The 144,179-nt window shown below is 39.4% G+C and overlaps 4 protein-coding genes and 1 non-coding gene across 6 annotated transcripts in view; 2 read left to right on the forward strand and 3 right to left on the reverse strand.

The window, feature by feature from the left end:
* The window catches only part of LOC108638694 (sodium channel protein type 5 subunit alpha-like), a 35,056-nt gene extending 17,628 nt beyond the window's left edge, over positions 1–17,428 (forward strand). The window contains exons 16-27 of the mRNA XM_029957802.1: positions 1–310; positions 2,376–2,490; positions 3,128–3,282; positions 6,280–6,469; positions 7,040–7,048; positions 7,398–7,495; positions 7,603–7,857; positions 10,921–10,974; positions 11,892–12,033; positions 12,144–12,244; positions 14,106–14,370; positions 16,144–17,428. The exon at positions 1–310 is cut by the window's left edge and continues 140 nt beyond it. Coding sequence (XP_029813662.1) covers positions 1–310; positions 2,376–2,490; positions 3,128–3,282; positions 6,280–6,469; positions 7,040–7,048; positions 7,398–7,495; positions 7,603–7,857; positions 10,921–10,974; positions 11,892–12,033; positions 12,144–12,244; positions 14,106–14,370; positions 16,144–17,222 — 2,773 coding nt within the window. The 3' untranslated portion in view covers positions 17,223–17,428. The remainder of the gene's footprint in view (positions 311–2,375; positions 2,491–3,127; positions 3,283–6,279; positions 6,470–7,039; positions 7,049–7,397; positions 7,496–7,602; positions 7,858–10,920; positions 10,975–11,891; positions 12,034–12,143; positions 12,245–14,105; positions 14,371–16,143) is intronic.
* Positions 17,429–27,672: 10,244 nt separating this feature from the next.
* Positions 27,673–59,952, reverse strand: LOC108644427 (sodium channel protein type 5 subunit alpha-like). The gene is given in 28 exon segments (XM_029957803.1): positions 27,673–29,062; positions 30,403–30,667; positions 31,501–31,601; positions 34,103–34,244; positions 35,021–35,074; positions 36,002–36,256; positions 36,364–36,461; positions 36,811–36,819; positions 37,390–37,579; positions 39,789–39,943; positions 40,592–40,706; positions 43,119–43,238; positions 44,224–44,559; positions 45,308–45,661; positions 46,602–46,754; positions 46,876–47,103; positions 47,820–47,830; positions 48,039–48,141; positions 50,031–50,222; positions 52,367–52,561; positions 53,077–53,221; positions 53,831–53,894; positions 54,449–54,691; positions 55,432–55,523; positions 55,753–55,881; positions 56,907–56,996; positions 58,147–58,265; positions 59,680–59,952. Coding segments are annotated over 28 exon segments (5,373 nt in total). The 3' UTR covers positions 27,673–27,920.
* A 13,570-nt stretch (positions 59,953–73,522) lies between these two features.
* Positions 73,523–73,714, reverse strand: LOC112840952. Its single transcript, XR_003212615.1, has one exon. It is a non-coding gene; the product is annotated as a U2 spliceosomal RNA (small nuclear RNA).
* Positions 73,715–74,099: 385 nt separating this feature from the next.
* On the forward strand, positions 74,100–99,724 carry WDR48 (WD repeat domain 48). The gene is made up of 19 exons (XM_018089204.1): positions 74,100–74,191; positions 82,300–82,440; positions 82,762–82,840; positions 83,121–83,203; positions 83,322–83,451; positions 87,006–87,094; positions 87,954–88,055; positions 88,407–88,631; positions 89,973–90,047; positions 90,386–90,488; positions 90,791–90,888; positions 91,374–91,481; positions 91,862–91,958; positions 92,433–92,528; positions 94,577–94,682; positions 96,137–96,224; positions 96,799–96,875; positions 97,825–98,017; positions 98,594–99,724. Exons 1-19 carry the CDS (start codon positions 74,144–74,146, stop codon positions 98,687–98,689), a joined length of 2,034 nt encoding a protein of 677 aa, XP_017944693.1. The 5' UTR covers positions 74,100–74,143; the 3' UTR covers positions 98,690–99,724.
* A 3,981-nt stretch (positions 99,725–103,705) lies between these two features.
* GORASP1 (golgi reassembly stacking protein 1) lies at positions 103,706–111,920 on the reverse strand. Of its 2 annotated transcripts, none has more exons than XM_008928562.4 (8): positions 111,825–111,920; positions 110,554–110,757; positions 109,826–109,912; positions 109,339–109,469; positions 108,637–108,778; positions 107,962–108,106; positions 107,513–107,668; positions 103,706–105,828 (listed from the first exon to the last, which is right to left on the reverse strand). In XM_008928562.4, exons 1-8 carry the CDS (start codon positions 111,918–111,920, stop codon positions 105,545–105,547), a joined length of 1,245 nt encoding a protein of 414 aa, XP_008926810.3. In that variant the 3' UTR covers positions 103,706–105,544. The 2 variants fall into 2 exon arrangements, with proteins under 2 accessions (XP_008926810.3, XP_017944695.2); XM_018089206.3 differs by lacking the exon at positions 111,825–111,920 and adding an exon at positions 111,371–111,412.
* Positions 111,921–144,179: the final 32,259 nt, after the last annotated feature.

The following is a 144,179-nucleotide window of genomic DNA, read 5'->3' on the forward strand; positions in this document are numbered from 1 at the left end:
AATTCTGGATTCTTGTGGTAGAAAAATGAAAGGAAGCCTCAGAAAAACAGAGAAAAAGAAGACTTTGGAAGAAATTTCTGGCAAAAACATAGAGGATAATAATTATGCCATGACAGATGTCAGAAAATACATAGACAACAATTGCTTTGACACAGAGTATTACCATAATGAAGAGCATTCCTCAATATCAAGGAAATATGATCTTTCCAACAGTCACAGTACCTGTGTTCCCACTGAAGCAGCAGAGAGTTACAGTGACAAAAGTGATGATGAGCACACTGTATTCACAGAAACAGAACACAGAAAACAGGTATGAACTATTCACATTTAAAACAAAATATGTAACTTACATCTGTAATTGCCATCTCAAAGACTCCACAGTAAATATTATCCCTTCTGTCATTTCTGCCATTTTACTTTCTTTGTTCTTCTAGTGCAAGGGCTACCAAATAGTCTTCATTTGCCAAAGACATTTTGAATATCCACTTTTTCACCATTCTCTTCATGGATAGCCCTAATTCTGCTTTTGTCTGTTTTGTTTCCAACTATTGCTGTCAAAAAATAAACGAAGTTTGATGAAGACAGACATTCCTTCTTTTTGTCTCCTTTGTCTTACACTTGGATAGTTTCTAACACAGGCCTCTTCAGCTGCTTATATGTTGCTTTGCAGTTGCATGGCATCCAAAGAAAATGGGAAGAAAAGCTGCACCTCAAAAAAGAATTATTTTTTTTTTAATTACCTTTTCACCTCTATGATACTTTGGATTTCCCTTTATATCTTGTGATTTTCTTGCATCGGGCAGGATAAAGCTCAAGTCTTTCTGCATGTGAGTTATACATTTGTACTGTCATGATCGTACATAGGCCTGTTTGAGATATTTCAGGTGTCTATCACACCTGATGTGGAAAATCAACAGTTTTACATTATTTCCTGCAGGGAGACAGATTAGGACATAAAGAACAGCAGCAGAGGTCAGGCAGCTTCAGTCAGATTTTTGGGACTCCTGAAACTATAAATGTTTTCACAGTAACACATGAAAAGCAAGAGCAAAAAGAGGTAATTCTAACTTTTATCAACTTGTGGAATATGCTAGAGATTCAAACTGTCACAGCTGTTCTCTCATTCAGCAATGACAGGACAGATTGGGATTTTTTGAAGAGTAGCAATTATGATGCCTATGGAGGTGGCACATCTCTCTAGAGACAGTAATAGCATGGAGGTTTGTGTCTCATCAATAGCCATGGTTAATGGTGTAACTTAATGTATAATTTTGTACAAAATAAGGAAACAGAAATTAACCAGGAAACACACTTACTGTAAGCATGTCTGATACATGCTACTTGTTTCTCTGGATTATTCTGTTTGCTGTCATTCCTGGATGCAAAAATGTGCTCTCTAGAAGTTGTTCCCTAAACAACCATGCTTTTTCTGGTATAGAAACCCAACTCATTCTACTATTCTAGTAGAGTACAGTTCCATACCAAAAAAAAGGTGGAGAATCATGGCTTGCCTCCGATGACCTAGAAAATTAAATAGAAATTCAGCATCTTTCTGGATTACTACCCCCAAAAGTCAAAGCCCATTAGCATTTTCTGGTTTTAGGCACAGTTGCCAGAATTTTTCTTTGTTATACATTATTGAAATGTGTTTATATTTAAAAATAATATTGAAAACATTGCAGTGCCCATTAATTTAAATAATTGCATTTTTGTATATGATGAAGATTCCCTAGGACCTTAGACTCATGTAGAGCATCATGGCTGTCAACAGAGGAAATTCTCCCTTCTTCTGGTTTCCCATTCTTATCCCTATCCTCCTGCCTTCACTTTCCATGCCATTCAGGGCATTTACACATTATGGCTGATAGATTTCTTTACTCTTTTGTCCTTATATTTGCTTTCCTTATTGTCTTTAGTTTTACAAGTGTGTAGGTTACCTACCAGTAATTACAATTCTTTGAGGTGTGTAGTCCATACATACATTTCTATCCTGCTAGGCCTTCCCATCTTCAAGCCTTTTGAGACATGGTTTGTATCTCTGAAAATGAAAAGAGAATTGAATTGACCTGAAGAAGTCAGACTTTTGTCCAAAGTTGTAGCATAAGAAGGTCTTCTTCTTCCTGCATCTCCTGTTTAGATGACAAGAAGAAACCAAGGAACTTATTAAATTAAAAGCATGGAAACATAGAGTAGGGATTGGCTTTTTCTGTCCTGTTATTTGTAATTTCATTTTGGTAGTTCAGCAACAGTAAGGTAATTTATAGACTGCAGAATTCTTTGGAGAGGGAGGTGGGGGAATGATAAATTTCATTTATTTTTGGCTTGTTAACCTTATTAATGAAAAGCAAATAAATTCTCCTCCTTCTCCCATGCAGAAATGTGGTGCTGCTCACAGCTTTTCTGAAGCCAGCAGTGTGGATGCAGCTGTTGGTCTGGAGATGTTTTTCCAGACTGAAAAATCACACCTACCTAAGGACTGTTTTGGAGAAAGTAGGAATCTTTTCTCTATTGTGTTAACACCAAATGAACCAGTGTTAAAAAATATCCACTTGGAACATGTCCAAATTAGCAGAATCTGTTTTCCTGCTCGTCCCAGTGTTGACATCTGCCTTTGATTACCTGACCATCTCCTTAGACTCCATTGACTCTCATGCTTCAATCCTGCTGCCTTTACAGATTCATGGAGACTGTTTCTGGTGCAAAGCAGTGAACAGGGAGTGTAGTGGTAATGTCTCTGCAGTGGAATAAAGTGAAATAATCAGTAAAAATAATAATTGACTAACCTACTAGTAAGGTACTCACTCTTTTCAAAACAAAAAGAAGAAATAAAGATATATAAAAGTAAAGGTGCTTTTTTGCTTGTGGCCACCAGCCTTTCTGCAGAAGAGCACAAAAGCTTATTTGTTTTTTCCATGTATGTGTTGCTCTATTAAAAGAGATTAATTTTGCATACAAGTTTTTTCTTTTCTTTATATTTAGATCATTTCAACCACAGCATCACCTCATAGGTAAAACAGCACATTCTTTCTCTAGTCTGTAGAAGCTCTCTTTAAGATGCCCTATACTGTTTTGATTCCATGTTTTAGCACTTTCCATGGAACCAATATACTGTTCTTTCTCTTTTCAGATTGTGGTAAATGTGTCCCATGTTGTGTAGTGGATATCACTAAGTTTCCAGGCCGAAGTTGGTGGAACTTCAGGAAAACCTGCTACAGAATTGTTAACCATAGCGGGTTTGAATATTTTATGATTTTTGTGATAGTATTGAGCAGTGCAGCACTGGTAAATTGCATTTAATTTCTCTAATTTTGCATTGATTGTTGTCAGTAAAGGAAAATAATAGTATTTGATTGATTTCTTCTACTCTGACATTCCTTCCAGCAGGGAGAGAAAAAAGTGTAATAAATGCATCCCTTAACAGTGATAAGACTTTCCCCCAGTTAGATAAGATATTTAAATATATGGATTTAACTATATGGAATTGTAGTTTTTCATGGAACATAGTTCTTCCTACACTTGTGCGTTAATTACAAGGCTAAACCAGAGTCTGAAATTACTTAGCACTTTTAAATAAAATAATAGCACCTCTAAATATTTAAARCGTTTTTAAAACATTATGATTAGAATCTAAAAGCAAAGTTGGCTGTAAACTCATAGGTGAGGTAATGTTTTGTTGCTACCCTGATCAGATCCATTTCTACTCAAGAATAAGGGAATTTCTATGATTTGAAAGCATATTCACTCTCGACTGAAAGTAATTTGTTAAAACGAATGTTTTATAATGCAGAAGGAACACAACCAAATAATCTGAAAGGGATCTATGTGGTAAATGTCAGAATTTGCCAAATAAAATCTGCTCTGTGTACGTTAAGTTCAGGTTGTTCACTGAACCATAGATTTAAACTGTCTGCTTTTAAATTCCCATGGCAAAATCACCAAGGGAAATCCCTGGGATTTCTGTAAGGCCTCCTCTCTAGTTATGTGGAACCAAACTGAAGGAAGGAAACTGTATTATTCTTTATTGTACTCTAAGTTCTAAGTTGAACACAAAGCTAATTGGTACCCAGGTGCAAAAATTACACAAAACAACATTTTCTTGTCATCGAAGATGTTTAACAATGAGAACTTTCACATTTCTAAGATACTGTTGTCCTCTTGCAAAAAGGGACTTGTCCATTTTTTGTTTGGTTGGGTTTCTTTGTTTATAAAGTTGTATGCTGGTAGGGAATTTTCTGAACCAGATAGAACAAAGAAGCATAATGGTGTCCTTGCCTTGAAAGAAAATTAGAGAGGTGATCACAGAAAGAATGCACAGAAAAGTCCATGGTGAGTGCTCAGTGCTCAGAGCAAAAGAAGAGTAGTTAGGAATTTAAGTAGATTCTAACTTTTTAAGGTAACAGCAATTAAGAGTAGGTAGACACTTTAAAAAGTTAGAAAAAAAGTAGTTAAAAGTATGAAAAAACATCACTGCTAATGAGCAGGTGGTTTGACTGGTAGATGGAGATCAAGGTAGCCAAGGTTTAGCAGGCAATAAGAGGACACTTTATCAGACTTGCCCAAGAAAAAAGGTCAGAAATGGCAAATAGGTTTATGTACATGAATGCCAGTTGTTCTCATTTACCCACACTCAAATGAACAGTCCCATGGGCACAGGGACAGCTCTGCTCTGGAGGCATTTCTCCTAATTCTGGCACAACTGGGAGACCCCTGAGGTCCAGAAGCAGAATCACTGTTTTCTAACACTGCAAAAAAGGAGTGCATAAGTTTTATTGGATTATACCTAGGAGCATCTCTGCTCCATGTTTTTTCAGTGGTCTATGCTCCTGTTCCACCTTTTCCGTGACTTTTTAGACTGGATTTTTAGGCATGTCTTAAGTGCAGGGGAGCAAATCAGGTCTGCTGTTAATACCTCAATGAAGTGGGTAGGGGAGAAGTGGAGGCTTGGTGAGGAAATAATGCAAGATGTAAAAGGAATTGGGAGTAGATTGGCAATANGTTTGATTGTTTCTTTGTTTTCTTTGTTTATAAAGTTGTATGCTGGTAGGGAATTGTCTGAACCAGTTAGAACAAAGGTAAATCACGATGTCCTTGCCTTGAAAGGAAATTAAATGAGATGGTGATGACAGAATAAATTCACAGAAATGTGAGTACTCAGTGCTCAGAGCAAAGGAAGAGTAGTTAGGAACTTAAGTAGATTCTAACTTTTAAAGGTAGCAGCAATTAAGAGTAGGTAGACACTTTAAAAAGTTAGAAAAACAGTAGTTAAAAGTATGAAAAAACATCACTGCTAAGGAGCAGGTGGTTTGACTGGTAGATGGAGATCAAGGTAGCCAAGGTTTAGCAGGGAATCAGAGGACATATGATCAGACTTGCTCAAGAAAAAAGGTCAGAAATGGCAAATAGGTTTATGTACATGAATGCCAGAAGTTCTCATTTACCCACACTCAAATGAACAGTCCCATGGGCACAGGGACAGCTCTGCTCTGGAGGCATTTCTCCTAATTCTGGCACAACTGGAAGACCCGTTTAGGTCCAGAAGCAGAATCACTGTTTTCTAACACTGCAGAACAGGAGTGCAAAGGTTTTATTGGATTATACCTAGGAGCATCTCTGCTCCTTGTTTTTTCAGTGGTCTATGCTCCTGCTCCACCTTTTCCATGGCCTTTTAGACTGGATTTTTAGGCATGTCTTAAGTGCAGGGGAGCAAATCAGGTCTGCTGTAATACCTAAATGAAGTGGAGATGGGGCTATAAGGTAGGGGAGAAGTGCTTGAAAGGAGGAATAAATACATTTCCAGAGGCTTGGTGAGGAAATAATGCAAGATGTAAAAGGAATTGGGAATAGATTGGCAATATCAAAAACTTAAAATTACTTAGCAAGGCAGAAAATGCATTAAACACAAGCAAACACTGATGTGAACAGCAGCAATCAATAAAGCATTTTCCTCAAACCATGACACAAGGTTTAGGTGAAAAAACTTGTAACTCCAGGAATGAACAGTTCCAGATAAGGAGTTTGTCATTCTTTTCCATGTGTGTATTACAGCTCTGCAGGCTGACTAAAGATGATTCATTTGGAAGGTCAGAGTCTGAAAGACAGTGATTAATGTGTTCAAGTCAGGCTTTAGTTTTTTACTTCTAAGTATAAAACTAAGTGGTGGTTGTCCATAATTTAGTATGAAATGGTTGTAATCAGACAAACTGTGTATTCTTGTGCAATTTAAGAATAATTTTCCACGCAACTACTGACCTGTTTTAAATCTGAATTCTGAAATTCCAGGCATTTGAAGATATTCACCTGCAAAATAGACCAACAGTGAAAATGATCCTAGATTGTGCTGATAAAATATTTACCTTCATCTTTTTGATGGAGATGCTTCTGAAATGGGTAGCTTATGGATTGCACAGTTACTTCACAAATTCCTGGTGTTTGCTTGACTTTGTCATTGTATGTGTAAGTATTATATTCAGCTTGTCATACATTTTGATTTTTGACATTTTCTACCTGGATGGATCTGGACATGCAAATTCTGATTATGAGTGAAAGGCAGTTTCCAAAAGCTGAAAAACCTGCAATCCAAAGAGACCTTAGAACAAATTTAAATGGAAATTTTCAGCAGTAATCAGAAGTTGCTGAAGAAACTTTTATTAGATATCACCTCTTATGGCTATTTGTAAAGAACATGTAGCATAACTTCAGCAATTACAGTTTTCTAATCTTAATAGCAGTGCTGTCCAAATCAGAGGAAAGGCATGAAAAGATCCAATGGCTGGGCAATGACACAAGAATTTCTACTAGGAGAGAAGAGACAAATCATGAACAGTCAAAAAAACCCCTAATTATTGAAATTTTTTTCTAATACTTTCATTTAATTTTTACTCTTAGAATAATTTAAAATATCGGATGTGTTTTTAAAAAATAATTTTTGTCTCCACATCACTATCTTAAGTGATAATAAAGAATTATTGTTTACTCCTCTGAGAATAATGATGGAGCAAATGGGAATATTTTATTTGAAAAATCCTTTCTGGTCTGGCAGTGTATATAAGTACCATAATTATCAACTTGGTTATTATATTAGCAGTCAAAAAAATTATGTGAACTGGTTTTGAAAAAAAACCAAAACCCATACAGGAAAAAAATGCATTTTAAATCAGAATGAAGGAAACGTAATTTTTTTCATATATTAGAAGAGAATGAAGTAAAATTATATTACAATAACTTTGAATGTGTATTTTCTTAATTTGACTTACTGGTCAAAGATCTTGTAATGCTCAGATACTAACTGTTTGGTAACATAAACAAGGGAAATTTTGTTTACCGTTTAATAATCCCGGTTCCAATTCTATGAACACAGCTGTCAATTGTTTCCTGGGCACTAAATCCTGACCCCAAAGTTGTATCACCTTGTTCCTCTGGAAGTGGCCTGAAATCTCTCAGGACTCTTAGAGCATTGAGGCCTCTACGAGCTTTGTCAAGATTTGAAGGGATAAAGGTAAAGATATTGGGGGTCGGTGTGAATATTTTGTAATGGCTGCATTTGAAGATGTTTTTGAAAATGACAACATAAAATTCACTATTATTTTCATTCATTTTGTTCAGGTTGTTGTCAATGCACTCCTTGGAGCTATCCCCTCAGTCTTCAGCGTTTTGCTTGTCTGTGTTGTCGTTTGGCTCCTATTTAACATTCTAGGAGTAAAATTGTTTGGGAAAAAATTTTCAAAGTGCATACTCCAGGAAGGAAATATCAGTCTCATTAATGACAAAAGTGATTGTGAGTCCTATGGTGGAAAATGGACAAATTCTCCTGTAAATTTTGATAATGTTGGGATGGGATACTTGGCTCTGCTCCAAGTGGTGAGTTCTATAAAAACATTCTCAGTTTTTTTTCTTCAAGGAAATGGGTTGAGCAGCACAACCATGGGACACTCTATGCTTCTGTTTATCCCACTGAAATTGGGGATATTTTTTAGCTTCCATATATATTTCCCTATAATAATGCATTTTTTTTCAGGCAACTTTTAAAGGCTGGATGGATATTATGTATGCAGCAGTGGATTCACGTGAGGTATGTCACTAAAATGACAATTTAGTTCTTTTCCCTTTTCTTCTTCCCTTTTCCATCCATGTAATTACTTTTCATCTTTGTTTGCAATATCAAGTCAAAAATACAAGTGGTTGAAGGCATCAAACTACACAGTGAAACAATAATCCTTGGAGTACCAAAAATCTGGAACTTAGACAAAAGAAACTGGTCAAAGTAGAGTGACACCACACAGAAGCCTGCTATGTCAGGAATGCAGAGGGGAAGATGTTGCAAACTTTGTGCAAGTCTCTTTTGGGAACAGAATACAGAAGCTCTTGGAGGGACTGTGCAAATTTTCTTCCTTTTTAGACATGTACAGGAGCATTGAAACAGCATGCAGCTAGAGCAGTTATTTCAGGAGTTTTTCTTCCCTAGATTTGACACCCTCACTATTTCTTCCCCCTTTGCATGTGCTGTTCCTCACTCTCTTACCAGGACAGTGTGTTTTAACTTCTCTATGTTTAACTGAATTTACCTTTTTCTCACTCCTTCAGTCTCTGTGCTCTTGACTGCAGTGAAATAGTTGCTGATTAACGTGATTGTTCCTTGTAGGGCTGATCTTAGTGAGCTGGGGCTTTAGAATTGCCTCTTGTCTGGGACAGCATTCCAGAGGATGGCTGGTCACCATTGTGTTTAGTCTGAGCTGTTGTTTTTAATCAGGGTATTCACAGGATCCCTTCTGATTGGAACTGGTTCTTTATTACTTAAAAATTTGCTAAAGCTGGATTTGTCTCTATAGCCCTGTTTGTCACTATCTTTACAATCAGTAGCAAGATAGAACAAGAGAGTGGTTCTACCTGTACATCCAGGTAAAGATGTAAATGCCTGGAAATAATTTATCTCTCATGACAATAAAAAGATCTCTTGTTATAAATTGGAAATGGTAAAGCTGTGATTATCTCATTTTTACTAATATTTTTCTGGTTTGATTTTTTTTAACAGATCGATGAACAGCCAAAGTTTGAAGCAAACTTATATATGTACATATACTTTGTGGTTTTTATTATTTTTGGATCTTTCTTCCTGTTGAACTTTTTTATTGGAGTGGTTATCAACAATATTAACCAACAAAGGAAAAAGATAAGTACTAGTTGAACTAACTCAGGGTCTCCTTTAATCCCAATTTGATTAAGTGAATGCTAGTTTGATGTGTAGATGTCTAATATTTTCAAATAACTGTTTAACTGGATGAATTTAAAGTAATAACATTTTAAACGGGAGTCCTCTTTTCCTCAAGGTTTTTAGCAATTTACCTGTAAACTCTCTTTTCCTTCCAAGTCCTTAATTTGTTCCAAGTAGAGGAGGAGGAGGAAGCAGGGCGTAGCTTCAGAAATGAGAAGGCAAAAACGAGTTCTGTTCTGATTCATTTAGATCTTAAAGTATCCAGAATATAAAGAAAAACTGACTAAATTATTCCACTTGGACAACTTAAAACAAATAAACCTCTTGCTCATTCAAAAAAAGTAGACCCCAACAAGAGGTTTACAATTTCAAGATTCACATTTGGAAGACAGAATCTCTACAGGAACCCTTTTTTATTTCCATAGCCCAACTCATACACCAAGTGTCAGAGCATTGCTGCTCTGGGTAGAGAGAGAGAGCAATAAAGCCCACAAGAAATTCTTCTACTCTCTGCATTTGAACAGAGAAAGGATATTTGGGGGTTGAGGAACAACAGTCCAACTTCACTCTAAGAATTTCCTTTACTAACAAAGTCNGGAGCTATCCCCTCAATCTTCAATGTTTTGCTCGTCTGTGTTGTCTTTTGGCTCCTATTTAACATTTTAGGAGTAAAATGGCTTGGGAAAAGATTTTCAAAATGCATACTCCAGGAAGGAAATATCAGTCTCATTAATAACAGACGTGATTGTGTGTCTTATGGTGGAAAATGGACAAATTCTCCTGTAAACTTTGATAATGTTGGGATGGGATACTTGGCTCTGCTCCAAGTGGTGAGTTCTATAAAAACATTCTCAGTTTTGTTTTCTTCAAGGAAATGGGTTGAGCAGCCCAACCATGGGAAACCTCTATGCTTCTGTTTATCCCACTGAAATTGGGGATATTTTTTACCTTCCATATATATTTTCTTTGTTGGTGACCTGCTCATTTCCTCCTAAGTAACACCTGAGTATATGCTCAAGAACTCATAAAATCAAGACTTCTGTTTCATGGCTTTTCAATTTTGTTTTAATTTTGATTAACACAGTAAGCCTGACAGAGTCTGCTAGTTACTGAATTAAAAATATTCTCATTTTCTCTAGCTTAGATTGGATGAGAAAGAAAATCAGGGCACAGTTTATTTATATTTTCTTTTGCTGTAGAAGTCATGAAGGGTTGGGATACTAATTTATTGAGCTCCCTAACATGACAACAAAGGAGAGAAAGGCAATTTTTAAATTGGCTGTTATCCCTGTATTGTTTTTGGATGAAGTTCTTTGCCTTGGATCCTCCAAAGTATTCTATGATTCTGCTGAGTTGCTAAAAATTGCAGGAAGGAATTGTTTGCTGTTTTCTCAGAAAATGTTTTTATCCTTTTACATTATATTTGTAAGTTAAACTGAAAATTTTACTGATTATTTTTACAAAACTTTTGAATTTAATGAGAGTTAACATTAACACACATTACACATGAGTCATGCTTTTTTTTTGTTTTCTTTTCAGGAAATATTTTTTTTCCCTTTACTAAACTCCAGTGATACTTCCAAGCAGATCTTTAGAAGTCATCCACATTTTTATAGCACACTGCTAATTTTCTGCAACTATCAACACATTTATATTAGTTATACCTGATTTTTTCTCAGTGATAACAAACTTAATAATGCATTTTTTTTCAGGCAACTTTTAAAGGCTGGATGGATATTATGTATGCAGCAGTGGATTCACGTCAGGTATGTCACTAAAATGACAATTTAGTTCTTTTCCCTTTTCTTCTTCCCTTTTCCATCCATGTAATCAAATCAAAAATACAAGTGGTTGAAGGCATCAAACTACACAGTGAAACCTTGGAGTACCAAAAATCTGGAACTTAGACAAAAGAAACTGGTCAAAGTAGAGTGACACCACAAAAAGCTTGCTATGTCAGGAATGCAGAGGGGAAGATGTTGCAAGCTTTGTGCAAGTCTCTTTTGGGAACAGAATACAGAAGCTCTTAGAGGGACTGTGCAAATTTTCTTCCTTTTTAAACATTGAAACAGCATGCAGCTAGAGCAGTTATTTCAGGAGTTTTTCTTCCCTATGTTTGACACCCTCACTATTTCTTCCCCCTTTGCATGTGCTGTTCCTCACTCTCTTACCAGGACAGTGTGTTTTAACTTCTCTATGTTTAACTGAATTTACCTTTTTCTCACTCCTTCAGTCTCTGTGCTCTTGACTGCAGTGAAATAGTTGCTGATTAACGTGATTGTTCCTTGTAGGGCTGATCTTAGTGAGCTGGGGCTTTAGAATTGCCTCTTGTCTGGGACAGCATTCCAGAGGATGGCTGGTCCCCACTGTGTTTAGTCTGAGCTGTTGTTTTTAATCAGGGTATTCACAGCATCCCTTCTGATTGGAACTGGTTCGTTATGACTTAAAAATTTGCTGAAGCTGGATTTGTCTCTATAGCCCTGTTTGTCACTATCTTTACAATCAGTAGCAAGACAGAACAAGAGAGTGGTTCTACCTGTACATCCAGGTAAAGATGTAAATGCGTGGAAATAATTTATCTCTCATGACAATAAAAAGATCTGTTATTATAAATTGGAAATGGTAAAGCTGTGATTATCTCATTTTTCCAAAATTCTTTTTCTGCTTTGACTTTTTTTAACAGATCGATGAACAGCCAAAGTTTGAAGCAAGCTTACACATGTACATATACTTTGTGGTTTTCATTATTTTTGGATCTTTCTACATGCTGAATCTTTTTATTGGAGTGGTTATCAGCAATTTTAACCAACAAAGGAAAAAGATAAGTACTACTAGAGCTAACTCAATGTCTCCTGTAATCCCAATTTGCTTAAGTGAATGCTGGTTTGACATGTAGATGTCTAGCTGAACAACAATATTCTTTCCCTTTACTTAGGTGGAAAAGATCTATTTTTGACTGAGGAACAGAAAAAGTACTATAATGCCCTAAAAAAACTTGGATCCAAGAAACCTCAAAAACCCATCCCAAGACCATCGGTGAGACCATCTTAAGTAGAACATGGCAGAAGATACAACGATGGTGACCATATTTGAACTCAGTAGCCCAGGCACAGGGAAATAAACTTTGCCTTAGAGCCCATCATCTTCNCCAAACAGATAGAAACAACAGTGGTCAAGTAGTTCATTAGCCTGAACATTTACTGGAAGTTTATGGGGACGTAATCCTTTTTTCTTAGTACATGCTGTGATTGATATTTTTTTTGGTGTGATTTTTTTCGGTGTGATTTTTTTCTGTCATTTTTTCATCTTTCATTTCTTTGCTTATTCTCAGGAAATTTCCATGTGATTCCATATAGTGAAGTCAAATGGAATTTTCAGAGGTCTTTCCAGAGTGACTGAAATTGCAGATACCCTACTGAACATTGTTGCACGTTTGTTGTACAAAATACTGATCACTCATTGCTTTTATGATTGATGAGTGGCTTCTGAATCCTGGGTTCAAAGAGATTGCTAAGTAATACAGGGAGTGTAGATGGGAATAAGAAATTAATTGTCAGGAACCCCCTGTAGAACTGGGTCTCATCATCCTCTATTTACTTGCTTGTCCAGCAATAGATTTCTATTTCTACCTTCCCCAAAATAGAAAGTGTTTCCCTTCTTGATGAATCATATGTAATTTTTAAAATATAAAATAGATTTCTAAAACTTCTCTCACACTTGAGAGAACTGACTTGAGAACACTGCCTAGACTAGACTTCCATGATCAAACCCAGATCAGCTCTTTCCAGGACAAAGATGAAGGGGAAAAGGAAAAATAGTGAAGACACATTTTGTCTCTGTGCTGTCTTAGGTCCCACTCAGGACAGCTGTAACTTACTCTTTTTTACAGAAAGTTGCTGGTATTTAGGGAACTGCATAAACTTCAGCTAAACAATAATATTCTTTCCCTTTACTTAGGTGGAAAAGATTTATTTTTGTCTAAGAAACAGGAAAAGTACTATAATGCCCTAAAAAAACTTGGATCCAAGAAACCTCAAAAACCCATCCCAAGACCATCGGTGAGACCATCTTAAGTAGAACATGGCAGAAGATACAACGATGGTGACCATATTTGAACTCAGTAGCCCAGGCACAGGGAAATAAACTTTGCCTTAGAGCCCATCATCTTCCTCATTCAATGTAGTATTTACATTTTATCTCTTTTGCTTAATTCCATCTAAAAGAGCCTTTGTTTGTGGTCATTAATTAGGAAAATTTATATCCTATTTATGACCTATCCAAATGTATAACCTGTTTATAAAGGTTCATATTAAGTGTTTGATATTCCTACCATGACCTTGGTTACTTAAGTTGCATGACATTGCTTCTGCCACTAGATTGGATTATTGCAGGTGAGAATGAATATCACGAGAATAGTACATGCCCCCATGGCAGTTATTTGCTTTTAGATAATCTTATGCTTTATTTCTTTTAGTTCCTTAAATTTATTTCCAGGCCTGGCTTTTCATAGTAACTATTGAGAGTTTTTCTCGCTTACGACATTTTAATTAGAGTTACTTATAGTAAAATATCTGCTTCAGTAAGGATTTCTATTAAAAGAGCAATACAATGTACAATGTACTCTGGATGTTTTCCTGATGTATATAAATACATATATATATATATAAAAAAATAGGTATATGTATGCCAATGTTCTTGCTTGATGCCTGAATATACTTAGCCAAGAACTGTGAGTTTTCATTGAAGATCTAAAGAAATCACCTCAAAATTCTTCTAGTAGCTTATTGTTAAATTTATATTATTGCAAGTTCTCTTTCTAAGCACAAATAACTGATTAATATTTGAATGCAGGCTGAGTCCTAGAAGTAGCATCAAGCATTTCTTGTTCTCTCCACAGAATGTGTTCCTGGGATTGCTGTTTGATATCGTAATGCACAAAGCATTTGACATCATCATCATGATTTTCATCTGCCTAAATATGTTTGTTATGATGGCAGAAAATAACCAGGAAGGCACCAAGGAACTTCTTAATAAAATCAACTATTTTTTTGTGGCTGTATTTACAGCGGAATGTGTCATAAAAATACTGGCCTTAGGACAGCATTACTTCAAAAGCAGCTGGAACTTATTTGATTTTTTTGTTGTGGTCCTTTCAATAGTCAGTAAGTACCAATCACTAAATCAGGTAATGTGTCTTACCAATACTGAGCCAAATTTCAGTATGAAGTAACCACTTAGATATATTTGATAAACAAATCCAGATCCACTGTACTTTTTCAAACTATATGCTGTCATTCCTTCTAAAAGGATGCATTTTTGTTTTCTCTTATATTTTTACACAGTACTAAGAGGTAAATGGAGTTTTCAGTTTTTATTTTCTTAAAAATTGTGTTTTTTGAGTAATTAACAGAGCAGAATTTAATTAATTAACATCTCCAAATTACTGTACTTTACCTGTTGTCTAACTGGCTTTATGCTTTTGATTTACATGTTAACATGATAACTGTTGTTTTCACAGTAAAAGTAAAATCATGCTAAAAATATAATTGCTTGAAAAATGAGAAAGATGTATTTAATTTTTCCTGGACCTACTTTACAGAGAACAGATCCTGATTGCTGATTTAGAAAGCTCAGGAAAACATAATTTTTCAGCACAATTCTAAATTTGGACCATTATTTGTGACTGTGAAAAATCTGATTAAAACTGACTTGGGTTTTTTTGGCTTTTCAAATAAGATTATATACTCGGTGATACCTTATAAATTCCTTCCTTGTTTTCTTTTATATTTTTTCACAGCACTAAAAGATAAATGGAGTTTTCAATTCTTATTTTTCTTTAAGTAGTGCATTTTATTGAGTAATTTACAGAATAGGAATTTAATTCATTAACATCTTCTCTAAGTTAGTGTATATAAATTGTTGTAAGACTGGTTTTATGCTTTCCATTTCCATATCCTAGTAAGTTATTTTACTTTCACAAAGCAAATTCATGTTAAAAATATATTTGCTTGAAAAATGAGAAAGGTCCTGCTTTAAAGAAGGCAGATCCTGATTGCTGATTTAGAAAGCTCAGGAAAACATAACTACTCAGCACCATTCTAAATCTGGACCACTGTTCATGACTGTGAAAAGTCTCATTAAAACTGATTTGGCTTTTTTGGCTTTTCAAATAAGACTAGATGCTGATCATTACCTCTACAAAGGGTCATAGATAGCTCCAGTTTCTTGTACAGTTTATTTGGTCTGTGCTTCCCGCTCAGGCTCAGGTTATATCACAGAATAAAGGACAGGAAAGAAAAACTGCTCTGAGTTCTCTGTTTTGTGCCTAAGCACAGAAACCCTTTGCTGTCCCGTGCAACCCAGGAAAATGATGACTCCTTAACCCCTCTGTTAGCAACCATTTGCATTCCTGCTGTACCCTTACTCTGTTAGAACGGGAGGTAATGGGGGATAAATGCTACAAGACAGTTTTTCTTTAGAATCCTCTTGGTCTTCTCTGCTCTCCTTCAAGTACCAAGCATTAGTCAAAGCCTCACATTTAGCATGTGATCAGGCCTGTAAAGAAGCAGCAGACAGCAGCTAGGAGGCAATTTCCACAGCTTCCAGCACGGGAACTGAATGGAGCTAAAAGCATTTTTAAGTACTTGAGCAATGAATGTGTAACTTCACCAGCCCTGAATCAGAGGAATCTGGGAGGATGGAGTTTCCAAACTATGCATAATCTTGATATCTTTTTAATATTGAAAGGTATTATGATTTGTCTTTCCTTTCCTAAGCTGCTTTGTAAGCAGTTTCAGTACTGATGATGTTTGTGTGGAAAGTGGTGTAATATGGTCAGTGTTACTTCTGACACCTAAAGCACAGAATATAACAAAGCAGAAATAACTTTGACTAATATGCCTTGACAACACTTTGGTTTTTCTCTTCCTTCAAAGGTATTGGAGTTTCTGAAGCCTTTAAAAAATTCATCTCTCCTACACTTTTGAGAACTATTCGTTTGGTGCGAATTGGCCGAATCCTGAGATTGATTCGAAAAGCGAGAGGAATTCGAACCCTTCTCTTTGCATTACTGATGTCTCTTCCTGCACTGGTCAACGTTGGCCTTTTGCTTTTCCTAATTATGTTCATTTATGCCATTGTGGGCATGGCAAACTTTGCCTGTCTTCCCTGGGAAGGTGGGATTGATAACATTTTCAACTTTCAAACCTTTTCTGGAAGCATTCTCTGTCTCTTCCAAATTACAACATCAGCTGGCTGGGATAGTCTTCTGGCCCCTTTGTTAAGTGAATCTGATACATGTGCTCCAAACTTAGATTTAGAAGAGGAAGATAAAACTAACTGCAGTAATAGAATATTTGGTATTTTTTATTTTGTAAGCTATGTCATTATAAATTTTCTTATTGTTGTAAATATATACATAGCTGTCATTTTAGAGAACTTAAATGTTGCCACCGAAGAAAGCACAGATCCTCTTTGTGAGGAGGACTTTGATATGTTTTATGAGACCTGGGGAAAATTTGATCCTCTGGCAACACAGTTTATTGACTATTCTGCTCTTTCAGACTTTGCAGATGCTCTGGCAGAACCCTTGCGCATTCCAAAGCCCAATAACATCCAGCTTATATCCATGGACTTCCCTATATTTAGTGGAGATAAGATCCATCACTTGGATATCTTGCGTGCTTTCAGTAAACGAGTCTTGGGAGAATGTGGAGATTTAGATAGTCTTGAATTATTCATTGAAGAAAATACTGTGGTTGCCAATCCAATTTCTTCCACTCTTAAAAGAAAACAAGAGGAGGTATCAGCAGTTATTATCCAAAGGGCCTTCAGGAGGTATTTGATACAACGTTCTTTCAAAAATACATCTTTCTTAAGCCATCACAGACAGACCAGTGCTGTCTTTGGAGAAGAAACGTGGGAGAAGCAAAGGCTTATTGTATCAATGCTTAATGAAAGTAGTGGCAGGAAGATACATAAATCACGGCCTCTTTCTTCCACATCTCTCCCTTGACTTTTTGATGCTTTTGCTGACACAAATAAGCTGGACACATAAGGTTACCCCAGGCTGCAGCATTTTTGACATTTAAAGCAAAGTCACTGATTTTCAGATGGAGACAATATGTGAATCCCAGAGCATAATACTCTGAATTTAGAATAATGATGGCGGCCTTCAAGCATTGTGATTGTTCAAATTTTCAAATTCTCCTTAAAATGATTAAGATCTGAACAACTATGTCATAAATACTGGAGAAAAATCAAACCATAGAACTTTTTTCTCTGCTACTGGAGTAGGTGGGTTAATTTTTTCCCATGCCAATTTTGCCCTAGTTCATGTGTTTACGGAAGAAATTCTTAAAAGATCAGTTGTAAGCACATATTTATAAACACCCAAAGCTCTAGAATAATGTAAATCTCTTTAGAGATAACCAATATTTCCAACTAGGTTTTATTGTATTAAAATGAACTAATTACTGCACTTCTGTAATAGAGCTGATTCAGGACACTCGAGTATAATCAGCCTCTGACTTTGATGGTTTTGGGACCATCCTCCTCCTAGCATGTTTGGGTGGATTTGTTTATGCTTAAGAATTTTGGAGGTGTCTTTATATATGCACCTAAGTTTCCCAACCAGGCTTTTTTTGTAGCAAAATTAAATAAGTACTCCACTGCTGTAAGAGAGCTCGCTCAAGACACTCAAGTATAACCAGCCTCTAATTCTGATGTTTTGGGCAATATCCACCTCCTAGCATCTTTGGGTGGTTTCGCTTATGCATAATAATTTTATATGTGTACTTAAATGGATTTACCAGATCATCCTCAGTTGCCTGTGCTTGGAAGTTCTATATAATTTGTTCTTTGTATCATTCAGCATATAAAAATTGTCATAATCATAGCTACCAAGAGATATAACTTGAGAAAATAATAAGAATTACTGTACATAAATTTCATCATAATACTTAATTTGACTGTCATAGAAAGCATTACATAGTAATCTGAAAAGGAGTTCATGGTATATCTTATGAGACAACATTTAATAAAAGTTAGAGGAAGCGTTTATTTGATTGATTCTGAAAAAAAATACATGAATATTGTGTAATAATATTTTAGTGATTCTTTTGCAGTTTAGGTTGTTCAGATGAAGTGTCATGGTGGATTCAGAACTACTAATAAAATGCGACTGGTTTAGATTCTTCAATAAAGAGTTCAGATGCTTAACATGTTTTTGTCTGTTTTGTAAGGATTATCTTCAGTTTCATTTATGACAAGACATAATCTGTTCTTGGAGGGGTAATATAATTTTCCAAAAGAAGCTACCTATTAGCACAAGAAATGAAAATGTTTCACTTTTTACAGGGAACCAGAAAAGATTTATCATTTTGAGACCAAGAATAGCAGGAACAATAAGGTAATTACTCATTTTTTCTGTCATTTCCTGGGTTAAATACTATTAAATATGACAGTCAAATCTAAGTTCTTTTATAGACAAATAAAGGCACAGGAAAGCTAAGAGTTTAAGAGTTCCAATACAGTATGAAGGGACTTTGTTATGATTGAGCCTCAGCTGCCCAGGGAACTGGTGGAATCATCATCCCTGGAAATGTTCCAAAAACAAGTGGATATGGCACTTAGTACTGTGGCTTAGTGGGCATGGTGGTGTTTGATTAAAGGTTGGACTTGATGATCCTAGAGGTTTTTTCCAACCTTAATGATTCTATGATTACTTCCAGAACCAGCTGCAGTCCAGAAAAAAAAGATTGATGAAGAAGGTTTGCAGACCTCTTTGGATAATTCAGGAATTTGCACTTGGGAGCTGCCACACTGGGCAGAGGGATGCAGAGATATTTGGTGGCTCTGCTTGAGACCTGCTCCTGTCCAGCTTGTTTTATGCAGAGTGATGCTTGTGAGGTGAAACTCTTTATTTTGTTCTTTGAGAGCTGGACTGAGCCGACAGCTTTTGTTCAGTGATCAGGTACCATTAGATGGCAGCATTTACTGCGGTTTAAAATGTGGCCAGTCTTCGGTGAAAGGTGACAAACTTGCACACATCAGCAAAAAGGTATTACATTGATTGTAAAAAAAAGTTAGGAAAAAAGTCTCAAAACTCTCTTTTTTTCTGTCCTGGGCTTTCAAGTTAGCCACAGTTCTCAGGAGGTGCTTGTTCACTGACTGTTCTGGCTTTTGATAGACTTTAAGGACTGGAGGAGGAAAAAAATTCTCCTGTGTCCTTGGGCTTTCTGGAAGGGTAGTTTCAAACATATCTTTACATCACTGTAAAAGGAAATGTTTCTTAGACAAGAGGTAAGGATGCTTTGTTCTTGCACGTTGGAAAAGAAGAAAAGATGGGAAAAGTCATATAAGAGACTTTTAAACACTAATGAATCCTTGCAATTCAAAATTCTTTGTTTGAATGCAACACCAGGTTCTCTGCCCTGGATCATAATTAGAATTACTTCAAAGATGAACACTTTCCGTTGTAGAGGCAGCAATTTTGGACAAAATCGTACCTGACCTGAACACATCCTTAGTGATTATTTTACCTCAGCAACACACAAAAGCACCTGAATTCACCACACAGCAAGTTTAGAAGTCTGACCAATTCTTTACTATTGCTTAAGCATTAAAATGACCTTAGCATGCAATTGCAGGGTTGAAAGGAGAACGGTGATATCCAGCTGTTGCAGCTTCTTTGTGCTACAATTGTCCAAAAGGCACTGCTGAGGCAATGTAGAGTTTCTTTAAGAAGTCCTTAAGGTGGTGATGAGGTAAGAGCAGTGAAGAGGTGGTATCTTTTGGCAATTCTGGTATCTGGAAGTGTGAATTCCTCCAGGTTAAACTGCCTGGATATATGTGAACTTCATGAGAAGTGGTCAGGCACGCTTGGAACACAGTGTAAGAATATTCCCTTCTGTTTGTGAAGTTTGACAATTAAATCAGAGAACAGCGGAAACAAAGGAATACTGGATGACTCCAGGTAGGAAACAGTGTGAAAGTAAAGCTCCTAGGGAATTCCTGACGGCCAGCAGCATAATACAAACTAACCTTTCCTCCTTAGTGGTGGTGCAGACCTTCATTTTACATTTCCATCTATCGCTTTTCCTGTGTAGAAATAGTATGAACCTGACCCCTGGTAAGTAAAAGTTTTTTCCTCCTTTTATGTAGCCCTGTATCCCTGAAAAACAGGCTCCATAAAGGGATTGTGAAAACTGTCCTTTTACTCTGTGGAGTTCCTCAGTTACTGCTCACCTTGCAATGTGAAACTATCCAGTGTTTCTTCAGGACTCAAAGAGAGCCCGTATGTAGTTATTTGAAAAGAAATAACCTCTAGTGGAAGGTTCCCTGCCCATGGCAGGGAGATGGGAACTGGAGGATCTTTAAGGCCCTTTTCAACCCAAACCATTCTGTGATTCTATGAAAGGTACCAGAAGGAGAGTCCCATCAGGGCATCTTTTCCCTGGACAAAACAGAATATTGTGCTTGAAAAGTGTGTCATCAGCGCTGTCACTTTCCAAAGCCCTCAGGGAGGTAATCATTCTGTCTCAACATAAGAAATCCCCATAAGTTTCATCTTGCAGGAAGACATCTCAAAATACATTTTTTTCACTCATATTTACAAAGAATGTTTCCATAAGAATAGCATTTCCCCTTATTACCAGTCTCCCTTCAGTCATCTTCTGGTCCCTATTAGGTTATACTGTGGGAAATTTCTCATCACCAGGGACTTGTCCCTGAATATTTGGTGGATTTTCCCTTTCCCAAACCCTTACTCCTGCAGTCCGTATCATTTGCCTTTCCTCTGGAGTAAATATGGTCTCCAGAATGCACTGCATTTCCTCCCAGATGTAGACATTTGGACCTAAAAACTGGTCTAATTGTTCTGACAAACCTAAGGGGTCCTTTAACGTATCACTAATTTCCTTTTCAAATTCTCCAACCTCTACACTTGTTAGGGGTACTTTGACAAATCCTACCTGCCCTGGTGCTCCGTGTATGGACAACTCTCGTAAGGGAAAGATTGATGTGGTTGTGCTAAAACTAGGGATTGTTTCTGAAGAGGGGAGTGAGAAGTTTTGAATGTCCTTTCTTCCTTGTTCTAACTCAGCAGTTCAACTTCTCTTGAATCATCTGACCTGCCACCTCATGGGGACCCGCCATTCCATGAGGACCCGCCACTTCATTTCCTTTCCTTACATTATAATTCCCCCGCTGCTTGTCAGCTCCTTCTTCCAAAGCTGGGGCGTTCAGTTCTCCATTGGGTACATAGGGAGGGGGTAAATGGTCTAAAGGGATCCATTTTTCCCTTTTTCTCTCTTCCCTACTTTCCTTTACATTTTTAACCCAGGCAAGTACCCATTCCAACAGGAGGCATCATCACTTTCTTCTTGGTCAAAAGGCCTCTTAGCATTCACGCACAGACTTAGAGCCTGAAATCCAATCCTCTGATGACCCATATTTCATTCAATTTAACGGATTGAACCATTCAAGTCCACTCAAACATACAATACCATATCATTTTCCATTTGTCTTTCCCCTGGCTACAAGGTATTCCCTCTTGTCCCCAGTCTCTGAGCATCACCCTCAAAGGACTGGAGGGAGGTATGCTCAGAGTGGTATCTTTAGACTCCTGTCCCCTCTTCTAATTCTTTTTACTAGGCCTATTTCCCATATTTTAAACTCCCACAGGACTTCCTTCTCCTGGAACCGTCTCACTTTGTCCCATCACTGGCCGTTTTCCTCGCGGAGAAATGGAAGCTCAGTTAAAAGGGCCCCGCGCTCACTTCACAGGCAGTTCTGTGTCTCAGACACACACAGTCAGTCCTGCTACTCCCAGTTGCCCCAGTAGGACTGAAGGGTCAATGTTCTTCCCTGGGCCCTGTGCACAGATATTATCGGCTGCCGCACATATACCTGTCAGAGACCGGATTCGTATCTCACCAGATTGTTTGATTAATGGGTCAAAAAAAACATGTTTTCTGTTTGAGTAGGGGGGAGGGAAGGGATAGGTTGGACCTCATGGAGGTGGGATGGTGTCATATCCCTCATGACAGGCCCACATGGAGCCCACATAGGGAAGCCCTGGAGTAGCTGTCAGTCACAAATGGCCCGGGAAAACCATAACGCCCAACACCTCCTGGAGCTCATAACCCAGCCTCAGATTGGCGGGGACAGTGGGAACACTGCCTCTCACCCTGGTCTGAACCCCCCAGAGTGGCTGGTGGGTCAAACACCCCACCTGGAGGGGTTGGCCATAGGGATGTAGCCGGTTGTAGTTGGCTTCCTGCTAAACCCCACAGACTACAGCGAAAACCTCCCAAAAGAAAAAAAGAGTGAACAGCAAAAGCTATAGCAAAAATATATATATTTTTACATATATCATAGATATATACTGTTAAAATACTATGAACATATAAACACAGGAACCCCAAACCGCTCCCAAAAAGGGGAAGGGGAAGGAAAAAGGGACAAAAAGGGACAAAACCAAAACAGATATGCACAATCAAAAACTCAGGAACTAGCAAAATAAAGAACTAGCAAAATGAAATCTCAACACTTCCCTTAGAAAACAGAATCACGCCACACCACCAGACCAATTCCTGGATCAGAAAGAGAAACAACAGGTCTGAACTAGGCCTCACTCCCACACGAGCAGAGCTGGTCACAGGGAACCTGTGGCCTCTAGATCTCCCCGGAAGAGAAGAGAGCGTCAGTCCCTCCTCCCCTCATATATTTACACCTCTGTTTACGTAAAGGAATAGCATGGAATACCGGGAACATAGGGTACTTCCCTAGTTACAAGCTGGTCTCCAGGAAGGCCTAGACTGAAACTATCACAAAGGACCAGAGCAGATAAAACCAAAGGCATGTGTTTGCATCATGTCACGACCCTGCCATTGGACTTATGAGAGCCGGTCTTCTACAAGTCTTTGGTTGTAGCTCTCTCTTCCTTTTCTTGTCTCCTTTTGCTCCCTCTGCTTCTCTTTCCTTGCTCCTTTCTTGATGCTTAGGGTGGTTTGGAGCTGGAGGGACTGGATATTGATTTAAGTGTGGTGGAATTGGTTGGATTTTTCTTAAGCGTTGTGGATTTGTGGATTTATTGGAAAGGTTGTGGATTTATTGAACCTTGCCTTAAGTATTGTTGGTTTATTGGATCTTGATTTAAGTGTTGTGGATTGGCTGGATTTTGACTTAAGGGTTGTGGATTAGTACGATATGCTGGGTCAGTACTGTGGTGGAACATTTTGTCTACCTTGTATGGTGTCCTTTTGATCTTTGGCCAAGTTTCTTTATTTGCTCCCCTAAATTATTAAAGAAATTTCTTGGGAACAAGTCCCTGGCTGTGTGAACAAGCTGAGTCAGATGCACCTGCATTCAGTTAATTAGAATCAAAAAGGAGTATTTCGGCCTTAACTGTGTTTTGGTAAAGAGAGTGCTGTGTTCCCAAAGCGGAAAACGGCTCAAGAGTCTGCATGAGAGCATGCATGGTTTATGCCGTGATTGAAAACAGTCATAGAATGATAGCATATGAAATCAAGACATCAGATCACCAAAGTTTTGGGAATTCTAGTTATAATGGCAACAGTTGAATGGCAACACCAAGTGCTGTTTACCTGAAGAGATTAATAAAAAAGGAATGCAGAGAGAGCTCTGCAGAGAATCCTGAAAACTGAATTATGGTGTGTGCAGCCTCATTTCTTTATTTCCCATACGTGGCTTATTCTCTTGACGCTGTCTCCAGGTATTAAAGAACCATAGCCAAACCAGGGAGTTGGCAGCTCCCGGGGCTTGGAGTCTTACAATACCCTAATCATTTCTCCTTTTTCCTGCTTCTCCTTCCCCTTTTGCTTTGAGAGTCCTCCATCTGGGTCTCACCTGAAGTCCCCACAGGGCACAACAACAAGCCGAGGGCTGCTGAAATCAGCAGGGTACACCTTCCCGTGCTCCCATTGTCCCGCTCTGCAGGGTCAGAGGTCAAGCATTTTGGACGAGCCTCCAGATGTGAGAAACACTCACTTATTGATGAAATTGAGAGACGACATTGAAGCAAAACTATTTATTGATAAGAACAAGTCAGCTGAGTCAGGTGCATGTCTAGGGAAGCACACCTCTCCTCAGAATGGACTACCTTTTATACCCTTCCCCAGGTGGTGAGATCCCTGTCACTTTTCCCATTGCCTGTCTATTCAGGAACTTATATCCCTTCCCAGCTGCGTACCTGACTTGAACTGTCCCTTAACTTCCCCCCTTTTGTCTTTGCTTCCTTTTTTTGGGCAGGTTTTCAGTATCACCTTTCCTATTGGCCCTGGCAACTCTTTGCACTCAAGCTATAAACAGGAGCTAACTTCCCTCCCATTCTCTCTCATGTCCATGAGGTTTCATGGCTGAACCAAAACCTTATTTCATTTCTCACAGAACCTTCCACTAAAGGTTATTTCTTTTCAAATAACTTAACTACATACGGGCTCTCTTTGAGTCCTGAAGAAACACTGAAGAGTGCAAACATTGCAAGGTGAGCAGTAACTGAGGGACTCCAGAGAGCAAAAGGACAGTTTTCACAATCCCTTTAAAAGTCTCTTATATGACTTTTCCCATCTTTTCTTCTTTTCCAATGCGCAAGAACAAAGCATCCTTACCTCTTGTCTAAGAAACATTTCCTTTTACAGTGATATAAAGATAGAAAGCCCAAGGACACAGGAGAATTTTTTTCCTCCCCCAGTCATTAAAGTCTATCAAAAGCCAGAACAGTCAGTGAACAAGCACCTACTGAGAACTGTGGCTAACTTGAAAGCCCAGGACAGAAAAAAAGAGAGTTTTGAGACTTTTTTTCTAACTTTTTTACAATCAATTTAATGCCTCTGTACAGAAGTGTGTAAGTTTGACACCTCTTTCACCAAAGACTGGCCACATTTTAAACTACACTAAATGCTGCCATCTAATGGTACCTGATCACTGAACAAAAGCTGTCGGCTCAGTCCAGCTCTCAAAGATCAAAATAAAGAGTTTCACCTCACAAGCATCACTCTGCATGAAACAACACAAGCCAGAAAGCAGCAGGTCTCAAGCAGAGCCGCCAAATATCTCTGCATCCCTCTGCCCAGTGTGGCAGCTCCTGAGTGCAAATTCCTGAATTATCCAAAGAGGTCTGCAAACCTTCTTCATCAACCTTTTTTTTCTGGACTGCAGTTGGTTCTGGAAGTAATCACAGAATCATTAAGGTTGAAAAAGATGTAAGGGGGTACTTTTGAATTAGATGATCTATGGAGCATAGAGGTGTGAGAAAGAAATCATATTAGGATGTGAAACCAGCTAGAATATTGTACCATGTAACTTTATGGCACAAGTTAACTGTAAGGTCCGTTGTGCTTTTTAGCAAGTCAACTTGATATCCCCTATTATCAGAGCTGAGTTCCTCCTTGGCTTTGCTACATACTGCAAGATGGATACAAATACCCTTGAAACACAATGGTAGAGGTCATACAAAGCGGTGAGAAAGATAATGGTGAGAGGAAGATTATGTGGGCAGGGGTCATTCGCCCCTTACCCTACAGCAGGGCATGGGCAGACTGTTGCCATTAGGTAACGAATAGGCGGTGTTTGGCTGCCACTCAGGCATCACCTTATGCTGAGTACTGGCCCTACGTGGTGTAATGTAGAGCTGATAAAAATGGTGTGTCAGGACTGCTGGGGTGAGCGATACTCATCCTTCCATGGAGACAGTGTTGCTCTGCGGGGACGCTCTCTGAGCATGGGCACCGACCAGCTGCTGCAGATCCTGGTAGCCCTGGCCTGTCTGTGTAGGTAAGAACGGTTTATTGATAGGAAGCAACTAGGAAAGCAAATGTTTTAATATCCCTTTTATGTTCCTTTTAATTCCCCTCTGTTTAGTTAATATTGTAATAAAAGATGTTCATAATGTTTTCCCTTTAATACCCCTTTTTTTACTAATTAATATTGTATTAAAAGTTGTCAGTAGTGTTGTTTTAATATCCTTTTTTGGTATTCCTTTAGTTCCCTTTTTACTAGTTACTACTGTATTAAAAGCTATTCATAGTATTGTTTTAATACCAACCGATAAAATAGTTATTTTGTATTCTTTTTTAGCTTTTGATTCTCTTTGCTAGTTTTTTTTTTTTTTGTTATTATTCTCACTGCAATAAAAGATATTTTGCAGTGTTTGAATGTCTGTAGTACTTGTCTTTATTCCGGGCATGTATCCTAATGGACTGTTACAAAAGACCTCCAAGATCATCAAGTTCAACCTTTAATCAAACAGCACCATGCCCACTAAGCCACAGTACTAAGTGCCACATCCACTTGTTTTTGGAACATTTCCAGGGACGGTGATTCCACCAGTTCCCTGGGCAGCTGAAGCTCAATCATAACAAAGCCCCTTCAAACCATACTGTATTGGAACTCTTAAACTCTTAGCTTTCCTGTGCCTTTATTTGTCCTGAAATTATTTTAGATTTAACAATATTTAATAGTATTTAACACAGGAAATGACAGTAAAAATTGAGTAATTACCTTATTGTTCCTGCTCTTCCTGGCCTCAAAATGATAAATCTTTTCTGGTTCCCTGCAAAAAGTGAAACATTTTCATTTCTTGTGCTAATAGGTAGCTACTTTTGGAAAATTATATTACCCCTCCAAGAACAGATTATGTCCTGTAACAAATGAAATTGAAGATAATCCTTACAAAACAGACAAAAACATGTTAAGCATCTGAACTCTTTATTGAAGAATCTAAACCAGTCATATTTCATTAGTGGTCCTGAATCCACCATGACACTTCATCTGAATAACCTAAACTGCAAAAGAATCACTAAAATACTATTACACATTGTTCATGTATATTTTTTCAGAATCAATCAAATAAACGCTTCCTCTAGCTTTTATCAAATGCTGTCTCATAAGATATACCATGAACTCCTTTTCAGAATACTAAGTAATGCTTTCTATGACATTTGAGTGATGATTAAATTTTATGTACAATGATTTTCAAGATTTTCTGGGAGCAATACCCCTTGTATAACATCCTTTGATTTTGGTAACTATGATTATGACAATTTTCATACACCGAATGATACAAAGAACAAATTATACAGAACTTTCAAGCACAGGTAACTAAGGATGATCTCTTAAATCCATTTAGGTGCACATATAAAGACACCTCCAAAATTCTTAAGCATAAACAAATCCACCCAAACATGCTGGGAGGAGGATGGTCTCAAAACCATCAGAGTCAGAGGCTGATTATACTCGAGTGTCCTGAATCAGCTCTATTACAGAAGTGCAGTAATTATTTCATTTTAATACAATAAAACCTAGTTGGAAATATTGGTTATCTCTAAAGAGATTTACATTATTCTAGAGCTTTGGGTGTTTATAAATATGTGCTTACAACTGATCTTTTAAGAATTTCTTCCATAAATACACGAACTAGGACAAAACTGGCAGGTGAAAAAATTAACCCACCTAATTCAGTAGCAGAGAAAAAAGTTCTATGGTTTGATTTTTCTCCAATATTTATGACATAGTTGTTCAGATCTTAATCATTTTAAGGAGAATTTGCAAATGTGAACAATCACAATGCTTGAAGGCTGCCATCATTATTCTAAATATAGACTATTATGCTCTGGGATTCACATATTGTCTCCATCTGAAAATCTGTGACTTTGCTTTAAATGTCAAAAATGCTGCAGCCTGGATAATCTTATGTGTCCAGCTCATTTGTGTCAGCAACAGCATCAAAAAGTCAAGGGAGAGATGTGGAAGAAACAGGCCTTGATTTATGTATCTTCCTGCCACTACTTTCATTAAGCATTGATACAATAAGCCTTTGCTTCTCCTGCATTTCTTCTCCAAAGACAGCACTGGTCTGTCTGTGATGGCATAAGAAAGATGTATTTTTGAAAGAACGTTGTATCAAATACCTCCTGAAGGCCCTTTGGATAATAACTGCTGATACCTCCTCTTGTTTTCTCTTAAATGTAGAAGAAATTGGTCTGTGAGATCTTTTAGATGGATTGGCAGCCACAAATTTTTCTTCAATCAGTAATTTAAGTGTATCAAAATCTCCACATTCTCCCAAGACTCGTTTACTGAAAGCGAGCAAGATATCCAAGCAGTGGATCTTATCTCCACTCACTAGAGGGAGGTCCATGGATATGAGCTGGATGTTATTGGGCTTTGGAATGCGCAAGGGTTCTGCCAGAGCATCTGCAAAGTCTGAAAGAGCAGAATAGTCAATAAACTGTGTTGCCAGAGGATCAAATTTTCCCCAGGTCTCATAAAACATATCAAAGTCATCCTCACAAAGAGGATCTGTGCTTTCTTCGGTGGCAACATTGAAGTTCTCTAAAATGACAGCTATGTACATATTTACAACAATGAGAAATGATATAATGACATAGCTTACAAAATAAAAAATACCAAATGGTCTATTTTTGCAAGTAGTTTTATCTGTCTCTGTTAAATTTAAGTTGGGAGCACATGTAACAGATTCATTTAACAAAGGGGCCAGAAGACTATCCCAGCCAGCTGATGTTGTAATTTGGAAGAGACAGAGAATGCTACCAGAAAAGGTTTGAAAGTTGAAAATGTTATCAATCCCACCTTCCCAGGGAAGACAGGCAAAGTTTGCCATGCCCACAACGGCATAAATGAACATAATTAGGAAAAGCAAAAGGCCAATGTTGACCAGTGCAGGAAGAGACATCAGTAATGCAAAGAGAAGGGTTTGAATTCCTCTTGCTTTTCGAACCAATCTCAGGATTCGGCCAATTCGCACCAAACGAATAGTTCTCAAAAGAGTAGGAGAGATGAATTTTTGAAAGGCTTCAGAAACTCCAATACCTTTGAAGGAAGAGAAAAACCAAAGTGTTGTCAAGGCATATTAGTCAAAGTTATTTCTGCTTTGTTATATTCTGTGCTTTAGGTGTCAGAAGTAACACTGACCATATTACACCACTTTCCACACAAACATCATCAATACTACACTTGCCTACAGAACAGCTTAGGAAAGGAAAGACAAATCGTAATACCTTTCAATATTAAAAAGATATCAAGATTATGCATAGTTTGGAAACTCCATCCTCCCAGATTTCTCTGATTCAGGGTGGTGAAGTTACATATTCATTGCTCAAGTACTTAAAAATGCTTTTAGCTCCATTCAGCACCTGTGCTGGAAGCTGTGGGGATTGCCTCCTAGCTGCTGTCTGCTGCTTCTTTACAGGTCTGATCACATGCTAAATGTGAGGCTTTGACTAATGCTTGGTACTTGAAGGAGAGCAGAGAAGACCAAGAAGATTTTAAAGAAACACTGTCTTTTAGCATTTATCCCCCATTACACCCCGTTCTTTGACCCTACTAACAGAGTAAGGGTACAGCAGCAATGCAAATGGTTGCAAACAGAGGACTTAAGGAGTCATCATTTTCCTGGGTTGCACGGGACAGCAAAGGGTTACTGTGCTTAGGCACGAAACAGAGATCTCAGAGCAGTTTTTCTTTCCTGTCCTTTATTCTGTGATATAACCTGAGCCTGAGCGGGAAGCACAGACCAAATAAACTGTACAAGAAACTAGAGCTATCTATAACCCTTTGTAGAGGAAATGATCAGCATCTAGTCTTATTTGAAAAGCCAAAAAAGCCACATCAGTTTTAATGAGATTTTTCACAGTCACAAGTATTGGCCCAGATTTAGAATGGTGCTGAGCAATTACATTTTCCTGAGCTTTCTAAATCAGCAATCAGGATCTGCCTTCTTTAAAGTAGGTCCTGGAAAAATTAAATACATCTTTCTCATTTTTCTAGCAAATGTATTTTTAACATGAATTTACTTTTACTGTGAAAACAACAGTTACCATGATAACACATAAATTGAAAGCATAAAGACAGTTAGATAACAGGTTAATTACAGTAATTTAGAGAAGATGTTAATTAATTAAATTTCTGCTCTGTTAATTACTCAATAAAACATACTTTAAGAAAAGTAAAAATTGAAAACATCATTTACCTTTTAGTACATATAAGGGAAAACAAAATACATCCTTTTAGAAGGAATGACTTTGCATACAGTTTGAAAAAGTACAGTGGATCTGGATTTGTTTATCAAATATATCTCAGTGGTTACTTCATACTGAAATTTGGCTCAATATTGGTAAGACACATTACCTGATTTAGTGATTGGTACTTACTAACTATTGAAAGGACCACAACAATAAAATCAAATAAGTTCCAGCCGCTTTTGAAGTAATGCTGTCTTAAGGCCAGCACTTTTATGACACATTCCGCTGTAAATACAGCCACAAAAAAATAGTTGATTTTATTCAGAAGTTTCTTGGTGCCTTCCTGGTTATTTTCTGCCATCATAACAATCATATTTAGGCAGATAAAAATGACAATGATGATGTCAAATGCTTTGTGCATTACGATATCAAACAGCAATCCCAGGAACGCATTCTGTGGAGAGAACAAGAAATGCTTGATGCTACTTCTAGGACTCAGCCTGCATTCAAATATTAATCAGTAATTTGTGCTTAGAAAAAGAATTTAAAGTCATATAAATTTAAGAATTAGCTACTAAATCATTTTTAGGGGATTTCTTTAGATCTTCAATGAAAACTCGCAGTACTTGGCTAAGTATATTCAGGCATCAAGCAAGAACATTGGCATACATATACCTATTTTTTTATATATATATATATGTATTTATATACATCAGGAAAACATCCAGAGTACATTGTACATTGTATTGCTCTTTTAATAGAAATCCTTACTGAAGCAGATATTTTACTATAAGTAACTCTAATTAAAATGTCGTAAGCGAGAAAAACTCTCAATAGTTACTATGAAAAGCCAGGCCTGGAAATAAATTTAAGGAACTAAAAGAAATAAAGCATAAGATTATCTAAAAGCAAATAACTGCCATGGGGGCATGTACTATTCTCTATTCATTCTCACCTGCAATAATCCAATCTTGTGGCAGAAGCAACATCATGCAACTTAAGTAACCAAGGTCATGGTAGGAATATCAAACACTTAATATGAACCTTTATAAACAGGTTATACATTTGGATAGGTCATAAATAGGATATAAATTTTCCTAATTAATGACCACAAACAAAGGCTCTTTTAGATGGAATTAAGCAAAAGAGTAAAATGTAAATACTACATTGAATAAAGAAGATGATGGGCTCTAAGGCAAAGTTTATTTCCCTGTGCCTGGGCTACTGAGTTCAAATATGGTCACCATCGTTGTATCTTCTGCCATGTTCTACTTAAGATGGTCTCACCGATGGTCTTGGGATGGGTTTTTGAGGTTTCTTGGATCCAAGTTTTTTTAGGGCATTATAGTACTTTTTCTGTTCCTCAGTCAAAAATAGATCTTTTCCACCTAAGTAAAGGGAAAGAATATTGTTGTTTAGCTGAAGTTTATGCAGTTCCCTAAATACCAGCAACTTTCTGTAAAAAAGAGTAAGTTACAGTTGTCCTGAGTGGGACCTAAGACAGCACAGAGACAAAATGTGTCTTCACCATTTCTCCTTTTCCCCTTGATCTTTGAAAAGATGTACTGAAAAGAGCTGATCTGGGTCTGATCATGACAGTCTAGTCTAGGCAGTGTTCCCAAGTCAGTTCCCTCAAGTGTGAGAGCCTTTCTGAAGTTTTACAAATCTATTTCCTACTTTAAAAATTACATATGATTCATCAAGAAGGGAAATACTTTCTATTTTTGGGGAAGGTAGAAACCGAAGAGTATTGCTGGACTAGCAGGTAAATGGAGGATGATGGGACCCAGTTCTACAGGGTGTTCCTAACAACGAATTTCTTATTCCCATTTACACTCCCTGTATTACTTATCCCCATCTACACCCTCTGTAGTACTTAGCAATTCCTTTGAACCCAGGATTCAGAAGTCACTCATCAATCATAAATGTGGCAAGGAAAACCTCCTTTCTTTATTGGACATGGTGGGGGGAATATAATTTTCAAAGATGAGGAAAAGGCTGAGGTATTTAACATCTTCTTTACCTCAGTTTTCAACAGTAAAACAGGTTGTCCCGAGGACAGCTGGCTTTTGGAGCTTGTAGACAGAGATAAGAAGCTGAATAGCCCCCTGTAATCCAGGAGAAAACAGTTTGTGACCTGCTGAGCCACTTGGATCCTCACAAGTCTGTGGAGTCAGATGGGATCCATTCTAGGGGGATAAGGGAGCTGGTGAAAGAGCTCACCAAACCGCTCTCCATCATTTACCAACAGTCCTGTCTCACTGGGGAGATCCCAGATGATTGGAAATTGGTGAATGTCACGCCCATCCACAGAAAGGGCTGGAAGGAGGACCCGGGAAACTCCAGGCCATCAGCCTGACCTCAGTGCCTGGCAGGGTTATGGAGCAGATCATCGTAAGTGCAATCACACAGCACCTACAGGATGGACAAGGGATCAGACCCAGCCAGCACGGGTTTAGGAGGGGCAGGTCCTGTCTGACCAACCTGATCTCTTTTTATGATCAAGTGACTCGCCTGGTGGATGAGGGGAAGGCTTCGGATGTGCCTGTCTGGACTTCAGCAAAGTCTTTGACACCATCTCCCATAACATTCTCCTGAAAAAGCTGCAGCCCACGGCTTGGACAGGGGCAGTCTGTGCTGGGTTAGGAACTGGCTGGAGGGCCAGGCCCAGAGAATGGTGGTGAACGGTGCTGCATCCAGTTGGCAGCCGGTCACTAGTGGTATCCCCAGGGATCAGTGTTGGGCCCAGTTCTGTTTAATATATTTATTGCTGATTTAGATGAGGGGATTGAGTCCACCATCAGCAAATTTGCAGATGACACTAAGCTGAGAGCAAGTGTCGATCAGCTGGAAGGCAGGAGGGCTCTGCAGAGAGACCTGGATAAGCTGGATCCATGGGCTGATTCCAACGGGATGAGGTTCAACAAGGCCAAGTGCCGGGTCCTGCACCTTGGTCAGAACAAACCCCTCCAGTACTACAGGCTGGGGACAGAGTGGCTGGAGAGCAGTCAGGTAGAGAGGGACCTGGGAGTTTGGATTGATAAGAAGCTGAACAGGAGCCAGAGTGTGCCCAGGTGGCCAAGAAGGCCAATGGTATCCTGACCTGTATCAGAAACAGTGTGGCCAACAGGACCAGGGAAGTGATTCTTCCCCTGGACTCAGCACTGGTGAGGCCACATCTCGAGTGCTGTGTCCAGTTCTGGGTCCTCAGCTCAGGAAGGACATGGAGGGGCTGGAGCAGGTCCAGAGAAGAGCAACAAGGCTGGTGAAGGGACTGGAGCACAAGTGCTGTGAGGAGAGGCTGAGGGAGCTGGGGCTGTTGAGCCTGGAGAAGAGGAGGCTCAGGGGAGACCTCATCACTCTCTACAACTCTCTGACAGGAGGGGGGAGCCAGGTGGGGGTTGGTCTCTTCTCCCAGGCAACTCTCAGCAAGACAAGAGGGCATGGTCTTAAGCTGTGCCAGGAGAGGTTTAGGTTGGATACTAGGAAGAAATTCTTTACAGAGAGGGTAATCAGGCATTGAAATGGGCTGGCCAGGGAAGTGGTGGATTCCCAGTCGTGGTGGTTTTTAAGATGAGACTGGATGTGGCATCAGTGCCATGGTCTGGTAACCACAGAGGTGTAGGATCAAGGGTTGGACTTGATAATCTCAGAGGTCTTTTCCAACCCATCTGATTCTATGATTCTATGATTCTACTCTATGATACGGGTAAATTGCTAAAAGCAATTGAGGAAAAGAGGACTCTTGTTTCCAAAACGTGGTTTAAAATGTTATTAGTTTAAATTTATCCAGTTAAACAGTTATTTCAAAATGTTAGACATCTAAATGTCAAACCAGCATTCATTTAAATTGGAATTAGAGGAGATCCTGAGTTAGCTCAAGTAGTACTTATCTTTTTCCTTTGTTGGTTAAAATTGTTGATAACCACTCCAATAAAAAGGTTCAGCATGAAGAAAGATCCAAAAATAATGAAAACCACAAAGTATATGTACATGTGTAAGCTTGCTTCAAACTTTGGCTGTTCATTGATCTGTTAAAAAAAAGTCAAACCAGAAAAATAATATTGGTAAAAAGGAGATAATCACAGCTTTACCATTTCCAATTTATAATAACAGATCTTGTCATTGTCATGATGGATAAACTATTTCCACGCATTTACATCTTTACCTGCATGTACAGGTAGAACCACTCTCTTGTTCTATCTTGCTACTGATTGTAAAGATAGTGACAAACAGGGCTATAGAGCCAAATCCAGCTTCAACAAATTTTTAAGTAATAAAGAACCAGTTCCAATCAGAATGGGTCCTGTGAATGCCCTGATTAAAAACAACAGCTCAGACTAAACTTAATGTCCTGGTAAGAGAGTGAGGAACAGCACATGCAAAGGGGGAAGAAATAGTGAGGATGTCAAACATAGGGAAGAAAAACTCCTGAAATAACTGCTCTAGTTGCATGCTGTTTCAATGCTCCTGTACATGTTTAAAAAGGAAGAAAATTTGCACAGTCCCTCCAAGAGCTTCTGTATTCTGTTCCCAAAAGAGACTTGCACAAAGCTTGCAACCTCTCCTCCTCTGCATTCCTGACATAGCAGGCTTCTGTGTGGTGTCACTCTACTTTGACCAGTTTCTTTTGTCTAAGTTCCAGATTTTTGGTACTCCAAGGATTATTGTTTCACTGTGTAGTTTGATGCCTTCAACCACTTGTATTTTTGACTTGATATTGCAAACAAAGATGAAAAGTAATTACATGGACGGAAAAGGGAAGACGAAAAGGGAAAAGAACTAAATTGTCATTTTAGTGACATACCTCACGTGAATCCACTGCTGCATACATAATATCCATCCAGCCTTTAAAAGTTGCCTGAAAAAAATGCATTATTAAATTTGTTATAGCTAAGAAAAAGATTAGGTATAGCTAATATAAATGTGTTGATAGTTGTGGAAAATGAGCAGTATGCTATAAAAAAATATGTATCACTTGCAAAGATCTGCTGGGAAGTATGATTCACTGGAGTTTAGTAAAGAGAAAAAAAATCCTTCTTGAAAACTAAACAAAAACAAACAAACAAACAAAAATATTTCCCGAAAACAAAAAAAAATCATGATGCATGTGAAAAGTGTCTTAATGTTAATTCTTGTTAAATTAATTTTTTTGTAAAAAAAATAAAATGGTAAAATTTTCAGCTTAACTTGCAAATATAATGTAAAAGGATAAAAACAATTTCTAAGAAAACAGCACACAATTCCTTCCTGCAATTTTTAGCAACTCTGCAGAATCATAGAATACTTTGGAGGATCCAGGGCATAGAACTTCAGCTAAAAAAGATACAGGAATAACAAACGATTTGAAAAATGCCTTTCTCTCCTTTGTTGTCATGTTAGGGAGCTCAATAAATTAGTATTCCAATCCTTCATGACTTCTACAGCAAAAGAAAATATAAATAAACTGTGCCCTGATTTTCTTTCTCATCTACTCTGAACTAGAGAAAATGAAAATATTTTTAATTCAGTAACCTGCAGACTATTTCAGGTTTAGAGTGTTAATCAAAATTAAAACAAAATTGAAAAGCCGTGAAACAGAGTTCTTGATTTTATGAGTTCTTAAGCATATACTCAGGTGTTACTTAGGAGGAACTGAGCAGGTCACCAATAAGGAAATATATATGGAAGCTAAAAAATATCCCCAATTTCACTGGGATAAACAGAAGCATAGAGGTGTCCCATAGTTGGGCTGCTCAACCCATTTCCTTGAAGAAAACAAAACTGAGAATGTTTTTATAGAACTCACCACTTGGAGCAGAGCCAAGTATCCCATCCCAACATTATCAAAGTTTACAAGAGAATTTGTCCAATTTCCACCACAGGATATACAATTACTTTTGGTATTAATGGCACGGATATCTCCTTCCTGGAGTATGCACTTTGAAAATCTTTTCCCAAACAATTTTACTCCTAAAATGTTAAATAGGAGCCAAACGACAACACAGACGAGCAAAACATTGAAGATTGAGGGGATAGCTCCAAGGAGTGCATTGACAACAACCTGAACAAAACGAATGAAAATAATAGTGAATTTTATGTTGTCATTTTCAAAAACATCTTCAAATGCAGCCATTACAAAAAATTCACACCGACCCCCAATATCTTTACCTTTATCCCTTCAAATCTTGACAAAGCTCGTAGAGGCCTCAGTGCTCTAAGAGTCCTGAGAGATTTCAGGCCACTTCCAGAGGAACAAGGTGATACAACTTTGGGGTCAGGATTTAGTGCCCAGGAAACAATTGACAGCTGTGTTCATAGAATTGCAACCGGGATTATTAAACGGTAAACAAAATTTCCCTTGTTTGTGTTAGCAAACAGTTAGTATCTGAGCATTACAAGATCTTTGACCAGTAAGTCAAATTAAGAAAATACACATTCAAAGTTATTGTAATATAATTTTACTTCATTCTTTTCTAATATATGAAAAAAATTACGTTTCCTTCATTCTGATTTAAAATGCATTTTTTTCCTGTATGGGTTTTTGTTTTTTTTCAAAACCAGTTCACATAATTTTTTTGACTGCTAATATAATAACCAAGTTGATAATTATGGTACTTATATACACTGCCAGACCAGAAAGGATTTTTCAAATAAAATATTCCCATTTGCTCCATCATTATTCTCAGAGGAGTAAACAATAATTCTTTATTATCACTTAAGATAGTGATGTGGAGACAAAAATTATTTTTTAAAAACACATCCGATATTTTAAATTATTCTAAGAGTAAAAATTAAATGAAAGTATTAGAAAAAAATTTCAATAATTAGGGGTTTTTTTGACTGTTCATGATTTGTCTCTTCTCTCCTAGTTGAAATTCTTGTGTCATTGCCCAGCCATTGGATCTTTTCATGCCTTTCCTCTGATTTGGACAGCACTGCTATTAAGATTAGAAAACTGTAATTGCTGAAGTTATGCTACATGTTCTTTACAAATAGCCATAAGAGGTGGTATCTAATAAAAGTTTCTTCAGCAACTTCTGATTACTGCTGAAAATTTCCATTTAAATTTGTTCTAAGGTCTCTTTGGATTGCAGGTTTTTCAGCTTTTGGAAACTGTCTTTCACTCATAATCAGAATTTGCATGTCCAGATCCATCCAGGTAGAAAATGTCAAAAATCAAAATGTATGACAAGCTGAATATAATACTTACACATACAATGACAAAGTCAAGCAAACACCAGGAATTTGTGAAGTAACTGTGCAATCCATAAGCTACCCATTTCAGAAGCATCTCCATCAAAAAGATGAAGGTAAATATTTTATCAGCACAATCTAGGATCATTTTCACTGTTGGTCTATTTTGCAGGTGAATATCTTCAAATGCCTGGAATTTCAGAATTCAGTTTTAAAACAGGTCAGTAGTTGTATGGAAAATTACTGTTAAATTGCACAAGAATACACAGTTTGTCTGATTACAACCATTTCATACTAAATTATGGGCAACCACCACTTAGTTTTATACTTAGAAGTAAAAAACTAAAGCCGGACTTGAACACATTAATCACTGTCTTTCAGACTCTGACCTTCCAAATGAATCATCTTTAGTCAGCCTGCAGAGTTGTAATACACACATGGAAAAAGAATGACAAACTCCTTATCTGGAACTGTTCATTCCTGGAGTTACAGGTTTTTTCACCTAAACCTTGACCTTGAGGTTTTAGGAAAATGCTTTATTGATTGCTGCTGTTCACATCAGTGTTTGCTTGTGTGTCATGCATTCTCTGCCTTGCTAAGTAATTTTAAGTTTTTGATATTGCCAATCTATTCCCAATTCCTTTTACATCTTGCATTATTTCCTCACCAAGCCTCTGGAAATGTATTTATTCCTCCTTTCAAGCACTTCTCCCCTACCTTATAGCCCCATCTCCACTTCATTTAGGTATTACAGCAGACCTGATTTGCTCCCCTGCACGTAAGACATGCCTAAAAATCCAGTCTAAAAGGCCATGGAAAAGGTGGAGCAGGAGCATAGACCACTGAAAAAACAAGGAGCAGAGATGCTCCTAGGTATAATCCAATAAAACTTATGCACTCCTTTTTTGCAGTGTTAGAAAACAGTGATTCTGCTTCTGGACCTAAACGGGTCTTCCAGTTGTGCCACAATTAGGAGAAATGCCTCCAGAGCAGAGCTGTCCCTGTGCCCATGGGACTGTTCATTTGAGTGTGGGTAAATGAGAACTTCTGGCATTCATGTACATAAACCTATTTGCCATTTCTGACCTTTTTTCTTGAGCAAGTCTGATCATATGTCCTCTGATTCCCTGCTAAACCTTGGCTACCTTGATCTCCATCTACCAGTCAAACCACCTGCTCATTAGCAGTGATGTTTTTTTCAAACTTCCAACTCCTTTTTTCCTAACTTTTTTAAGTTTCTAGTTACTCTTAATTGCTGCTACCTTAAAAAGTTAGAATCTACTTAAGTTTCTAACTACTCTTCCTTTGCTCTGAGCACTGAGCGCTCACCATGGACTTTTCTGTGCATTCTTTCTGTCATCAGCATCTCATTTAATTTCCTTTCAAGGCAAGGACACCACGGTGTCCCTTTGTTCTAACTGGTTCAGACAATTCCCTACCAGCATACAACTTTATAAACAAAGAAAACAAAGAAACAATCAAACGAAATGGACAAGTCCCTTTTTGCAAGAGGACAACATAGGTGAAAGTTCTCACTGCAAAACATCTTTGATGTTGTTGTTTTGTTATTTTGCACCTAGGTACCAAATAGCTTTGGGTTCAGTTTATCCCTTAATGTGCTGTAGGATCTGACTAACTCAGTTTCCTTCCTTACTTCAGCTTGGTTCCACATAAATAGAGAGGAGCCCTCACAGGAGTCCCAGGGATTTCCCTTGGCGATTTTGCCATGGGAATTCTAAAGCAGATAGTTCAAATCTATAGTTCAGTGAACAACCTGAACTTAACGTACACAGAGCACATTTTATTTGGAAAATTCTGACATTTACCACATAGATCCCTTTCAGATTATTTGGTTGTGTTCCTTCTGCATTGTAAAACATTTTATTTAACAAATTACGTTCAGTCAACAGTGAATATGCTTTCAAATCATAGAAGTTCCCTTATTCTTGAGTAGAAATGGATCTGATCAGGGTAGCAACAAAACATTACCTCACCTATCAGTTTACAGCCAACTTCGCTTTTAGATTCTAATCATAATGTTTGGATGGTTTTGAATCTACATTTTTACTGAGCAGTTACCTTACTTTGAACATTTAGAAGTGTTATTATTTTATTTGAAAGTGCTAAGTAATTTCAGACTCTGGTTTAGTCTTGTAATTTACACACAAATGTATGAAGAACTATGTTCCATGAAAAGCTGCAATTCCATATATTTAAATCCATATATTTAAATATCTTATCTAAGGGGGAAAGCCTTATCACTTTTAAGGGATGCATTTATTACACTGTTATCTCTCCTTGTGGGAAGGAATGTCACAGTAGAGGAAATCAATCAAATATTATTATTTTCCTTATTGACAACAATCAATGCAAAATTAGAGAAATTAAATGCAATTTACCAGTGCTGCACTGCTCAATACTATCACAAAAATCATAAAATATTCAAACCCGCTATGGTTAACAATTCTGTAGCAGGTTTTCCTGAAGTTCCACCACCTTCTGCCTGGAAACTTAGTGATATCCACTACACAACATGGGACACATTTACCACAATCTGAAAAGAGAAAGAACAGTATATTGGTTCCATGGAAAATGCTGAAACATGGAATCAAAACAGTATAGGGCATCTTAAAGAGAGCTTCTACAGACTAGAGAAAGAATGTGCTGTTTTACCTATGAGGTGACGTTGTGGCTGAAATGATCTTAAGCTAAAGAAAAGAAAAAAGTTGTATGCAAAATTAATCTCTTTTAATAGAGCAACTCATATATGGGAAAAAGAGAGTTGCTTTTGTGCCCTTCTTCAGAAAGGCTTGTGGGCACAAGAAAAAAGACTTTACTTCTATCTAAAAAAATGTTTATTTTTTGCATTTTTTCTTTTTGTTTTGAAAAGACACAGTACCTTACTAGTGGATTAGTCAATTATTATTTTTACTGATTATTACACTTTATTCCACTGCAGAGACATTACAACTACACTCCCTGTTCACTGCTTTGCACCAGAAACAGTCTCCATGAATCTGTAAAGGCAGCAGGATTGAAGCATGAGAGTCAATGGAGTCTAAGGAGATGGTCAGGTAATCAAAGGCAGATGTCAACTCTGGGATGAGCAGGAAAACAGATTCTGCTAATCTGGACATGTTCCAAGTGGATATTTTTTAACACTGTTCGTTTGGTATTAGCACAATAAAGGAAAGATTCCTACTTTCTCCAAAACAGTCCTTAGGCAGGTGTGAGTTTTCAGTCTGGAAAAACATCTCCAGACCAACAGCTGCATCCACACTGCTGGCTTCAGAAAAGCTGAGAGCAGCACCACATTTCTGCATGGGAGAAGGAGAAAGAGGAGAATTTATTTGCTTTTCATTACTAAGGTTAAAAAACCAAAAATAAATGAAATTTATCATCCCCCTGCCCCCCTCCCCAAAAGAATTCTGCAGTCTATAAATTACCTTACTGTTGCTGAACTATCAAATTAAAACCACAAATAATAGGACAGAAAAAGCCAATCCCTACTCTTTGTTTCCATGGTTTTAATTTAAGAAGTTTCTTGGTTTCTTCTTGTCATCTAAACAGGACATGCAGGAAGAAGAAGACTTTCTTATGCTACAACTTCGGACAAAAGTCTGACGTCTTCAGGCCAATCGAATTCTCTTTTCACTTTCAGATACAAACCATGTCTCAAAAGGCCTGAAGATGGGAAGGTCTAGCAGGATAGAAATGCATGTATGGTCTTGTAGCAAGTTTCTGCTGCTGGGTTTTGGTAGAGGGGATGGGGAGGCTACAGGAGTGGCTTCTGTTGGAAGCTGCCAGAAGCTTCCCTCTTCCTGCGGATCCGATGCCAGTCAGCTCCAGTTCAGACTTCCTGCCACTGGCCAAGGCCGAGCCAGTCAGGAGTGACAGTAACACCTCTGGGATAACATATTTAATAACAGAAAATTGTTGTGCAGAAGAAATTCCAGCCAGGGAATAGCAGAGTGAGAACACGGGAATAACAATGTAGACCCCAAGGGCAGTGCAGAAGGAGGGGCAGGAGCTGCTCCAGGAGCCAGAGCCGAGGCCCTGGAGCCCATGGTGCAGAGCAGGGTGGGGCAGCTGTGCCCCTGCAACACATGAGGGACCATCAGGGTGCAGAGACCCCCCTGCAGCTCATGGAGGGGCCCACGCTGGAACAGGTGGATGCAGGAAGGAGGTTGTGACCCCTTGGGAGGCCCAAGGATGGAGCAGGGTCCTGCCGGAGACCTGCAGCCTGTGGAGAGGGAAGCCCAGGCTGGAGCAGGTTTCTCCTGGGTGAGACTTGTGGCCCCTGTGGGGAACCCACGTCAGTACAGCTTATTTGGGAAGGACTGCACTCCATGGAGGAGTGACCCACGGGACAGCAGTTTGGGAAGAACTACTGCCCAAGAGATGGACTCACACCAGAGAGGTCCATCAAGGACTGTCTCCTGTGGGAGGGATCCCATGGGAGCAGGGGAAGGACTCCAACTCCTCCCCCTGAGCAGTGGCAGAAACAACAGCTGACCACAACCCCCATTCCTGTCCCCCTGTACTGCTGAGGGGGAGGAGGGAGAACATGGAGGGAAGGAGGGGTGGGAGGAAGGTGCTTTTAAGACTGTTTTATTTCTCACTCTTTGATTCTTATCCTGTTAGTAATAAATTTAAGTACTATCCCCACTTTAAGTCTGTTTTGCCTCTGAAGGTAATCAGTAAGTGACCTCTCCCAGTTGTTATCTCAACTCATGAATCCTTAGCTGTTTTTTTTCTTCTGTCCAGTTGAAGAGGGAGAGTGAGAGAGCAGCTTTAGTGGGTGCCTGGTATCTGGCTAGGGTCAACCCACTACAGGTCTACACATCTCAAAGAATTGTAATCACTGGTAGGTAACCTACACACTTATAAAACTAAGTACAATAAGGAAAGCAAGTATAAGGAAAAAAGAATAAAGAAATCTATCAGCCATAATGTGTAAGTGCCCTGAATGGCATGGAAAGGGAAGGCATGAGGATAGGGATAAGAATGGGAAGCCAGAAGAAGGGAGAATTTCCTCTGTCGACAGCCATGATGCACTACACTAATCTAACGTCGTAGGGAATCTTCATCATATACAAAAATGCAATTATTTAAATTATTGGGCACTTCAATGTTTTCAATATTATTTTTAAATATAAATATATTTCAATAATGTATAACAAAGAAAATTTATGGCAGCTGTGCATAAAACCAGAAAATATTAATGGGGTTTCACTTTTGGGGGTAGTAATCCAGAAAGATGCTGAACTTCCATTTAATTTTCTGGGTCATCAGAGCCATGATTCTCCACCTTTTTTTGATATGGAACATTAGAATGAGATGGGTTTCCATACCAGAAAAACCATGGTTGTTTAGGGAACCATTTCTAGAGAGCACATTTTTGCATCCAAGAATGACAGCAAACAGAATTATCCATAGAAACAAGTGGCATCTATCAGACATGCTTAAAATCATTACGTTTCCTGGTTAATTTCTGTTTCCTTATTTTGTACAAAATTATACATTAAGTTACACCATTAACCATGGCTATTGATGAGACACAAAACTCCATGCTATTACTACCTCTAGAGAGATGTGCCACCTCCACAGCCATTATATTTGCTACTCTTCAGAAAATCCCAGCCTGTCCTGTCATTGCTGAATGAGAGAACAGCTGTGACAATTTGAATCTCTAGCATATTCCACAAGATGATAAAAGTTAGAATTACCTCTTTTTGCTCTTGCTTTTCATGTGTTACTGTGAAAACATTTATAGTTTCAGGAGTCCCAGAAATCTGACTGAAGCTGCCTGAACTCTGTCGGTGTTCTCTGTGTCGTAATCTGTCTCCCTGCAGGAAATAATGGAAAACAGTTGATTTTCCAGATTTTTCATTCCTGACAATCATTCTTAAAAGTCAGAATTCTTTAACAGAATCTAAAACCTCCACAAAATTTAGAATCACAGAAGGGTTTGGGTTGGAAGGGACCTTAAAGATCAACTAGTTCCAAACCTCCTGTCATGGGCAGAGAACCTTCCATTAGTGTGTTCGTGTTTTTACAAATAATTAAATGATATCCATAAAATGCTTGCAATAGAATGGTTTCTTCCTTGATTTCAAACAGTGTGCTCTTGAGCTTTTACTGTGGAAATGTATCATTCCCCAAGAAATACATTTAGCTCAGGGATGGATTCCTGCATCCAATTAACCTTTGCAGCTGGACCCCAACAGCCTCATGCTTCCAGTTACAGGCAGAAGACCTAAGTGATCCCAATTAGTTCTGTCCTTTTGTCTCCACAAATTCCAAGAAAGATCAGATTCCACTGCAGCAGTTTTTGTCATCAAATGCTTCTGGATAACATCTTTGAAATGGCCACAGATGATTCTAAGGTGATCAGCAATTTTTGCTTCTTTGAGAACTTGTCCAAAGACATGCCATTGACAATGCTTCCTAATATGACCCAAACCACAGCAAATGGCAACTGAGAAGAGACATGGAAGCATCAGAAGAGGCTGCCTTCCAAAATGTGTAAGGCAAAGGAGACAAAAAGAAGGAATGTCTGTGTCAATCAAACTTCATTTATTTGTTGACAGCAATAGATGGAAACAAAACAGACAAAAGCAGAATTAGGGCTATCCATGAAGCAAATGGTGAAAAAGTGGATATTCAAAATGTCTTTGGCAAATGAAGACTATTTGGTAGCCCTTGCACTAGAAGAGCAAAGAAAGTAAAATGGCAGAAATGACAGAAGGGATAATATTTACTGTTGAGTCTTTGAGATGGCAATTACAGATGTAAGTTACATATTTTGTTTTAAATGTGAATAGTGCTTACCTGTTTTCTGTGTTCTGTTTCTGTGAATACAATGTAGTCATCATCACTTTTGTCACTGTAACTCTCTGCTTTTGCAATGGGAACACAGACACAATTATTATCCTCTATGTTTTTGCCAGAAATTTCTTCCAAAGTCTTCTTTTTGTCTGTCTTTTTGAGGCTTCCTTTCATTTTTCTGCCACAAGGATTCAGAATTCTGTCTTTCACAGACTTCAAGCCCTTGAGAATCTGTGCAAGGGCAATCTGACATTTAGTCCTTTCTCCAGGTTCCTCTTGTCCTCCTGAGGCATCAATATTGAACGAACTCAGCAGCAGGGCAATGAACAAGTTGAGCACCTTGAAATAATTAAAGTAAGTTGGAGACACCACTGCTAACAGGAAAGTCACTTCAGAAACCCTCAGTCTTGTTTTCCTCAACCACTGCCATGAAATTATTTACTGTTATATTGCAATATTGTTATAGTATGATCTGGCCCCTTCTGGAAGGAATGGCAGGAGAAAAAGGAAGGAAGTGAGGGTTTGGGTGTATCAAATATATTTTCACCTGCTCTGATGTCCATAACGTATGAGGAGATAGATATGTTGAAAAAGAGCAAAGATGAATTTTAATAACACCACCATCCAAAAGGGTCTGGTATAGACCAACAAACCAAGCAGATGAAAAAGATTTTGTCTTCCAGTACATTTACATTCCATCTACTAGATGTCATACAAACCAGAAAATCTAAGTATGGTAAACTCTTGATAATATAAGTTGATAAACATTAAAAGCACTGAACAGTTTGGTTATTGGATCCTATCAACACAAAAGATGAAGACATCAGATACTGCATTATCAGAAGCACTGCACTTCTATACTATGGGTAGAGGGAATAATTTTGTATTGCCTCTACATCTTATGTGAGAAAGAGAAAGACAGGGGAAAAGTAAAAAAAAAAATATTGAAGAAAAACATGTCAAGTGACATCCAGAAAAGAGAATAGTGTGAATACTCTTGAAATGATAAAGTTTCCCTCTGAAAAAAATCAGTTGCCAGTGTAACTGGATGCATTCAGTAGGGACTGGGAATCAGCTTAAAACTCACCACCAGGTTTCCTATCACCAGGACTAGCATGAAAATTGTAATACAGATGCCTTGTCCAGCCACTTCCATACATTCCCACATCATTTCAATCCATTCTCCACATAATATTCGGAATATAATCAGGACTGAATGACTGAAATCCTTCATATGCCAGCGTAAATCCTCACTGGTGCTTATTTTACAGAAGTTTTTTTCATAATCACTGCCCAGAAGCTGCATTCCTAGTACAGCAAAAATAAATACAGTGATAGCCAAAACCAGAGTGAGGTTACTCAGAGCACCACATGAGTTTAGAATTATTTTCATAAGAGTATTTAAGGCTGGCCAGGACTTTGCCAATTTGAAGATCCTGATCTGTAAATAAAACATAAGAGAAAAAAGGTAAAGTCAAACACAGCCCAGACAGCACAGCCCACACAAAAACCAGACCCTGCATTTATCATGCTGCCTTTACTGCAGTAACATTGTCATTTTTCCCCAAGAAAGGTTTTTAATTGTTTTGATGCAAAACTGCTGTGCTTAAGCTCCAACAGTTAATGTTATTGAGAGCAGAGAAGTATCAAAGGAAGGTTTCAAATTGTTTGTGCTAAGTTAGATACGAGAGTGTGCCAGTGTAATAATGTTAATAGCAATAAAAAGAACAGGAATATAATGAAGTAGGTCACGGGTACTTGGAAAAGGTTATGAAATTACTGAGTTTTGGTCAAATGCAATAAGACAAATATTTTTTATACTTCTCACCAAACAGACTTAAAATAGGATCTGAAAAGCCAGATGGGACCTATGTACCCCCACAAGTAAAAAGGAGGTATTTAGTCAAATTAGCATTCAGGGCTGTGAAAATCTCTCAGTCGTGATAAACAAGGGGAAACAGAATTCAACTGCATTTCTAGGCTTGTGGACTGAAATGCAAAGAAGCATTTTGAAGTAATTAGTAAATTTAACATTAAAAATATGCAGTAAGGACATAAATATAAAAGCAATGTTATACACAGACACTTCAGAACTATTCCTCCTTCTCCCTAAAATGGAGGAAAGCACTGAAGAGTCCTCAAGGCCAAGACTAAGCCCTGAGGAAAGCTCTGGTATTTTGCAAATCTCAGCTCAAAAGAAAAAACTGTCAAGGAACTTTTACTATCTATTCAGTGAAATATTCCTGTTGGCTTACTATTTACCAACAAAGAGAACTGATTTAACAGATTCATCAGTAAAATAATGAGAGGGTATTTCACTGTAATCATTCACAAATCTATACAATACACGTGCTTTTAAAAAATAGCAAAGAAATCATTACCACTCTGAAAGGTGACAGATTGGTTCTAAAGCTCAGTAGGCCAATCAAAACAACCAAGCTATCAAAAACATTCCACTTGTTCTGAAAATAGTAGTAAGGATCTAGAGCAATGATTTTCAAGATCATTTCTAGTGTAAAAATCAGGGTGAAGACCTGGAAAGACAAAAAAGAAATTCAGAAAAGGTCACTGAAGAAGTCTGTCTCCTTATGGGACTATTCCAGTATAAATACAGGATTATAACTCCATATTCACCCTAACATAGACCTCACTTACCTGGTCACTTATAGTAATCATTTTTCTGTTTTCTGGCAACATGCCAGGGTGCTCCATAGCCATCAATAAGGTGTTCAAGATAATGCAAACTGTGATAAAGAGTTCAACAAATGGATCCAAAATCACCAATTTCACCTTCTCTTTGACTGCTCTCCAGAATGGACAACAATTCCAAATTAGATACTTTGAAGCAAAACGTTTCCACAATGCAGGACGTTTCACTTTTGACTCTAGCAGAGAAAGAGGGAAAGTGGCATATGAATAATCCTGTGTGGAATATCACAGTGAGAAGAAAATACAGTCAGAGAAAAGATTGGAAAGAAAAATCAATCTCATGTGAGTAGAATGGCATCATCGAAAAGAGTTGTTTCACTCCTACTACACAAAATAGGCTACACTAATCACAGGCTATTGCAGGTCACCCCCAACAAATCTCATAATGACAGAAACAGGGGATGTTCCCCACCTCTTCATATGATTATTATTCTTTCCTGTGAGGTTGGGGAGGTCCTGGCACAGGTTGCCCAGAGAAGCTGTGGATGCCCCATCCCTGGGAGTGTTCAAGGCCAGGTTGGATGGGACTCTGAGCAACCTGGTCTAGTGGAAGGTGTCCCTGCCCATGGCAGGGGGTAAGAACAAGATGATCTTTAAGGTCCTTTGCAACACAAACAGTTCCATGATTCTATGATTACACTATTAAAGGATGATAAAGGATCTGCATTAAGGAGAGAAATCACTGTTTCTGGGACAATGACAACCTGTGTCCTGTGAGTTGAACCTGCCCAGCCACAGGTGTCCATAGCTGAGGACAGGGTTATAAGTGAGGTTGGAGGAGAGCTCAGGGGATCTGTAGTGCAACCCCCTTCTCCAAGCAGGGCCAGCCATCAGGTCAGAGACTGCACAACCTCTTCCTCTGAAAATGGGCAACGTTTCTGCTTACACACACTTTGAAATTCTCTTCTTTCAATCAAGTTGGTCAGGCATGATTTACCCTTGGTAATTGTGAGTTAGTCACAATTAGATGAGATATGAGAATCTTTGTTTTCCTGAAGTTTACATTTGCAGCATAATTTCCCCTAGTGGTTTTTAAAATAATGCTGAGTGTTTGAGACAGTTTGATCTCTCAGGTCACATTACACAAAACCATAGGAAAAATGACTTACTTGAAAAGTCTGTAAGAATAGTGGCTGCACTCATTAACCTCTGTCTTCGGTAAGGATCATTAATAGAGTCCACTGACACATCATAGGACAGCAGGATCTGCCTCTTTGGTTAGAAAGACAACAGAAGGTAACATAGCAAGGGAATACGAAAAACTGGCAATACAATATTTATGTCCAGCATGACATAAATATGCCTTTTTAAATACACATTGAAGGGAAGCTTTACTTTGGTGACAATATATAAAACAAAAAATACAATACTATCAGGTCTTTGCTTTAGAAGGCAAAGGGCATTTCATCAAAACCAGTAAATTTCTTCATGAAGTTGTTTCCTTCTGAAAATATTTAATAACAAAAAAAATGTCATTATAGAAGAAGTATAGAAACATTAATGGGGCAAGGGAAAAGAATCCTTCCGTTTTTCCAGTGGCTGATGAGAAGAGCAGACAAAAAAACCACTGACCATCAGTTTGAATAAACTATTGCCTATTTAATGATGATAATTATTGATCATTATTAAATAATATACATTTAATAATATGAAAAATAGTCAAGTAGTTAATAAAAATTATTGGTTTTTTCCAGCACTACTAGGTCTATCTAGATTTCTACTAATATTGAACTGCCCAAAATTATGAAATGCACTACTTTTGTTTTCATTAGAAGCCACAGAATGCTCAGCTCAATGCTCCTGATGTGAGCTCAAGGACAGACAGGCCAACACTTGTATCTTATGGGATACACTGAATTATTATCAAATATTCAGATCATGATACATTAAAACCCACATGCTTTCTCAGGATTAAATAGACAATCATAAAACATGGGCTACAAAGAATATGTGAGACTCTGAGGTAGAGAAAGTCAGAAAGAATTCCAGAGAACGCTGGAAGGGTGTATAAGTAAGGATATATCACACCATTACTTCAAACTTTTTTGATATTATGATTTTTATTAACATATTCTAGAAAGCTGTTATTCAGGGAATGAAACTGATATTCTTGGCCTCAGGGGTTTCATAATAATTATTTCTCTTTGTCATTCTGATATTTTAATGAAAAATAATCAAAACATCTGATAGATGTCATAGAAGGGACATATCAAATGAATTTGTAATATAGAGCTAAAGTGCTCATTTTTCTCTCTGTAATTTTTCTGAGTCTAAAAGGCTCATTTAGACTATTCTAATTATGTTACCAGTGCAACTTGTCCTTTCATTCCTTTCTATTGTGTTTGGTGTAAGACAGAAATACATAAAAATGTGTGTGCCAGCCTGACTAAAGTCCTCGGTCTTCTTGTTGAAGTTCACAGCTGTTCAGAAGCATTGAGTTAGTGTTTTTATAAAAGACAAGGGTGTTCCCCAACACTGGCCTGGTTACTGCTGCTTATCTGTCTTTAAGTGAGGGAAATAACTGGGGATGAGAAACTGGGATTTAAAATAGGGATATTCTCTAGAGGAATGATCCGTTCAAGTTTTTGTAAACTGATTAAGTCCTACCAAAATGTTCCTACCTGATATACTTTTTTCTCTTTGACTTAGCATCTTAAGCTTCGTTTTGTGATGAAAGTAGAGAGTACATTGTTTGAAGAGTTCTCAGAGAGCCACAAGTAGTTGCCACATTTGTTGCAGTTTATATTTATTTGACTAATAAAAGAACTCTATGTCAGAGCATCTCACCCTGTTTGGATTATGCTCTAGGTTTTCCTTTCTATTTTTTTTCCCTTTTTTAATGTGAAATCATTTCAGTATGAAATAATATGTACTACTGACACCCACTTCCAATTTCTCTTTCAAGTCCAAATAGTGCTGTCTCCCCCACATCCCAAAATACAATTTTCAGATTGCTTTAAAAAACAAGTTACTCCAATGAATGCAAGAAGGAGAAAAAAAAAACAGAGAGGAAAAAAATGCAAACAAACAAAGCTTTTCTGCTCAGTGAATTGTCATATCACATGCAAGTCTAATGAATATTTTCTATTTTGAATACTTACAAGCTTCTTGTGGCAGTGACCAGGCTGTGATTTAAATATTTGCTCCTCTTTCTCCTGATCACCTAAAATTACATTTTGTCTTAAAATAAGTGTTTCCTCATTAATCTCATTTCCTTTTGAATTTTTCAAGTCATCAACTGGCATTTCAGACCCAACCTGCAAGGCCTTACTGCTTTCTGCTGCAGCCAACTCCTGTAAAAGAAAAGCCAAAGGTCTGTCTATTAACACAAGGCAAATGCCAACACATGGACTAGGATAATATTCAATTTAGTTTTTACTCATTAAATTATTATGCTCTCTGAATGCTTTACACTAACAATTTCTAGCTTTCAAATATTAAACTGCTATAAAAAGACAGGAATACAAAATCCTATTCACAATATGGAAAGACCAAACAGGGTTACTTGTCAGCTGCTGTAATTCAAGTTTCCTCTTGTCACATTAAATATTGTGTTTTGTCTCTGAATTACAGAATATTATGGTTTATCCTTTTACTTCCCTTTTCTTGTTTTGAAAAGGACCTTGAGTCCAAAGACAACAGAACACTAAGGGCTCAATCTAAATCCTTTTCTTAAATACTAATCCTGTCAAAAGAAAACTAGAAGGAAGAAAAGCCTAAGTAAAGCTTGGCAAGCTGGAATGTCAGGCAGGGAAACATTACAGAGCTGCCAACAGCTCTAGAGGAGGAACTTGGTAAAATGGTGATGCCTTACACCTTAATGAGGAAATTGGATACTTGCTAGAGAATATTCATATGGCCTCTTACTGACTTTTTTGACAGTAAGCAGCAAATCAGATGTCTCTTTTATAAAAAGCTACAAGATACAATAGGTCTTACCAATAATTTTTAACCTATCCTGCTGCCTCGGCTTAGAGCTTCACTTCTGGTGGATGAGAAGCTCGAGATGACCCAGCAGAGTGGGCCTGCAGCCCAGAAATAACTGTGTCCTGGGCTGCATCACAACAAGCATGGGCAGCAGGTCAAGGGACGTGATTCTCCCTCTCTGCTCCCCTCTCCTGAGACCCCACCTGCACTGCTGTGTCCAGCTCCGGGTCCCCCCAACATCAGCAGGACATGGACCTGCCCAAGGGCACGGAGATGCTCTGAGGGCTGGAGCACCTCTGCTCTGGAGACAGGCTGAGAGAGCTGGGGTCGTTCAGCCTGCAGAAGAGAAGGATTCAGGGAGACCATAGAGCCCCTTCCAGTGCCTAAAGAGGCTCCAAGAGAGCTGGAGAGGGACTTTTTATAAGGGCAAGTAGTGACATGACAAGGGCTAATGGTTTTAAAGGGAAAGAAGAGAGATTTAGATTAGATGTTACGAATAAATTCTTTCCTGGCAGGGTGGTGAGGCACTGGCATAAGGTGCCCTGAAAAGCTCTGGATGCCCCATCCCTGGAAGTGTTCAAGGCCAAGTTAGATGGGCTTTGGAGCAATCTGGTCTAGTGGAAGGTGTTCCAGACCACCCTGGACTGGAGGATCTTGAAGGTCCCTTGCGATCCAAACCATTCTGTGATTCTATGGCTCAGTGATTGTCAGAAATAAAAACAGGTGATCCCTGGTCCCTTTCAGACCAAGGTATGAATGATTGGAACAATATTATGCCAAGAAGAAACACTGTGGAAATCTGATGTATGTCTATTAACTCTCCAAAACAACAGCAAAGAAAATAATGTAGTCTCTGGATGTCAAGAGGAAACTTAATATGGAACAAACAGCATTATCCTGGCTAAAGACTATTCCTGCTCTTGTCAACTGATAGACCTCCTGCATCCTGTCACTCAGAAAGAGGTCTGAGAACCTTTAAAGTGCTGAGCACAGTGGCTCTTGGAAGGCTTTTTAATCAGGCCTGAAATCTATCAGCACTAGAACTTCCAACTTCTGGGAACTGCAGAAATGACAATTTTTCTCATGGATGTAAATGTATCCACTCATATTTCCTTCATGAGACTATGCAGTAATAGGAAGAAGGAATACCCAGAGAAAGGAATTTCTGTCCACAGCAATAATGGTAGTGTACAAGAATGGGGAAAACCATGGAGTGCAGCACCTATGCAATACCATAAAAGGTACAAACTTGCCAGTAAGCCATTCCTATACAATGTCAGGTCTGCAAATCCTAAAATTTAATGATGGTTTTTTGTATCACAGAAATGTTTATATATTCAAATACATATATACATATATACATACACACAGGCATTTATAGAGACATAAAGAGAAATGAAGCGTGAGAAAGTATTGTAAGAAGCACATGTTTAATTCAAACCATCATTTCCCTAATTCACATACAGAAGAAAACAGAAGGAACCACTTATTATATGTAATAATTACAAACCTGTTCTTTCTCTAGAATTTGTTGGGCTTCCTGAAGTAGTTTTTTCTTGGTCTCTGTTTCAGCAAGACTAGATCTGTTTTGCTCTTCATATGCCATAGTTACTACAGCCAAGATCAGATTGAAAAGATAAAATGAGCAGAAAAAGATGACTCCCATAAAAAAAAAAAAGGAGGTCACTCCAGATGTACGAATAGTCTGCGAGGAAAAGGTAAAAGTTGTGATATATTCTTAACAAACTAATGTTTCCAATACATTTTCAAACTAACTTTACACTTTTTTAAAATGGCAGAAGAGGAGATGGTTCAAAATTAAGCTTTGATACATTAAAACCCAAAAACCATGTGAGCTTCAAATGGCAAGAAGAAGATATATCCATTTTAAAAAGTCCTAATTAATAATGGTTGATGGAAAAAAAAGTCAAAATGGACAAAAAGTTACAGAACAAGGTAGAGGATAATTCTTGGCTAGCAAAGGCACTGCATAGGCATAGGGGATCCAGAGAGTTGTCTACATGCATTTTTATAGCATTTCTGAGAAAAATCCCCACCAGAATTCAAAAGTTACATTCAGCTCTCTGAATCAAAACATCAAGCCTCCAAATTTTTAGTATCAGTTGTCAAAAATGATCTGAAACTAAAGTGTTGAGCCAAAAGGTTTGGTGAGGAATCAGGATATGTCAAGTCATTCTATCAGGTAACAGAAGTACCCACCTGTCTGTAGAGGCGCTCCCAGGAATCCTGTGTCATCAGACGGAATACAGAGAGGAAGGCCCAGCCAAAATGATCAAAACTTGTATAACCAAAGTCGGGATTCTGCCCAATCTTCTTGCAGGTATAGTTTTCTGGGCACTCTTTCCTAACCCCAAAATAAAGATTAAACAATACTTACATGGAGATTTAACAGTACCTGAAAGCACCCCATAGACAACACCAGATTTGTTCAGTTTATCTGAAAGTCCATTTCATAATTCCCCAATTTAATTCTGCCAGAAGGGCTGATTTATATCAAACCATCCTAGAAAGCCATTTGCCTAATCAGAGTAAACTAGACAGAAATCTTAGTGTAGGACTAGACAAAAAGTCTCTCATGATGTTGGATATGTGCAAACAAATACACAGAGAGGGGAAAAATGGAATTATTTTTAGTTTTAAATAATTCACCAAGATGAGGAGAGGAGAGTTTATTAATATCTAACAGGTCTTTACTGATCTCTTCTTCTCCTCATTTATATCATTCTACCTTACCATTACATTCCCAGTGGTCAGCAACAAAGTACATACATAACTGGTTGCATCCTTGTACTTCATTCTTTTTCTGAGGTGAAATATATGCCTTTTAATTTAATGACACACACGCACCATATCCTCCTGAAAAATCATCACCATTCCTTCAGACCAGAAATAAAACCACAGGACATCTGGAGGAACAAATCAAGAAAGTACTAAAACTGCTTTGTTCACTTACTTGGGATCTGAACTGAACCCACAGAGCAATATGTCAGAAGAGCCATTCATTCTGTGGCAGATATCTAATAAAAAAATCAAGGAATCATAAAATCAGAAGTTGTCAGTTTGCACAGCCTTCTGACAGGAAACCATACATTTACTGCACTTGATAAACCCCCTGATGGATCCAAGCTCTGGGAAGCTGATTCTCAGTAGATCTGTCTCTACGACAGTTTAAAAAAAGTGGCAACTCTTTACTGCACAACTCACAGTGTAAGATTTCATTTCTTTACCGGATTCTCTGGTAAAAATAAGAATCTCTGTGAGAAGTAGGCAAAATCCCTGAAATATAGAAAAAGTGATTAAAAAATAACCATTCCCTTTGCAGTACCCCTAAAATTAGGATCCCTGTACCATGCACAGGTAAAAAGGCAAATACTTATAGAAAACTCAGCCCCATCTATCCCACAGACTGCTGATCTTTCTCCAAATCCAAGATTCACTAATTTCACATTCACTGGTTCCAGAGACTTCATATTAAGACTCGTGCAAATGGAAGGGTTTTCCTTCTTGGGAGAAAGACATGCAACTATAGTTTAACATACCTCTGAAATTCAAGACATTCATAGGAAAATACACAAATTATGTAAAGAGAGAAAAGAATAATATTTACCTTCATCACCTGATACATAGATCTTGGGATCCTTACATAATGAGTCATTGTACACAGTATTATTGAGGACACATTTGAATCTTAAATTGCCCATAAAAAGCTGGAGGCCTATTAGGGCAAATATACTCAAGCAAAATATAGTCAAGATCATCACGTCAGCAAGTTTCCTAACAGATTCAATAATTGAATTTACCAGGATTTTCAAACCTAGAAAAATAAGATCCAATAATATGCAAAATGAGAAGAGGAATGCAGTGACATTCCCATATGACAAGACACAGCATTGCAAGTCTGTTAAAAACAATCAGAGTAAATGGGTTTGTAACTTCTGAGTATTAAATGAGGTAAAACAAAGCATAGCAGTGAGTAAAGCATTTTTCCCTAAATTTCCTAATCATAACTTCTTTGGCTTCTGCTTAGTACTAACACTAATTTTACTATCTTGCAAATTCTAAATTAAGATGGTATCCTAACAAAGTCATGCAAGGAAACAAATGAAAGTCTCAAATATTTCAAAGTCAACATTCTTGGGAAGAAACCAGAGAAGTTTAAGCCAATGAATTTTAGCAAGCTAATTAAGCTAAGGAAACAGAAATATGGGGGTATAACCATATTATGTTAAGAGAACACATCAAATAGAGGAGGCTGCTCCAGGAAGACTAAGGTAAAAAGGAAAGGGAAACGGGCTAATTAAAATTGAACATTAGTGATGGGATAAAAAGTGCAGAAATTAAATTTGCCTTTGTCAAAACCATTTGGAGGAAAAATTATTAAAATAATTCTGTTAGGATACTGCTGAGAGTTACAACAGACTGTAAAACAGTCACACCTTGAGATCCCATCAGCAGTCACAGAAGGGGACCAGAAAGCTGAGGACAAGAACAGGAGAGGAATCAGAATTAGCAGACTGGTGAAATGGAGAGGATAGCAGTAAGATTGTTCCTTACCTGGTATTACTGAAATGGCTTTCAAAGTCCTCAGCACTCTGAAAGTTCGAAGAGCTGAAACACTGCCCATTTTTTTAAACGTAGTAACGTACCTATAAAATGAAACCACATGTAACTGAATGGCAAGGATGTAACTTTTCAAACCATAACCATGTTGAGCCAGTCTATGACTATTTTTCTCTTTGCAGATATGCAAATGGTGGTTCAAGCACAGTAACTTTTTAGCAGGTAGGATGCCAAACACTCTCAGGAATTTCAGCAACATCAAATCATCTGTGGTTTTGCCCCCTGAGTGTAAAAGAGCAACTGAGTTTTACTTACATTATGATAATAATAGAAAGATCCAAGCAGTTCCACGGATCTCGAAGGAAGGTAAATTCATTCCAAACAAATCCCCTTGCTATTATTTTTATCAATATTTCACTAGTATATATGGCAGTAAAAAACCATCTGAGGAAGAAAGTCTATATTAAGATTATAGAAATAAAAATATTAATGAGATTGAGTCACATTCAGGCACATTCAGGCATTTTCTGTGATAGGACTGGTTACATTACTTTCTGAAGCATCATGGCTGTAAGAAGATGTGTCCCTGAATTCTAGTAAGATTCAGATAGTAAATCTGTAACCACAAAAGTTCACAGAAGCCTATGATACTATTTCTGAGTGAAGGATAACTCACACTTCCTTAGGAAACATTTTTAATACTGTGTTTATATTCTAAAGCAGGCTGGAAAATCTCAAAGCCTCAACATTCTGGCAGAACAATAGAACAAAAGAGCAACTGAACAAAGGCTTATTTCAGTCTGTAAAGTTTGCACATTTTATACAGTTATTCTGATGAATCCGCCATAACGGAAAGTAAACCTACAGAAAATTAAGCTATTCTTATCACCATGCTTACCCCAAGATAAAAGGGGCTCTGGGGACATTTTCAAGATTTAATTCTAGAACAACAAGTCAAGTTGCACTGGATACAGTGCACAAGTACAAAAGGTAGCAAGACATTACAAAGAGATGCCTTTCTAATGGGAACAACTGACCCAGGAGTGTCACCAGGAAACAGGAAGAAAGAACAGAATGGACACTTATCCCTTTCTAGTTTTTGCATGAGCCAACCATAACAGACATTCAGGTTATTGCTGTAGAATGAGAGATATTAAGTTAAAATTCTACCCCACAGTCTCTCTAAAAGGCTCATTCCTTAAAAGAAAAAATGGGGCAATCTTCTATGTCACAGTAGATGGCAAAATTAGCCAACACAGAGGAAAGGGTACATGGTGTGAGCCTCTGAGAAAAGGCACTGAAGCTCCACCAAAGACTCAGAGATACAATAACAATCCTCAATCTTCCTCAAAGGTCTCAGTGAAATTTTTCAAGGCCCTGAATTAGATCACCACATTGTTTAAAATTGTCAGTCCGGCACGTTGGTATCCATGGAAAAAGAGGGAACACAGAGCCACTGAGATACTTACTCAGTCCACCTGAGTGCTGATGGGAGCTGACGTACAGTCATAACCACACAATTGAGTAACACAGTACACATAATAAAGCCAACAAAATCTGTGAATAGTAAGTTAAGGAAAAAATTGTTATATTATAAAACAATGAACTTCACAGAAGGTCCTGATTTCCAAACAAAAAACATATAGGCATTCAAATAATGACTTTGGTTTTGAATATGCTCAGGACTTCTCATGTGTTTTCCAAAGAAACTAAGTTAGAACTTAAGTGGGACATAACATGTTTAACAGAAGAGATGAGAAACATAAATTAATGAAAACCAGTTGAAAAAGCTTCATTACTAATAACCAATGTTCTTTGAAACTGGGATTCCATATCCACATGTTAGCAAAACACCCCTCTGCTCTGCAGGAGTTCAGAAAGCTTTCTCACTTTGTGTGGTAGGCAGTGAAAACATGCATAAGAAAAAACATTCTTTCATAAAAGTTCACCAGCCATCTAATAAAACTGTTTGGGGTGTTTTTTAAATAAACTTTGTTTTTAAATGTAAGGTTTAATTGAAAGTGAATACTAAATTTAGCAATTTCTAATACTAGGAATACACATTCAAAGTCAGACATAAGTTCCATTAAAAGGATCTATTTTCACAAATCAATAATTCCAAATGAATAGAGATATTTAGCAGAAAAAGCAGAAACTACTCACTTGATGTTTTAGCACCTGCAAATTCTTCACATTCTGACATTCTCCAAACTACAGTTATATTGTTACAAAAATATGAAAGATGGGCACTCTTCAGAACATTCTAAACTTGAGTGTGGAACACATTTCTTAGGAGAACATGAGACTCTTCCAGCAAAGCTTCACCATAAATCCCATCTTTCATATCTTAAAAACCAGGGAGTCCCTGGTTTGCTTTGTTTCTTTGTTTGTATGTTTTTAATTTAACCTTGTGACCACAGCAGAGATTTCGAACAAGTTCTGGAAAAGGGCTACAATATCATACAATAGCCTCTAAAGGCTGTTTCATACCACTATCTGCAAAATTGATTTTAAATATCAGCTTGTATCAACATCATGGAAATATCTCAGCTGTTGTAACATTAGATTCAATATAACTTCTAAAAGATCTCTATCAACCATATCTATATCAGAGCTTATGTTCACATTAATATAAACAGAGGAACAGAATGACAGAAAATGATACAGGATATTTTAAAATTCAAATAAGGGAAACCAATAAAAGGATATGAATTGGTCAGAATTTCAATTGCTGCTTTTCTGATAGGATTAAAAGGACCAAATATACACAAGGCAGGTGTGGCAGTAAACCGGAAAATAGTCCTCTGTTTGTTTAGCACCATAAAAGTCTACAAAGAAAAGATTGATAGGATATGAAATATTTAAAGGAATTAAAATTTCCCCAAAAAGTAAATGTTCAGGTTTTCAAGTCTGCATCTAGAACTATATTGAACTGCAATTATGAGAAGAGCTTTCCTGTTTTCTTACTTGGAGCTGTGACCTGGCCATACACATTTGGAAGGAAAGACAGCAATTCTATAAAAGTGCATTATTGTCTGAGAGGAAGAAGCAGTCATGAGAATGAATGTGAAGAGCAAGCGATCATATTCACTTGGTCAAAGTAATTAAATTTCTTAAAGCAATTAACTAGTAATTACTATTCTAGGACTGCAACAATAGTCACAGTCACACTCCAAAGTACCTTACTCTTGGATAGTTTTATAGGCTACAAAACCTTATTTACAAAATACACATTGGGTAGGACTGCCAGAATCCCTGACATCCACAGGAAAAATTAAAAATTCGAAGTATCCCCAAATTATCAAGCAGCTCTGTAAATTCCTTCTCAGCTACCTCAAGTTCCACACAGCTCCGTACTTGTGCTACACGTAAAAATGAGATATCATGAACGAAAAACACAGTTTCATAATATACATTTCTTCAACTGAATCAGCCTCAGTTTCTCTTCATCAACACTATTACTTTGGTTACTTGGAGAAAACAAATCTCTAGAAGAACAAAGTCTTCTGCATGTTCTCCCATTCAGTTATTACATTCCAATGCCTTGCTGGTCATTTCATAAAGACAGCAGCACAGCACTGCATGGAACCTCCTACGGTCTTCAAGTCCCCCTCAACAGTAAGCAATCATACAACAGATATTTAATTGAGGAGGGATTCCTACAGCATCTACTTTAGACACTCCCCCAGGCAACAACACCAACCCCTTTGCAATCGCATGGAGGATTTGCAATATAAATATGGCACAATAAACAAAGTCAACAAGACATAAAATAACAGAAAATTAATTTACAACAATGCAAATACATGGGTTTGCTAAGCAGAGTGCTGGAAATATCTCAAATATGCCTCCCCTAATTGGTATAATCTTTGTAATTCAGTGAAAGCATCTGCAATTTGAAAATTATCTACTCTTGGACAGGCACTGCTTATACCACAGGCATCACAGAAATTGCTCTGCAAAACAAAGCATCCCTTATCCCAGAATATATTTCCTGTAGAAGTGTATCAATCATGTGTATTATGTTCTCATAATTAAATCTGACTGTTGACTGGAACTGAAGATACCTCTTCATGCCATAAAGCAGAGCACACCTCAGCACTCCTGCCCCAAAAGATGTCAGGAATGTTGAAAGACCTGTCTGCACAACAGTCAAAACCCAGCATCTCCCAACTAGAGCTTTTATTATCTCTTAAGAGTTCAACAAAGTTAAATCAAAGAAATGCTTTTGGAAGTTTTAACCTTGTGATCACTGTAGTATGGATCAAAATCCTCCAGGGGCTCCCCAATGAGCTCTGATGGAATGTCCCCATAAAGGGATGGCAGCTTTTTGCAGACTTGCAGATCAAGCTGGGGAGTAAGTTGTTCTTCTTCAACTCCTTGGTCCTTATTCTTCTCTTTTTCTTTGTCTGGCTGCTTTTTTTTCTCAGCAATTCTTTGCTCAATTGTAGCCAAAGACTCAGGGGTGAAACGTCGAAAGCTGTTAGCTTCTGATGACCAAGACAAGCGATCCATTTTTCCTTCTGAAGGTTTGTTTCCAGTGCTAGAGGCAATTGAAGAAAAAAAGCTATTAATAATTAGAAAATAACAGAAATAATACACAGTTTTAGACTACTATCTATTAGATAAATGATTTCTGACTTCTATGAAACCCCGCATCAAAATATAATAGAATAGAGTAGAAGAGGAATTTCAGCTGGAAGGGACCCACAACAACTAACCAATGCAACTGTCTGAGCAATTCAAGGCTGACCATGTTAAAGCTGCTCCTAAGGGCACTCTCCCAGTGCCTCTTGAGCACTGACAGGCTTGGGGCATGGACCACCCCTCCAGGAATCCTGTTCGAGGGTTCAACCACTCTCTTGGTAAAGAAAGGCTTCCTAATGTCTCACCCCAACCCACCCCCAGTGCAGCTTTGTACCATTCCCACACATGCTGTCACTGGATACCAGGGAGAGAAGCTCAGCACCTCCCTCTCCACTTCCCCTCCTCAGGAAACTGTAGAGAGTGTTGAGGTCACCCCTTGGCCTCCTCTTCTCCAAACTAGACAAGTCCAAAGCCCTCAGCCCCTCCTCACAGGACATTCCTTCCAGCCCTCCCACCAGCCTTTTTGCCCTCCTCTGGATGCATTCAAGGACCTTCACATCCTTCCTAAATTGTGGGGCCAGAACTGCACGCTGTGCCCCATGTGAGGGAGGCCACCCCTGTGTTTGCTCTGTTTGATGCACCCAGGATATAAGGCAAAACCAACTAGAAGCTCATTCATTTAAAAGAAAGAGTAATGTAAAACAAACTCCCAACAAAGATCAACACCTAATTCTTTGAAACACTCTGCATTTTTCATTGCTGAGGTCCAGCTGTGCTATTTCTGTCTTGTGAGCTCACTTATGGACCATAGGTGTTAGAGAATCAATACCCTCTTGCAATTACAGCTCTCTTCTTCAGATGCCAATATATTCCTTTAAAAAGAATATGCAAACAATAATCTTTGTGCAACGATTTTGTTTGGGTTTATGGGACTTGGGTGGTTTTTCTTTTCTGCCTCTGGGACTTTACAAGCAAGTTCAGATCTGATCAGGAACCACAGCTCAGAGATTAGAATTAGCCATGGTAACAAAATTGAAGCATATAACTATAGAACTGGTACTTTGCCAAACCACACAGACCCATTTCCAATTGAAAGCTCAAAAGATAAAGCAAAAATCAAGATGCTCTTTCTTTTTTTTTTTTAACTTTTAATAATTCTAAGAAGATCGAGTTGATCTTCAAAGCAATTTTAAGGACAATAGAGAGACTGAGCTTTTAGGGAGCAATATTGGCTGTAATAAATGAAACAAAGAAAACTGTTTTAGCATATACAAACATTGTTTTAGTATTAAGAATTTGGGAGCTGAATTTTTGAAAGTGAAGACTGAATCTGACAAAAGCAGTGATCAAGAGCAAAAAAACCTTACACGTTCCCTTCAGCAACAGTGACCAGAAGTCATAATTGGACAAGCATTCATGGACAACGTGAGAGGATTTCTTCAACAGACCTGTACCAGCCACATACTAGTGCTTATATAGAACAACAGACTTTTGGGCCTTTCAACAGCTGCCAAGTATTTACAGGTTGTGACTTGGGTTAGGAAAGAGGAAGCTAAGAACATGTGACTGAAAAAAATCCTTGTGATCCAGGTGGCTAAATCGTTTTAAAAAGACAGAGTGACTACTCAGAATTCCTGAAGCTCAGCTGAACTCAGTCACCTCATCATAGGCTGCTGAACCAGCTGAATTTTTAAGTCAAGACACTGAGGTAAATTGTTAGCCTTAGAAATAATTTCAGTCTTTGCATTAGACAGAAAAGTCTCCCTAGTTACTGATTCTGGGAGGGAAGACACAGAACCAGCGTTCCCAGAAGTAGCTGAAGGACAACTGGATGTGATTTCTTCTAGAACCTGGGAGAACAAACCTGGGTGTGTAACTACAAGGAAATTGTAACAACACACTACCTAAAGTGTGCTGCTGAGGCAGATACAATGCTCGAGTCCAGATCTGCTCTTTCCATTACAGGGCATGAAAGAAATTCCCATTTAAATTCAATTAAGAATTGAAAATGCTGCACCAGATGTTGATATCTGGTTCCATAGCAGACAGTGGTCCATCAGTAACAGATAGAAATGCACTGAGGGGACCTTCAGTTACTAAATTAACACTCTTGGTAGGATCAGGGATACAAAAACACATCTTCAACTTTTGCTTTTAAATGAAAGTGGAACTTACTTATTTCTCTCCTCTTGAGAGGAAGTGAACTCAGTGTGCAAAGCTAGCCCTGCTCTGAGGTCAGTCTAACTGGCTTAAGGCTGACCTTGGATACTGCTAAAATGACACAGCAGCTTTGAAAGTCAAAACCTGAGGAATTCCACAGAGACTGATCAAATTTACTGAACAAATGATGTGCAAAGCAATAGAAAGAGGTGAACAACAACTCGTTAAATGAAGCAGACACTGGGCACTACTAAAGTACAATTTGCTATTAAAATTTCTTAAGATACAAGTTGGGCTTTGGGACAATTTTCTAGAATAGCAAAGTAATGCCAAAAAAATGAATCTATTAATACAGAGTGTCAGAGATACAATTTACAAGATGCTTCCTGGGGCAATGACTTATCACTGGAGATGATAACTAACAGATTTAGACTTTTGGATTGAAAAACAAAATACGAATTCAAGCCTTACACACAACTCCTTGATTTGGTTCTATCTATGCAAATTTCAGAACCCCTTTCAGCTCCCTAAAAGCACAAAGAGTTCCTTTTAGGTGTGGCAAGGTAACAGCAATCAAACTATTGACCATTAGATCGCCAACAGTCCATAAAAGTGGAATTTAAACTCATAGAATTGCACAGTAAAACACAAGCAAAGTCAGTAAGGGGCATTTTTGAGGAGTTTCTCGAGACAGGAAAACTAGAAGGAACATAAACATAAAAATGTCCTTATTTATGTTTCAATCTAGTTTTAGCACATATTATAACCACTTCTGAGTCCCAAATTATTTCTATCCATTCCCTTCTCAAGAGCCACCCACCGAATATTTCCTGTGAGCACCTGGATCTGAAAAAATAAAGAGTAAACTAACTGCTTAGTTTGGTGTTAGGATGCATTTAGTAGAATCTTCCACATGGGAATAAAGATGTGTTCATTTCTTCATCTGGAATAAGAAAAAATGAGAAAGCAGCTCAGAGCAACACCTTAGGAAACAGGACAGACAAAACTCCCTTTTCTGTGCTGTACAATACCTTGCCAAAAGCTACAGCTATCACCTACTCAGTTTTCATAAAGAGTAAATACTTCAATAATTATCTCAATAGTTATCCGTCTCAATAATTATAAGCAGACCTAACAGGTATTGCTGTTTCTAAAATACATTTCTTCTTCATGGCCATTTCTTCCAACTAACACTTTGTCCCCCATTCTCCACTTCACACTCCTAACCCGAACCCAAGAAACCTTTTTGTTTGGATTATTTTGATAAATATCTACCTCTGGGTTTTTTGGGGGGTTCTTTGGGGGGGACCGTTGTTTGGTTTGGTTTGTTTTTTAACAAATGTAATGCACAAAGGTATTCACAATATCAAAATAGTAATATATTATATAATACAATATGTTATAATATAATCACTCATTACTTCCAAAATCAAAAATGTGTGCAACAGGCTGGACTGTGCATTACCTAATCATCTTGAAAAAAATCACCCCCCAGCAGTTTTGTGGCAAAAGCATTTCAGACCTCAGCAGGTCCTGCCAAGGTGTTTTCTGCTCCCTGCAACTGCAAGGACTCACTTTAAGAGTTTAGGGAACAACACTTTTTCTTAATACAGTTTGGGGCAGGTTAATAAGGTTCAAAGGTCTTCAGTGATAATGCAATCTACTGATCCAGATATTAAGCAAGTACAAGCTCTGATACAAAGCAATCTGCTAATATGCTATGGGGTAAGCACAAGCAAAAGCCTTAGTTCTAAAAGCAGCATTTAATGCATATAGAATGTAGTTCTCACCCAAGGCGTCCCTCTGGGGGGAGAGAAGATGGACTCAGCCCATCAACCGATCCCAGCAGTTTCAGTAGAGGTCTTCTCCCACTTTCCCCCTGTCCACAACCTACTTTTATACTACTTTGTTTGTGTTTGGGTGGAGTTTGAGTGGCTCTAGTCAGAAATACCTTTTGTTTCTGATTGGTCTACGTAATGGGGGGGGGTGGTGGTTGTGGCTTGGCATCTGAGGAAGGGGTTTGATGTGGCTGTTGGCTTCAGCAGCAGAACATCTTGATTCTCCCTTGTCAGACAGACACTGTACGGTCTCAGTTCCACAATGTTCTCCCATTCTGCTGGGATTAGAATGGAGGGGGTCACAGAGTCTCCACTTGGTTCCACACTCCGTTCTGTTCCTCTGAGCAGATGTTTAACATTGTATTGGGGAGCATGTCGACCTCAGTCTGTCCAGTGAGTTGCAGCTGCTTTTTACCCTGAAATTCTGAATCCCATCTAGGTTTAACTCTCCCCATCATCCCACAATGATCTCACTGACAACACTGTACAAATGGAAAAAGTGCTTGGGTGATACCTTTGAAGAATAATCACCTAAGTATTAATCCACGATTTTCTTTCTGCTGAAATTATAGTTATATGTATGAAAAGCAAAGAGGGATTTTTGTTCAGTTGGAAATATATGTGTAAAATATAAGAAAGCAAAAGGTTCCTTGTTTCAAATGTCACTCTGAGGTTTTAGCCAGCTGAACTTTCAGGCATACATTAAAATATTTGCACCCAATTTACCTTGTAGTAACAGTTTTGGTTAGAAATTAGAGTTATATATTACTGTGTTTCATTCCCGAATTTCTATTTTTTATTATTCCCAGGCTATGGTGTATGTTCATTATACCTTTTACAGACAAAATCTGAAAGTCAAATATACTATCTGTTATATACAAGATCAGAGCCCAAAATACATTTAGTATCACACTATGCCATATATTCCATTAAAAAATGCAAGCCTTGTTTGAACAAAATAAATCCACAATATTTATCCTCAATCTGAAATTGCTTGTATTTATTTAAGTAAATGTATAAAGCCTGCTAGCAACAGATATTGGACAGTAACACAAACACATTACTGGCAAGCCCTGGTGGTGAATATTTCTCTTAGTTACATCAACAGAATCCATTACTAATTTTTTTTTCTTCTTTATTGAGTAGGATATGAATCTTCTCTGATGATAAGAGAGTTACTCTGGGTTTTGCTGGAAGAATTCTAATGAAGGAACTATGCTATCCTTAAAAGCCAGGCCACCCTAATGCAGGCAAACACACAAACAGTGATCAAACACTTTGCTCGATTGGTACCATCAGGGAAGGAAAAAAACTAAAAGTGGTTTTGAAAGAGATAAAACCCCAAGTGTTCTGTGGGACAAGCAACAGTAAGACATTTTAAGTTGCAGTGTAAGTTATTTTTCCAGAAAGCAAGAGAATGTTCTTGAGACAAGTTCAATTAAGAGAGCAGAATTTTGAAGATCACTAAAGCATCACTAAAATGGCACCGTAACTGCCATGGTCAGAAGTACCCATATTTATAGGGATGCACCACCTAATGCCGTGAAATGAAAAAAGCTCTCTTCCTGCACATATTTATTCTGCTGCATCTTCTCCATCCATCTGTCCCTGTGAAAAATGGGGCTCAGGGAGTAAAGACAGACTCCAACAGAGCCCTCTTTGCACATTGTAATATCTACAATCTGAAAAGAGAGAGCACAGACAACTAGATCTTTATCTGCAGCACTTTAGGACTTGCTGCTAACACCAAAACACTTAGACAGGTATCTTTTCTTGTGCTGGGGAGGGGGGACAAAACCAGCCTCATAGTAAGAAAGTTGTTTACTTCCCACTTTCATTCATTATTCCTCAGGATATTGAGCAAAAAAAGGATAAGTTTAACAACAAAAAGACAATGATCATTATAGAAATTACTAAAATTAACTTCGTTACAGAAATTACTGTTAATTTAGTCACCATGGTCCTGACTTGGATCTTTCTCTTCCATTAACTGCAAAGTACAACCCTCTTCTTTTTCCTCCTTTTTGCTGGAGCACAAGATAAATATTTTTTGTTGGTAGCATTACATCACCATTAGTTTAATGACTAAGAGCATACAGATGTCAAGAGCAGATAAAACCCCGAGATTTTTGCATATTTAAATATATTTTGTAACAGTGCCCTAACTCTAAACATTAGTTGCTGCTTTAAATTACAGATCAGATAAATGCAGACATTAAAGATATCAAGGCATTTGGCAGTTCCTGCACACTGCATGACTCTCTTATCCTCAAATTCTATCCAGCTGCCTCATCCACCAGATCCCCCCTACTGAGAAATGCTCTGTGGTACAATCTGGAAATCTGTGTCTCCTCTTCAGTGGGAAAACAGACACTTCACACATTCCTCTCTCTTAGAGGGAAAAGGGTTCATACAAGGTTTCTCTTCCTATTTTTCCCATTTTTGGGAATGAGACAGCTACTTCAGTTCCTCACAAATCCAGCAAAATTTACCTCCTTTTCCAATTTGATTGACACTTTCCCTCAACAGCTCAATGACCACAGAACCCCTGATATAAGTGAGACATCTGAAATTCACATCATGGAAAAGCTCCTTCTCACTTCAAGATACATTTGTATTACTAAGATATTATGTGTGAAATAGGCTAAAATTACATGTTGGATACAAGATCCCAGGTGGATACAAGAGGGAATAGAAAAAAATTTCCAGCAAATAAGTCACTGTCATCAACGGATGCATCTGTAAATCTAATCCCGAAATTTGCATACTGACCTATTCTATAGCCTATCCATGTTTAATTCACTCAAGCACAGGAAGTTTGAGTAAGAAAGTATTTTACAGAGAGAAAACACACACATTTATCAAAAGTTCAATGGAAAAATAAAACTCATTTTACTTACAGGTTAAAAACTTCCAGTAACTTTAACCATAACAGTTGAAAGGAAAATTACCCAAGCCTGAGAAAAACATTTCATATTTTCAAGGAATGGATATTGCAAAACAAAACCATACCATGCTCAACTAGATCATGTCACCTACTCATGAAAAACTCTACTGAATTTCAAATAAAGTATCTTTTTGTATGCCTTAATTTAGGTCAAGATTTTCACAGAGACAGATCACGACTGTTAATTACAGAGTTTGTTGCACCTTCTGGTTATGATTTACCGTCCATTAGCCAACACTGACCACAAGTGAGTCTCAGACAAACACAGTGATGACAATGATCCTCCATTAGAGTCACCAAATTCAAATCACTGTTCACAGAGAAAATCCCACAAAACACAGAAAACTCAGCTGTGCACATAATAATGAACAGGTATGAACACAGACATCAAAATACTCTCCTGAAAGCAAAACATCAAATTCTGGAGAACAGGGAGTGGAAATCATGTCTGAGGGAGCACAGGTCTGGTAGATTTTTTAGTTTCCTTAAGATATTTACCCCACAGGAACAGAGGATGTGCCTTTTGGGCATAATAAAAATAAGCACAAATCATAACCATAGCAAAAAGCTTTTATTAACAGAAATCAGCTGTTAGTTTTGCCTCCCTACCACGTGCAATGAAAAAAGCTTTCCAAGTATCTTTAGAGCTAAAAATCAGAAAGTTCCATTAGTGAGGAGGAACTGTTTACGTGTTGTAAACCTGAACAACTGATTGCATGACAGACAGATTTTCTCAAAAGAAAATCATAAAGACTTACAGATGAATGAGAGCTCGGTGGGTCTTCAAGTTGAAGTTAAAACCCATCAAATGTGGACCAAAAAAATGGAACAAGTATTTAACGGAATGGACAATTAAGTACCAAAACAACTTGTGAACACTTGTGGACTTCTCAGAAACTCAAAAACATTAGTGTCTCATCACTTCAGACCTTTGGTTTTGCATCCCCACCTGGCTCTATATACATATATACGAACACATAGGTACACAGGGAATTCGTAACAGATTTGCATGGGGCAATAATTCTTTATAACACAGATCTGGAGCACTGTAACAGTTGTTAACTCTGATGCTTACAGTTCATAAATGATATTTCTTACAAATTTATGTCATGAAAGAACTTCACTACACAGCAATAAAATTTCATACTCTTTGGTAATTCAAGCATTTGCATTAGATACACTTGCCATGAAAATTATTTGCAGAGATTTCTGTTGACTGCAGCTGCAAATTCAGAGAATTTGCAATCCTCGTTCCCGTCCCTAACCTAAACTGGCATACAGGGAATGAATGCCATTCCCGCAATTTGGGAAACACTATAACCTCTGGCAGATCCCATTAAGAGTGATTTCTAAGTAATGCACACACATTTATTCCAATACAACCTCAAAGGCATCTTTCATGGACTGAATTAATTCAATTGCTGGCCAGAAGCTTTGGGATTCTCCTTAATTTCAAGGCTGACTAATTGCAAGACCTAGCTGAGATTCCAGGAATATCTTACAAAATATCATAACCCTGGAACAAGAGTAATAAGGACACCAGGAAAAAAACAAACAAACAAACAAACACCAACAAAAACAAGGAGTGGAGAAATCCATCTTCTTTGTTACACTTGGAACAGAATAACTAAATATTACATACACAATAAAACCAAAAAGGACACACAGAGAAACTGATATCATGCAAAATATCTAAAGGCATGAGTCTGTCACAGAAAAAAATGAGGGGCTCTGGCAAATAAATATCTGTGAGATAAACAAAAGGTGCACCCCAGACTGTCTTAGGAAAGAATCTAAGTGTGTAAAGTACATGGTGTATTTGTCCAGACACTAATTTGTGTGATTCACATTTCCCTTTTTTCATGCTGCACAATGAAATAAGAAAGGGCACAGACATGAAATTTGGTATTTGGTAAATAGCTAATTGACTTTACAGAACAACAGGAAATAGTTTTTATGGTAAGTACACATTAAATGCATTGCTACGCAAAGTAGCTTCAATGTGTCAAGAATGAAACTCATAAAAATTCTGTAAAACCAAACAGCTTTACAAATTAAAAACCAACAAAGAATCCATAGATTCACAGAATGGTTTGGGTGGTAAGGAACTTCAAAGATCATCTGGTACCAGCCCCCTGCCATGGGCAGGGACACCTTTAACTATGCCAGGTTGCTTGGAGCCCCACCCAACCTGGCCTTGAACACTTCCAGGGATGGGGCATCCACAGCTTCCCTGGGCAACCCTTGCCAGTGCCTCACCACCCTCACAGGGAAAAATTTCCTCCTAGTATCTAATGTAAACCTGCCCTTTTTCAGTTTGAAACCATTCCCCCTTGTCATCACTCATCCTATCACTACCTGGCCTTGTAATTAGTCCCTCTCCATCTTTCCTGTCGGCTCCCTTCAGGCACTGGAAGGCCACAATCAGGTCTCTGCTGTGAGTGCACATCGATGGCTCGTGTCCAGCCTCTCACCCACCAGCACCCCCAAGTCCTTCTCCAGAGGGCTGTTCTTGATCCATTCATCCCCCAGCCTGGATTGATACCGGGCATTGTCCCGATCCAGGTGCAGCACCTTCCACTTGCCTTTGTTAAACCTCATAAGGTTCACACGGGCCCACTTCTAGAGCTTAGCCAGGTCCCTCTGGATGGCATTCCATCCTTTTGGAGCATCAAGTGCACCAGTCAGCTTGGTGTCATCTGCAAATCTACTGAGGGTGCACTTGATTCCTTTGTCTGTGTCATTGATGAAGATATTAAATAACACTGGTCCCAGTATGGACCCCTGAGGGACAACACCTATCACTGATGTCCATCAGGACTCTGAGCCATGGACCACTACCCTCTGGATGCAACTGTCCAAGCAATTTCTTATCCATATAACAGTCCACCCATCAAATCCAGATCTCTCCAATTTAGAAAGAAGAATGTCAAAGGCTGTACAGAAGTCCAGACAGACGATATGTGTAGCCCTTCCCTTGTCCATTCATGTATCGTCCGATCATAGAAGGCCACTGGGTTGGTCAGGCAGGATTTGCCTTTGGTGAAGCCTTGCTGGCTGTCTCAAATCACCTCCCTGTTCTCCATGTGCCTCAGCAGAGCTTCTAGGAGGATCTGTTCCATGATCTTCCCAGGCTCAGAGGTGAGGCTGACAGGTCTCTAGTTGCCAGAGGCCTCCTTTCTACCCTTTTTAAAGATGAATGCAAGGTTTCCCTTTTGCCAATCACTTGGGACTTCACCTGACTGCCAGGATTTTTCAACTATCATGGACAGTGGCCTGGCAACCACATCAGCCAATTCCCTCAGGACTCTGGGATGCATCTCATCAGGTCCCAAAGACTTCTATACATTCAGGTTCCTCGGGTGTCATGAACCTGATCCTTACTTACAGTGGGAAACACCCTGTTACAGCAGTGGGAAGCGTATGATTTAAGGTAGGGAAAATGTGAAATTTGTTCATTGTTTACTAGCCTTTTTCCAAAGGTAAAATGAAGGCTTGTTTTATTCAGTTTAGCCACGTGTTTCAGGCTAATGGTAATTGTCAAAGTGCTTCAGATGCTGTCCTGCATAAAGTATGTAGTTCTATTGGATTCTGGACTAGGGAAGAATGAGGCAATGTGAGTTTTCTCTGGAAGTAAATACTGAGCAAAGTGCCTTACTACATTCCAGTATGCATTAGTCCATTAGGAGGTTGATGGCTTCTTTTCATAACACAATCATTTTCATGCATACTTTAAAGTCATTTCTTGTCTTCTTCTGAAGACATTAAAATTCTGACAGTTTTGTGTTATTCTTCGGTAAAATGACACAATAATTTCATTCATAAAACCGAATCATCATTATCCATGGATTATGGATTATTCATTTAGTAAAAAGATAATATTGTGTCTTCAAGGGCAGTCATCATCTTTTGTATATTTGATTTGGAATTTAATTTGTTTATAGAGAGAACCTTTGCGTTTTACATTTTTATGCAATTTAAAAATTTGGTTTTGCTTTTTTTTAATGCATAAAAAAACTTTTAGTGGATTGTCGCTGCTATTTATGCAGTCTATAATGCAGCGTTTGTTCAACCTGTCGGATCAACAATTCATTAAGGTGAAAAAAAAGTACAGTGATCCCTTTGTATCACAGAAACATTGTGGTTGGAAGAGATCTCTGGAGATTGCCTAGTCCAACAAAGATCATGTATACTGAGGGCTGCTAAAAATGTGAGTATCACAATAATGGTAATTTTCTGGTTTCTGTGTGTATGTTTATAAAGCCTGAACTAACTGCAATATTACAGAAAAAATATGGTAGGCAAGGTTTTCTTTGTTATGCAGCAAATCTTTCGGTCTTGCATCATGTTTTTGTCATTCCCCAGTAGGAAAGTGGTAAGATGATCCAGTCTATAACATTAGCTGTTTGCTTTTGGCTTTGGAAGAGAAGGAGTATGGTGTACATACATGAGTCTAGGGACTATTTTTCAATTTCCAAGAAAATCTAATCTTCTTTAGCTAAATTGTGAATTTCTGAGAACACTACAGTGAGCAAAGAGCTGTTGAGCCAAAAAGGAAGTGGTGGAGAACCCAACAGGCCTCAGGAATGAAGCCTGGATGTTGAGATAAGGAGAGAAGGAAGGATGGAAATGCCCAGAATGTAAGCACTGAGTGAATAATCATTGTAATAAGGAAGAGTATAAAGATTAGATTTCCCTAACCACAGTAGCTTCAAGAATGCTCTGGAACTTCCCAGATTCTTCTGAGTGCTGCTGCATTCTCTCTTGTGAGGCTTGACAGTCACAGTATTCAAATAAAATGTTAAAAGGTTTTGGGAATACACTGTAAGAGTGATTTGGAGCCCTTAGAAGTATGAATTTATGATGTAAAGTTCAGATGGATCTTGTCTATAGGAGAGAAGTTGAAAGGAAACATGATAGCAGCTTTCAAATAGTTAAGAAGAAATGTGGAATAAACTCATCTTCATGTCTGTGAGGAGTGAAACAAGAAGTAACAGACTGAGATTGCAGCTCAGGAAATTCAGATGAAGCACGAGAAAAACCTTTTTTTGGCAGTGAGAATAGTGAAACAGTAGAACACGTTGCATATGAAGGTTTTGGAATCACCATCTGTTGCAACTAGAGACTAAACAGATATCTCCAGGAATTACATCGGTGGAGTTGATGATGTTTTGGGCTAAAATGGGAACTAATTGGCTTTAGGACATCACTTCCAACCCCCTTTTAAAAAACTGTAATTATACAACCAGTCTACAATACTACAACTATATACAACAAGTAGAAAATGTTTTGCATAAACAAAGGCCTCTCTAATCCTCCAGGAAAAGCTCTTTTGGGTTCTGCAGTTGGGATAAGAGCTACATAAATTCAAGATATGAGGAAGACATGCATTTTAAGAGCTGCTAACCACTGAAAAAAATCCCCAAAGGACATGGTAGATTTCACATAGCTTAAAACTGAAAGTGTTGCAGCTTATATATAATTTATGGGCATGACTCAGATGTAACTGTTTGAATTTACTGTATTTAGGCTGTCCTTTATGGGATGTGAAACTTGGTGATTTGAAATCCTATTTAACCTTTTTGTGTGACTAACATTTCCTGGGATATCATATTCTATGTCTTTTCCCAAATCTTCGTTCGCGAAGCCTAGCCATGATGATGATATTCTATGTCTGCATATGCAAGCCATTCAAGTAATACAACACACTATTTTAGACTCCATCATGTCCAAAATCTGCTGTAAAAGCCACAAAAACACATTCACAGAACAATGTAAAATGAACACAGTTTTTGCTGTTGGTGTCTGAAAGTGGTGTGCCTGCAACTGCAACTCTTGCTGCTGGATTAAAGGAGACAAACTCCTTATCGCAGCATTAACTTTGTCTTAGATTTGCTTAATCTAACCTCTAAATACTGGATTCTAGTTCAGTAATTAGGAAGAAATTCTTCACTATGAGGGTGGTGAGGCCCTTGCCCAGGGAAGCTGTGGATGCCGCAACACTAGAAGTGTTCAAGACAAGGTTGGCCAGGGCTTGGAGCAACCTGGTCTAGAGGAAGGTGTCCCTGCCCATGGCAGGGGGGTGGAACCAGATGATCTTTGAAGTCTCTTCCAACCAGAACTGTTCTGTGATTTTATGAAATACTGCAGTTAAGGATCGACTCTGGCAAAGCACATCTCATTTCAGAATCTGACCCTCCACTTGCAACTATGATGAGGACGCTGTGCATTCTGTAATGCTAGACAAAGTGACCTGTATCAAAATAAGAAACATTTAAATTAGCAGAAGTAATTAAGTAATCATTATGTCTTCTTAGGGTTGCAGCCAGCATTGAAGAAGAATGGCAATACCTGACCCAACACCACCTTGTCAACTAGACCATAGCACCAATTTCCACATCCAGTCTCTTAATCATCTCCAGGGATGGTGACTCCACCACCTCCCTGGGCAGCCCATTCCAATGCCCAGTCACTCCCTCTGTAAAAAACTTCTTCCTAATGTCTAACCTAAACTTCCTCTGGTGCAGCTTAAGACTGTGACCTCTTGTCCTGAAAAAAGTGTCCCGGAGGTACTACAACACCGTGACGATGTGCTGAGCGGCAGGAACAACCTCTGGGTCCAACTCCCGCGCCCAAAAATCCATTTAATATAAAGTCCTCTCATCAAGGACGCATCAGATATTAAACTGGTAAGAACCAATACCGAGAAGAGCACTTGATCTTAGCCAAAAGGCTGCAAAGTGATGCTCTAACCAGCACCCCTATCTCTTATTTGGCAACACAACCAGGCTGTCCCACGACCACACAGGAACAATCTGGTCATTATTGGCATACGCAAAATTGCTGATTAAAAAATTATCCGATTATTATTGACGTATAAAACCAATTTTCTTTACTCGAGTGGGCCCTTTCTTATTTCAACACAGGCCTTCTGGCGTCGCTTGGGGCAGCACAGAGCGGGTCATAACAGAGGAAAGAGGAGCGCCCCGACCCACCCTGAGGGGCTGAGGGGGCCGCTCTGAAGAAACATGGCGGGACCGGTGGCCACGCCTCCTCTTGGCCCCGCCCCTTGGCCCCGCCCACACCACCGCCCTTGTATAAAAGCCGCGGGTGGGCGTGGCCCCGGGGGGCGGCACTTCCGGTCGGACATGACGCCACAGTGTCAACATGCAAGATGGCGGCGCATCACCGGCAGAACACGGCGGGGCGCCGGAAAGTGCAGGTGAGGGCGCGGCGGGACCGCGGTGACTCCGGGGAGAGCCCGGCGCCTCGCGGGGCTGCGGTAGCGCCCACGTGGTGTCAGGGCGTGGGGGTTTCCACGGCAGCGCCGCCGCCCCCTCTTTCACAGCAACGCTGCGGGGAGGGGAGGCACCGCCACACGCCCCCGGTGTCGCTCCCCCGCCTCGCTGGCCGCCGCGGAGGGGGCGAGCGACTGCCTGAGGCACCGCGGGCGATGAGCCGCTGCTCGCTGCCCGGCGGGGTCGGGACCCGCAGGAGGCAGAGCTGGACCAACCCTGATCCAAAGCACAGCGGGAGGTGAAGTTGAAAGCGAAAGAACTGTGACCCCCCACCCTCCCCGCAGCCCTGCCTCAGCTGTAACGTGGATCTCCAGCAGCAGCAGAGCTGCAGGTTCCTGCCGCTCGCTCGGCTGTGTCCCGCGCCGGGGGTTTCCCTCTAGAGCAGGGTGAGAACAACTCGCGTTGCCTGTCTGGAACAGCAAACCTAAGGGTAAGGCAGGAGTGCCCAGGCTGGCGGGTCCGAAGGGAATTTACTGGAAAGATGGGCAAGATTATTAACAAGAGCTTGTAGTGTCAGGACAAGGGGGAGTGGGTTCAGTTTGAACGAGAGTAGGTTTAAATTAGGTGTTAGAAGGAATTCTTTACTGTGTGGCTGGTGAGACATTGGAACAGGTTGCCCAGAGAAGCTGTGAATGCCCCATCCCTGAAGTGTTCAGGACCAGGTTGGGTGGGCAACCTGGTCTAGTGGAAGGTGTCCCTGCCCATGGCAGAGGGCTGGTGCCAGATGATCTTTAAAGTTCCTTCCAACCCAAACCATTTTATGATCTGCTTTGCATCTTACCGCTACTTTGACTTCTGATTAGTATCTTGTCTCTGTTAAACACTGGCCATTTGCACACATGAGCAGGGAACAGGACTTTTTCTGTTTAGAATTCAAAATTTTGTTCTACCCAGCTCCAGGCAGCATTTGCTGAAGGAAACCTTTGGCATAGGCAGCCTGGAAGGTGTAGAGCACACCTGAGAGAGAATTAGACTCAGAGGTGTGGGCTCGTGTAGTTAGGGGTACATTATTGTAGCCTTGGTGGAGACTGGAATTACCAATGTGTACAGTAAAAGTCATGAAAATGGTTTTATTTTATGGTCCTCAATCCTTTGCTGCTCGTTTGTGCTACTGCCAGCCCTTCAGGCATTTTTACAGCTTTCACTATGGAAAAGATTTAATGCTTTGTCAATGTGCAAAGCTGCCCAGTGGCAAGTGCAAGTTTCAGCTGTATCTTTCCACTGTGATCAAATGAAATATTGATTAGGCTTGGAATAGCGTTAAGATCCTTCCAAACAGAGGTGGGTTTGGTTTTTGAACACACCTTTTGAGTTTTACCACACAGAGGAAATGTGCACCTTTTTAGAGCCTTTAGTGTTTTCTGTGGTGAAGGGAAGCACTCAGTCAATACTGTATAAAGAATTCGCTTACTCTACCAGAAAATTCCTTGGACATTTTTTAAAATACAAAAAATCGAAAGCATAATATCCCTTTATTGACTTCATTGCCTCTGCCATAAACAAGTTTTTGCAGGTTGCACTTCTAAGGAAGGGGATTTTATTACACCTTGATATTTCTTTGATGTAATCCTATTTATGAAGGAGTATTTCCCTGACAGCAGCATGCATCAAAGAGCACATTATTTCCTTTTTTACTACTACATTTGTTTTCTAAGCATTACTTAGCTCAAAAGCTTGTTTTTACAGGTGGTTTTGTGCTGGTTTATGATGTCTTCTTTTCTGTTCTCATTGTGTTATGTGACTGTTTTTTTTCCCCTTCATGTACTGCTATAGTGATCTGTGGTCTTAACTGGTGCACCAGAAGTCTAGATCTGCAGTTTTTTTGGTTACATGTTTTCCAAAGAAGCTGTGAATGCCCCATCCCTGGAAGTGTTCAAGGCCAGGATGGATGGAGCTTGGAGCAACCTGGTTTAGTGGAATGTGTCCCTGCCCATGGCAGGGGGTAAGAACAAGATGATCTTTAAGGTCTCTTCCAACCCAAACTAATCCATGATAAACATTTATAAAGCCTTGAGCAGAAGCTGTTGGTTTTTTCTTGCCCTCTTATTATTTCACCTGCTCCATCAGAGACAGGATTTTTTTCATGTAGTTGAATTTTAAGTGGCTGTTTTATCCATCAGCTGCTACTGGAAATATAAAACCACTCACAGTTTATTTTACTTTCCAGTGGCTGAGCATTTAGGATGCTGCTACGTGTAACTTTTCAGGGAGAGGCGGACAGAGGGAGAAATTTGTCCCAAACATACGAGACTATGAGGAGCTTTTTCATAAAACACCTCTCGGGTATGAAAGTACTTGATTACTTACATGGATGAAGTTTATGGAAATCAGAGCTATTAATATCTTGGATGCACTAGTTTTACTGGTAAGCAAAACCATCCAAAATAGTCAGTTTAGGGTGTTTCTGCATATAATTTTATGTTTCTAAGGATTTAATCAGACTAGATGCTTTAGGCCTCAAAATAAATTCTGTGCATAGAAAAAGGAAAGAAGTTGAATAATTTAAATGGAAGCCAGGCATTTGAAATGTCCAGTGGCAGGTGTTTCTTAAGCATAGCTTGGCATATCTGAAGGCTGCAGGAATGAGGTTGTCTGATTTGGGAAGAGGATGAGGATGCAGAGGTGTGTCAGACACTGCTGTTGGCCACATGCTGTACTTTCAGATCTGTTCCTGGGAATTAAATCAAGATGAAGCCACTTCTCAGCAGGTGGCTTGAAGTAGCTGCCCTTAAGGGGTCACGTTGTATCTGCTCTGCCAAACTTGCTCCCTGGCCAGAATAAATTTACCCCCACACTTGAAACATGTTGACAACATGTGGGAATTTTGCCATAACTGTTTTGGATCAGCATCCTTATAAAATTATTGAATTTTGAGTACTTTTTGTCTTTCAGTCTTATGCAGAATAAGATGATCTCGTGCCCTGTCCCTAGAATTGTTCAAGGCCAGGCTTGATGGGACCCTGAGCAATCTGGTCTAGTGGAAGGTATCCCTGCCCATGGCAGGGGAGTGGAGCAAGGTGAACTTTAATGTCCCTTCTAACCCAAACCATTATAGGATCTCATTGTACTGATTTGGTCATCTTTATGCGCTACTACTTCAACTTACTACATTTTATATGTGTTATTTTTAATATTTTATACATAATAAATATACAAATTATATTTGTAAATTATGTTTATTTCATATAAAATGCTTAAGCAAACAAATAGCCAGTAAGTTGATTACACTGTAAAAGGATAAAATGATTTTTTTAATGCCTTCCATTACTTTTATTCTAGAGCCTGGGGACCCTGATAAGAATTCAAATAGTGTGTTCTTAATTAAAATCCATATTTTTAGGGATACATATGCTCTACTAAGATACTAAGGCAATAGATATTTCTTTTCTTGCTACTTGACTGCTGCTTTTTCTCTCATTTTGAGTGCAATTCCTGTCACATCTCATGGAATCCTCCAGTGATTTTGAAAATTTTCTTTTTTTTTAAATTGTTCACAATAGTATTTGTCTTGTGGAATTTATTTTTTTTCCACTTAAAACCAAGGGATGAGTGTCCTCAGAGCTCCACTGGTCAGTGTTTCTTCCACATGATGGTGTGGTGGTGTTTTTATTAGTAGATTTTACCCATCTATGAAGGTAAAATCTGTTATAAGGCATGTCTTGTAACAAGGGTAACAAGGCTCCAGATCAGCTGATACACTCATCCAGGCAAGAAACACATCGTAGGTCCTGCAAGAAATTCACTTGTCTTTATGTTCTGAAATGCATCTGTTGACAGAAGCTTTATCTCTGGAGCTCTTAGGTAGTCATTAAAATGATTAATCCTGATCCATTTAGGGTACTGAATCCCATAAACTCTTTATACTGAGAGCCCATCCCCTTGTGATGTTTGTGCTGTGCTGCTGAGAAAGATTCTTGTTCATGGGGGAGTTTATAAAAGCTGCAGCAGTTGCTGTCAAAGGCCTGGGTCATTATTAAAATATCTCACATCCCAGGAATGCTGTCCCTCTTGGATGGTGGCAGTAAACCCCCGGTGATCTGTGTCACAGTCAGGGTTGTCTCTGGTTTGCCACTGACTCTGGGCACAGCAGTGATGGTGCTCCAGCCTGTCCTGCTTGGAACAAATGCCACTGAGTGCTCAGAGCTGTCACTTCCTGGTGACCTCCACAGCCCTTTCCAGGCAGGACACAGGACCTTATACACAAAGATAAAATGTGTGTGCTCCAGAGCAGAGGAGAATTTTATCACAGCAGTTTCTCCTCAGCCAAAATCTTACTGCTTTTATGTTCTTTAGATATGCTTGTGTACACACGTACTTGAATGTATACATTATATTTTGCATTTGTTTGTATACTCACCAGAGTTACTAACATTTCTTTCTATAATCAGTAACACTCAAAAACCAACCAGGCACTTTCTGACCTCCCCCCCCCCAAATAAGAATATAAAGGAGAACACGTGGATTATCAGCAACCTTCCTCTATTCTTCTTAGTGAATTTTTTTAGTTTAGTGGCCTTGGCAGGTGTGTCCACCATGCTTACACAAGTGTCAGCTCTTTTAAATCAAGTTGCTGTTGCTTTTATTGATCCTTTTTAAGTTCCCCGTGCATTTCAACAGCTTTTGTGAATCCCTTAACTTTTCCCCTCTGTGTTAATATAGAATTAACGCATTTGAGTACAAACCTGGATGCTTCTGATGTTATATCTCTCTTTCCAAAGGGTTCCTTGAGGTGTTCAGCAAATGTCTCATGAGGTTATTTTTAGTTCAGCCACATATGCCATGAGTCTTGTTCTGGTTTTGTTAATATTCAAGATGTTTATTTCAGTCTCAATGACTGCTTTGCAAGAGTGAACCTTTTAACATTTTTTATTCTGGATGAGAAAAATTCATTAAGCATTTTCAGTGTAAGAGTGGGCAATTGCTTGGATATCATTAGGCCTCCAATATGAGTTGGAGAGTCCATTTTTTGCCATAATCAGCTTTTTCAATTCATACTTTCTTCAGGACAAGTGGTTTGCCTTGTCCTTGCCTGACTGCTCAAATCACAGTATTCATGTGAAATGTTGGTGTGGTATCCCATCAACTTGCCGACCACAAAGTAGGTATCTTTCATCTTAATTTTCTCTACTTGTGTTTTTAGTATTAGAAATTTTTTTAAAAAAAGAAAAATTACTTTAAGGAGCACATGCATAATTTGGATTAGAATCGCTTTTATCACTGAAAAATGGCAGTCACAGTTTCTTCCCATGACAGATAGACAGTGATCATTACTGATTCTTTATACAATAGGGATTTCTTTTCCTTTTTGCCCTTATTTCTTAAATTGTTAAGACAGTTTATTAGGAAAACTAAGCTACCCCTTTGTGGATGGTAAATAAAACTTTGTAGAATTGTAAATCTGAGCAGAGACAACTGGTTGAATTCTGTGAACAGTAGCAGTTGCTGCTGGGAAATTTTATATCAAGCTTTTTTGTTGTATTGCCGTATTTTTCTCCATCAAAGCTGTCATGTATTTACAGAAAAAAAATGGAAGAGAAATAAATAAGATTTTAATCTTGTTTAATTCAGTTGTTACAGCACAGCTACTTTCTCCAGTTTGTCCCAAGAAGAAGGGATGGTGTTGAGTTTGATGCTGAACTGGTGCTGAGATCCAGCATAGATGGACTTGCTAACCCTAAAACAATATAACTCCTCTCTTTGTCCCAGTTCTTTCAAAATAAAAAACAATACTTGCCAAGAGATGTTTTACTTAATTCATGTGTGGAAGTTATTAAAAAGAATAAAGGGCTCTGCTTTGCTTGAACTCCTTTAAATTAAAAAGGTAACATTATTATGAGCAAAAAGCTCCTTAAAATGCTTGGATGACTAACATAGTGTGACAGTCTTATTTATGAGTGGAATCAAGAGCTCTGTATTACACCTGAAGATATAACAAGTATGGGAGGTGACTGACAGAAGAGGAGCAAATTCAAAAATTGAAAATTTATCGAAATATGTCCTGCTAGCAGTTGCAAGAAGCAAGAGCTGAAGGGCCAAGCTGACTTTGAGTTTGACACTGTATGTCAGCAAGAGATTGTTCTCCCTACTAACTAACATCAAATCTGATCTACTTTAGGTTTTGAATTACTTTAATTTATGTCTTATCTGCTCACACACAGTATTTTTAACTGAATATTTTCATTGGCTTGCCTCAAAGAGTTTGAAAGCAGCATGAGTTTGGTGGTCATTCCTTTGTGGCCTTGTGTTTTGTATCATGTTAAACCTTGACTTTGTAAAATTCTTTTACTCCAGTAGTCTGTGTGCCTTCCAGCAGTATAGACATGATATCCTCAAGCCCAGCTGAGGAGTTGCACATACATCTTGCTCTCTAAAAAAACCCAAAAACTTAGAAGTGTTTGAAGTGTTTTAACATAAAACCGTTATGTGTGGTCAGTGGTGTCTTCTCTCAGTAGTGTCTCCAAAACTGTGTGTAGGTGGAGCACAGATAGCAAGAATGTTATGGATGAGTCTGGAATGGGTGAGAGCAGCTGAAAGTATTGGAAATTAGGACACAATCTAAAATTGTGAGGAAGAGCTGTGTCTCTGCAGGGACTGTGAGTGGCTGGCAGAATATGAGCAAGAAGTGTTTTAAGTGCATTGGTACATAAAATTAATAACTCTAGTGAAGGACTTGTGAAATGATAATGGAGAGTATTAAGGCAGAAGGATTCAGGAGGCTTTTAATTTTGATCCTCCTGTGTCGGTTTGTAGAGCTGCTGCAGCTCTTTCTCAAACAAAGTGGCACTGGACATGTGCTTTCTGGAAGCATCAGTTCTCTTACTGTGCTGCACAGGGACAGGGTAGTTCAGTTGAGGTGTTGCTCACATACACCAAATGGACCTGTCATCTCTCATGGTACAGAATCTGAGATGCTGAAAAATATTTCTTCAGTGATAAGAACCACTCACTGAATATTTTAGTTTGTTGGTTTTGTTTTGTGTAACTGAGATTTGATCTGGAAAACATTTTCTTTATACTACTGTAACAGTTATTGGAGTGAAAAATTGCTTTCAGATCTCTAGACTACTTGTAAGCATGTTCAAACCACTTGTACTTGTGTATCCAAATGATTCCGGCTCTGAGCAGATTTGATTATACCAAGCATGAAATTTTACCTTGTTCTGATTATAGTTTACAGAATAGGGGAAGAGGCATAACTGGCAGCTTCCCCTCCTTTTCCCTAAGTGTGAGGGCTTTCCTCAGAGTAATGCATATAAACCCTGTGTAAACTTGGGGATCAGGAGAGCTGCAGCACAGTGTGAGTGGAGTAACTCTGAAGAAACTTCAGTGCCTTAGAACTGTGTTTACTGAACATAATAATGGAGAGTGCTGTGGCCTTTGCAGGGTCTCCTGAAATTTCCTTTTAGTGTTTCTGAACAAATCCACGAAGTAACCTTTACACACAGTACTGTCAAACACAGAAGGAAAAAACCTAAAGGAGTCATTTATCTGAAAGAGCAGTAAAAATTTGAGCTTTCTATTATATTGGCAGATAGGTAGGTTTTAAAAAATTGGTTTAAAAATAATAACAGCTGAAATAGCTTGAATTTGTATCTGCAGTCTTTGAATGCTTTAGTCCTTAGTGACCATATCCTCTCCCCTGTGAGAATGGGAAAGACTGTCATCCCAGCTATAGAAACTGTGGAACCTTCTTGGGAAGTGAGACACAAACACAGAGTGTTTTCTAAGAGCACCCACAATATACACATGAAGCAGGGAACTGAACTAAGAATTCTCTGGATCTAACTAAACTTGAGTTGTAATGATTAAATAATCCTTTGTACACTGCTGACATCTTCTCTGTGACTCTTCCCCATTAATATGGGAAATGACTGAGGTGGTGTTGGTAACTCTCAAACCTGCAGACTTAATGCTTGTAAAACTCTTGATATTTTCTACCCAAGACCCTCCCAAAGATGAAATTAGATGTTTGGGTTTTGTGGCCAAGTCAACACCTTAATACCATAATTGGATTTGTGCAACTGTGTTCTAGGTCTCCTATGTGATTAGAGATGAGGTGGAGAAGTACAACCGGAACGGGGTAAATGCACTTCAGCTGGATCCAGCACTGAACAGACTCTTCACAGCAGGCCGGGACTCCATCATAAGGATATGGAGTGTCAATCAGCACAAGGTCAGTCACGAGAGGCTTCCTATCTAAACCTTTCTTCCAAGGTAGGCAAGCTCTCCACAGGTCTACATCTGATGCTGGTTTTTAACAGCTGCCAATTGTTATGATAGCAAAATAATTTTAACATTGCTCATACTGTGGTACCTTACATAGCTGTTTAGTTCTGTCACAAAAAGGTTCTGGAACAGTGATTTCAAACAAGTCTGGATAAGAGAACTTTAGGTCCATTGGAAGGTTGAATAAAATATTACAACAGGATATGATAGTCATAATCTTTTCCATTTGTGATGAGATTTTATAAACTTTTTTTTCCTTAATTTGCAGCAAGACCCTTATATAGCATCTATGGAACACCACACAGATTGGGTAAATGACATTGTGCTCTGCTGCAATGGTAAAACATGTAAGTACTTGAAAGTTTGAGAACTACAGCATTCAAAGACTGTATGAAGTAAATTGTCTGCTGCTTAAATTATTTTCCATCTTTTTTTTTTTTGCATGTAAAATTAATTTGTGATGTATATTGTAAATTTGGTAAATAGTGTAAGCAGACATTTTAATGAAAATTGAAATGTGTATATAAACGGTTGTTTCAATCTTTTTTTGTAAAACAGAGTAGTATGAATATTCCCTAAAGTTATATGTAAGCCATTAAAATTTAGTCTTTATTCTTTCCAATTTAGTGATATCTGCTTCTTCAGATACTACTGTTAAAGTGTGGAATGCACATAAGGGATTTTGCATGTCAACACTAAGGACGCATAAGGTGAAAAACATTTTCTGTAAATAATATGTGTGATCACTGCCATTCTTTCAATTATTGAGATGTAGACTTCAAATGGATGATGTTGTCTGTTCATGTTCTTGTACATATTTTATTGTAGGATTATGTGAAAGCATTGGCATATGCAAAAGACAAGGAGCTGGTAGCATCTGCTGGGTTGGACAGACAGATATTCCTCTGGGATGTAAATACTCTAACAGCACTGACTGCCTCAAATAACACTGTAACAAGTAGGTACCTGGGGAGGGGAGGCTAATGCAGCACATTTGATTGAGTAGCATAATCTGTGAGATCAATTGAAAACCATAGATGCCTCTTTCTGTCTGTACATAAAAAATGTGCAAGAAATTTTAAGGTGGTTTTAGTACATAATCAGTGCATTTGTTGTGTTATATAATAGCTGGAAATCTAGAGCAGCCACCAGTCATGGCATTTACAATAGAGGACAAGTCTCTTTGAACTTTTTCTTCTGAAATGTGATGTGCTGGTTTCTCTGAAACTTGATAGAGCTTTAGCTTGAGAAGCTTTTTGCTTCTCAACTAACCTGTCACAGAAATTTTCTCTTGGATTATATTGTCTGTATGTTTTTTGTGTATTATAATTTGGAGTTGGTTTTTTGTTTGTATAGATGCTGAAAAAAACATTGCAGTACAGCTCCTAAAGCAGGACTTACAGATTTATCAAATTTCTCTATCAGAACAATGAAGTTACTAGTTAAATTAGTTAAAAAACATGCAGAGTAATACTAAGCACTGGTAAGGATAAGACTGGTGAGATCTAACTCACTAGATACTGGAAGGCAAGGGGAAGCTGTCTGTAGATTCTACTCATCAGGGTTAACTCCTAATGTCACCATGATCTTTCAGGAAGTGATCTGTTTGCTTCCCTCTCCCTGTAAAGGCATTATAGTAAATTATGAGATCTTTCCTTATACAACAATTCCAACACCACCTTCTTAGACTAGTCAGGGTAGAGCTGATTAAGTTTCTCTTCTGGGAAGTATCACACCAGTCTTCAGGTTCAGTTGGGTTTGATTGCTCCAGTGAATAGCATAGATCTGGGTCATGGGCATTCTGGTTTGTACTGGCTGTTTTACAATAGGTTTCTTTCAGAAAGAGGTCTCTGCTGCTTGTTGGGTAGGTTGGAAAAATTTTCTCCAAGTGACTGATCTCTTTCATTTTCTACTTAATGTTTGATAGATGTTTTAACATAGCAGAATCTGATGGATGTGTTGGGAAAGAACAGAATCAACTTGCACACTGCCACACTTAGGTTTTCTAAATAAGAATAGTTGCTGCCTCAGTCACAGGTTAGGAATAACTAAAAAGAAATCTGCAAAACTAAAATTTGGAAGTGGCACAACATACTCTTAAGAAATTTCAGGAATATGTAGTTCTGTAAGTAAGAGGCAGGCCTGTAGGGGGTTTTTTGAATTACTGTATTTGGATGATTCTGAAACATGTGTTAGTTTTATGGGTTTGGTAGTTTCTGAAACCAAAGGTGCATCTGCTGGGCAGAACTGTGAGTTTGGCATTTGCTCTGTCTACAGGACTTTAATTCAAGTATAGCCTGATGCTGACAAGTCTGAGTAGCCCAATGGAAGAGAGATGGCTTCTAATGAGCTGTGTTGCCCTGCAGAATAGTGCTGGAATGGCACACAACTGGAGATACCTAAAGAGATTTACTTTATATTTCCCAGAAATATAAAATCATTATATTTATTTATTTACTTGCATTGAAAGAATTATTTTATAGCCACACCTTGCTGATAACTGTAAGTTTTTCCATATTCTACTTGAACATGGAGTTCTTGAAGGAAGAATTTATTTGTGAGCTGACAGGAAAACTCAGTTGTGAGATAACAAAAAAAAACCCACAGCATTTCTTGTACACTGCTACAGTGATACAGAACCTAAATGATTCAAGTAAATCAGAGATGAGGAGTACTGTGGAGCCAATGCTTGGGTTTGCCAAAGATCAAATGGAAGTGGAGACATTGCCTCTAAGATGACGGGGTAGATTTGCATTTCTAGAGTTAGAACACAAATACTTCATGAGGGGGAGGAAAGGTAAGCAGAGGAGCTGTTTTTCTTTCTTTTTAGTACTCTCAAATAGTAGTGTTTCTGTTGGGAAGAACACAGTAAATGTCCTCAAAGAAGCTGTTTTCCCAAGTCCTTTGAAACAGTATCATTTTTTTTTGAGAGTACAAATGAAGCTTGTTCTTGTACATTAATTTCCTATCTGATTGCCTGGAAGCAATGTACACAAGACAGCATTAAGAGGAAGCTTATTTTTAAAGAGTCTCTCAGTCAGCACAGCCATAACTCAAATTAAGCGGAGAGATTTTGCTTTTGACAAGTAGTCCCTTCCAAAAGAGGGTGGAGTTGAGCTTTGCTTTTGTTATGGCATAAATTCTGCTTCTGTACAGTTAAGATTCTCTCTTCCATTCCTGGTATCCAGCTTTTGATAACTCTGTGTATCATCCTCTCCTGAATTATAGTGATTGTTGAACAGTGTGCTAACCTCCAGGAGTCTTCAGTTCTGCAATTTGCCTTTAATTGTTCTCTGTGGACAGTGGAAGATTCTCACTTAATTTTGGCCATGGGTAATATATTTCATTTGACAGTTTACATTTGGATAGCCATAACTGGTGCCTAAGAGGACCCTGAAGTAAAGCTACATAATGCTTCACAGAATCGTAGAATTTGCTGGATTGGAAGGGACCCTCAAGGATCATCAAGTTCTGCTCCTGGCTCTGCACAGGACAAGTTCAGAAAATCATACTGTGTGTCTGACAGTGTTGTCCAAATGCTTCTTAAGCACTGTCAGTTTTGGTGCCATGACCACTTCCCTGGGGAGCCTCTTCCAGTGTCCAACCACCCTCTGGGTAAAGAACCTCTTCCCAATATCCAACCTAAACCTCCCCTGACACAAGTTCCTCCACTGTGACAAAAGGCAGTATTATATTATGATATTAGGTTACAAATGCTGTGTTGGAAACTTAGCTCCATGACATACATAAATCATTATGTGAAGTTTCACATTTTTGCTGACCATGCAGTTTGTTGCTATTCTCAGCCTTCTTGGCATACTGATCATATGGATTTTGAGGCTTAATGAAATACTTGATTGTGCTCTCTAAATAGATGACTTTCATTTGCTGTGTCTGTGCTTTTCTCAGTTGAGGGACTGGTATTTTACTCTCTTCAAAAGTGGATTAGCCTAGATGGCTCAGAATTCCTCAACTCTGATGGTAGGTGTGATGCTAAAGAGCTGCCATATGGTTTGCACAAACTCAGAGGCAGCATCCGTGCTCAAGTAACACATTGCAGCACTGCAGTGTAACTTCTCTGCATCTTTGCTGAACTAGGAGAAGAGCCTTTAATATAAAATGTAGAATTTTACTGCTACTTGGCTTGGAAAAAAAATCCAAATGCTGCGTGTTACAAGATCACATTGAAGTATCATACTCCAATAAAGTAGTTGAGCAAGAATAGCTTGATGGTCTTGGCGCTGAATTTTGGTGTCAAAAGTGCACCAGGACTGTAATGACCATAAATCTGAGGGGTTATTTTCTTTTTCTGCACCAGTAAATTAAGAATTGGGCTGGGGTTTTCCTAACAATAGTCTTTCTTTTTTATAAAGCAACTCAATATATGGACCAGAGTGGCACTATTTTCATGGATCAAAGGATATTAAAATACCAGTTTTGAATGAATAAGTATGTGGGGTTTTTTTGAATGACAGCATTAAAATTGAATATGTAATTTTTTTTTTTAAATAGCTTCTTCCCTGAGTGGGAACAAAGACTCAATCTACAGCCTTGCAATGAATCAAATGGGAACAGTTATTGTATCAGGGTCCACTGAAAAGGTAAGCAAAATTTGGTAAGGCTCATTCCACTTCAGTTCAAAGTGTAGTATAGAGAGACAATTTTATTCATTTTCAATGTTATGTCTATAGCAGCTTTTGTGGTTTTAATAGTGAGTGTAAACACTTTTTTTTTAGTGGGAATGCAAGTGTAGGGTACAAATCCTGCCTCAGTCTGTGGATGTCACATATCCATAAAGCTTTCATACATAGGGGAACAATCAGATCATCTTGTGTAACCCTCTCTTTGTCAAAGATCATTACATTTCACCACAAGAGCTCTGATTTTTGTGGGCACATGACTCAGATGATTATATAAACTGAAGCAGTTGCTGCAGGTAGGAAAGAAACAGTGCCAGCAATTTATGAGATCCCTGCAGGAGGTGGGAAATGAAGTGAGGTAATGAAGTTCAAGTGTCCCCAAGAGACAGCCCTAGTTCTTTGTTGTAAAGGAAGCTGAAACATGCTTAGGTCCCTGTGAGTTGTTTTCTTACCTAATCTAACCTTGAGAGAATTTTATTTCCAAGACAGTGTAAAAATGAAAATAGGATACACCAATGAATCATCTGAGAAGTTTCTCAGAATCTTTTTAACCCACATCACACTATCCTGTTTCCTGTTGCTTCTATTCTTTTATTTCTTAAGAAGCCAGAAGAAGCCAGAATAAATTCAATTAAAATCAAGAGAAGATCACATCTGATTCCTAGACTTGCATAATGTCTGTCTTTTTCTAATATGTGGTTACAGTGATGTAATCTGTGTGTTTGGATTGATTCATTTGGAAAGCCTTAATTTCCGCAGAGGAAACGCATTGGTGGGAAGAATGGTATTAATTCCAGTTATCCAATGTCTGTTTCCATAGGTTCTAAGGGTGTGGGATCCAAGAACTTGTGCAAAACTAATGAAACTCAAAGGGCACACAGACAATGTGAAAGCTTTGTTGTTGAACAGAGATGGCACCCAGGTATGTGCTTTAACCTGCATTTTACAGAATGCAGAAGTGTCATTAGTCTTTTTTGATATAATTGTTTTATGTGGTAGATTACAGAAGGTAGCTTAACAAGTATTACAGATATTTAGTGATTAAGGGAGGGAAGCTGTTGGGTGAAGGTTGTGTTTTATTACAGGTTCATCTAGGTATGGAGGGGGTTGTTTACGTAAAATTGTGACTAGCCTTGTTATTTGCCAGTCTTTGTTTAGCACCATCTTAATGGAAAAATATGACCATAAGAATTATCAAAGCTTTTTATGGAAAAGACAGTATTTTAAAAGAGTTAAATACCTGCTTGATTGAAGTGTGATGGTTGTTGCTCAGTGTCTTTCAGGCAGCTCTGATGGGACTATCCGCCTGTGGTCACTTGGGCAGCAGAGGTGCATAGCCACATATCGAGTCCATGATGAGGGTGTTTGGGCTCTGCAGGTCAATGAAGCCTTCACTCATGTTTATTCAGGAGGAAGAGACAGGAAGATTTACTGTACAGATTTACGAAATCCTGATATCCGTGTGCTTATCTGTGAAGAAAAAGCACCAGTTCTTAAGGTAATTGGGTTTAATTCAGAGAATCACAGAATGGCTGAGGCTGGAAGTGGCCTCTGGAGGTCTGTCCCCCCAACTCAAGGAGAGCCACCAGAGCTGATTGCCCAGCACCACGTCCAGATGGCTTTTGAGTATTTTCAAGGGTGGAGAATTCACAATCTCTCTGGGCAACCTGTGCCAGTGCTGCCTCACCCTCACAGTGTAAAAGGGTAGTTGCATGTTATCTAACAAAATAGTGGCTTGAGTGATGTAAGTTGATAGAAAGAATGTGCGTTGGGTAGCAAGCATTTACTGGGTCACATCTTAGTAGATTGGCTTTGTCTCCCATATTGCATCTGAAGCTGAATTGTCTGAAGAAGATAGATGCCTGGCAACTACTGAAAATACGCAAATTCAAGTACTTCAGACGTGAAAAGTTGGTTTTATCAGGCTCTAGTACAGTTTTAAGAAACTGAGCTGGCGTTGCCAAGGCTTTGTACAAAACCAGATTTTTCTTAGCAGCAACATATGTGCACAGGACTGTGTCAGAATCTGTTGTGTACTCAGGGGAACCAGGAGTAAAGTTGATTGTGGGTTTTTTGCACACTGAAACTTGATGTGTTCTTGGAGAAAACTGCACACACAAGTCTGAGTCTTTTGAAGAGGCTGCTTTTTGGATTTTTTTGTTGTCTGTAACTAGATGACGTGACCCTGGAACCTGTAGTTGTTTAAGGAGGGTGCAATTGAAACAGATACCTACAGATACAAGCAGTCTGCTTTTCCTTGTGAGTGAACTCTGGCTGTGTTCAAATCCAATCTTGGATATACTAATTTATTTCTGAAAAAGTAACAATCTGGGAAATTGTAGTTCAAAATGGGAAATGAAAGCTGTGGTCAGCTGTACAGAGATCACTTGGCTGTGGTCATTCATTACTGGCTGAAAAATGTAATGACCGAGCCAAAAGTATAAAGTTAATTAGTACAAAACTTCTTATGTTCTCGTTTTAACCATATGAAGTGTCTGAATGCAAGTAGTTCAGAAAATACTGTTCTTATCAAACTATCCATTAGATAAGATTGCATCTTGCTAGAAGCATCTTTAAATGCTGGGCTGTTTAGACACATTGCATCTACTCTTATCCTTGTCCCGAATTTATTTGTTGAATATTTGAAACAATTTCTCCGCATTTTCAGATATTTCAGCTTAGTTTCTTTTCCTTTAAACTTTGTATTTCTGTAGTAAACTGAAAGTAGTACTATTCCTGAGATACTTCCAAATATGGGAGCCAGTCTACACAGAGCAATATTAATTATCAAAGGAAAACTAATCTAAGCATGACTGAAAGTTTCTGTTTCATTATTTAGATGGAACTTGATAGATCAGCTGATCCTCCTCCAGCACTTTGGGTTGCAACAACTAAATCCTCTGTGAATAAATGGGTAAGTGATATATTTTACAGTCTGTGATTTCAATTAAGTAGTCTTGGGAATTGCAGTCTTGGTTTGGGAACTGTTGGGCTGTTGCTTGCAATTTGACTGTGACTTGCTGTGATCTGTGAGGTTTCTTTATAAAAAAATCATAAAATGTTAATATTAAAATTGATCAAAAGGTATTAAGCTTTGAATTACTTCCTTTCTATTTATGGTGCTTTTAGAAACAAAGTATCTTTCTTGGAACTGAACAGTTAACATCTAAATAGCAGCATGAACTGACAGTTGTTACAAATCAGCGTTTATAGATTATTATGAATGTGTCATTATTTTGTTTCTTTCTTTAGACTTTGAAGGGAATTCATAATTTTAGAGCATCAGGAGATTATGATAATGATTGTACCAATCCCATACCACCCCTGTGTACACAGCCTGACCAAGTTATAAAAGGTAAACAACTGTTTTTCAGAAGACCTTATAAAATATGGTACCATTAGCAGAAATTATACAACTTTAAGACTGACTCAGGTTTTTAGATACTTGATACTATGATTTGAACTAAAGCAAAGACAATGTAGTTACTGTCTATCCAGTGTTAGTTACAGTTAAAATGGTGTTTACACCTTAGTGACATCCAATTCTTATATAAAAAAGTGAAAGCAAAGAACAGTGCACATGTCATGTTGCACAATGTAATGTGATATTAGAAAAAATAATGACTGTAGTGACCTTAATTCTTGTTTGTTTGGCAGGGGGTGCTAGTATTATTCAGTGCCACATTCTTAATGACAAGAGACACATATTAACCAAAGACACAAACAATAATGTGGCATACTGGGATGTCTTGAAGGTAAGTATATTATTTCAGATTAAGTTCCTACTGTTGGATGATTAATTATTTTTTACTTTTTATATATATATATATATTTATGTGTGTGAGATTCCTGTGAGTCTTCTTTCTGTATCAAGACATCATGCAAAGTGTGCCTTTTGAAAGGGGAGGGGGTATTTCTGAGCTTTTCTGCATCTTTCCCTGATGTGAGGCAGACGCCTGCATTCACCTGGAATTCAGACCCTTGAATTCACAAGTCACTCAGTGCTGTGCCCATTGCAGTAGTTGATCTGAATTTGCTAGATTTGAAACAAAAATTACTTACCACATAAATTACTGTTCAATTTTTTGGGAAATGTTTGAACCTTTAACTTTCACGTTTCTGGGCTTCAGTACTCCTGGAGAGATCAGAAGCCGTAATCATTCCACATGTATATGAAAGTCAAGTTAAAGATTTGGGTGTTGATATGGCTCAAAACTTGTACTTTTTTTTTGGTGTACAGGCATGTAAAGTTGAAGACCTTGGGAAAGTAGACTTTGAAGAAGAAATTAAGAAGAGATTTAAAATGGTGTATGTGCCAAACTGGTTCTCAGTAGACTTGAAAACTGGGGTGAGATACAACTCCTAAATCTGTTTTTCTAATGTCATATTTCATATACTGTTTGTTCACAAAGCTTTTAGCTTGTTATAACTTTAGAAGAATGTTCATTGCTTAGCTGATGGGTTAGATTTATTTTCAAGTAAAACAGCAAATTTTACCCTTGTTCCTAATCTGAATAACAGCTTTTTTTATTATTTTTTCCCTCATGGTATGGTCCACCAATACCAATTATGAATTAATACAGTTTGGTAAACAGTGTGTTCTGCCATGCATTTAGAAATTCGTTGGTTTGTAATCCCAGTTAAGTGTGATCAAAATTATAAATTTATAGACTTGTTTAATCCAAAACAACTATTACATTCCTCTCCCTGGTGGTCTTTTGCCAACAGATGTTGACAATTACTTTGGATGAAAGTGACTGCTTTGCAGCCTGGGTTTCAGCAAAGGATGCTGGATTTAGCAGTCCAGATGGTTCTGATCCAAAATGTAAGTTTTAAATAATACTTTTACTTCTAAATAATATTTTTACTTTTTTTAAAAAAAGCAGAAAAGTTCCAGTATGCATGTTTTGAAATGTTCAAATGCCTGTGTCAGTAACTGGTTGGATTTTAGGGCTTATTTTCTTAACATCAAATTCTGCAGCGACTTCTCCAGTGACAGTGTTTGCTTTTTTCTGCAACATTTCTATCATGTTCAGGTTTTCTGTTTAACTTGGTTTCAAACCTTCAAGAAACAAAAGGGGAAAAGTAACTGTGACCTAATCTAGAGAATTTTACATCACGTGAATGATCCAACAGCAGGGATTCTAAAATCATCTTTTTCTGAAAGATTGTAACATAGAGCTCTGAGGTTGTGATAAGCAGATTTCTGTGCCCATAAATAGCTGTAGATCAAATGTAGAATATTATGTTGCCAACATTTTTTCTGTAACTGAACTTACACTTCACTGTGTCTTGACAGTAAACCTTGGAGGGCTTCTGCTACAAGCACTTCTGGAGTATTGGCCTAGAACACATATCAATCCAATGGATGAAGAAGAAAATGAGATGAACCATGGTTAGTATTTTAATATTTTCCTTTCTTAGGATTTGTCCATACTTTCTGTTTATTTATTTCTGTTTCTTGAACAGATACAACATATTTGTTCTCTTACCCCTGCCTCTGTATGCATTGTAGACTAATGTCTTTTAGCCCTTTTAAATTCACTTTACACCAGAAAGTGTGTTGTACTTCTGAAAGCATCAGCAAAAATCTTAAGAACTCTGGTCTGTAAAAAAAGCAGTTGAATAGAAGAATTTAAATGATTCTGAAGTTACAGAAACATGATGCCTTGATGAAGAACAATTACTGGCACACTAAGGCTTGACTTAGAGAAGAAACAGCCTAGATAATGACAGCAAAGAGCAATAGTTCAGTTATTCAACATTAGCAAGTATTTTCTTGACATAATTCCAGTTTTCTTCTAGGTATTATGAACAAAATAAAAGAAAAGAAAGATTTATTTGAAAAAATACCTTTGGTATAATAATATGTGAAGTAGGTCTATAGAAAACCACCTTAGAATGGTGTTTTAAGGTAATAATGCTAATCCTAATCAGGCAGGAGATGAAAAGCACAGCTATGTAAAATGTAAGATAGTGGCTGAATTTGGCAGAATAAAAGAGAATATGTAACTCCTAAGTTTGAAATCAATTCAACCCAGATCAGAGTTGACTGAAAAGTCTGGTCTTTGGTGATTAAGAAATTACTTTCTATAGATAGATAATGCAATTAGGGAAACTGTACATTCAGCAATATCTTGCCATTTTATGGCAAAGATTGTGCCAAGAGTTAGTTACTTTCTTCTTTCAAAAACGATCTCCATGGAGGGTTACAGCACTTGGCAGACTCTTCTGGATCAAGTTGCTGATTCTCATACTGTTATGTATTGGCAATCTACAGCTTAGAGCCAGACAAGATATGAGAAATGCAAAATAAGTCTTCATTTCATTTCAAAATTAAAAAATGAAGAAACTGACACTGAGCAGTGACTTAAGATGTAGTTGGACACTGAAATTTTTGTAGAGAAAATATAAATAAACACACATAAATGTGTGTATATGTGCAGTGCTGTTCCTCTCAATTGGTAAGAGAAGTGTTATAGTTTCAAACTCTAGGATTTTTCACTTGCTGTAACTTCAGTATCATGTTTGTCCCTTCTAATATAGATTTTTGGTTTTTTGGTTTCTTTGCTTAATACAACTTCTGACCTTTCTTTCACTACATATGTTTCTGGTTAGAAAGCTAAGGGATCATTGATCTCATGAGACTGTGCCATCTAAATATATTATGTTGCTTGAGTTCAACATCATGTTCAAATACAGTAACTAGATGCTGTAGTGTAATGGAGATGATTTTTCCCAAGTGCAGGTCAGGCATCTGAATTCTCCTACACTGTGTTTCAAGATGCCTGACTGACTGGAAGCTGCACTGTTCAATAGGTGCATAAGTAATGCTGATTTTTCTTTAATCTTATCTTGTTCGCTGATATGGAATCAGGTTCTTCAGTGTTTGAAGACCATCCTGCTGTAACTGGCTATAATAAATAGAATTTATAATGCAGGAACTTCAAGGAACTGTGAGTCTGAGCTTTCCTAGTACGCTGTTTTGACATCTGGCAAATCCAGGTAGAAGAGTAAAGCCAATATCCTTCAGAGTTCTGTGCTGTCAGTGGAAAAGGGAAGAACAGTCTTGTCTCAGCAAGTCTCTTTAGTTGATTTCTAATATTAGGATTTGTCAAATTGAACAATACTTAGAATTTTATTAAGGAAATGGAAAAAAACTACTAGTAGGGTTTTGCCTCCTGAGCTCTATTTCCCCTTTCTCAAAGGCTTTTGAACAGGCCTTACACAGACCTTTTTTGATCTCATTACTCTATACTGTTCCTTCTTATATACTTGCTGCATGTTGGAAATGGGGATTTTCTTGTTTTATGTAAAGCATATGATTTTGTTAATTTATGAAATAAATTAGCTGTAGATGGAAAAGACATGTTTTGTTCTATGAATGCCCAGTTTTAAGGCCTACTGCAATCTCACTGCTGCAATGATTTCTTTTTCTAACAGTGAATGGTGAGCAGGAGAACAGAGTCCAGAAAGGAAATGGATACTTCCAAGTGCCACCACATACACCAGTTATTTTTGGTGAGGCTGGAGGACGCACTTTGTTCAGGTATAAAAACTCAAGAGTGTAAATTCAGTGACTGAACAATCACTTCTCTGCACAAGCAGGAACATTGTCAAAATGCAGTGCTTCCATTCTGTACTGGACATTCAAGACATGCCCTTGACAGGCAAAATAAGCAGCTGTTGATGATAATTTGGCATTGTCCCACTGAGTATGTGAGTTTGAACATCAACAAGGTGTGGGGCTTTACAACAGTAAGAGTTGTGTATAGTTCTTAGCTGTGTCTCATCGCTTTGAAATCACTGGGTGCCCTCTTTCTGCAAACTGATTAACTGAACTTTGGTTTAGAATAAAAGTCTAGATTTACATTCTTGTAGAACTTCCCTTATGGGTATGCTGTGCTGGTCTTTGAGAAATAATGGTTCATCCCAGGAGATTCTGCTTACTAGAGAGTTGGTTTCTGCTCCCAGAATTACAGCAAATGATCCATTAGAAGGTCCTAAGCTGTAGCAGGTAGGAGCACAGGTTCTGTGTTGTAATGTTTATATTCTAATTACTCTCCTAGCTCTTCTCATTCTACATTGAAAAAGCCTAATTATGATATGTGATACATAAGAGACACTTTAATAGCGCTGCAAAACAGATACTGAGCTTTGAAACACTGTGAAGTATCTGATATTTACTGACATAGTGGATTTTAAATTTAAGGGGTGGGAGATGTTTGATTTTTTTGATTTTGTTTCCCAGGCTGAATAAGCCCAAAAATGATGTAACTTTCAGTCCATTAACTGGTCAGTAAAACAGGGAAAGCAATTCCAGCTTTGTAAACTGACTTTTTTTTGCTGCAGTATCAATGTATTTAAATTGTACCTGAGGCTTAATCTTTGCCTCCATTCTACACTGGTGGATCTTAGCTCTTACACAGCTTCTTCTTAGGAGAACACTGGGAAGACCCCATTGAAGGGAGCAAGCCAGGCTTGTGGGACCTAAAAGAAGGTTTGCAGGACTCCAACAAAATACCTCACTGGAATTTATAAAATTTTATCTGGCTTTGTTTCATCATTGTTTGTGCACATTTCATAAAATTGGTTTTATTCTTTCTACTTGGTGAGGGCTTAGCAGATGCTTTAAATCAAAGCTCATTTATTTGAAGCAGAAAAGAATTGCTTTATGCCAGGTGCCTTTCCCCTTCTCCTGACAGTTTCGTTCTTCAACACACAAACATACACAATCCAGAGCAAAGTAGCTTTTTAAATTTTCTCTGTGTCATAGCCAGAGTTTCCTAGGATACTACTCCCTGTTTCTGCTCTGGGATCTGTTTTCCTACAGCTACCTGTCGTCTTTACAGGAAAGAAGTGATCACTTCCCCAGTAAGTTAGATGTTGCTAACAAAGTTCAAGCTCCCTGCCCATTAAAAGGGCAGGTCCTCTCCTGAAAGCTTTTCAGTGCAACTTAAAATGATTGTTTTCATTCACAAAGGTTATTTCTGTGTACCTTAGGTTATTATGTCGGGATTCAGGTGGAGAAACCGAGTCTATGCTTCTTAATGAAACTGTGCCACAATGGGTAATTGACATCACTGTGGATGTAAGTGTTGTGTGAATAAGTGTTGCTTTTTTATTGTGGCTTTTTTTTAAGATGTACTACAAGTTTTTTTAATTGTGCAGTGTCTGAAATTACATTTTAAATTTATGCTCTGTTTGCATTCAAAATAAGTGGCCTCGAGGTCTGTATTCAAGACCCTTTGAGATTCATGATTTTTTTCATGTGTCCAGTTAATGTATTTTTGCTCACTTTTTTCAGACATAAAGTCTTAGAAAAAGAATTCAAAGCCCTGTGCATAATTGGTATCATTTTCAAGTGAGGAGCTCAGGAACAGAGAATACACATCATATTGCTGTTGTCTTTTGATATATCTAATTGCCTCTGAAATAACTGATAATTTATATTCAAAAGCTCAATGATCTGTGCATCATCTAAATTGAAGTGTCTCAGGAGTATGAGTAATTTGGAATTTGGCTATGGTGGGGATGTTGATTAAGAATCTCTCATGGGTTTTTATAATTAGGAGCTGAATATACTTCAACATACCAGCTGGTGGAAATAGTAGCTGACAACGTTTCATCCTAAATTAACACTTTCCAAATGTGTTTCCTTCTAGAAAAATATGCCCAAGTTCAATAAGATTCCTTTCTACCTCCAACCTCATTCATCATCAGGGGCAAAAACTCTAAAAAAGTAAGTAATCCATTTTTGAGTTAGATAAACTGCAGAAAGAGAACTGCATGCTAAAAAACCCCAACAACAACAACAAAGAAAACAAACAAGCAAAACCCAACCAAATAAACAAAAACAAAACAAAACAAAAACACTCCACCAAACTAATTCTCTGTTTTCTAGTCATTTAAACAGCATTGCTCTGAAGCATTGAGTTATATCAAAATATTTGAAAGAACTAGAGGTTTCTTTTGGGTTTGGTGGGCAGTTGTTCAAGTTTATGCTAAGAAATGTCTAAGAACTAATTACTGAAATGAGACTGTCTTTTGTGATACTTAATCAGAAAACAAGAGGAACTAATGGATTGTTACTCTGTTCAGAACCACACTTTTGTTTCCTGTTGCTAACAGTAATGAATGGTAGCTTGCTAAAAGAAAGAGGTACAAAACCTGACAGTAGGCAAAGCAGGATAGTCTGCCAGTGACATGAGCTGTAGCTGGGAGCTGTGTAGGTTAGAAATCAACAACTCTGATGTGACCTCAGTGTCATAGACAGTATGCCTGCCATTTATATCCAGCAATTTTCAGTAGTTTACACAAATACCTAGTTTCTCTATATGTTTTACTGAGTTTTTCTCATCAGAGACTGTTTGTGAAAGAGGAGTTTCACAGACTTTTTGTGTCCTTTGTGGAAAAAGTGCTGCTGCTTATTACAGGAGAATGTCCTCTGGTTAATGTAGTGGGGTGAACAGCATTTTCTGGCTTAGCTCTCTAATTCTGTGTCCTCTGACCTTCTACTAATGCCTTTCTATTGAAAGAATTAGGATAGTGTGCAATACTCTTCATCTAAGCTTTGATTTTAATCTAATCCTTTGAATATCTCTACCACTTTTCTGAGTCCCTTTTTCTGTGAGGGTGAGAAATTATATTTCTCAAGTTTTTTCCTTACAAAATTCTCTCACTTTATCTAGAGACCGACTGTCAGCAAGTGACATGCTTCAGGTGAGGAAAGTGATGGAACACGTGTATGAGAAAATCATAAACTTGGATAATGAGTCTCAGACAACCAGCTCTTCCAACAATGAAAAAACAGGAGAACAAGAAAAAGAGGAGGACATCGCTGTGCTAGCAGAGGAGAAGATTGAACTTCTGTGCCAGGACCAGGTAAGTTCCTTGGGTGTTTTAGCCTGTGATCAAACCCAATGTCTAGCAATGAATAGGTTGTGAATTTTTGAATCCTGAGCTTGAAATATGCTGTAGATTATCTGCTACCTTTAAAACTAAGGAAATGTTTTGACATCGTGTTAACTTGGAGCTGCCACAAGTTCAGACATTTGCAGATAGCCAGAACAAAGAATTGCTGTGGTGAGCCTGTTTAATTTGGTCTGACTAGTGGCTTTTGCAGGGTTACATACTCAACAAATGGACTTAATACAATTGCAGAATTCTGTTTGGTTCTTTGGTTTTTTGTAATACTTGGAACTCTACATTTTTAGCAGTGTTCAAAATTTGTCAAAAATGATAAATTTAGGTGCATGAAGATTAAGTATTGGGGAGGTGGTTGTGGTACGAAGTCACATGTTACATTGCTAAAACCTTTCAGGTTTACTTGCTGGTTGAAAAATCTGAGCCTTTGCGTGGTTCATCTTGGTACCAGTTCACCCATGGGAGTGTTTTATCTGGGAATTTGTGACAGTCTAGCAGATTCGTGGAGTAAGAGATGAATTTTTGCTGGTTTAGGTTTTGGATCCGAACATGGACCTTCGAACTGTAAAACACTTCATTTGGAAGAGCGGTGGGGACCTGACGCTTCACTATCGCCAGAAATCAACGTGAGGGGAGCACGGACCCAAGTGGTTCATTATTTACTTGACCATACTGTACTGGTTCCAAGAGTAGTACTATAGAAGCCCACTGAACCCCTAAGGTAGATGAGACTGCTAATGACTCAGTATGGACGGGAAGTATGCATTTAATTGAAGTGACTAATAGATCTGTAATATAGAGGAAAAAAAATCCATATGACTTAAACTAAAGTCTGTCCTCCTCTCAGTCAGTGAGGTGGGAAGTTCCTGAGTGGTTCATGTTGTGTGAGGTGTACAGAGAGTGGATGATAACCCAGTGCAGACTTTTGCTTCCTCCTTTTTGCTTTTGTTTTTTTTTTTTCCAGAACATAATATAGTCATCTGCTCATGCTCGACATGAAACTGGTTTGGCCATATTAGTTGCTGTGTTCACAATGTAATTCAGAACTGCACAGAAGGTATTTTTGGTACATTCCATTCATAAAGTTCCAGCAATGATTTCTCACAGGTTACTCAAACATTTCTGCCACTAAAAGAAATTTGGAAAAGAAAAAAACCCAGAAAATACGTATTGTATTGTAATTCATACTTGAATTAATTGGCCCATTTAATTGTAAACAAAGGGTTAACTTTAGAATTTTTGTAATTGCTTTAGAGAGCTTTTGATGTGCAAGATAAGAACACTAGAAAAATATCAGAGCAGGGTGAGTCTAATGATGCTGTGCATCATTATAGAGTGAACATGCTTTGCAGCAACTTAGAGATTTTTTTTTTAATTATATATAACTACTTCCTACGCTGTGTCCTAGGTGTTCTAAAGACACACTAGTCTAATTTTTGGTAACTGTTCTCCAAAACTATGTGACATTTTGTTAAAACTTCAAACCATTCTGAATATAACTTAATATGTTTAATGTTAAACTTTAGAAACTTCTCTGCAGATTTCATGTTCATGAGATAAAAATACTGATTTTTCTTTTCTGAAGTTTTATATGCAGTTGTTCTTTTGTTATAGATTTGTGCAGATATTGTTTTCCCTGCTATTTCTAAAAATCTGTGACTGTCATAGGCTCATGGTAATCTTTTATAGAGGTTTAACTTATTGGGGGGGAGGGGGGCAAAGGCATTTCAGCTTTTTGTGAGAAAATATGGGGATATCCCAGAAAACCATTTGTAGCCAGAACAAATTACAAATCCTTGTAGAGAAATGGTGTAGAAATGACTTTTGTCTGAAGCAGAAGCACAAGTGCCTTCAAGGGGCAGTATGTTATTGGAGTCTCTTCAAGAGACATAATGATCTTGCCCTTCCTGTATCTTGCTATCAAGGTTTAGGTTGAGGCCTAAAAAGAAGTCCCAATAAATTATATTACTGGGATTGTATTGGTCAAACAAAAGGTAAAATATTTTTCATTCTGTTTTATTTGAAAAAAATAGTCAAATCCTTCCCTTCTGCACTCTTAAACCCATCAAAACAAACTCTTTGCTTAGAGACAAACCATGGTTCAGAACTAAACTAGCATGTTTTCCCTGTCTTTTGAGGGTCAGTTTCAGTTTTTAATCCCCATTTCTGCGTGTGCTTAGTTTGACACAACTGTGCTGTAACTGCACATTTTTAGTGCTACTTGTGAATTAAATGGTTAAACAGAACTGTAACTTCTATTGATAAATTGTCCTGACTTGTATTTATTAATAGCAAGGATCTATGCTTATTCCAATAGGCACTGTTTAAGTTTGGGTTTGTTTCCTCATTGTCTTCCTGTCCTATTGTATACATTGGAGTTGGTCCCAGAAATTTTCTTTTAAACCAGCCAAGATTGTAATTTTTCTTCTTTTTTTTTTTTTTTTTCCTTTCTAACCATCCTGAAACACAGTAACAGGAAAGATTGACAGAAGAGTCTGCAATGCCAGAAGGGTAAATGATGTTTCACAGTTGTATAGAATAAAAGGCTTTAGTTAAAATGTTTTCAAGTCGTTTTGTGTACCAGATTAATGATGCAATTTTGGATCTTTGATCTTTGCTATTGAATGTTACAAAGGGCTTCAGAGTCCTTCAAAGCCTCAAATAATGGAATGGCTGAAGAAATGGCAGTGCCTTAGCAGAATCACATGAAGATGATCATGTAATATGGTTGAAGGTAAGAATTTAGGAGGTGTGCAGACCTTCAAGTGTGAGCTCTGAGCTCCTGTTGAGGTGCCAGATGTGCTCAAGTCATGCTGCTCACCTGGGCAGTGCTGCTTTTGTACCATGAAAGTAGTTTGTGCTAACAAGTGACTGGTGCCAGCTGGTGCTGAGTTGTCTGGATGTTGAAAGGTTGTATCCTTGTAAGAGGCACATGGGAAACCAAGGCTGGTTTTCCTGATGCTGAAAAAGCCAGGACAGGATACTCAAAGCTTTTGCCGTGGGGATTGTCAGCTGGGCTGCTCTGGTGGAGAATGCAGTAATTCAGTGACCAAATGTCCTCCCAGAAACTCCCAGCATCTGACTTAGATGGAGTATAAAGTGAGAGGAGGGGTTTTTTTGCTACTCCCTTTTAATTTCTGTCATCTTTTCTGGACTTGTGCTGTCTGTAAGAGTCCTGAAGGCAAAAGCAGGAGAATTTTGAGTTCATATGAGACTCACAGCTCCTGGGGACATTGTGAACAGAGAGAGTTCCAGTTTGCCAGAATCATAGAAAAGGCCATTGATTTGTAGAAGTTATTTTAATTTCCAAGTTCATGGTGGGAAGGAGTTGCAAATCTAGTACTTAGTAGTGTAACCTGTCTCCTAGAAGAGCATTTAATTTGTCTATGACAGGCAATTTTTTATTTTCTTCAGGTGAGGAGGTGCTGAGAACAGAAGAGCTCAGCTCAGTACTTGGCAGCTGAAGTGCAAGTATCACTGTAGGAAGAGAACTACTTGAAGGATTTAGAATTAATTTTTAGAAAGGTTTAAAATATAGTCAAAACAGGCCCTAGACAGAGAGGTTGTGAAGTCACTCTGAGGTGAATTAGTGTGGAGGTGCCAAGGAAGGGGAGAGAATGCATTTGCCAGAGGTGAAGGCACAAAGGGACTGTCACAGAGACCAGTGCATTACACCAAGGTATCATTTTTCCTTTTGCAGAGGTCATGTTTGATTCAAAAATTATCTTACGCTGTACCTGTGCTGGTTGCTCCCGAACAGAGCTGGGTGAAGTCACCTCACAGCTGGATAACAGAGCTGTTGGGAGCACATGCACACTTAAAAGTCAAGAATATGGGTTGACTGAAAGTTTCCTTTGCTGTGGTGGGGTTTTTTCTGTAAACAGCTGTGCAGATATCATGCAGAGCAGAGGTACTGATTAGAGACTGGGTGGGACACGCCTGATCTCTCTCTGAGGATATTGTGACAGTGTTCTAGCCATCCTTTTTGGGGGACTGTGAGTGCTTGATTACTTTTTATAGCTTAGAAATGTAACTTACACAATTGCTTTGAAATTCTGTTACAGCAGAACTACTGCCAAGTTAGTGTTTGCTTAAGGCAAAAGTCAGCGGGGATGTGTCATCATTAGTGGCAGTGCCCAGGAAATGGAACTGGTTAACCCAGTCAAATCAGTGCAGTGAGTAACATGTAGCTGTTTTCACTTAACAGCCAGAGGCAGTGGTGCCTGTTCTTATGAAACTGCTTGGAGGTGAAAATATTTGCCCAGCTTTGGGGGAAGATGGAGAATACATCTGGAAATGTTTGAGCGCACTGGTACACGAGCAGTGTGATCTCTGCTTAGCATTAGAGAGATCTGTTTTCCTGCAGCATTTCTGAGTTACAGCTCAGAAAAATTCTGAGATGCCAAGTGTGGCAACTTGGATGAGCAGCCTCTGCACAGAGCCTAGAGCAGTACAGCAGGAGGTTCATTAGATTATCAAGCCTGCTGTGAAAGTTTAAGAGGGAAAACAAAGTCATCACTGCCTGAATTTGGTGTTTCAATGGTTCTTGACAGCAGCTGTTCAACTTAAAGACAGTAAATACATCCATTCACTCATTCCATTCACTCATTCAAGTTCAACCAGAATTAGTTCAGCATCCATATTGCTGTTAACAGTGAGATTTGTGTGTTCATCTCTGGGATGGTTATTTCCTTATCATTCCCAGTACAGGGTTATGGTGTCCAAAGTTCCCATCAATCACGTAATGCCTTGGGAAGGGAGGGATCGGTCCAGCCTGCTCAAGTTAACCTTGCTTGGGGCAGGACCTGACCAAGTTTCTCCAGCCTTTTTTGAGCAGAGTTGTAGTATCCAGGTGGGTGGAGGTCCCACAGCCTTGGAGGGCCCATCCAGGATCAGCCCCTGTCAATCCCAGGTGTCCTGGCTCCTTGGGGTAGGCAGGACCACAGCTCAGTGGAGATGGGCTTTGCCTAATCCCTGCTACAATACTTGAGCTCCTGGGAGCCTCTTTGGATTAAACATCTGCCAGACTCATGTCCTCAGGCTCAGCTATTAATATGAGGGAGCAGCTCAGGTCTGGAAGCTGATCCTGTTGTGTCTGGCCATAGAAACCCCTGAGTGCTCCAAGGTGAGATCCTCCTCCCTTTGTTTTGCCCTCCTTGTGATGCTGCCAAGACAGTCCTTCTTGTGTCTGCAGAAGAACTGCTGCTGTTGTGTTTAGATGCCCTCAAAGTTTACAGAGTGGGAGAAAGGTCATATCCAGCTCCTCCTTACCTGGAAACAGATGTTTGGGACAGCACAGGTTGATTGGCTGTTCGTTTTTGGCTCTGCATCCTGCCACTCTCAGGTGCTTCTCCAACTCTTTTCAGGTTTTATTTTGAAACTAAGAAATTCTAACCATCTTTCTCGCTTCTGTACCCACAAGTAAGAGTACTGCCTACTTACCTTGGCTTCAGCAGTGAGATAGCATCCAAATTATCAAGAGAAAAGGAATTTGATGAGGAGGTTGAACTCTTCATCTCATTTAGCATTTGAATCATTAAGTTTCAGGTTAGGAGAACCCAACATCCCTCTGCCTGAGGCTTAACCCTAAGGATTTGGTTTTCCAAACCCCTTCCAAGAACCAGTTAACACACAGACCGACTGACATAAGTTTAAGCCATTTATTATGGTGACATTTGAAATCTAGAACAAGTTTTGACATTCTCTGCTCTTAAATTTCTGTTAATGGTACAGCATCATTTAAATGAGCTACTACCAGCTTAAAACCAGTTTTGAGAAAGGTGGAAGACTAGAACCAAGTCCTAAAGAAACAACATCAATAAATAGATCACCTAGATGTCTTCAGTCATCAGGCTCCAAGACCAAACAAACTTAGCAATAGTTTAAATTACATTTATTTTTAGTGTTTGGCTGTTCACCCCTGTAACAGTCAGGTGAGGAAAGAAGAGAGGAAATTTATTTTAGCAATACAGGAAATAAAACCAGTTTGCAATTAACAGACCATTTAGCAGACTAGAGTCCAAATCTATGTTCTACTGCCTGCAGTTGGGGCTCAATACATTCTTTAAAGCAACAGGTATTTTGACAGTCCTGTTCAGAACTACTGTACTTGCAGTATTTCAGACTAACAACAGAGATGAAGGAGTACCAAGGTCAGATTTTAGCTGAAGACCTCTTGTGGTGTGACTTCACCTGCACCCTTCAGGTGAAGCTGAGCTGTCACAGGCAAATCTGTGGGACTGTGAGTCCCCCCTCCTGCCTCAGTACCAGATTTCAGCCCTGGCAGTTGTCACGTACTGGTCTGCACAGTGCAGAAACAGAGCAGGAGACAGGGCAGGGAAAAGGAAATCAGGCAATATTGTGCTAAATAAATGTACTTCGGTGTTTAGCTTCAACACCCCCCCCATCTCTTAATTCAGGAAGGAGTTTCACCACAGTAACTGTGTTATTCCCTATCCCTTTGACATTCCATGATAAATCACTGCCCTGAGGGTTACAGAACCACACGCCTTTCATTGCTCATGTCATGTTTGCTGCTACATTCAGAGTCTATTTGAAGACAAGTGCAAACAAAAAAGCTACAAAAAGCAGTTGATGTTGCTGCACAACAGCCCCATGTCTTAAACTTACAATGATCTGTATAAAAATAGAAATGAGTAAATAGAAAAGCACAACTAAAGAAAAGCTATTTCTCAGTCATTACAGAAGCCAAGACATTCAGCTCCACTGAAAAGGTTCATCACCCCAACTTAAACATTATTTTCACTTCCATTTGTCTCAAATAACCGTCATCATTCCCTCCTCTGCTTCATTTTTTATTTAAGTGTGAGGCCACCCCCTGGTCCACAGAAGAGCAGAAGTGAGTGACAGGACCCACCATGACTCTGTCCCATCTCTGTGCTGCAACTTCAAACCACATGGCACTTCCTTCACTGAGGAAGTAGTTGTAGCAAAGGTATCTAACAGAGAAGGGACTTAAAACAAGAAAAATAACAGTCTGAGGAGTATTAAGTAGGAATAAAAGTATCCTGGGGTGAGAAATGCCTTGCAAGTCACAAGAACTGTCTACCCAAGGAGTACCATTAGAAAAGCTTTCTAACAAAACTATAAATATTTTTTTTAATGCCATCAATCATACTGATAAAATCATCACTGTCACTGTTCAGGCACAGTGCCTTCATAAATACATTCAGGAGCACTTGTAGGCAAACGTGAATTCTGGAACTTGACATTCTGCCAGTGTCCAACTTGTTTCTGCATTAATTTCTCCATTAATTTGGTGATTTTTGGACAGCATTCAAAGTTTGAACACAGATCAATCCATTAAAACAGTGATTGGAAAATACAACAAGATATGTACTTCATGTGATTTCTTTTCTAGTATTGTCTACACTAACAAAATAGAGTAACTGTAATTCTTTCAAGATCAGAAAAATATTCCAAGCTGCAGCATTTGACAGTCTGTAAACACAAGCAGGGTCCATTTCACTCGGTGTCTTGTGCAGCTGCTTCTTCTTTCTGTTCACTTGCTGCTTCTTCCTCTGGTTTCTCTGGAGCAGTGGTTAATGAGCTCTCAGTGCTGTTCACGAGCAGCTTTAATTCTTGGTTATCAGGATCAGTTCCTTGAGTTGTTTTTGAAGAAATTTCATGTGGAAGAGGAAAAGAAGGTAAAGGTGGAATTGAAGGCAGTAGGTCATCCAGCTCTGGCTGCTTGACTGAGCCTTCAGAATGCAGGGTTATATCTTCAGGGGCCAAAGCTGTGGCATGTTCTGGGAAATGGAAATGGTTTGTAAGAAAATAAAAACTGGCAAGGTAACAAGCAGCACCCCTGGTTACCCTAGAAAAATCAGCCTGAATGAGACACCTTGTACAGGCACATAAACGGATTCACAACTGTCAAATACATGGGCTGCATTTACTCTGTTCTCCCCAAATCCAGGAACTCTGATGGTGCACACAGGTTTTTAAAAGACCACGAACCTTTGGGTCTGTTGTGTTCTTACTGTTACTGTTATTCTGTGTTGCAACTCTTACAGTCACCCTACCTTTTGGAAGGGAAAGGTGGGCATCCTGTGAATATATTTATTTTTTTTAAACAGAAAAGTGTGTTGGGTTTGCATGGCCAGGTTTTGGTAGTAAGGGGCTACAGGGGTGGCTTCTGTGAGAAGCTGCCAGAAGGTTCCCCCATGTCCAAGGGAGTCAGTGCCAGCAAGCTCCAAGGCCGAGCCCATCAGTGTCAGTGGCAGCACCTCTGGGATAATGTATGTAAGAAGGGGGAAAAATTCCCACTGCAAAACAGCAGCCAGAGAGAGGAATGAGGATATGCAAGAGAAACAACTCTGCAGACTCCTGGGTCAGTGCAGAAGGAGGGGCAGGAGGTACCCCAGGCATCAGAGCAGAGATGCCCCTGCAGCCCCTGGTGCAGCCCATGGAAGCTGTGGGGAAGCAGCAGAGATCCACTGCAGCCCGTGGAGGAGCCCATGCTGGAGCAGGGGGACGCCCAGCAGACACTGTGACCTGGGGGAAGCCTGTGCTGGAGCAGGGTCCTGGCAGGACCCCTCACAGGAACCCAGGCTGGAGCAGTCTGTTCCTGAAGGACTGTACTCCACAGAAGGGACTCATGCTGGAACAGTTCCTGAAGAACTAGAGCCCGTGGGAAGGACCTGAGTTGGATCTCTGTGGGAAGGACCCCGTGCTGGAGCAAGGGCAGAGTGTGAGGAGCTCCCCCGCTGGGGAGGAAGGAGCAGCAGAGACCTGAACTGACTGCAGCCCCCATTCCCAGTCCCCTGTGCCTCTGGCAGGAGGAGATGGAAAATTTGTGAGTAAAGTTGAGCCCAGGAAGAAGAGGGGGGGGGGGGTGGGAGAGGGGAAGTGTTTTTAAGATTTCAGTTTATTTCTCGCTATCCTCCTCTGATTTGTTTGGTAAGAAATTAAACTAATTTCCCCAAGTTGAGTCTGTTTTGCCCATGACAGCACCTGGAGAGGGATCTCTCCCTGCCCTTTTCTCCACCCATAAGGCTTTCACTGGATTTTTTCTCCCCTGCCCAGCTGAGGACAGAGAGTGACAGAGCAACTTAGTGGGCACCTGGTGTCCAGCCAGGGTCAACCATCACAAAAAGACAATATTAAGATGACTAACTAAAAAACTTCGGGTTTGCTTTACAACTGTGGTACAAAAATTCATTTACACTGCTTTTAGAAATACCTGCTTTTAAAGTCAGTTTAATCAATGTTTTCATTTAAAGAAAAAGACACACTTTCTATAATCTTATAAGAAAAGCCCATTAGTTTTTGTCCATTTCTACACCTGATTTCTGCTACTTTTTCCATCTGATTTTTGCCTGTCCTTTCTGATTTTTATTAAAATTCGCTTATTTCCAGAAAGGGTGAAAATGTTGAGCGGGTATGAGTTGGTGCAATTCCAGAAATAAAGGAAGTCTTTAATGCACTTACCAAAATACTCAGAGGCTTCATCATTTGACATTAATTTTTCAGGGCCTGTGGAAGCACCTGCTGCTGGCGTGTTGAAGGAGGCAGATGGGGACATGCTGGACACTTCTGTTAAGCTAGTGAGCTCAGAAAATGAAATACCAGACATATCTAGAAATCCTGAAGGAGAAAGCAAATATTACATCACTTTTTTAGATACAACACAAAGTTCTAGATTAAAAAAGACAAGTTATATCCAGACTAAAGTCAGTGAAGTCCCCTCCCTGCTAAATGCAAATAAACTTAACTTATGTGGTACCTCAATTCTACAGCTCTGAAATCCAGGGAAGTCAAAAATTTCAAGGAAAACAACCACCAATGCTCACAGTTCTACATTTAAGTCTCAAGCTTGTATATTCATTTCTTTAGATGTCCTCTAAAGAATTGCTGAAAAAGCACCTAAGAAAATATACCTGGATCCATAACTCTCTGGAGAGGGGGAGGAGGAGAAAGTGAGCTTTCTGGTGAATAACCACTCATTTCTTGATCTCTGGAATGATCCAAGTTCATGACTGTTTCAGAGCTTTCACTCTGAGAGGTAGGTGCCAACAATGGAGTCTGGAATAAGATAGTAAGAAGGAAAAACATCTTTTTACATTGAAAGCTTCACCTGAAGCCAACCTTCCTATGAAAGCATCCTGCCTGTTTCCAGATACACCAATTCAGAGAGAATCTGTGATGCTGAAATTGAAAGCCAAACACCAATTAGGACATCAAAGTGTTCCAGTTCAGCTTTTAAAGTGTTCTTAGAAGAACAGTCCATGCTCAGTTCTTGTAGGTGGTTTTTTTCCTAGTGAGGTAAGTGTTCTTTTAATGTCATTCTCATTGACTGGTACAGCTGTAGTATAGAGCATGCAAGTCTTGAAAATAGAAAGAAAATACCTGGCAAAAATTTGTATCAGCCAACAGTGGAGATCTCACACCTGCTCAGCACCCTCAGCTCTCACTTTCCCTTCACCCAACTCCATTTCATTCAAGCAAAATTAAACACTGTATTCCAATACACTGTGTTACCGACGTTCCAAAAAAGTAGAACATTTTCAAACTCCAGAGAACATGCCAGAGATTGGCATTTATTTCTTACCTACCTCTGTGTAACCATTAGTGGATGGTACAGAAGTTCCAGCTTCTATTGAGGGTGAAGGTGGTTTGCTTTCTGGCTTTTTCTTTGATGTTATGGATTGTGTTGGAATTCTGTGCAAATAGCCATATCCAATACCACATCCTAAGCTGTACAAGACAAGTAAATCAAGACTTAAAAAAACGGCTGTTCTTAACAAAACTAGTGTTTTAAATTTTGACTCTTCACAACAAGAAGAGTTTGTGTCTTCCATCTATAGCAGGAAATACCTACCTGCAAGAGTCGTTTCACTTACAGTACTCAGGGAACGCTGTGCAGTTGACTTTTAAAAACACACAGCTTAGCTTTCAGTTGATTGGGTTTATATCTTTACAGAATATATCATCTGACCTGATGTGGGTTTGGTTCTTGCTTTAGCTCAGTGTTTGACTATGAGAATGAAGACAGTGAATCTGCTAATGGGGAACTCAGCACAGGGGTTTTGCCATTTGATTCAGCTCAAAAGGATTAGATCCAGGACGTGCCCAATTCTTAGTTCTAAGCTTTTTTTTTTTTAATGAAGAGATTAACAGTTTTGTGTGACAAGTGTAAGGAAACAAGGCTTAACTTGAAAACAACAAGCTGCAATTGATAGTAATAATACTCTTAACAGGATCTCATTTACAGCAAGTATATAACCTGTCTCAAGTGACTGTCCAGAGATCAGTACCTTCCTTCTCCACCCCAAGCTCCATTGGGAGTCACAACTACCTCTCGAATGGAATCTGCTTCAGTGTTATAAACCATCAGCTTCAGCGGCTTCCCCTCATGGGATTCAATCAGGGAAAAGAAATCCTCTGACTAAGAAAAAAAAAAAAAAGGAAAGACAAAGTTAATAAACTCACATGTGCAAGACAAGGAGCTGGAAGCAAGTCAGCATTTTACGTAGTTATTTACTTCAACATGAGACATTAAAAACCCAGAGCCAGAAAACTCACTGGTGTAGTTTGATCTTTAATGGCAACTTCTTGTTATTGTCACATTTAAAAAGACAGATAATGTTTACCTCAACAATAAAGCATCTGTCATAAATACCAACCTCCCCAAATCCCCAAACACCATCCCCATATGGCTGATGTACACAGAATTAGATTTATGAAAAAACAAATCCTAGAACATACACAGAGGCAATCAGTCCCTACTGGAATGCACCCTACCTCCTGGAGAATCTGATCAGATCCAACAACGTAGTCAGTGTAGGGCTGTAGACCAGCCAGAGCTGCAGGAGATGCAGGTTCAACATCCTGTGAAAGAATGACAGTTGTCATCTGCACGGGCAGCAGGATAAACCACCTCAAAAGGGAAAGCTAACTCCAAAAACAGCAGAAGGAAAGAACATTTTGTTTATGGGATAAAACAGAAGTCCTTGAATAGTCTACGTCTAGGTGTGACATCTTGTAAAACGTGCTGAATAAGAAAGACCAAGATGCTACCAATTTAAAATAAGAGACTCCAAAGATGTGGAGAAGTTGCATTTATTTAAACAACCAGAAACATAACAAACAGTCTTTCCTTTTCAGTTCTGCCTCTAATTTTAAAATAAATTTGTGGTGCTTTTTGTAACATTAATTTAATGGAGTTTAGCCAACACAGAGACACCAATCAGGCCAGAATGCTTTTGCTTTTGACATTGATTCTTCAACAAAAAAAACCCCTTCCCATCTACACTATTGGATCTGGTTGGGATGGAGTTATTTCTGTCACAGCGACAGGCAACACCGACAGACACCTACTCCTTGTCCCTACTGAAATAGCTCAAACCTTCAAGACTCTGCTCCCTTCCTCTGTGTGATTTCAGCACTGTACATAAAAGTTACTTCTAAATATTACACTGTAAAGCAAGGTTGTATGAACACTGACAAGCCACCAAAGAATTCTCTCTCACCAAAACATGCCACACGTGTTCATTGGCTCCCTGGAAGCTGCAGAACCTCACGCTGGCTCCAAGAAGGCCTTGTCCTCCCCACATGTTACTGGGGATCACCTCCACCTCTCTTATTTTCATTGTTTTGATATTATACACCTCCAGCTTCACTGCTTTCTCAGCATTTGCCTTCAGCAGGTCTTTCAACATATTGTTTTCCTTATTCTGTAGAGCACAGAAAGAGATACAGGATTAGATTAACATTATTCCCAGCTGCACCTGTAACATATGCCACATCTCAGGCAGAATTTGAATACAAAGAACCAAACCCATCAAAGTTTAGACTCTGTGGTTCACAAACAGTCCCAGCAGTTCAATTTTCTTTTATTAGAAAGCAGTCAGTGCTGTCAGCACACGTCCCTTTACATAAGTAATTGCTGTTACTCCATTTCATCACTTGCATGAAATGCTTCACAACTGCTATTAAGTAATACCAGCAACATGAGATGTCAACTGTGTAGTCTAACAATGAGCAGCAACATTTCACTTCATGTCTCTGAGCCCTTCAAAGTCACTGCAGACTGACTGTGAAAGGACAGACTATTTGGGAACAGGTGACAGAACCATCATCGTGTCTGTCATGTTAAAAAGATTAAATGATCTTCCACCACAATCACCATTACAACGAGCACTTCCAAAAAGACATCTCTGCTCATAAAAGCAAGACAAACTTAAGGAATTCAGCTTGTATGGGGTTAGGGTGAAGCATACAGGCAAAGCTCTGAGCCTGTTAAATAAACAAACAAAAGAAACCCAACCAAACTCCAAAAAAACCCACCAAACCAGAACTCAACTCTTCTCTCACAGCTCAACCTATTGTGTTCTTGGTCCCAAAAGTATAAGTAGACAGGCTACGATTCTTTTCAGGTTTTATCAAATGTTGAAACAAGTTTGTTTAAACAAATGTTGAGCTCTTACTATTGACTCACCAGTTCAATATTCACCTTGTGGCAAAAAATACGTAGGAGTGAGTAATAATATAAACATTGTGTCAACCTGTTAAGAAGTTAAGGTGAGTAAGGGCATAAATAAGACCCTTTCCTCAAATTTGGATCCAGCCAGAGAAGAGACTTTGAACACCAGCAAATTTTACTTTATTTTTAATGCCACATACAATGTGAAAAGCCTTCTTTACTGTGACAGTTTGGGCTTCTACTTTTTAATCAACACAATACCCATAGTTCATGCAGGGAAGAAAAAAAAAAACAACATTAAAATCATTTGAGACTTACAAGCCTTGTGTGTCCAATGGCAATGATGAAATCAAAGAAAGGTTCCAGTCCTCCTTGTTGAGCTGGGGAGTTTTCTTGAACCTGAAAAACATACATTTTATTATTATTAAACACTGATCTCTAGTTACATAAGTAAAAGTGTTAATCTTTACACAATTCCATATTTACTTTTGAGTTGAACCAGAGATAAGATACCAAATGACAGATTTCAGGAAGCAATCCACAACTGTGAACTAAGTTTTATAAAACTAAGAGCAACAGGTGTTCAAATTAAGCTGTAAAAAGCAGGTTTTTAACCCCATAGAAAACACAAATATTGTGATTCAGTGTTCACAGCCTGGAATTTAAATACTGAATACTTTGGAGAAAGGTTTAGTTCTCGAAGTGCTGCCTCAGGATTTTCTTCCATACTTCTAACAGCCTGAGAACATCGAAATCCCCACTTACAGCAGAGCTGTTTTTCCACAAACACGATTTACACTTGGGTTCCCACAGTTTCCAGCCCACTGGAACAGGAACACTTAGATGAGCACATTACAAACACTGCCTCAGCACAGGTACTGGTCAAGGAAACTGCCACCACTCACAAAGGATTCCTAAGAAATAAGAGCTGCAGCATCTCGATTTCATTATAACCAAGCTGTCACAGGACAGGTGCAATAAATATAGAGAACACTTATTAAAATGCATTCACACCAAGATAAACCCCACCACGAGCTACACAGGATGTACAAATTCTGTGAGGCCACCCACTTCCAAGGTACACTAAGAAAGCAACAGGATGTTAAGGAACCACTGCAAACGTGCTGACAAGCTTGCACTGATTTTAACTTTACTTTTTGTTATCTCAGCAGCCCTTAACCTCATATATCTGACTCCTGAGGCACACCTCAAAGTTTAAGCACCAAGTTACAACCCAGGCATCATCTAAACTGAGAAGCTCATTGCTAGGAAAGTTTAACTACCATATCTTATATTTGGTCTATACAATATATACAGCACCAAGCTGCTGTATTGGGGGTTTTTTAATAGATGAAGTGTATTGGTATTGGGGCTTTTGCTGGCAGAAGTGTCTGTAAGTTATAAAATACGTCAATAAAATAGCTTTATATTTTATATATACTTATATATATTTACATATATTATTGTTTTATAGTTATAAAATAATAGCATAGTTACTTCAGCAAAAGCTTTTAAAGCAAAACTAAGAATAAAAATCATGCTTTATTATTAAACAGTCAAGACTGAGCACAGTAACCACAACTGGAGTAGGAAGTATTAACTTTCATCACAACCCTAAACTGCAAACAGACAGCTTTATACTGAACCAAAGGTTAAAAATGTTTACATACAAATTCTAAGTAATGTTCAAGAAGCCTTAGAATGAAACCATCACGTTACATAATGTCCAGGATGAAAATGTACACAAGAAGAAGCACGTGAAAGTTACTACAGAGCTCAGGACGTTGGTGTTCGGGTGTCTAAGAGCCACACAGGTTCCCACAGGGAGCTGTGAGCTGCAAAAAATCCTGCTGCACTTGGTTTTCAAAATGACCCAGTATCAAGAGCTGCATGAATTCCCTGGAGAAAAGAGAAATTCCTTTGTCTTCTGCAGACTGCTGGTCACCAAAATCATCCTCCAGTACAGAAACCTGAGCAGTGTCCTGCGGTCAGCATGAAAGGAGGACCAACATTCATTTCTGACGGAGCAGGCTCAGTTCAGGAGACTGACACGAGCAGATACAGAGCAGCAGTACCCCAAACACACCTCGTGACACTGAGAAACATAAACTGGGATGATGCGTAAAGGAGCACGTGGCAACAACACTTCCACTCTGATTCCAGCGAGGGAGAGCACCCACTAAACGAAATGATAACTCGTTTAGCAGCTGTTATCAGCAACACCTTTGTCTATCCTGAAACGCCGGGGTACGCATTCACACCAGTGTGTGTGCAGACAGTGCTGGATATACAGGAGTCAAAACAAACTCGCAAATACATCGAACGCCGGGGGGAGGCTGGAGCAGGAATTAACCTCCGGACAAGATGCTGTGAAGATCCACAGAAAAGGGAGCAGGGAGAGAGGGAAAAGGAGAAGGGAGAGGGGGAAAGAAAGGTGCAAGTAGAGGGGGGAAGAAAGTAGCGGGGAGAGGGGGAAAAGGAGCAGGGGAGAGGGGGAAAAGGAGCAGGGAAGGAGAGGAGCAAGGAGAGAAGGGAGAGAAGGCGGGGAACGGGGGAGAGGGGAACAGGGGGAGGAGGAAGCAGGGAGAAAGAGGAGCAGAGAGAGAGGGGAGCAGGGACAGAGAGAGGGCTAGACTACTCTTAAAACTACTCCAAATTTCCCCAGAGCAGCCCCGCAGGCTCCCCCGGGCTGTCCCGCACCAGGACCCGGCGGGTCGCGGCATCCGCGGGCACCGAGAGCGGCGCGGCCGCCCCGCCCTGCCGGGCGTGGCAGCTCCCGGGAGGGGCCGACAGGTGGGAGCGCGCGAAGCCTCAGCCCCCGCAGGCCCGGCGGGCGAGCGGGACGCCCCCGCACCCGCCCCAGCGGCCCCTCGCGGTCTCTCCCGCCCTCCTCCGTCCGCTTGGCCCGGCGGCGGCCGCTCACCCCGTGCACCGTGGAAGCCCTCGGGCGCCGCCGGCCGGGGCGCCTCGGAAGCTGGAGCGCAACCGCCATGGCCCGCGGCACGGCCCGCGGCAACCGCCTACGGACCCGCTCTACCGCGGCCGGACCGCTGTTTCCAGGCGGCGGCGGCGGCTTCCGAGCATCGCCCCTCGGGCGCCGCTCACCGCAGGCCTGAGCAACCGAGCGCGCGAGCGCGGCGCCGCGCACGAGCGAGCGAGGTAGGAGCGCAGCTCCCAACTCCGCGCCCTGGGCGCGACGGCGGGGAAGCGCCCCCTAGTGACGGGGGCGGGGACCGGGCAAAGCTGAGGTGTGCGCGCGATAGGCGGGGGCCAGGGCTGAGGGGGCGGGGCCAGGGCTGAGGGGTGGGGGGAGCGGCTGAACCGTAAAATTAAAAAACGACAGCAACAAAAAGAAAATCACAAAATCACGGAGTCTCAGGATTGCTTAGGTTGGAAAAGAGCTCTGAAATCAGCGAGTCCAACCTCTGACCGAACACCAGCGTGTCAACCAGACCGCAGCACTCAGTGCCACGTCCAGGCTTTCCTTAAACACCTCCAGGGGCAGTGACACCTCCGTGGGCAGCCCATTACAATATCTAATCACCCTTTCTGCTTCCTGCGAAGAAGTTCTTCCTAATGTCCAACCTAAACATCCCCTGCCGCAGCTTAAGACCATAAAAAAAAAGAAAAAAAAAAAACAAAACACACAAACCCAAACCGGTTCACTACTGTTTTCGCTACTGTTCTCATTCTTACAGCCTTTAAAAATCATCCCCCTGTTAGTATAACCCACGAAGAGATTATTGTTAATATTTTACCAATACCCACTTCGCATACGCATTTCTAAAGAGTACGTGTTTCTCTTCGTCTCCGTAGGCACATATCTGGTGTTGTGCTCTAGAACGGTGTTTCCACCAGCTGAGACAATTTTTAGCATTAAGAGGTGAAGAAGCAAATCAATGGCCCGGTGTTGTTTGTCAAGGCACAGGGGGTATGTGGGTGATCACCAACAGGTGGTGGTATTTCAACCCCCCCCGAAATTTCATGCCTGTGTTTTACTTGGGATGAATTTTTCTGATTCTGCCTCCAGCTTGCTAATGGAAAAGTTCTGAGAGTTTTTTCAAAGTAGCAACAATAATTTGAAGCGTTATTGTATTATTATAGATAAAGTGCCAGTTATATTTCCTGCGTGGGTAATTTCATTTCAGGTATAAAAGCGTCCATTTCAGTAAAACTCTTTGGTAGCACTGCTCTCACCTCCAAAATGTCATTTTTCCAAAGGATCCATCCACATAATTTCTGTGGTTAAAGTGTGATGCATAAAGACATAAGAGAAAAAGAGCTGCTTCTCCATCCTCTGCCTTTGCTTCCAAGCGAAACTCTTAATTTCCCTGTCGCTTCAGTAGCTAATTATGCATGAAAGCCACACACACTGGCTTATTTTTCTCCAAAGAAAGATCTGGATATTCTCAGGAGCCTCTTTAAGTAACTTTTTCTTGGAGTTGTCTCTAAGCTGTGACTGCAGATCTGTGCAGCACATTTATTGAGCAGATGGCAGAAGTGCATGTAAACATTCAGAAAAAAATAAAATTGTGCCAAACGTTTTTCTGTGGTTTTTTTCTTTTTGCTGTATAAATTTAGGAACCTTACCACATAGTTGTATTTTTTCTTAAACTGCTTTTCTCCCCCATATTTTTTATAACAGGTGAGCCAATGAAGAACTGTAGTGTGGGTGGTGTAATTGTGTTTCTACAAATAGAAATGAGAAATGTTTCTTCAGTCATACCAAAAGAAGATACCAGAGAAGAGAGTCTGATCCCAGTATAAAATTAGCTCTTTGGAAACATAAGATCATAGCAAAAAAACAATATATACAGGAATTCTTTGCATTTCTGTTTACCATGGAAGGTAATGAAGAAGTTCCCATCCCCAAACCTTTCTTTGCATTTGTCTCTTGTCAAGGTGGAGGTCAAAAAGCCCATAAAGAGATAAGACGGACAGTAAACTTGCAGGAATAGGTGATACTTTCCCAATTTCTTTGGAGGAACAGGGGAATGAGATAGCACAGCATAAGAAGTTGTATTGAACTGCTTAAAGCACATTGGCTGCAGGGGAGTGGAAAGTACTAAATACCTTGCTTTTTGGAAGGAATTCTAGTACAAATCTGAAGGGGGGGGGTCTGTAAGTCTCAACAAAGTAATAGAAGCTATAATAAATAATATTTTTTTCCTGGATGTCTGAGTATTACGTTCTTGGGAAGAGGTCACGTGACCCTGATAAGGGGATATCCCATCTCACACATCTATTGCAGTTCCTAAAGGTGTTAACAAAAACACAGAAAGAAGTGATCTTGTTGCTTAGATTTCAAAAAAAAAAAAGCTTTATCAGGGTTTTTTAAGGAAACTAAGCAGCAATACTGTAAGATGTATTTATTTCAATGAGTAGTTAAAAGATAATAGATGTTAGAAGCCAACACTGAATGGAAAGAACATCCAAAGAGTGATAAAAAAACCCAAACAGACATTGCTTTTCTTCATGTTCTAAAAGCCCTGGAAAGAGATAAGCAGTGAGATGACAAAAGGTGTAAAAATATAGATAAGGTGGTCTTTTTTTTTCCCCTATACTTTTACATTTTACTTGTCAAAAGTTCCAACAGTTTGAAACTTGGCATTGCATTAGCCCAGTGTTTCATGCTATTATTCAGGTTAAATTAGGAGTTGTAGTATGAAAGAAATCTAGGGGTGATTTGATAGATGTGGGTATGTTTTAAGTTTAATTTACTAAATAGACTAGTACAAAAATTAGTGTTGCTGTCACTAAAGTTACTGAAAAAATCTAATCTGCTCTGGACCACTCTTTTGCATCAGTTTTGTTTATTTAGAAAAATACTTTAGTTCCTTTTTATTCAACACTTGAGCAGTGCTTCCATATGAAATTTGTCAGCTTACCCAAAGCTCAGAGACTTTAATAAATTATTAAAGAGCAGCATTGCATAGCAGAATCTGTAGTGACACATTGTATACTCTCATGAAGAGAAATCAAGTTTTGTTTTCATGTAGATCCCTTGAAGAGGATTCTGTGCTACACTAAAGATTTACTTTGAGTGTTGTGTGGGTGTTTCTAGAACGGCGGCACAAGAGTATTTCAGACTCTAGAGGAGAACACCAACTAGTAGCTACTTCTTCTACAAGAGGTAATAAATTTTAGAAATACAAAAATCCTGAAAGACATGGAACACTTGCAGCTCACACAGGAGTGACCCAAGGTTCAGCAGTGGGGACGGAGATGAAGTTCTGTACAAGGTCATGGAAGATTTACATTCTGTGTCAGGGTAGAATTCCATATTACTTTTCAGTGTCCCTGTTTTCAAAAATGATTAATTTTTTTTAAGATATACTTTCTAAAGAAGAAAACTTACTACTGTTTTACTACCCAATCTGCAAATGCTGAACAATTTTGATTTCAGATTTGACAGATTTGACACAATCTGTCAAAATCTGAAAAAATATGTGTGTTTCAGGATTAGGAGGCTTTTTTCCATTTGACTGCTTTTGCTATTACACGACTTCTCAAAATTTAACACATTTAGCACATTTTTCTCTGAATGTCTATTTCTAGATTGTTAAGGTGGTTTAAAGCTGGAAAATAAAAGAAGCAGGAAGAACGCAGAGACTAATGAATTATATTTTGCAGGAATGTTTTTATGGCTAACGGATAAAAATGATGAAGGACTTGACAGAGGGCTAGAAATATCTCCTGCATCTAGGAAGGGAGTGTATCAATGGCATTTCATCCATAGCAAGGCAGAAATCCTCACTATTAAAAAAGTAAAATGAGATCATCAGACTTTTATCAAAATATAAGAATGCATAAATATGCAAAAAATTAATGTATACTGTACAGATTATAATTATTCAGATTCCATTTCTTGTTTACTATATAATCTGGGATAATTAAATGATTTTATATTTTTGGTGGATATTTTTACATTATTCCAAAACATTTTCTGATGAGCAAGAATTTATTTTTTTTTTCCACAGTGGGAAAATAAAATAATGGTTGGGGTAAAACTGTTTCATCAGGTCTACTTACATTTGTTTGTAACTTTGGAATGACTTTGATGTAGTTACATGCCAGAGGCAAGTAGCCTGGAATTAAAAGGCTTTCTGAACAGGTCTTACAGACTGTTCCACTAAGAGGCAAATCCTGACCAACTGACAAAAAGGTCCAAGAAGATTTTCCAGCCTCTTCTTCCTGTGATTATTCTTTCCTCATTAGTTGTGCTGTACAGGAAACAGTTGCATTAAAAAAAGTTTCTGAAAACAGAAAAAGGAAACTGTCTGGTCCCACGTGACACTGAACAAAGGTGGCATATTCGTGTCATGAAAACTGGCTACTCCATAACTGGTGGGTGAAAATTGTTGTCAAGTTTCTGAATAAATACTTTTTGAAATCTTACTTTTTTAAATTTTGTTCCGTTCACTGTGTATTAGACAGTGAAAATATGAATGTATTATTGTTAATAAATGTCTAAGAGCTATATTTTAGGCATTCTTTGAAATACTTTGTCAACAGAGGATTTTCATTTTATAATAAATTCAGTAAATTATAAAAAACAGCTAATTGGTAATGCAAGGTTAAAACCACAAAAACTGGCAGATCATAAGAAATATAGTATGATTGTTAAAGTACTTTAAGTCACTACAAATACTGCAGTATTATGGCATTTCCACACAATGATATCTCTATGAGGACTTTGCTTTTGCAGATTCTGGTTTTTGAAAGAAATGTCATTTATCATTCACTGTAATAGAACTAAAACAATATAATACAGAACTGGCAGATTTCGCAGAGAACTGTAGACTTTAAATGATTACTTTTCAAAGCTCTTTCTATGCTTAGCAATTACAGCTTGCCTGCAATATCAGTCTTTTCTAAAGGCTCCTATGTAAATGTGAAATGTGTGCTGACTGTTCTACATTTAGATATGTAGATACAGTTTGAAAAGCTGCAGCTGAATTAGTTGTAGATTCCTTTTTTCTCAATCAGTGGAGAAAAACAGGCAACTCTTGGCTGTAGCTCTTAAAGATTTTGTGTGTCCAGTGTACAAGTAATTGTTCAGTATGGCAGAAGGGCTGTGTGTGAATAAAGATCTTTAGCCTCTTTCCAAACTGTTTTCTGTGGAATTTGTCAGAAATTATAAAGGAATAACCATTCAAACTTTCTAAAGGGTAAATGTTTTTAAATATTAACTGCCTGAACTCAGCGAGGTTCAGAAGTAAGCTTGCAAAATAGAGGAAGTTCCGTGAATGAGCTTAATTAGTTAAATTAAGAACGATGAAAAAAGCTAATGGAAGATTAGTTCTTTGCCATTGTCGATACAAAATCTTTGTATAATAGTAGGCCTATGATAAATTTTAAGATGAGCAAAGAAGTTGACCCTAAACAAGCATTAATGTTTTGGTAAAAATAATTGGAGGTAAGAACTAAACATTACTAAGGATAGCTTACAGAAATTCAATATTCAAAATTAAGTGGCAGAGCATCTAGTAGATCAAATCTCTTTAAAATGCATTTTCTTAAGGAAATTCATTTCCTCTTGAACTTTTGCAGTTGATTTGCAGGACCTTTATCGTCCTGAAAAAATGAGATCTTTTTTCAATCTTTTAAAGATGCTGAACTTTCCTCAAAAGATGCCCTTTGTTACCTGATCTGTTTTGAACAAAGTGGACTAAGATCTCTATATAGTGTCTACAGGCCTAATTAATTTGCTTAAACACAGGTTTTCAGTGGCAGCTGAGATGCCTCAGGGTGCTTGAGAACCTGAACAAGGCTGTTTGTTGTTACACATGAATGATGTGATGCTGGTGCCTTTCTGGAACAGGTGGTAAAGCTCATCCACAGTGGTATTATCCACTTCACTGGCAAATATTAATAAAACTGTCAAGACCTCCAGTCACATTTATTTATACCTCTTGGAAGGCATACACGGGATGCTCATAAATGGGAATTCTGAAAGCAGTTGTTTCCCTAACAGTGATAAGACAACATCTTCATATATACCTCATACATAAACAATTTAAATTATCATCACCTTGTTAACAGTATCACCTCTTCAGAACCTGTAAAGAATTGAATCTTTTATAAAGACAGATATTTGTACATTTAAAAGTTGCCAGGCAGAGACAAGGGTTCAGGATTTTGTGGATTTTGCTGTGCCAGTATGTTTCAAGCTCCCTGTTGTATTTACAAGAGAGAATTTTCTTTTCATATAAATAATGCTCACTGGTAAAGAGAGTTTTGGTGTTTCCAAAGCTCTAGAGTGCTAAATTCAGTATAGCTGTGTTTAAAAGTCTTTCTTATTACTGAGGCTTGCAGAGACTAAGCAGTTTATTCTTTTGTGTCCATTACTGTACCAGTGCTATCAGAACTGCTCGGGTTGGTAGGCAAAGGTATTTCCTGTACAAACAGAGCCCTTGGAAATCTTCCAGCATTTAAGCTGTGCTGCTGGATGCAGAAGCAGCTTAGCTGGGTTGATAGCAGTGGGGCAGTAATGCAGCCACCAGCACACTGAAATAACTTGAATTGTGTTTGGATTCAGTCACCTCCAAGCTTTGGAAGTGAATGGGTCTCCTACAGAATGGTCAAGGTCGCAAGAGACATCAGAGGTCACCTTGTCCTACCCCAGGGCTCAAGCAGGGGCTGCCTAGAGCCAGTTTCCCTGGGCCATGGCAGACTGTCAGCCCTGTGAAGATGTGTCAGATACTCTGGGGTACTTAAAAGCCTCTATAAGCCTATGTTTAAGTGACTGAGTCACTCCACAGGGATAAAGAGTATGAGCTGATTAACTCTTTAGGCTTCAGCCTCCTTATTTACTGGACTTGTTCCAGTACATGAATGTTTTTTCTTGCACTGGGGAGCCCAGAACTGGACAGAGCAATGCAGGAATGCACTGCAACAGCTGCTGGATACAGAGGGGGAATTGCTTCCCTTGACCTGCTAGCTGCACTTCAGCTGATTCAGCCCAACACATGGTTGGCTTTATTTGCTGCAGGGCCTCACTGCTGACTCGTGTCCAATTTGTTGTTCACCAGGACTCCCAGATCCTTTTCTGCAGAGCTGCTCTCCACCCAGTCACTGAATTGAGATCTCTGGTTTGGACCAGAAAAAGGCAGTTTCAAGGCAGATGTCTGCTCCTCAGTGGATGCCCAAACAACACACAGACATAAAAGAAACTGCTCTGAAAAACTGTCAGAAATTGTTGCAATTGTAATTTCATTATCAGGAATCTCTCTTACACTCTTCGTTGTTGCTGCAGGTTTTTGAAATATAACAGAGAACACTGAAACATGATCCTTTGGGGCAATCAGGCTTAATTTCTTCTGAGCAGAAGCTGGCAGCACTAATTATTGTCCAGCACCATCAGAATCAGAAGGACTGTGTACAAGCTGCTGAAAGATATAAAAGTTCATTAACATATGCTCCAACAATAGAGAATGTATTTTTTAAAATCTCAATCAACCTCTCATTCATAATTTCTATATACAAGGTGAGAGTAATTGTTCTTTTGGTGTCACGTCCTCAAAAAATATAGAAAAGTTAATATTTATTGATTTTTCAAAACCATAGAATTACCGGGGGGAATTCTTAAATCACATTCCTCACATTAGAATGGAATAACAGCCAAACAGGAACACAAACATAAAAAGAAAATCCACCCACGCTAGCCACTTTTGTCCTTATTTATCTATTCAAAAAAATGTATCAAACTGAAAAATATTTAAAAATTCATATGTAATACAGTAAATCGTCAGAAGAGAGTATCTTATTACAAATGCAAAAATCAGGTCACACTTAACAAAAAGGAAAATTGCTCAGGTATGGTTTTCTACTTGCGGCAAAAGCCAGTTCTTAAAGACCATAAAGTATTGGTTTGGAAAAACTCCCATTTACATTTGTGAATGTTTGATTCTCAGGGCCATTAACTGGCAGAAAATTGCACTGAATTAAGTATGAGTTCAATCTACACTTTTACTGAGAATTAATGATATGCAACATATCACAAGCTTTAATGTCTTGCAAGCAAGCACATGCAGTTTCATTTAAATAGAACAGCTATGAACATTTTCCAGGATTGCTCTGATTTTCAAAGAGTGGCCATCTCCTTATTATTGTACTTGACTTCCTTTGTGTTTCCTCTAGTTGTTTATTCATGACAGAAATTATGTTAGCCCTGCCACTTCAGATAATTAATGATGCACAAGAAAAATCAGCAAAGAATATCCTTGGCTGATTATTCATAATTACTCGGATACTGCAATAGTTGTGCTAATGGGGAAATCTATCTTTGATTTAATTATAAAAGTAGACTGAAATTGCTTTGGAAAAAATTGATTTGCTCTGTTTCTGTCTTCTGTGACAGAACTCAGGAGAGAGAAAATTAGAGGCTCTTGATATTTATTACAATTGTTATCTAAATACTTTTTTAATTACTTCTTATTTTCTCAGATAATAATGAAGTTGGCTTATTTTAATTTGGATGATTGATTGTCAAGATGGAATAACTGTTCCCCAGTCTACACACCAGCTTGCTATTTTTACATAAAAGTACTAATCAGGAAATTGCTTCATGAGATAGGTTGGCATCACTAATATTTTTTCAGAAAAAGTCATAGAAAAGAAGTAAAGCAATGAAATTATGAAAATCAGAGATCTGTATCCCCTAAATGCAGTCTTTGTAGGACAGAAAAAAATATTCATTCAATACATATAGAAGAAATCTTTGGGGTTTGTGAGTAATTGTCACCAAAGTGGTGACACTGATCCATGACACCCAACAGTGGGTTTGGAATTCTCTCTTCCTAGAAAGTGGAAATGTCCCACATGCTTTTGGGACAGTATTAGTTATTTTATTATGTATTCTGATAGTATGTAAAGTAAAAAAAAAATTGAACATTGTTTAATGCCTGCTCATATGTAGGGCTTTTTATTTGTAAACCTCCTTTTATTTTTACAAGCTTTTGGCAGATCTCATGATTAGAAATCAGAAGTATGAACAGTCAGTAAACCTTTACCAGAATGTTGTGGGGAAAATCACAGGTATATAACATTAAATAAGATTGAAGGGTTTTTGTTGATTCAGATTTTCACTCCAAGTTTTAAAAAACTTAATCATGACAGTGTGAAAATTGTTTTCTTAATTCCACCAAAAGAAATTTCCTCTTGAGAGTAAAATCCAGGATTTTATAGGAATTTCTGTAGTGTAACATTAGAGTATGAATAGCTCTGACAGTTTTGGAAGAGCTTTCTTCTTCTAGAAGCTGGAGATGCCAGCAGCATCTGGATCCTTTTTGATTCTGTGGCTCTGCCATTATTTCTTTTAAAAACCTTACCCGTTTCCCAAGAGATAAGCAGTATTGCTGTATCTGACTAATTACAGACACAAACCAAAACAAAATAAAGTCTGAATGATTTAAGTCAATATTTAAATTTTTCCAGATTTGAAATCATCAAAGTTTTTGTAAGATAGAGATAAAATGTACTTTATTGCTTTATAATTTTTGTGTAACTATTCAGCCTCGGAAAGATGAGTTGATTTGCTGAGAAAACATATTAACCTTAATAAAACTACATTTTTCTTTGAAGTTATGAGTAAACAATAATTTTTGGAATCTGGCTATAACTACTTCAAAGGACTCTTCTGCTGGTAAGGCATGCAAAAGAATATTTGTGGATTTTGGATTTTCAGAGCAAAACCTCTGTGCAGTTTGTGTGACTGCTTTAAAGCTCAGTTTGTAACCCAAATTGTTTGTAACTGGAGTCTGTTTACATCTTTACTATTTTCTTTTTGTTTGCTGCAGAGTAAGACTCTATAGGTGAAGGTGACTGGGATGTGTGTGAAGACACAGGAGAGAGTATCTGTCACAGATCTTTCAGCCTGCACAGGACTGTGTTTGGAGCACTGAATGAAAATAACAGTAAAATGTTCATTATTTAGATGTGCAATACTTTTTACTTCTGAACATTGGTGTCTATTTACGAATTCAAAGCCCCTCAGGATCTTGCTGTGCTGAAATGGGAAGGTTGTACTCTTCCCCTGTCTTGCTTCTTGCCACATGGTCTCACCTGCCTCTTTGCAGAGAGCCTGAAAATCATCCAGTTCTGCACCTGCCCGATTCAGCTTTCCAAACCAACAGAGAAACAACCAGCAGAAATAGGAATACATTTTCCCCTGGTGTTAGTGAATCAAATCATTTTACCATGTGAGAGGAAAAGTTCCAGAGCTCAAGGCAAGTGAAGAATTTGGTGCCAGGAATAGAGTGATAACAAGTCACTTCTTTTTGTGGGAACAAGCTGTTAGAGCAGCTCAGCCGTGTCTGTAACATTACCCTTGGCACAGCTGATCATCACTTCTGAGCTATGTAAATACCTGTAACTGGAGAGCCCACAAGCCAATGCCCTAATGCTGTGTGCTCCTCTGACAAATTATCCTTGCCAGCTGGCTGCCAGCCCTCAAAGGGCTGGTTCCTTCCAGAGCATGGTTGTTAAAGGAAATGCTGTTCTTTATCAATATTGCTCTCTATTTTATTTGCCATCATCGCCACAGTGCAGGTGCCTCTTTGTGGATGGTGTTAAACAGCACAGCCAACATCTGGCACGACCCATCGATTCTCTTGCTCACTGCTCAACAAAGGGAGCTCTGTGCATTTAGTAGAGCTCAGGGGTTTGCTACAATCTCAGGGTGAGAGTGGGAGCATCAGTTTGGAGATTTAAGGGAGAAGTTTGGAGAAATGTAGGCATCTGTGTCCCAGAGAGAGATCTGAACTGGCAGCTTTCCAGCAACACATGCCATTGACAGAGTTTACATTTATTTAATGCCCAGCAAAAGTACTTCATTAATTGCAGAAGCACTCCTTGTCTAAGCATGTATTCAGAAACAAGGTATTTAAGCAGTCATGATTCAAAGTTAGGTGTTGTGGTACTTGGAGAAAAGTAAACAAACTCATTCTCCTCCAAGGCTAACTTCTTCCTTGGCATAGTTTGTGTGGTTGGTGCCTGATTTGTCTCTTTTTTAAATGGTTGATTTTACATTAATCTGTGCATCAGAACTGGCAAACACATGATCTGTTAAAACTGTAAGAACTTTGAAGCTAAAAATGGCATATGAAGGATGGCATATGTATGAGAAAACTTGTACATCCATTGCTATATTATAAAAAGTCAAACACCTATCTGAAGAAATCCATACACTTAGAGTTTATAAGTTTTTAAGATGTACACTTACGCAAATATTTCCAAATTCACTTTTTCTAAAAAGACACTTCTTTTTCATGGCACTTTATGTAGGTAAATACGGAAATTTCACTCTGAGAAGATTGGTCACTCTTTCCAAATAGGCACATGGACAATCTGATCAAGCTCTGAGGTAATTTGGCAAAGTTGGAAAGGACAGTGACTGGGACCAGAGAGTTATGAACAGTATGATTCAGATTTGTCTAAATCTTCTTGGGCTTTGGCTCTTCATGTGCCACATGACCACAACTTTTCTGACAGACTGTTTATAACTTATGGAAGTGATTTTTCTGCTCTGGTGAACTTAGCCACTCCTTCCATTGTTTGGGATAAGACTACATTCCTGAGAAATGCTTTTGTCTCTACCAAATCCAAGACTTCTGCTGTAGGGCTGTGTAAAAGGTAGGTTGGCTGCTGTCTTGAAGTTTTCCTGTGCATTTTCATTTAATTGTCAAGTACAGCACCCTTTTGTAGGGTCCTTTTTCAATGCTTAAACCAAGTTCTTACACTTTGAGAAGGATTAATTTGATTCACCACTTCCAGCAAGTTATCCTTTTATTCTCCAGGGAGAGAACAATGTGCCACTGCTACCTCAACCCCTTTAAAGCTCACAGTGTTCTCCCACCTTCAGTCACTGTGAGCTCTTCAAGAACAGCATGAACCTGTTAGAAGTGGGCAGCACTGACAGTACCACTGTGCTTTGTGCTTGAGGACCTTGGCATGGCCTTTAGCACCTAAACAAGCATTTTGAGTCTTTGTTCAAGATGTCAAAGCCATCCTCTCTTTTCTTTCCATTCCCATCTTTCTGCATCAGTACATGTTCAGTGAAAAACTGTCAGGTCTGTCACTCCAGACCAGTAGGTGTTTAGCATCATACCCTGGAGTTGTACAATTCAGTTCTCCTGCAGTCCTTTTCCTCGAATTTCTCAGGGCAGGAAGGAGATTCCAATCAGAACCTGCCTCCACCGCAGGTGAACATCTTACCTTAAAATATCAAAACCCATCTGAAAATATTTCAGGGCCAAAGTTCTTAATAACTATTTGCTGCTATTAAAGAACAGAGAAGGCTGGGAAATCGCTAAGGATTTGAGGATCTTGAACACAGTATTTTAAAAACTGTTAATAAAGTTTGCCATTGGTAATTCTCATTAGGATACTGGCTTACTATCTTCTGGTCTCAGTCAAGTTAAATTTTATTTGTTTATTAGTCAGAACGATAACCAGTAGAGAGCTCTGTTGCCCAACTGCTTTGCAGCATCCAGACTTTTCAAAAAGGTGATATTGCTCATATTGAGGGTGAAAAGATTAATTGCTTCACTTTGCATCAGCAGCAGGCTCACAAAGGAGACATCTGGACAGAGTTTCAGATGATGAAAAACAATCATTTTATTAGGAAACCAAATGGGTGGTACCCATTATTTATTCCTGGGTCTAGCTGGCAAGACATATCTCACGTCCATGGGGTTAAACTCTTTCATCTCTAAATCCATTTGTGTGCAACCCAATTGAGTGTTTGAATTGTTTCTGGCCTAAAACATGCACTAAAATGTGACCAAGCATTGTCTGGGACTGTGGTGGCTCACATGGGGCAAAACCACACCAGGAATTGTGTAAACAGTTTCACAATACAAACAGCAGAAAGAAATGCCAAGCCCTAACCTCTGGTGCAGTTTAGTTGTTGGTGTAGAAGGAGCTCTGGAACTGAAGACACATGTGGAAAAGTTCCCTTTGAGTCAACCAAACCTCTGGAGTTCTGGCTTTGGCTTTGGCTTGGTGATATCACAGATGGAAAGCAGGGAGTTGGTCAGTGTACCAGCTCTCTTGATCCCTTCATCAGTTGTCACTTCTGTAGAAAGTCCAGGGTTTTATTTGTCACTGGGAAAACATCTTTTGCTGTTTAATATTCACTGTCAACTCCTTGCCTGGTTGGAAGGTTCATCCCAGTGATCTGAAAACTCCAAGTTTGTCATGCCTGGGAATATCCCAAAGCCCTCCCTGGAGAAGATCCATCAGCCATACGTAGCAACAGGTGTAGTGTCAGTGCTATAGTATCAATAGATAAGATACTGCAAGTCTCCCATCTTCTTTACCAGCAAGCACTTAGCACCAAGTTTATCAGCAAGTGATTTACTTGCCAAGAGCTCCAAACATACTAATGAAAGTGTTAATTTAAAACCGATAACCATGAAATGGGGAGTGGGGGAAGAAGGGATGGGGAACTGAATCCTAAGCGACGTAGCAAGGACCTGAACAGCAGGTCCAATGGGTAGAGACCCACATGAGGCTTCTCAGGGCTTTTTTGCCTTCTTATTTAGCATTTCCTCCAACACAGCAGTTTCCAGAGCAGTCTGATCCAAGGTCCTAGCTCCACTCTATCAGAGCTGACCCTGAACAAGGCAGCTGAGCACCCAAGGCTGTGGGGACAGAGTTGCAGCACTTGCTGGTGCACTCACAACCCTCACCAGGTGGGGTTTGCCAGTAGGGATTCATATGGCCCTAGTCTGTCAAGGACCTTCTTCTGGTCTGTGGGCTTCTAGTGAGTCCAAGAGCCCTGTCCTTCCTTCCAGCTCTTCTTGTGCTTGTTTCAGGCCAGACTTGCCACCCCAGTCTCTGCTGTCCCTGTTTGACGTGCTGGTGTTGGTTGTCCTTCTGGATAAGAGCACACCTGCAGCTTTTCAGCAAGAGAAATGCTGATCCTCAGTCAAAAATAGCTTCCCTGTGCATCCAAGTACACGTGTTCTTCAGCTGCTGTCTTCTCAGGAGCCGTTGTTGGTTTGGGTGGAACACGAGGCACTGCAAACACAGTGAACTGCAGCTGAACCAGATGGGCATCTCCCCCAAGCCAGCTGAGAATACTTTAGCCACCACCTCAACATCCACAAGTGGAGGCACTCAGCCTTTTTTCTGCCCTGAAATTGGCTGAAACTGTGTTCTTTGAGATATGTTTTTATGTCTATTCCTACATTCATTGCTTTGAGGCCACCAGTCTTTTTCCTTCTTTTTCCTCTTTCCAGAAATTCCGATGTTGAGAGAAACAGGTATTTTAGGGTGTGTGCCTTTCTTTTTACATCAGCATGAATTACATGAGAAAGAAGAAAGGAGGGAAAATAAAGGAGGGTGCCTTAAAGTTGTTCCCTGTGCATATAAATTTCCTTGAGATATAAATTTGTCAGTCTTGAGTGCATGAATATACACGCAGGAAAAGCAGAAATGTACATGCTGACAACCCACTTAGAAAGAGGTATAGATAATTAATATCTAACCATTCTTTTTTTTTTTTATAATCTTGTCATTTTAAAAAATAAAGGAAAATGCAGCACTTCTAAAAACCTCCATGCTGGAGAAGGATGTCATTAGCTACAGAACAAGTATTCATGTAGTAGCAGTTTAAAGGTGATAAATTTCTGGTCTGGGAAACAGTGTGATTTATGAGATACTTAGAAAGACAAATGTGTAACTGCCCTGTTTACATGTGGGGTAGTTAGAATGTATAGACAAAATTGCATTCTGCTTTATATTAGTCACTGTTTGAGAAATTAGGAAATGCCATAGAGAATCTGATGCCACAGTAATTTAGATAAATAGAATGAAGAGGTGCAACAGGGTGTAAGAGCAGTAGAAAAAAAATATTAAAGGAGTTTTGTCCTTGTTTTCAAGAGGGCCCAAATCAGCTAAAGACATTACAGAAATACTGTGTAATGGCTACTACAGACAGACATGATGTAGAAAAAGCTCTCAGTATACTTGTAAAAATTACAAAAAAATAGGTAAAATAGTCTTTAGGTCTTTTCATGCACATTCCTTCCTGTTATAAATTGCAAATAGAGTCCTGCTTTGCTTTTTTAACTATTTTTTTCTCCACAATGAATGGCATTTTCTTCTTAACTTTAAAGTAAAAGCATTGAAATTAAATTAAGAAGCATATTAAAATACGATATATTAATGGTTTTTTCCTAAAGTTTTTCTACTTTTTTCCATGTTGAGTAAGGATTAAGAGACAGAATGTAGGCTGTTAATCTTGTACTTTTTCCTCTACTTAAGGTCAAAGTGAGCTTTTCCAGTAAGCACAGTGGGCAAGATTCTGATTCCATTGATTTCAATGAATTTAGGAGCACCAGTGTTTATAAAATTCCACAGACTAATTTTCCTAAATCATGCACTTTATTTACTTGTAGAAAAATCATACTCATAACTCTTAAGTATTATGAAAACTTTGGATTTCAGTAAACTGCTTTCTAGCACAATGGTTTCTTAAAACACTGACACAGGAGATTGAGTTATGGACTGAATATTCTGCAGAATCTGAAGCAAGATCAAGCTACTTTGCTGTTAAAAGTAAATAAATGGGACATTATTTCTCAAGACTTTTCTTTCAGTTCTGTGTTGTCCTTAAATAATTTGAATTGTTGATGTTTTGCTACTTTCCTAAGATTTTTCAGTGTAGTCAAATCAATATTGGGAAATAACAGTGTGCAATTACAACTGGCTGAGCACTCTGGTCTTGATCCAACAAAATATTTCATTGCAAGCTTTCCCTGCACAGATATGTACACGATGATTTTAAGGGAGCTTTATGAACGCTCAAAATTAACCATCAATCACTAAACATGTTAAAGCAGGTATCAAATTTTGCTACTTAAAGGAGCCCTTTGACCTTGTTTTAATGAGCAGTGTTTTGGGTAATTAGGAGTCAAATGACCCAAATTCTTCTACTGCACTGAGGAAACGTTGCCACATGGACAGCACCCAGCTGTAACATGTTATTCCTGAAGGTTGTATCATTGCTTGTACTACGGGAGATGGTTTTCTTTTTGTATCTTCTGTGCTCAGACAAACCAAAAAGCTTACACAGTGGTTTTAGTTATGACAACTTCTGATTTGTCTATTCCATCTAGTTTGTCAATAGTATGTTGCCCTAATATAAAGATTTAATATATAAATTTGTCTATATTGTGAAATCCTGGAAACCTGTCGGTAGGAGTTCAGGTGCAAGATAAAAAGAGAAAAGTGCAGGTATATGTTCAGTGGTTTTTATGCTATATTGGGTGTTTACTTTAAAAGGCAGTACTGAGGGTTATCTCACAATCTGTCAACAACCTGTTTGGTTTTGCATTACCTTTTTGTAACACAGCAGTGCAAGATACGATATGATCACTAACATAAGAAGGGAGATTGATGTCATTCTTGTGGTTTATATTTTCATAGAATCCTATGGTTTGGGTTGGAAGGGACCAGAAAGATCATGTTATTCCAACACCCTGCCATGGGTAGGGACACCTTCCACTATCCCAGGTTGCTCCAAGTCCCATCCAACCTGACCTTGGACACTTCCAGGATGGGGCAACCACAGCTTCTCTGAGCAACCTGTACCAGGGCCTCACTACCTTCACAGGGAAGAATTTCTTCCTAAATATCTAATCCAAACCTGCCCTCTGTCAGTTTGAAGGCATTCCCCATTATCCCATCACTCCATGCCCTCTTCAAAAGTCCCTCTCCAGCTTTCTTGTAGCCCCTTTAGGCTGGAAGGTTCTCTAAGTTGCTATTTTCTTGGAAGGAAAGCATTGAAGTTATTTTGACAATGGTCCAACTCCATGTGATACTTAAAACAGAATGTCAAGGCCAGAATTCAACTCAAACAATTAACAGAAGTGAACTGGATGTTGTCAGATGTTGATGAATGAGAAAAAACTGGGTTGCTAGTTTTTTCTCACCTCCGTATTCACTGATCCTTATGTACTGGTTTATTCTTCAAATAAAACATATACTGAAGTAATTCATCCTTTCCCTCCCCAGGTGGTGCAGAAAGGTTTTAAATAAAAGCAGTAAGACCTTTATATGCAGTGGTGTGTGACACAGACATTGTAAGACCTATCATCTCCAGCAGGTTTCAGGACCTGAGATTTCTCCTGCCCAGCTGCTGGAGCCCAGTCTGACAAGCCCTCAGTGGGATTCTGGGCCCTTGGACCTGCTGTATTATCTCCTACTTGCCAGCTAGTCCTGTTATATGATCTCCTACTTGCCACCTAGTCATAGAATCACGGAATCATTAAGGTTGAAAAAGGCCTCTAAGATCAAGTCCAACCACTTGTCCTGCACAGCCCCGTGAACACCCCAGATCCTGAAGTTCACCTTTTTCCTTTCTAAACAGCAGCACCATCCAGGTGAGCTCCCTCCAAAGCTGAGCCTGTAGTTCCACAATGGGCCATCAGTTATGATCTGGAGACTTTTGCCCTTCATCATCACCTTATTTATCCCTTGTCCCTTTGTGTCCTTGCTTTTTTTTTATCCCTTTCCTTTTTATTTCTAATCCCCTTTAAATTAAAACATCCTTGATCTTGTAACTTTAATGAGACAGATGCTCTCACATTCCATGTACCTCCAACAGTCTGTATATCAAACGTTTTTGAAAAGCACTTTCCAAGTAGAGTTTACGAGTGCATTAGAACTTGCCTGCACCTCAGCAGCCCTATAAATTTATCAGGTAGCATTTCTCATAAATGTGTACAGCCCAGTGTATTCCAACTCTAGTGATACTCAGTCCATTGCCCTTTCCATCAAACATCATCCTGTGAAACATCAGTAAATAAGGTAACTGTGTGTATTTCGTGAGACTGACTTTAAATTTAGTAAACATTTTTATCATTAAAGTGAGTATACTGGCATTGCCTTACACCATTTTTCATTGTCAGTGCTGAAATATGAAGTTTTCACATTTACTGGTTTTATGTTTCCTTCTTTCTAAAAATTTCTGTTGAGTTGGATGTATTTTACATGAGCCTTCAAAGATATGTGTCAGGATATAGAGATAAACAGTGTGGTCTGACAAATTAGCCTTTTCACATCATCATTACCTTTTCCAGCTCAACAGTGCTCATACTGAAATAAAGGTTTCATCCTGTTGCAGTGAAAAGAAGGAAGGAATTTGTTCCTTTATCCTAATTTATTAGTTATCCTCATTTACTGATGAATAAGACCACAGGAGTATATTTATTAAGAACTGTGTTTTAGATCAAGGTTTTAATGGTGGTTTCAGAGTAGTATATGCACAGACTTTTTTACTTTTATAGTAGAAGTATTTCCACTTATGTTGTCCTAACTTATTTCCAGATGATGATAAGCTAGGAATATTTATAGGTTAGGAAAGGCATGTAAGAGCAGAGCAGGCATAAAGCTGCACAGCAAACATACACAGTGAAGCCTCTCAGCATCTGGAATTCAGTTTGTGCTTTAGGGCCTCCCTGAAAGATGACTACATCCTCATCTTTGTGCTCAGTAGCTCCCAATGGATCTCATCAAGTCCACCCAAGTGTCCTTATTTTCTTGTACAGTCCTGGAATCTTTCCCCACCATCCATCTTACCACTCACGACATCCCTTGTGCTTCCCATCATTCTTAAAATAATCTACACACCCAGAAAATGCTGTTGTCATCTAAATATTTAATTCAGATCCTCTGAGAACAAGGACGTAAAGGCCATATATAATTAAACAGTGCTAGATCACTAATTAACTAAACAATGCCAGACCACCATTTAACTAAACAGTGCTGAATAACCAACTTAGACATTGTCCCTCTTTTTTTGTACAGATAACTGTTAGCACACTCTGGCATAACACGGGTTTGCACCAGCCCATGGTTCTTGTAGCAACTATTACACATGATTTGGAAAGCCAGTATGGAAAAGACCAGATGCTCCATAGGCAGCATGGATGAGACCTCTCTGGTTTAGAGATAGAAGAATTTTGCCATATGGACACAAACAGGGCCACTTGAGTTTGTGGTGTTGGAGCTGGATGTGATGATCCTTGTGTTGGAGTTGGATGTGGTGATCCTTGTGGATCCCTTCCAGCTCAGGAGATTCTCTGGTTCTCTAAGATGCCTCATTTTGTTTACTGGTAAAGACTTGGACCACAGAAATTCCTTTTTGCCTACACATGTGAGAAATCCTGAGATGGCTCTGCCTTGAGTTTCTCCTTCAAAGAGGAAGAATTCTGGGCTCTGATTCCAGGACTGTTCATGTTCTGAAACTAATTTGATAGCTTCTGGAGGGTTATGGGCTGCTGAGCTTTAGCAGTAGCTGAGATGATGTGTTTTGAATGTCACCTTTAGACTTCAGTATCTCCAACCAAGCTTCATAACTGGCGGTCAATGGTAATGCTGAGATACCAAAAATAATCACAGAATCAGAGAATGGTTTGGTTTGAAAGAGAACTTAAAGATGATCAAGTTCCAAACCTCTTGCCATGGACAAGGACACCTTCCATTAATCAGCCTTCTCATTACCATTAACACAAATTTCAGTATTTTTCATTTACTCATTTCCTCATTTACTAAATTAAATTTTTTCACCCTAGCAAGTGCTTGTATATGGAACAGCTTCCCAGTCCCAATGCTTGCACTCCTCTCTTTCCATTCACATATGTCCTGTAGGTCAACAACTTCCACAAACCACATATGTAGAACCCAGAGGGAAACTCAGACAATTCCTTAATAGCCCTACACTAAAACAATGCCTGGAGTGGAGGAATTCTGAAAACAGCTGTAATTCTTCATCCTCAGTGTAATTTATTTCTCCTTTGGGCATTTGAACTCTGCCCCACATCAAGGCTGCACAATGAGTATGATACTGTGTTCATGGCAGCAGAGGACAGATCATGGACAAGCAATTGCTCAAACCAAATGCCACAGTGTCCATAAGGAGAATAAACAACTACATTCTAAAACAATATTTTATGTATAGAACTCATAAAGTCTTTGGAAAAATAAATTGATGATTAAAAAAATGAGTGAGTTGGCCCAGTCTAACTTTTAGGGATGATGAATGTAGTGAAAGTGAGGGAAGAGACTCCTTGGGTAGGAGGCCACTTTCTGACCTCCTTAGCCAAAACTAACTGGAAGCTAAAAATGATCTATGATGTAAAGGGGAAAATGTGTTCAATTACTTAAATAAAGTCTCAGTGCTGAAATATCACACTGAACTTTTTATGGCTTCCAGTAAAATAGAAAGGATTTGTTTAAGAGGAATGATAGGGAAAAGGTCCTGATCCTACAGTGTCTTTTCCATGGGGAGTGGATTCCATCAGCATACCTGGGTGGGTGATCCATGCTGTCTTTTCCAGCAAAGGGTCACACAGACGATGAAGGAACTGAAACACTGCTCCCACAAGGAAAGACCAAGAGATCTAGAACTGATCAGTCTGGAAAAGGGAAGGATCTCATCAAAGTGCATAAATACCCAGAGGCAGGGTGCAAAAAGAATGGATCTGGGTTCATTCCAAAGGGAGGAAGGAGCATAAAAGGATCCTAAAAAAGGCTCAGTATGTCCAGCCAAAGTCAGTTTAACATGTCCAGCCTGGGCTGGACCCCCTCATTTTTCCCTGTTGGTTATTGCTCTGTTTATCTGGTTGGCAAAGATCAGTTCGTGTTACATGGAGCAGGAGACAACTGGACTGACAAATACATTTCTTACAACATGTGCATCCACAATTGCTAGTCTGGAGTGTTGGCCTTTTGAGCCTGGGTTTGTCCTGCCTTGTTTTTGAAGTGGTCTGAGAGCACCCAAAATTTCTCTCTTTTTTTTTTCCTTTTTTTTTCCCCCCCTGCTTCATGGTCCTGTGGGAATTGTGCAGTGTGGAGCTGTTTGTGTAACCTTGGGCTCTACCTTGAGCAGTTTGGGTTTTTCCACATGTAGAGCACTTTTGATCAGTTTAGTGAGTCATGAGTATAGATAAATTGTATTGATACAAAATTTAGACGCAGCTTCTTACCAGATATTTTAGTATAAAAAGATATTTTCTTGGAAAAAATGTGACCACTTCTTTAAAGATGCTTCGGTTTCTGGTTCTTCTGAGTTACCTGGGTAAGATGCAATTTATTTGAGCTGGGAAGGGTGAACCTCTCAACCTCTAAGTGATGGAGATTAGAGCATATAATTTTTTTGTTTCTCTGCAGTTACTGTGCTAGGGCAAACCCTGATGTGGCAGGGTTTTCCTCTGTTGCAGGAGCATTATCTCCATGAGATAGGTCTGGAAGTGCTCTGAGGGAAGGGAAACCTACACCCTAAAAGAAAGAGGATTTAGGTTGGTGCAGCAGGGTGGGGTTGGAGTATGGGGAATGAGTCAGTTTATATGATAGCTTTGTATCTTAAGGCATGTTTTTGGTAGCTTTCAACCACGGAGGCTTTAAAGAAGCCTCCAGGATGGAGAGTGATCACAGTGTCACCACGTGCAAGTCTCAGTCACTCCATCTTTCAGACCTGGCTGGCTGGGATGACTGATGCTCTTTAGGAGTCCACATGACAAACTGCTCTTCTTTTTTTTGTGTGTTAGGGGCAATCTCTGGAGGTCCCCTGAGGGACACTCTTCAGCAGGATGTGCTGACAGGGCGAGTAATTGGAGGCCACGAAGCCCAACCAAACAGCTGGAAGTGGCAGGTAATACTGGTGTGTCTTATACTTGAAAAAAGCCTTATATTTGAAAAAAAACCCAACCACAACAGTGAGGAAAGGACAGCTTCTGCTGTCCAAAGCCACATACACTGTTTCTGCAGAGAAATGGCATTGCTTGGGCGTAAAATACGTTGCTGTTTCCCCGAGGTATCACTTCAGATTGCCTACCCTAATGACCCGGGGTACTATGCTCACATTTGTGGTGGAACCCTTATCAGCAGCAAGTGGGTCATGACTGCAGCCCATTGCCTCAGCCTGTGAGTAGGATAAAAAGTGTTAAAACTCCTGATGTGCTCCTCATTCTTGCTGCAGATGGGAGCCAGACCCTTCTCATCCTCTGAGCTCCCCACTGGTGCCATGCCTTGCACAGCTGGACGTCTTGTTGCTCACTTAATCAAGGGAACTGGAAAACTCTGTTTGCTTTAGCCTTGATTTTACATCGTAATTGCTGACTTCCTGGGAGTGGAAATCAAGCTGATTGCTGATTTGCATAAGAGGAGGTGTATTTGCATGAGTGTGAGCATTTCACATGGGTTTGCATCCCGAGAAACCTGCACAGAGATGGAAAGATGGAACAAAAGGCATGTTTGCTGGCACCTGAGCTGTGCTGCACAACATGCTCTGCAGCAGGTCTGACATGCACCGCCTCAGCAATACAGCGGGACACCAACAAGCTGTAACACCAATAAGTGTAACAAGCTGGCCCTTCACACTCTGTTTCAGAAAGATGCAGAGATGCAGAATGAACCTTCTTGTTCAAGGCCAAGCTCAGCACTGTGTCAGCTGATGCTGCACCTTCACTTGCTTCACCAGCAAACTGCAGGCAGCATGTTCCTAATTCCACTTAGAATCATAGAGTCATAATTTAGGTTGGAAAAGTCATCTAAAATCATTGAGTCCAGTTGTTAAACCAACACTGCCAAACCCACCACTAAACCAGGTTCTCAAGTGCCACATCTACACATCCTTTAAATCCCTCCAGGGGCTATGAGTCCACCACTTCCCTGGACAGCCTGTTCCAATGCCTGACAACCCATTCAGTGAAGAAATTTTTCCCAATATCCAGCCTAATCCTCCCCTGGTGCAACTTGAGGCCATTTCCTCTCATTCTGTCACTAGTTACCTGGAACAAAGACCAACTCCCATCTTGCTAGAACCTCCTTTCAGGTAGCTGTAGAGAGCATTAATGTTTCCTCTAAGCCTCCTTTTTTTTTCCAGGCTAAACACTCCCAGCTCCCTCAGCTGCTCTTCCTCAAACTTGTGCTCCAGACCCTTCACCAGCTTTGTTGCCCTTCTCCAGACTTGCTCACAACAAATTTAGCTACATTCCATTGAAAATCCTTTGATGGAAGGTGCTTTGGAAATTGTTGCACTGGTGGAAGTATTTACACTGCAAAGCACTCAGTGGGGAGTAGTTTTTACATTAATTATTCTGTGATTGGTTTTCATGCCCCCAGGAGCATCCTACTGCATGGCTCTGGGTGAGCACGACCTCCTGGAGGTGGATGGCACCGAGTACTACATTGATGTGGATGCAATCTTCATTCATGATGGCTGGAATCCCAATGACATTGCCAATGGGTAATTATTTTGAGTAACATCAGATGATTGAATGTTATTTAGCATCCTGTCCCACTAGTGTGTGTATTCAATCCAATTCCCAGTGAGGCTGGATTTGTGGGAAGCACTGAAAGATGGTGCAAGGGAGATTTCCCAAGCAGCTTCCTCTCTTGGAGGTGTTCCATGGTGTATGTGTGGACGACCTCAGTCCTGCTTTGTCCAAGATGGAGAAAAGATGAGCCTCTTTTCCCCATCTTGGAAAAAAACGAATGGATCTTGGATGCACAGTGGATTCAGGGGTTTGCCAGCAGTCACAGCACTGTGTGCATCTGATAAAGGGAAACCAACAAGGGAATGCTGAAGGACTGTCTTAAATCACCCCTCAGAGACATGCCCATCCACCCAAGATGCACCAAAATTCACCCAGAGGTTGGAGAGCTCCAAAGCAGTAGGAGGTTTTTGAGGGATATTAGCCCTTTATCAGTCTGTACTGTGGCCTCTTCTCTCCTAATTGCTCCTATTTTCCTGTTTCCTGTGATACCTATAAGGAATAATTAATGATATTTGCAAGGCGCATCATGCCAGGATGTCTGGTTTATGACCGATTCAGGACTTTCAGTAAGGAATCTTTCCCCTACGTCCTGTTTCAGCTATGACATTGCCCTGCTGCGCCTCGAGTCTCCTGCCAATGCCAACAGGTTCATCGAGCTGGGAGTGCTTCCACCTGAAGGAGAAATTTTGCCCAATAACTACCCCTGCTATGTCACCGACTGGGGGTGGTCAGTGGTAAGTAAGGGGGAAGTAGGAGTGTTGAGTGTCCCTCCTGATTCCAGAGGGACCACTGTGAAGGTAAAGCTTCCTTCCTCAACCCCTGGAGCTCCTGGGCCATCGTCTCCCCCTTTCCCTGCTAGCGGGGGGTGGCAGCACGGACAGGCTGCAGGAGGTGATGCTGCCGGTGGTCGACCACGAGATCTGCTCCCAGGATGACTGGTGGGGATCCCTGGCAAAGGACACCATGCTCTGTGCTGGTGGAGATGGCGTGAAGGCTGGATGCAGTGTAAGAGCTGTTGTTATCAAAGCATTTTTAAGCTCCTCTCTGTTTTCTTCCTATCTCTCTGACCTTGCTGTTCCTTCACTTGGGACCTGTTTTTGCTGTTTCTCCATCTGAAATAGCTCTCCTGCAAATCCTGGCCCCTTTGCTGATTTCTGCTGAATACCTCCCAAACCAGACCTGCTCCACATTCCTCCATCTTCTCACAGCAGAGAGAAAACCTTCAAGCCCTCAGGGTGTGCCTCTCCCCTCTGATTTTGGAGGGGAGGTTTGCCCTGTCTTCCAGCAGCGTGTCCCATGGACCAGATCCTGGGGACTAGGTTGAAACTTTGGCAGTTGCCTCTGCCCTCACCCAAAGGGCAAAGCTGTGGGGAAGTCAGTCCATTCCTCCAACACTGCTGTCATATTGCACCCCAGGCCAGGCAGTGCTTCCCTCTGCTTGTCCATCCTTCCCTCCCCTTCCGCTCTGTTTGCATGGACAGCTGAATTTGCTGGAAGTTTTGGCCATGTCCAACTGCACTATCTGGCCCAGGTTGGGTGGGAAAGGAAGATGCTGTGAGGTTCTCATTATCCCAGAGGTTCCAGGTGGCCCCAACATCAAGGCAAAGAGGTTTGGCACATGAAGGCAGGGAATACCTCTGCCTGTATTTCCTTTGCTGCAGAGGTGGCTTCTGGTAAGAGCCACCATGCAGAGCCCTTAAAAAACTGTGGACAAATACATAACATGTTTGATTATGTAAAGATATGAATATAATAGAGACACATATAGAAATAAAACAGGTTAAACAGTTATACATATTTCAATTACATTATATAAGGTAATTATAGGTCTGTAGATATTTAGTGTATTTTTTTTGTGAGGTTTAATTATGGTAGAACCCTGTTAAAAACCAGGTCCCGAGCCAAGTAAAAACCTTTATCTTCTCATATATTTTAATCCGAGTTCCTTTCTTTTTCACCACTTTAACTTCCTGGGACTCTTTGTATATACATGTTTGTGAAAAACAAGGGGAACAGCATTTCCCTTCTCCCTGGTCCCTTACAACTGGAGAGTGCACTGATTTTTTAGCAGAGATGCTGAGCAGGTGGACCTTGCAGGAAAGGATTGTGTTTTATGCACTGTGCCCTGGACCATTTGCTTACAGTCATTAAATTTGCAATGGTGGTAAGTTAGGGTTTCAGCCCATCCTGGGGGTATATGAGTGTATGTATGTGTGTGTATGTGCATGAGGACTGAGATAACACATAGAGGGGCTGATTTTTGCAGCAATTCAGAAGGTGCTGGGCAGTCTCTGCTATCACACTGCTGGGGACCAGTCAGCCCTTGGAAAAGAAAGCAGCACAAATTTTTATTTTCATGTTTATTTTCATGTTTATTTCCATGCTCCTTAATCCTATCCAGTCTTCCAACTGCTCAGATAATTTAGCTCAATATGTTCCTTTCCTTCCTCTGATCCAGGGGGATTCTGGGGGCCCTCTCAACTGCTACAAAGATGATCACTGGGAAGTCCATGGGATTGTCAGTTTTGGGTTAGTGCCCTACTGTAACACCTACCAGAAACCAACAGTCTTCACTCGAGTGTCAGCCTATGTGGACTGGATCTACAGTGTAAGTTGCTTAATGCCTGTGAGGTAACCTGGTTCATCTCCCAAGAAAGCAAGGAGTTGCCAGGGGAATTGGAGTCTTTCATTTATTAGAACATTAGGAGTCAAGCTGGGAAATCTGGAGAGGTCTAAAATCAGGATATTTGATGTTACTGCTGGTGTAATCAAACAACAGTAAGGAAGGAGCTGCTACCTTGGAGCTGCAATGCTCTGCTGAGGACCGTGGACAAAATTCAAGCCAGGCAGGAACTGGGCTCCAAGTCCAAAACATTATCATCATCATTCACCCAGACAAAACCTTGCTGGGGGAAACCATGGAAGGAATCAGCTTAATGGGAAATACAGCAACCATAAAGTATTTCTGCAAGTGCAAGTCCTGCACTGCTGCACTATCCACCCTCAGCATCACACTGGGGAACAAACAACTAGCCCTTTGCTCCCAGAAATAATGATTGGCACAAGGAGCAGCCTCTTCCCAGGCACAAGGGATGGTTATGTGGAAAGGCAGCTGCAAACTATGAGTCATGCTGAAAAGAAAGGTGGAGAGAGGTATTTTAAATCAGTGTGAGGAAGGAGGAGGTTACTGTGGTCCATAAACCATTTTGGGTGGGAACAGATTTTTAGAGCAATCTCCTGGCCCAGCTGGGAACAAGCCCTTCTTCAGAGCATCACCTGGGATAGAGACATGCCTCACTCTGGCTCTCTACTGAATTAATCTCTTTTGTGTTTTCCAGACTATGGAGAATAACGGGGGGTTCTAGAGAAGGATCAACTGGTGTATGAATATAAGAGATTAGAATGAAGAATCTCTGCTCATTAACCCTCCTCTCATCCCTTCTGCGCTCTCTGGGCTACTAACAGCAAGGTTTGGCTAACAGGGTAATAAAGTCTCAGTGACTGCAACCAGTGACCCATTGCTGTGTTTGCTCAGCCACAGACACAGCTCAGACCAGGCCAGCAGAGAAGGAGACTCCAGTGAATGCTCCAGTGATGGTGTCCTTAACTTGGGGCTGGGCCGTGGCAGCGAGCACAGCTCTTCAGGGCTGTCATTTTGACACCAAACCCACCCTGAAGATGACCAGGATGGGTTTTTCTCATTGAGGGTTTCCTTAGGGATAACCCCACCATTGGCAAAGGTGCTCAGCTCAGTGCTTCCTGGTCAGTGGGAGCAGAGCAATGTGTGACACTGCCAGGCACAAGTATAAATATTCCTATTCTGTTCTGTTCTCAGAGCAGCCAAGCAGTTTTGCTTGCAGAACTGGGTTATCTTCATATTCCTAAACAAACAGCCTCAATACAGCACTGCTCATACAAAAACCATCTGCCTTAAGTGTAGTGGCAAACTCAACCCACAGAAAGAACAATCCATCTAACTTATTCTTAAATCCACTCTGTACAGGATGACAATTTTTAAAATTAATTTTTTAAGACTAAGAGTCCAGAAAAGGGCATTTCTGGAGAGTGCTTTTCTAGAGAGGAAGCAATAAATTCACTGTTAAACAATCCCTTGTGCTGTTAGGTGTGCAGGGGCCTCAGCCAGCTGGGCAAGCCTGTGTGCAGTGCATAATATTTCCAAATAAAAGCCATCTCCCTATTAGACACACAGCAGGGTTGGTAAAGGGAGGGGAGGAGGAGGAGAGAGAGATGGATGTGCACAATAAAGCAGGATTTGTCTTTTCATGAACTATAAAACCATCCCTTCCCCATCCCTGGACATGTTCAAGACCAGGTTTGATTTGAGCTTGGCCTAGTGGAAGGTGGCCCTGCCCAAAGTAGGGGTGCTGGAACTGGATGATCTTTAAGGTCTTTTTGAACCCAAATCATTTTATGATTCTGTGAACTACAAATCACCTTCTTGGAAAACACAGGGAATCCAACAACCTTCCCTTTCCCCCTTTTGCTGTGTATGAGATGCACATTTATGGATGAAGGGTCTTGATTTAGCTCTTCTATCATTCTAAACCAATTGTGTCCCCTCTCTCCCAAACCCTGCACACACCTGGGGCATAGCAGGATTTTAGCAAAATCCTCGCTTTGTAGAATGCACATTTCTCCTCTCCAAAAGCCACTAGAGGGCATTGGCCAACCGAAGGAATATCCAACACGGTTACCACCGACTGCTAAAGGAGTTTTGCGGGCCAGGAACGGTGACACGGCCTGTCTCAGCCTTGCACTCTGTCCTCCGTGTTTGCTTGCAGACCCACAGATAAGCAATGACGCACGGGAGCTGCTTTTCGCTGCCGTTATCCAGAGCTCTGATCTGCAAACAGATAAATCTTCCTTGTTACAGCAAACGAAAATGAAACCAGCAGCACTTTCTTTAAGGCTTGTGAAGGAGCAGAGTCTTGGCTGTATTTTCGGCTCTCGGTTTTATTGGGCTGCACTTGGCAGTGTCTCCTGGGCACTCAGTACTTTGGCAATTCTCCTCTTCTGACAGGTTAAAAAAAACCCCTGAATCTCAGCTTTTCTACTTTTTAATATTGCTGAATGGTTCTTGCTCCTTGTAAGACAGGATGTGTGATTTCTGCTGCTAGACTATAAATCATGGAAACACAGAATGGTTTGGGTTGGAAGGGATTTTAAGGATCATTTCATTCCAACCGCCCACCGTGGGCAGGACACTTCTGAAAGAGCCTGGAGCTGTTGGGCTCAGTAATGTCCCTTCTAAGAACAACTGCACAGCCACGTGTCAGGAGCACACCGGCACCTGAAGTCTTGCCTTACTATATTCAAGTTTTGCCTCTGAGCTTCAGAAGGAATTAAAAAACACAGATCACAGGCTTTGGGAAATAAGATCTTTTTAAAGGGAACACCTCAAACCGCTTCCAAGAATTACTCAGGTGCTGAGAAGTGAAGTCTTAGAGTGCCTGGTGGTTTTGCAGAGTGCCCGATGCCTGCGCTGGGCGTCTAACCCCTTTGTACTTGGTGCATGGGCCATGGGGGAATTTTGGGGGTGTCACATGGGGTCACAATTTCTAATCAGCCTCCATTCCTGGCCAGAACTGGGCAGAGCTGGGAACCACTGGGGATATTGCTGCTATTGGGACCACATTAGGAATTTAGTGAGTATGCCTGTGCCTTGACCCAACGCTAAACACCAGAGCCATCTGATGTGAGAGCAGTGACAGGCTGCCCCTGCTCCTGCCCACAGCCCTGGTCTCCACAGGGCAGCTGTGGTCATCGGGTGCTTGAAACCTCTTGACACAAGCTGCTCTGAAAGCCAGGCTGGACATTGCTCCTTTAAATTCTTCCTCCACATAAGGAAGACCTGGACCTGTTCCTACAACGTCCAGGAGGAAAAACCTCAGGCTGCACCCACAGGAGCAGGAGAATCAGGTGCTGGAGACATACAGTCCTAATTCAGGGTCATTATCACATCCCCGGTGCCAAGAGCGGCGTTTCTTTCCGTGTTTCGATGACAGGAACAGCTTGTGCTGCTCAGCTGTGATAAGAGGGAGGCGGGAGCCTGGCAGCGCACGGGTAGGGCACGTGTGCTTCTCCTGTGCCCTCATTTGCCTCTCACTATCCAAGTGCCTGGATAGAGCTGCTTGTTCCCTGGTCTGCCGGGCAAAGCTGTGATCTTGGGAAGCCTGTGGAAAATGTGGTGCTTTACACGGGGTTTACTGTGTGGAGATGGCAGGTGTAACAGCAATATGTCCACGTCCTTTTCTCCAAAACTGGGAGGTGAGGGTGCAACTAAACCAGGGAATGAACTAGATTTTGGAAAACTGGTGCTCCCCACATCTTTGTGGAGAGCAGAAAAAGGAGACAACCATGG

This window comes from Manacus vitellinus, unplaced genomic scaffold (assembly GCF_001715985.3).
Source record: "Manacus vitellinus isolate BGI_N305 unplaced genomic scaffold, ASM171598v3 scaffold_12_pilon, whole genome shotgun sequence".
NCBI classification, from domain to species: domain Eukaryota; kingdom Metazoa; phylum Chordata; class Aves; order Passeriformes; family Pipridae; genus Manacus; species Manacus vitellinus.

What these genes read in the sequence shown, in the direction of transcription:
- WDR48 (XM_018089204.1), top strand. Translation starts at nt 74,144, where the DNA reads ATGGCGGCGCATCACCGGCAGAACACGGCGGGGCGCCGGAAAGTGCAG. An exon ending in TATCAGGGTCCACTGAAAAG is followed by an intron (nt 87,095 to 87,953) that starts GTAAGCAAAATT and finishes CTGTTTCCATAG; the next exon opens with GTTCTAAGGGTGTGGGATCC. An exon ending in TAATTGACATCACTGTGGAT is followed by an intron (nt 96,225 to 96,798) that starts GTAAGTGTTGTG and finishes GTTTCCTTCTAG; the next exon opens with AAAAATATGCCCAAGTTCAA.
- GORASP1 (XM_008928562.4), bottom strand. Translation starts at nt 111,920, where the DNA reads ATGTATGTTTTTCAGGTTCAAGAAAACTCCCCAGCTCAACAAGGAGGA. An exon ending in CTGATCAGATTCTCCAGGAG is followed by an intron (nt 109,470 to 109,825) that starts GTAGGGTGCATT and finishes TTTTTTTCTTAG; the next exon opens with TCAGAGGATTTCTTTTCCCT. An exon ending in TGAAGCCTCTGAGTATTTTG is followed by an intron (nt 105,829 to 107,512) that starts GTAAGTGCATTA and finishes TCCATTTCCCAG; the next exon opens with AACATGCCACAGCTTTGGCC.